Source organism: Stegostoma tigrinum, chromosome 13 (genome assembly GCF_030684315.1).
Source record: "Stegostoma tigrinum isolate sSteTig4 chromosome 13, sSteTig4.hap1, whole genome shotgun sequence".
NCBI classification, from domain to species: Eukaryota; Metazoa; Chordata; class Chondrichthyes; order Orectolobiformes; family Stegostomatidae; genus Stegostoma; species Stegostoma tigrinum.
The window spans coordinates 31253056-31397234 of NC_081366.1; the positions used below are offsets into that span (position 1 = coordinate 31253056).

A 144179-nucleotide genomic window follows, 5' to 3' on the forward strand; every position below is an offset into this window, starting at 1 on the left:
CTCCAACCAGCTTAAAACTATGACCCTTCGTGTTAGCCATTTCTGCCCTGGGAAATAGTCTCTGGCTATCAACTCTGTCTATGCCTCTCATTATCTTGTATACCTCAATTAGGTCCCCTCTCCTCCTCCTTTTCTCCAATGAAAAAAGTCCAAGCTCAGTCAACCTCTCTTCATAAGATAAGCCCTCCAGTCCAGGCAGCATCCTGGTAAACCTCCTCTGAACCCTCTCCAAAGCATCCACATCTTTCCTATAATACGGCGACCAGAACTGGACGCAGTATTCTAAGTGCGGTCTAACCAAAGTTTTATAGAGCTGCAACAAGATCTCACGACTCTTAAACTCAATCCCCCTGTTAATGAAAGCCAAAACACCATATGCTTTCTTAACAACCCTGTCCACTTGGGTGGCCATTTTAAGGGATCTATGTATCTGCACACCAAGATCCCTCTGTTCCTCCACACTGCCAAGAATCCTATCCTTAATCCTGTACTCAGCTTTCAAATTCGACCTTCCAAAATGCATCACCTCGCATTTATCCAGGTTGAACTCCATCTGCCACTTCTCAGCCCATCTCTGCATCCTGTCAATGTCCCGCTGCAGCCTACAACAGCCCTCAATACTGTCAACAACACCTCCAACCTTTGTGTCGTCTGCAAACTTGCTGACCCATCCTTCAATCCACTCATCCAAGTCATTAATAAAAATTACAAACAGTAGCGGCCCAAGGACAGAGCCCTGTGGAACTCCACTCACCACTGACTTCCAGGCAGAATATTTTCCTTCTACTACCACTCGCTGTCTTCTGTTGGCCAGCCAATGTTGCGCAAATGTCCAGATGAGTGGACATTTCATGAAACTGGTCAACTTTTAGGGCATAATTCACAAAATTACTAAGTGTATACATTTAAATCAGAGTATTGTTCACATATCTCTATGGCCACTTTCATCATTGTTTTGTGCAAGTGGAACATTTCAATGTCAGTTGCAAAATGTTGTATTTTCCAAATTCACAATCATTTGTTGTGGTGATTACAGCCTGATCAAATGCATGCCAGTTCAGTAATTTCTCTTCTGGAAGTTTACAATCCAGGTGGTTGCATAGTTGTCAAATAAATGAAGGATTGCAGCAGTAATGGCAGCACTGCTTAAGCAGAACCCTTTCATCCAGAACATGCAATAACAATTTTCAACTAGATGCTGAGTCTGCAGTTTATTAAACTTGGCCTTTGCAAATTGCATTGCTTCAATTGTTCTTAAACAGCTTCTCTGAAAGAATTTGCATTGCACCGAGCAGTAGTCGATCAAAACATTAAAGCTTTGTGTTATTGCTCTTACTGAAAATGTCTTGTCAGCCATCTCATTTCATTCAGAAGTAAAAATGCCATTGCATCACACACTGGGAATTTGGCAAGTTCTTCAAATTCCCTTTCTTCAAGAATGGCCCATTGAATATTGTATGCAGTATTCTGAGATGCATTTCAATACTTGTGAAATTGTGACAGTTTCCATCCAACATCCATTCCAAAATCTTCTGTGTGAACAATGGATTGTTTTTCTGACAAATGTTTGATTTCACATCGCAATACTGCTGCTACTCCATTTTTCTTTACAAACGTAACAGAATCTCTTATGTAAATATCACCACCTTCTGTAAATTAAGGTCATTGTTAACATAGAATTGCTTTGATGCTGTTACAATGGAGACACTGTTGCAAGTTGTCAGTTTCAAACTTCTGGCAAAGACAGTATTGTAAACAACTTCAGATTCTGGTTGAAACTTGACATACAAATTCCAATATTTTTGCACTGAAATATCTGTACTTTAATCTATTATCAACTTATGGAAACATGATTTGTGCAATTCATCCAAAAGCTTACTGTATGGTGTAATGCATTTCACAAATACAAAGGTGTAATTCTTGCTGCGCCAGCTCTCAGGAATTGCTATATATCTTAGCACTTGATCATGACTGTCTTGCACAGATAGCATGGACTCATTCATCATTACTGCAAGGATTAATCAGAACTTTCACCATACTGGGTAGATCTTTTGCACTGTACACTCCACCCCCACCTCACAATCACCTGGTCTTCCAGTAAGCATTTTAAAAAATCTGCTTTTGTTGTGGTTTTGTAAACTAGAAACAAAATGCATGTACACTTGTTAGGTTGAAATGCCATTTTAGGTAGTCTAATTTTCAATGCTACCACTTTTTCCCAAAGCTGAACTCACCTTTGTCTTTGTTTTAGAGCAAACATTGCATGGGAAATCATCTGTTTCATAAGTGTAAATCTCATCAATTTGTCCTTGCTGTTCATTTATTGAAGATGGCATTTCAGGTTTGATGATCTCAGAAAGCCCTATATTTTTGAAATGCACACAGTATTTCTTTTTTACAGAGCCCAAAGATTTCTTTTGGATGTTGTTCTCTTGTTAAGTTTAAAATATTTTTTAAAGAACGTAAATAAAAAGTAACTTTCTATTTTACACTATGCCCTACTGGAATGCCTACTTGATTCCTAGACCTCATGCCACCTGATCCACCTGGGAACTGCTGTCTGTAAGCTGTAAACTCTCCACTCCTAGAACTTTTGGATTGTGGCCAGGCCTCTTCCCCCTCCCCAAAACTGCTTCCTTGTGCTAGACTTGCATTCAATTAAATGTTGGAGCTCTGATGCCATGGAACCTACTGCAAGAATACCAAGGACCAATCCTGATGGTTCAGAATTATTGGCACAGGCTTTATGGCCTTGGATTTCATGGTGGATCATGGATGTCAGCAGGGTTTTTCTTCCTGATGCATAGCCATGTACAGCTTGCTCATCAACACCTTCTCCAGGGCAATTAGGGATGGAAATGAATGCTTAGCCAACGTTGCCTACATCCCATGAATGAATAATAAAAATAAACTTTGAACTAGTGTATCACTCTTACAAATGTGGCCAAACAGCTTTTTGTTTACAATTTTAGCATGATTTTGCTACCCTATGCCTCTACTTATAAAGCTCAGGATCCCATATGTTGAAGGATACCCTCACACCACCCCAAGATTCTATTATTGCATCCTCTTTAAAATAAAAGCTAGTTGTACTGGAAGCATTCAACCTCAGTAATACACCACCACACTTTTCAAGTATACTATCCCAGGTCTTAATCTGACATGAAATCTCCCTGATGGTTCAGTGAGTAGCTGTGTCACATTGTACAGAACATTTCCCAGATGAATCCACAGTCTGTACTGAGCTCTTTATTCTCAGCTTGGGAAGTATTGACCACAGCACTGCTGGGGTAAGGAGGAGAAAATTGGCACAGATTTCCTTCTCTAATTGTGATGTTTCAATAATTCAATAATGTTTCAAGTGCACGCGTCTAGACTTTAGGCAAAGAGCAAGATTGGACTCAATGATAACACTCCAGTGATTTAATATCATTGCCCATCATTGTCAAGACTTGCATCTGAATGTAGGTAATAACCATCAGGAGGGGGGGAAGAGAAAATTGGCAAGAGAAAATACGTAGTTTTATTGAACTTGTGCCAGAGAAGGAGCAAATTTGTCAAATCTGCATCTATCATCTTCACATTAATTACAATGAACACATTGTACAGGAGGTTTTATTGCTACTATAAATGCATTAGAAACATAGACCTCATTAAAACATAGAGAAATACCTGTTTATGGAGTTTGATAGACATGAGTGTTCAGATGATTCTGTCTGTTCCTTTGGTATGTGCTATTGGGTGGCTTATCAGCTACTGAAATTCTGTTTAAAACCAATTATCATTTTTCCACTGGTCTGAAAAACAAGTCACAAAGCTTTCAAGCACTGCAAATGTAAGTTTGTGCTTTCTGTACTCTCCATGGAGCATGATCGCCTGCACATCAATATACTAAAGATGCTAAAAAGTCAAAATCTAGAGAATCATAATACAGTGAAAGAGACAAATAATAGCATGCAATATGGATGTGGAACCAGCCTCCGAGGACTCAGGGATGTTGCATTCTATGTACATAGTCGACAAACATTCAGTTGTTACAGAACCAAGTCCAGAAGAGAAAGAGTAAGGCTAAAACAAAAGAAGAAATTGAAAAATAAGGCAAAAGGAAAGCCAAAGACAAAGAAAATTTGGATGGAGAAGAGCAGAGATTGAAAGAAACACCCACACACATGAGTTATAATGGTATATTTAAATTATTGAATAAGTATGTGACTAATTTGTGCTCATCATAAATTTACTCTGGAGAATATCAGAAATTGTGAAATAATTAAATACCATTATTATTAAACAACTAATTTACTATCTTGATCTGCATATGTATCATTTTAAAATTACTACAGGTACATGGGATACTTTGAAGTTTTAATTCAGGTTATGCTTTGGTTTCAGTTATAATGATGTTTTCTCTCAAATATTTAACAAAAGCCAGAGTTTGGTTGCAGATAGAAAGCAAAGTTTGCATTTTTATGAAGTTGATATTTTCTCCTGCAAAACACAGTAAACAACTCTGCAGAAACTTGTTGACAATAATCGTTGCACCCCTTGTTATCTAATGATCTCTTTGTTCTGAGAAGTTAACATCTTGCGTATTTTCCATTATGATGCAAGGGACTTTATTTCTCTTTAGATTGTGAGACTTCTTAAAAAACTCAAGTTCAATACTGAATTACAAAGCAGAAGTCAAACGTGCTGAATCAATACAGGTGTGCATTGGAATAGCTCACCTAAAAGGATGCAGTATTCCATTGCCAGATGTGATTGTTGGTCTGATTTGAAATATGTTTGGTCTATGTCTGGACGCCATACAGATAATATATTTAGGAGTTTTTGTGGTGCAGTGCTAGTGACCCTGCCTCTGCCAAATGATTTGGGTCAAATACCATGTGCTCCAGAGGTGTATAATAATTTTCTGGACAGGATGATCAAAATGTTTAAAGGCACTAAGTGCCCCAAATGGAAAGTCATAAGCTTGCTCAAAATTGAGGTTGAGCTTCATTGACATTTTGTGCACCTGCAGTTGTCACTTGTTACACTTCTACAAGCTGTTCATACATTGCAAATGCCAAAGTCAGGCAATTTGCAATGCTGACATTGATGATGTCCATCAAGAAAGAAGTTGGAATAGACAGTATGGTAGACTCCTTGTTATCTCAGACTCCAGCATCGGCAGTTCCTACTATCTCACGGTAGAGGAGTAGGAGTTTTGAAGTAGGATCACTGGACCTGATAGGTTAGCTCTGATTTCTCTCCACTGATGCTGCCAGATCTGATGACATTTTCCAGCAATTTCTGTTTTTGCTTCAGACTTCCAGCATCCATAGTTCTTTTTTTTATCTAGAGAAATAGGAATTGGGATGGTATGGGTACTGTACTGCTTGTGGATATAGGGGAGCACTCCTGCTGTTATAGTTCTTCATCAACTGTTTGGCATTTTGGGTGCTTATTGTCAATATCAAGATTGGGCATGCAATGATAGCACCTTCTACTTTTTACATAAAAAGTGCTTTACGATCCATGCCATAACATCTAATTGTAAAATTTCATTGTCAACAGTTTTAAAACCTTTTGAACAAGGTTACTAATTTGGCTTCAAGCTAAAGGCATGTTTATTCTTTGAAGATATACCAAATCAGCAACTATCAGAAATTGTCTAAATTAATTTCAGTTTGAATTGCCCTAGTCTATTGATTTATCACTGTGTTTAAATTCAACAATGTATATACTATTGACATCAGCAAATTTCTGACATTGTTGTGACCTTGCAAACAATGAGTAAATGCTGATTCTACAGATATGGTCAGTGAAGTGAATAGGTGACAAGCACATAGTTCTTTTAAATTGAGTGTAGTGTGTAGACTTTCTGCCTTTTTTCAAAGAATGCTATGGGATCAGCTGTGTCCATTGCATTGGCTATAGAAAATGGAAGGGGAATGGATTTACAATATTTAGTCAAAAAGAGAACTGAAGTGAAAGTGAAAAATTGCCACAGTGCTGTCAGCCTGGATTATGTGATCACATCGCCGAAGTGAGGCTTGAACCCATAACCTTCTGGCATAACAGCAAGAGTTCAACTATTAATCTGTGACTGACAGCAAAGTAGTACAACTTCCAATCGACATTAGTCTCAGACTACTCAAAATTTGTATTCAGAATCATTATATCTCACTAGGAGAAGAAAAAAATTGAACAGTCTGTTCTGGTTGTTTCAATAGGTCAATGGATACCGGAGTAAACTGCTGTATTATTAAAATGCCCAGAGAAGTTTTCTGAATTAATATATTGAAGGTGTGTTCTCAATTACTATTGACCTAGTTTAGCTGCACATCTTGGGTGTGCAACTGATCAGTCATAATACCAGTCAAAAAGCAGTTGGCATTTTATTGCATTTCATACTTAGCAGGTGATATTTCATTGCAATGGTGAAGGAAAGGGAAAATGGATATAAAAGGTATATGAATTAAAACATTTATAAACAAAATAAAGTTAGATTTCAGAGTTACTAATCTTATATTTTAAAAGAGGTTAAGTACAGATGATCTAAGAATAAAATGCTACTTGAACAAGTTTATTTAGGTATTGTTTCTGCCTGATTGGAAACATACTTATTATTTAAATCTGGCTGTGCTACAGATTTGAAAGCATATGGCCTATGTGGCAAGACTCCTGAACCAGCAACCTTGATTAAGTGTCTAAGGAAACTAATTCAAGTTTCACCACCATAGCTGGGGAATTCACATATTACATTTAAATAAATCTGGAATGAAAAATGAGTATCAGTACTATGAATTTACTGGGTTTTCTTAAGAACCTACCTGATTCACTTATTTATGTCATGCATGGAAGAAAATCTGCCATCCTTAACTGGTATACAGATGATTCCAACACATAATAATGTATGGACTCTTAACCAACTTCTTTGAAATGGCTTAGCAAGTCACTTAGTGTCATAGAATCATAGAGATGTACAGCACAGAAACATACCCTTCAGTCCAACTCATCCATGCTGACCAGATATCCTAGATAAATGTAGATCTATTTGCCAGCATTTGGCCCATATTCCTCTAAATCTTCCCTATTCATCCAGATGCCTTTTAAATGTTGTAATTGTACCAGCTTCCACAACTACCTCTGGAAGCTTGTGGCGTACACGTATCACCCCTTGCATGAAAAGGTTGCCACTTAGGTCATTTTTAAACCTTTCCATTTTCCGTTCTCACCCTAAACCTATGCTCTCTAGTTTTGGACTCCACCACCACCATGAAAAGACTTTGACTATTTACCTTATCCCTGCCCCTCAATTCCTAAACCACTGTAAGGTCACCTCTTGGCTGCCCATCGTCCAGGGAAAATAGCCCCAGCCTATTCAGCCTCTCCCTATATCTCAAACCGTCCAAACCTGACAAAATCCTTGTAAATCTTTTCTGAACTCTTTCAAGTTTCACAACTTCCTTCCTGCAGCAGAGTGACTGGAATTGAACCCAGTATCCCAAAAGTGGTGTAACCAATGTCCTGTACAATCACAGTATGACCTCCCATTTCCTATACTGGTTCTATTTCTATTTGCCACCTTCTCAAGGATAACTTAGGATAGAAAATAAATGTTAACCTTGCTAGTATGCCCACATCTGATAACTTCCTTTAAGAAATTGCTGACTAGACAATAAGTAAATTAATTGGTCATTAAAGTTGCCTAGGGCTCCTAGTCATGCATCGTGTCCATCAAGGGCTGCTAAAGCTGGATTGATTTGTATGCTGGCTTGGGAAATCTCTGGATCTGGCTGGAAAGACGACCCACCTGAATTGTAGAATTGGGTGACCTTCCCTGTTCCGAATCACATCTATTAATGGTGAATTGGGATGGTATGGTAAAAGTGCTGGCATTGTAATCTGCATGAGTTATGAGAGAGAGAGAGATTGAAAATTAACAGTCAATGGAGTTGTAGGAAAAGATAATATATTAATAATAAGATACTATAGCTGCATTCACTCAACTTGCTCGCAGCAGACTGTGGTTAAGCCGCTTGTAATATTAATAAACTGTAAGGTTGGGCTGAGATCTGTGGGTGATTCATCTGACTTCATCACGAGAAAAAAAAGCAATAAATTATGTGTTAACACCAAATGAGAGGATCTACTTTTGATGTAAATACCGCTCTTGGAATTTTCTGTGTTCATTGTCTAATAGTTATGATCGATAAATGCAATGAACATCTCGAAGTTAATTCCCAACCTCCACTCCCGTCCCTCCACCCACCTATCCTGGGAAATTTATTCACTTAGAACATTTGCGTGCAATGTATTTTTTTTGTATCTTCTATTTTACTTTGCTGACATCCTTGAGTAAGCCTTGCTTTAAGGCATAGACATAAGGCTGTCGTGAAGTAGACCACACAGAACACTGCGTGAGGTGGAGGTGGTGTCAGTCGGTGTAGGTACCAGGTAAATTTTCATTTCCACAGCAACAAAACCTGCTCGTTATGTGCCAATTCCCTCGGCTCGCGGTTTTGTTGAATTTCTTGACTGTTAACAAATGATCATCTTTTGCCTTGTACAAATTCGCTTATGAAGTCGCTTGACATCCAATGGTGAGGAAATAATTGGTAACAAAGATGGACGAAAATGAATACAAGAATGCTAACACATAACATCACTGTGAGCATGGATATGCTGGTCGTAATTATTAAAGCAAAAGGCGCAAAAGTAAAAATGGGAAATCAATGCGAATTTAAAAAACAATCGGAAAGACATGTTCAAATAGTGCTAGCAACTATTCAGATTAAAACAAAAACTATTTTGCAGTGCAGTTCTCGTGCCGATGCTGGTTTTGCAGAATTAAAGCCAAATATGGCCTATACTTCACAAATCAAAATGATAGCAGATACAACAGGTTTGAAGCAGAACACCTCCGTTCCTCCGCAAAAAAAAAGACCGTGATCTTCCAGCTGCCGATCACTTCAACACATCACCCTATTCCCTGGCCAACATTTCTGCTTCAGGCTTGCTGCAGAGCTCCAGCGAAGCTCAGTGCAGGGTGAAAAAGCAGCACCTCCTTTTCCGCTTGGGATCTCTACAGCCTTGTGGAGTCAATATCAAGTTCAACAACTTTAGGGCTTGTTGCGCCTTCTCCCGTGTCCTAATCCCAACCCCCACACACCAGGCCTTGTTGTCACATGGTCTGCTATTACACACTACCTGTTGGTAGCCACAAATAGCCACCCATGAGCAGCTACTCATTCTCTTAGGCTGACTGTTATCCACTCCTTTGGCCGACTGTTTTTCTCCCTCTTTGGGCTCTATCTCCATCCGTCGTTTACTCCTTAACCCCGTCTCTCTCACTACCTTCTACATAAAGCCCCCCAAACTTTTTCCCAGCTGCCACCAGTTCTGAGGAAGGGTCACTGAACCCAAAACGTTAACTTTGATTTCTCTCCACAGATGCTGCCAGACGTACTGAGATTTTACAGCAATTTCTGTTTTTGTTCTCTTGATGGAGATGTGATGATGTTCAAGTCTTTTGGAGAGATATTTACATCGTGGATCATAATAAATAACCAGAGCGCCTTGTGCATTTATTGGCAGGAGCCCATTGATTGTACCGCACTGTTTCATTCTCTCTGGAACACATTACTTCACACGTTAGTGCATAGCACGAGTTCACTCTTCAATCCTTCCCACAGATATTCCTATTACTCACCAACAGCGGCAGAACAACCTTCAATCCTTTCCTGCAGATATTTCTAATACCCTACAATAAGCAGCAGAATAATCTCGTGATCGTATCTGCTTTCACCGCCTTCCTTCCCATCCCAGCAGCTGTCAGCTCAACATATCTGAAATCCCAGGAAGTCAAGAAAACGAATTTATTCGTTACAAAATACGATACTCTTGGCATCCTTCAGCATTTGCACATGGCCTACACTCGTCTTTCTCTTCTGTCGCTGACAAACAAAATTCTGAAAAGTACCAATAAGCGGTTTAAACAAAGAAACTTTGACACCCTGACATTTACGCTGTTTTTCTTGGGGTTAGGGACGAAATAATCGTGGTAACACTTTTGGAGTGCTGTAGGCAGAGTTGTGTCTCCAACTTTTACTGGTAGGGCAGAGCAAAACTTTTGAAAATAGGTACATAGTTATATATTGTAAATACTCAGTTAAATAAAATGATCGTTTATTTTAGTTAGGGCAGCGTTGACTACAGCTTTGTAACTGCAAGTTTTATTTACAAGATTTAACATAAATTAAGGCATTTTAGAAAACCCTGACAGCGATATTTCTCTTGTGATGTGTAGTCATCAACCGATATAATGCTGGGATTGAGGTGATGTGTTCCATACGTAAACCTACGGGCCGTCGTTTATTAACACAAGAACGCCAAAAGCACATTGTTTTCTATGTACAAGTAACACGAAGCGTAATTTTAAAGTACACTGACCGGAATGAGAGTGCCCAATCGGTTTGCCTCCCTGATAAAAAGAGTCTTACACTGGTTACGTCATGGTGTCAAAACAGTTGCAGTCTGAAGAGAGAGAGAGAGAGAGAGAAACCATACTAAATATAAAAAGCTCCCAGAAGATCCAACAGAACGTAAGGGCATCCTTAAAACAAACAGCGTGGCTGAAGTTCCGCCAAGTTCTGAACAAAGCCCGGGCGCGTGAGACTATCCACCAAATATGATCTCACACCAGCTGGCTACAGCGCATTTTGGGAATCAGACTGGGAACCAACTCCCAGGTTATCCATTCAGTTTGCCGGTCATGCGCCCGCAATGTAAGAGAATAACAGCAGACAGTGAATCAGATTTATTTGTCATTTCCAGATTTGAAAGTTGCTTTTACTACACCGCAGAAAGTCTACGTGTAAAGCATGAAATAAGGGACTCTTAGATGGATCGGAATTACATTAGACCAAACAGAATGGAACTCGGATGCTTTGGGAAGGGTAGGGTGTATGCAAAATTGCTATCGAAAAATCTGGGAAGTATCTTTTGTCAGGTTGCACTTAGTTTGATTTTTCTCTAAAATTCAAAACTCGAGTCAATTGCTATCAATGTTCAAAGTGTGTATCAAATACTGTATGTGCAAGTAGAATTGAGCACTGTTGTGTTCTGATGTGTTTACAGCGTGTGTTCCAGATACACCGGTAATTGATTTACTTTCAATCAACTGCAATGTCTTTGGCTTTCATGTTTATTGCGGCGTTAGCCTTCTTCCTGCGTCTCAGTTAATTGTGTATCTTTATCAGCCATAATTATTTCAATTTTATGCCCCAATAGTTATAAGTCCAGTTTTTTAAATGTTATTGCAGTGTTGCTAATGCAGTATTTTAAAAAAAAAGTCTTAGGAAATAAAAATAGTAACATTCGTGTTTAAATTATGCAGTTACCAGTGGAACGTTGTCACATGGTGCTTACCTGCTAATTCTTGCAGACGATCGTAAATATTTTAAAGCAATAAGTAACATGAATATTAACCAGTGACCAAACCTGGGTTCCAGTTACATTTCTGGGGGAATTACAGTAATAAACGCTTTTCAAATCGTTACAATGAAATCACAATTATAAATGCTACCACCAAGGTAGGAAGGGACACTGGGAATTGCAATCGGCGTCGCCAACGGAAGAGAGTTCACGATCTGATTTCAACGGAGGCATCTGCTGATTATTTGCCTGATTATGGTGTTCCAGTGAAGTACGCGAGTCGCGTTGCTGAATTAAATGCACAATTTCAATTTTGTTGTGCTAGGGTCCTTTGAAGGAAGCGAGATCATTCGACACTGTAATCACGGCCGTACCTAACAGAGTGTATGTACGAAATCCTTTACTTGTCGCTGTAATTAATATCATTAGCAGAATTCCTACTGGAATTTGTAAATTGGTGGCTTGCGATCGAAACTAAACGACATTTGAAATATTGACCATTTCGAATTGAAGACATATCGAAGACAGATGACGATATCCGATTTATTAGTATACGTGAGATAATGATACAGAACAAGCCATGTGGATTAAATCCGTAATAGATTTGTTAGCTCAGAGACGATTTACTTTTGATGGAAATTATTCAACGTGACTTCGTTTAATAAAACAAAAGCAAACAAAAAATATTTAATTAAATGTGTTTGGAAAAGAAGACAATTGCTGGATTCAATTGTTGTAGCAGGTTGATGTGGATTAATTTCGGGGACCAGAACATATCAAATGTTCTTGAAGGTCTGGCAGCGATTTAGAAATAAATACCAACAGCTCCTGCAGGTGTAAACATCACAGCGGCTGTAATATGCCGACCGAGCGTGCTGTGTACACGCGCAACATTAAGGAATCCAAGGCGTGGTTCTCCCCACCCCATTTAGAATCCTATTTTGGGCATTTTGCGGTGTAGTAATCGGATTAAATTTTTTTTTAGTTAACAAGCGAGTGCACTTTGGCAGCCAAATCGGTGACATTAACCAAAGCTGCTCCTGCTGGCTGGGTCAAGACGCACTTTTTAACAAGCATTTCACAACACAGCAAATCGAAGAAACTATAAATAAAACAAAATACGCGAGCACACACAAAAACAAATTAAAACTTTTATGTGTAGAAAGGCATACGATATTTAAACATGCACGTATACCGATGCCAATCTTGATAAAATTACCGAGGTACAACAGGAATCAAGTGCACCAAATAACAAATCAGAATATTCTTTTCAGACAAGTCAACGGTGGCAATGTTTATGTGAATTGACTGTAAAACTCCCTTCTCTTCAGACTTCTCTAGCTTGCACGTCTGAGTTTCCATCGTTAACATTCCAACATAGTATAGCCGGAGATCTTGTCCGCTCTCCCTTGCCTTTATTATTAATCCGATTCAATATTCAATCACCAAAGATTGTTCGATCCGATTCAAATCTCTAAGCAAGGGCCAATTAAAAATTCGTTTCGGCGAGTTATCGAATTTGAGGACAAATGGTAGAAATGATTAAAATCTGGAAATGTCTAAGACTTGTTCTAGAGCCGGCCTCGCTTGTACACATTATTTGTTTCACTTTAACTGATTATACAGACTACTTCCAACATTTTATTTAGAATATTAAGCAACGCTGAGCCAGAAATTGACCCTATTTAAAGAATTACAAAAGAGAAGGAAATAAATATCCTTAATTTGAAAACAAGCAGATATTCCCCAGAGGCCACTTTGATTTGGATCGTTTTAAACGCACTCATAGTCTGTAACTTACCCTCCCCCTCGAACTTACACAGGATTTTTTTTGTGCTTCTGGTCACAGTTCTGGCAGCTCCCAGGGCACTGCAGAAAGTGCGCCCTCTTACTAATAAACCATCGCCATTTGACGGGTCCATCCTGCCCCAGGCCGATAATTCAAACTGGAACCCAAAGGAAGACACATCTCTCCACTGTAACCGTCTGTAATTATTACCAGTGACTTTCCCACTCTCAGTTTGGCAGTAATTGGTTCACTAAAGTCTTCACATCTAACACAGCCCAATGCAGAGGCGAAGTGTTATCTTTGTTTATAAACAAAAAAGAAAGAGAAATATACATTGGCCAAACTTCTGTTCGTATTTTCTAACATGCAACTGTGTTTTTTTAAAATAATCTCCCTTATCTTCTGAGATTAATATCAAGGAGGGACATAGTGCTAACCTTTCAATTTTCGTGGAAATACATTCTAAAACAGCAAGAACAACTAGTTGCACAGATCACGACATGAAATAATACAATGTATTTCTGCTTTTTTTAACCAGCACCCAGCCTTTCATTTCACCAGAAATCTGAAAATAAAACAGTGCAAAAATTTCGCAGATATTGTATAATGGAAGGAATTTACTCATAATTACGAACTCAATGAGAACAATTCATTGGCATTCCAGGCAGTTGCTTCAACAGAAACATTTCACCGGCGTGTTCGGTTCACAGAGGTTACTGACAAAGGGCGTAAAACTAATTCTGTAGTTCCAAACGAATGGAGTAAAGAAAATAACTCAGGAGATATCATCGCCGACCTTCTTATGATCGCGCCCGTAACTGGAAGAAATCAAACTGGGATGTTATTGTGAATTCATAATTTATAGACACTTGGAGAAACCACTCGATCTTGTCAACACAAAGATGATCCCAGCGCATATTGAAAGATTAGCTGCACTGTCCTTGGGTCAACCTGTCGTTGTGGACGGCTGGAAGAATTACACTGAAGTGCCAGAAAAACGGGCTGCGTGTTGAATTTTCAAAACCCCCATTTTCATTGAAAAATTTTCAACCCCGACTGATCGAAGATAACGGGAAGGGCTCAATAAATAGGCGCGCTGCAACCTATTTAACACTTCCAAACATTTCCCACCGTACCTCCTCTGTAAGGGAGATTTAATGCGTCTCTGCGCCAGTCTGACTTTACAATGAAGTTAAATTCGGCTAAGAAATCCAGGATAGCAACTGGAAAGAGTAAACGCAGACCCCGCCACTTTGCAAAACGTGGCGGTGTGCAAACAACTGTAACGGCTGGAGAATTTACCTTCTGTAAAACGTCCATACAAAGGAGTAGAACACGAAACAAGATGGAAAAGTTACCAATTAAAAACAAGTGACGTTTACCCCCACATTCTCAACGTTATAAAGTGCCATGTTATTTCGGGTGGGGTCTGGGGAAAGGGAACCGATACAACATAAGGTTATGTTACATATAAGCACTCACCCTGACTTGCAGGCTGAGGTGAATCTCCTCCGGTTTGCCTCCTCCAAAGGCCAGCGTTGCTCCAACACAAATTTTAACAGAACAATTCGATCTGGCGCCGACTGTCAGTAATCCTTCACAGCTGCTTTGGAGTCTCCCACCACCAATACATCCCCCACCCCTTCGTCCCATCACCCCATCCCCGCCTATAGACTTCATTTCTTAAACGTTTTCCTTTTAATCCTAAAACTGAAATTCAATCTCTTAAAAAATCAGGTGCCTGGCCGCGGGGCGCTCGGGATTTATGCCACTCCTCTCCTCTCCCCCTCCACCACCCTTTTTTCTTTTAGCTTTGGTCAGTTTAAGGCTTGAACCTACTGGTAATAATCCCGATGTTGCTTTACCTGTAAGCCATTGTTAATGGGTTCACAGAAGCTCAGAAAGTGCCGCAGCAAATAACGGGGCGAGCCTTCCAATTGCATTTGGGATGTGATTAGGAAGCTTAACAGAGGCTATTTGCAGACCTCCCTGGGTAACCCCCCAGACAACACACCACAAACAGTCTAACACATGTTTTTCTCAGCGTCAAACCCCACATTTACATTGTATTGCTTTACTCCAAACTCTCTGTCTATATTTATCATATATTTACTTTTATAATTTGGTGCTTAATTTGTGCTGTGTAATTTCGTATCTAATAATTCCAATCGGTTTTGCAAAATCAGAACTTTAAACAGGCCTAGGAGGAATACTCAGGTTAATATTTCTCGATTGAATTAGAGTGATATATTCTGCAAAACAAAACACCTCCAGCCGACCAGTTAATTAAACGGTCAGGTTCATGTAAAAATGATTTTCAGGAAAAAAATTCTAATGCATTATTTTCTTGGCCTTAAGAATAATGAAGAAAACCCAACAGAACGGATATAGGTTTGGGTGTGGGGCATTTTCTAATAAATTAGTTCAATTGAACCGTTAAGACGTTAAATTGTGCGCGAGTTAAAATTTGACATCGATGAATGGGGCAGAACAAATCATTTCTCTGCATCAACACGACAGTCGAACCATATCCTTTGAAAGAAAAACCTGTTGAGACTAAATTGCATGCAGCGTCCCATTATTATTTACAATGTCCATACGAATAACCTGCATTTCTGATACTAGAACATGGGGTTTAGATAATACTTCAATGTCATCTTCAACATGCCGAATCTTCATTGCATCCGAGTACATCATCTTCCTATCTTAGACTCACCAGGATTCCAATTTCTGCTGGGCCTAGCAAGTTAACTCATCTCCTGAACCGAAAAATAACTCCCTGCTGGAATTTTTCCTTTTCATCTGTTTTCATTTTTTAAGCTTTCCTGGGACATTTGATGATGGCGAGAGGTATGGCCACTAGATTTCTAAAAGTATTACATTTGTTTGTGATTGGACTCGCTGTTAGTCGGTCACGGCTTTATATTCACACATTTGCAAATTCGTATCGTTTTCCAAAGGCTTGTGGGCGCCGAAATATTTGAAAGCTCCCTTCTTACAAAATGTAATACAAGATTACAACTAGGGCCGTGAAATTTATAAATAGAACACATACAAAATGCAGTCTGTGCCCATCGATCACCACGGTTAGAATAGAAATAGCTTAATAGCTTAATGATATGCCCGCCCAAAAAAACCCGATTCAAGAAGATGTGAATGACTATGACTATAGACTGCAGGTAACTCTTTGAGCTAGAACTTGCTAATATAGTATTTTACCTGTTCTGAGCGATGAGCGTGGTGGGTATGGAGAAAAATCAATTAGCCCAAGTAATTTTCTTTTAAATGTTTTCAAATTTTATTACAGCAATCTACACTGTACAACCCTGCTTCCGAGATGCCACCAGGAAAAGAAATCAACCGTCATTTTGGACAGTGACCGGAAGTGAAAAAAACAGTAAAGATAAATCAGCCTGAAAACACATATTAGGTACTATTTATACTCTCCGTTGCCTTTTTAAAAAAATGTCAATCCATTCAAAAGCCATTCTAGGTTAAAAACAATCGATTTGTAACATGCCTTTGTTAAAAAAATCGAGTTATTTTCATTTTGGGGCGAAATAATCGCAGTGTAGAGGTAGCTTTTTTTTCTTGCTGCTGAGTTAGAAATGGAAGTAATTTCGAACATTCCTTCATCTGGGGTACAGCAATAGACATGCATCCTTTTTGTTTGTTTAAATCGTTTTAAAACTTTATATTTTCAATGTATTGCAACGTTTAACAATAATATAATTGATTTCTATATATACACAAATCCACTTTCGATTGTTCAGTAATGAGTAAACTTAAGCTGAGAAAATCTGTCAAGGATACCGAACTACAGCACCCAATGATTTTTTTTAAAATCGCACTCAAGTTCTTGCAATTAAATATGTTTTTTTTTGAAATTGGACAGAATCGTGGTTGACATCCAGGAGAGCGGCAACTCGCATACGCCATTAGCATGTTGCAATGAAATCCTGTTTAGTGGAGTTTTCCTTCCTCTCTGTGAGATTGAATGAAACGTCCAGTTATTTTGCATATTACACGGGTCTGTCCACTGCATATTGACATGCATTAAGACTGGACCCTGGATTCTGCAAACTGCTGTATCCAAAACTGCTATGCTGTTTAGGTTTCAGTCTGAGACCAGCAAGTCCAGGGTTACAACTGTCCCGGTAAACGTAAGGAGGAGCCGGCGATGCATACGGACAGGCAGCCGAGGACATGGCTGAATTGAGAGTGGAGCTGTTGAGATTATTAATGTTACTGAGGCTCGAGCCTGGCATTCCTGGTACAGCCGAATGCACCATAGTGGACTGCATTGTCATGGAGGAGATGGTGCTCGGAGCAGAGAACATGGATTGAGAAGACAGTGGGTTCATGGAGCTGAGAAATGGAAAGCTTTTGGATGACAGTGGGCCTGGGGCCAGGCTCTTGGCCGCCCAGTTGTTGTAGCTGTAGCCGGCGTACATGTCATCGTAAGGCTGCATCAGGCCGTTAAACTGCGGCATAAATCCATTCTTACACAGGTCCACCTGCTGGTTGCGTTCCCTCTTTCTCCATTTTGCTCGGCGATTCTTAAACCAAACCTATGGAGGAAGGTAACGGCCGGAGAGAATTAAAACCAAAACCACTATGCGGCATCCATTTATACTGTGCGAGGATATCTCCCGTACAAAGCAGCGAGCAACTGCAAACTAGCTCTGTTAGCTAGAATTGCCGAAATTGCAGAAAGCAATCACAAAGATTTTGGAAATTCAGTTTCAAATTGTCTGAGCAGAGATTTTAAACGCATTCACAGCATCTCTTTATATGATCATGTTATGGTCGCGTAGTATTAGTGTGGACGCTCCAGATTAAGAAATTGTACAGACTGTGACAGTCAAATTGTAGAAATCATCAGGTTAAACCTGTCAATTTGAAACCTTTCGTGATAGTAATAGCTGCGAACTGATGTTCGTTTATTTCTGTGCAATTCGACATTCCATTCAATGTACTTTTAACATTTTAAAATAAAAGTCTATCTACCATACGTTTGTTTTTCATTCTCATTTTCTTGTTTAGAAAGGTATGTACATTGCTACCTGTGATCTGATCTATTATAGATCGAGTTTATTCTGATAAGTAACGAAATGATTGATTCTGGATGTCACTAAAAAGATTTAATAAGCATCCTGAAAAAAAACAGTCCGCTATCTCATCTGAAATCTTCTGCGTGGTCGATTGATTTTGTTTCACTCCTCTGAAAGGAGGGCACTGTAGGTTCATAGGTATTATCCTTCCATCAGCTAGTATTGCTAAAAACGATGCACGACTGAGAAAGTTACGTTTGTTTCGTGAACAAAAATTTTCTCCAAAATAAAATTATTTGTGAAACACAATGATTTCTTTTTATTGACAATCGCCTCACGGGACAAAATAACCTAAGAGTCCCCACTGGTGGAACAGTCTATTTACTTCAGTTACAATCACATTTCCTTATCTAAATGAGATAAGAGCAAAACTACACAACCAACAGGGGCTCTTGTGCCATTGAATGATAGTGTTTTCCATGAATGCCGTTGTAAAGTGCATTAATGTAGAAATTACACGAATGGTTACAGAACTCTTTTCAATCTACTTTGGTGTTCTGTTATTATTACTAAAATAAATGACATTCAATTTAACGGGATAATTAGCAGTTGAGGGCATGTTATAAGATTTCGTAATAGCAGGGTTACCTCGAATTAGAACAAAAAAATTGTCTAACTTTACTGCTTGGAAAAGATTAGACAATGGGACTATTGTCAGTATTTCGCGGGAAAACACACTGAGAAATATATAGGTGCTCATTACCTGCTTTCTAACACAGTTTGTTTCTTTGGTAATGACTGGAACTGCCGTGAGCAATATGTTTGGTTTTTAGGTATATATATATATATATATATATCTAAAGCAGTACTTTCTTTTATCTATCTGTAGAGCTGACACGGCAAATGTCTCGAATACATTAAAACTTGTCTGGTTACCAGTCAACAGTGTTCTCAGGGGCAAACATGCCAGTTTATTTAAAGAAAAAATCCATTATCTAATCATTTCATGCATTTTCTGATGAAGTATCAGTGCCTATTGAACTTCACCGCCCGAATTTTCGAAAACACGCGCTTTGAGATCTCAGAGAGCTTACTCTGATTAAATGTTCTTCGTCAATCGTCGGGACCTTACTGGAATTCGAATCCAGGTCCAGAGATAGGAAACACTTTAAACCCTTCCTTCATTATACATGAACCAATTTGCTCAGATTTCTCTTATTTTATCCGGGACCATGGCAAGGTGATTGTCCGTACTTCTAAAATAACCACTGGCCTAGCACTTTTAATCTTATTAACGTTATTTCACCGAATATAATGATACGCCATTCTCAAGAGACAATGGCGGTATTTGGTCGACATATCAAACTGTATATCAATCACTTAACATTTTAATTATAGCCTGGACAACGCAGGGTTATGGTGAAGTCTAATTCTTTAGTTGCGCATGCTCACCATAATAGCATTCTGTCAATGTTTTCTTTAAGCAAAGGAAAGCGAAAAAATTAAGGATACTCACTCTAACCCTGGCCTCAGTAAGGTTCGTCCAAACAGCGATCTCTTCTCTCATCGACATGTCTGGGTACCGGTTCCTTTGGAAGGTGGCTTCCAGCTCCTGAAGTTGCTGGCTGGTAAAATGAGTCCTCTGTCGCCGTTGCCTTTTCTTTTTGGATGGATCATCTGTACTGCAATCCTCTGATTTGTCCTGCATCGATTTTTCTTTATCTGCTAAACACAAACACAGATATGCAACATACGCACATCACCACAACTCGATCAGAACCTGATTTGTTTCAAATGTGATAGAATGTGTTAAAGCGAGGTGGTGGAGACAAAGTGATCGAATGGCATCAAAATACAAGCAGTAAAAGGTCATTCTTTGCAGACCTGTGGAAGTGCCAGTGTTATTATCAAGATGGGATTGTTTAATGGTCAATATTTCACTTGCAATTGTTTAATTGCACGCGGATTGCTTCCCGGAAGAGAACATTCCGTTAAGGCTGTCCGCCTGGTGCTTGTTTACAAACGGCTAACGTTTGACAGTTCAGAGCAGAAAACGTGGCCGCCTTTCACTGTAGCACTCAACTTTTTCTGGCAAACCAACAGGGCAGCGCGGAAACCTGTTTCATTCTGTCACTCTTGTCAAAAAACTGCGCCAGATATTAACGTCTAATATTAACAGAGTACAATATGTTTCTACGATACAGCTTTTAGCGCGTAATTGTGAGCTTATCTCGCATTTGAGTGCAATGAGCAGAACCAGGATCAGTTGAATAGTTTCACGGAAGTCTAGCTTTCACTTCTAAGTTTAAATTTGCTAGTTGTTATTCATTTCACTTCGACATAAAGACAAAAAAAATCGCAGCGGCTGGCTGTATTCCAGAGATTTAGTATCACAGAAGGTCACAAGTTCACTTTCTCCCTCCTGGAGCACTGTACCAAACCTCAGGAACTCGGTGCAACCATTACCTGCTGCTTCCGTCTCCGAGGAGTCGCTAGCCGTGTTTTCTAGCCGCTCCCTGCTTTCAGCCGACCTCAGCAAAGGGAAACTCGAAGCAGCCATGTCGCAAGGAACCTGGGGTCTTCCGCTTTCAGCCAGTTGCTCCACATTCATTGCACCTTTAAAAACAGTTCACCGTTCTTTTACTATTTCATTGATCATTCCGTTTTTATTTAAATCCATACGATAGCAACCGTATGTTCAAGTCAAATACAGTGAAACACGATGCCTTTTTTAAAAAAGGCAGACTATGTGCTTCAGCCGCACATATGCAGGCTGTGTAGATTGCGTTCAGGAGGCAGAAGTTGGATTTGTTCACAGTGCAGAGAGCAGGAATGAGCCGCCTGGATAAGGTGGTGGAGCTGATATAGAACTCCTCCCCCCAGCCAGCAGATTCCTCCTAGTTTTCGCTCATGAGTCACCACCCACAAAACATCAAAATCGACTGAGCTAATGTGGGGAAAGCTCCCAGAGTCGGCTAAATTACCAAATTCACCTGAACCATGCCCGTTAAATAAGCTCAATTGTGAAGGGGCGGAAACGAGATTTCTTTCTAAAGTCAATAAAGCAACAGCTCGGCACTCATTGCAACTCGAAATCAAAGACTGTGCTGTAAAAGTGACCCCAAAATATTTCATAATTCTCGAAGCATTTTATTTTTTCATTTGTTGTGTGCCCGATTAATGCATAATGTGTACACAGTCAATGCATTATAAAAGATAACGAAATACAAACATTCCTAGAATTAAAATAATAAAATAATCTGGCAGTCAACGACCTTTCCTTATTCTGACTGTAAATTACTTCCGCAGTAAGAGAAAAGTTAAAAGAAATAATTCACGACGTGGCTGCTCCATTTTGTCATTCTAAAGTGGGGACCATTTCAGATCAGATAAAATGTACACAGGCAACATTTTGAATTTGTTTATTCTGCATTTTAAGATGTCTACTTTCTCTGTAAACCAATATCACACATGTGGCTCCATGGAAAAGTTAAAAAAGTAAAAGAAATAATTCACATTTAGGTTGAATGAGGATTTGTGCACATGACACATCGAATTGCGGCTCAATAAAAGAAATTATACAAAAGGCATGCAAAAAAAGTTACTTTTCTAATGAGAAAATTTGTTTGGCTTCCTCTACAAGGATAGTGATACATCGAAACCCAATTTCCTAGTGGTATACTTCGGGCTTGGATCGTGTTCTAGTTTTGCAGAGGGTCAGAGTAGTTAGATGGAAAGTAGCTCTAGCTGTGAAGCTGAATATTTTCGTAACATTCACACGTATAAGAAATTTATGCTCCTACAGTTTGGAGCCACATGTGTGATTTTGGTTTACAGAGAAAGCAGACAGCTTAAAAGGCAGAATAAAGAAACAAATTCAAAATGTTGCCTGTGTACATTTTAACTTATCTGAAGTGGTCCCCACTTTAGAATGACAAAATGGGGCAGCCACGTCGTGTGCAATGATTGACGTAGGTAGCTGTAATTAAAGCGAACAGTGACACTGGTAAAGATCTTTCAACGAGGAGCGAGTAGTTTGTCAAAGTTTTGAATGCATTACATTCGACATGTCCAGCACTGCTGCCATTAGTTCGAACATTACTCAGTATGGAATTAAGAAAAACTGACGAGGAGTTGGCATTGTATTGGATATTTAAAAGCCTAACTTGGATTCTCTGTGTTTTTCCTTGGCTTCGTAGGATTTCTTTTAAGAAAAGCTCTACAATCGAGCCGTGTCATAACCATGACCACGGACATTAATACTAGTGTTATGAATCACACTACTGAAAAATATTTAACTTTGACTTTAACTACTACTAAACGCAACTATTTCAAATTCTGTTTCCATTACGTAAAATTTAGTGATACAATTCCATAAAATTAACTCTTAGAAACATAGCTAATATTTATTACATCGGATTACAGTGTGGTCTGGCACGTTACTGATTGTTCTGGGATCAGTTAAATGTAAAGTTCTACTTGAGAGAAATCACCGTTCGCGAAATATTAAACTAAAACTAATTCTCTCTACATGAGAAATATCTGTTGAATATGTTATAATTGGTTAATAAATGTTTAATTTATTCGTGGTGACATCATAAAGGAGTGACTTCACGTGCGTTAAACACGTTTTATGTAATTGTATTGGTTTTGCACAAATAAAAAAATGTAAAATGCACGTTTTCATTATGATGTTGAGAACCTACAACTGAATATACGAATTAAGCCTAAAATATTCAGACTCTATAATTAGGGACACTGCTGTTCAAATAAAATGCAGTTTTCAGACTTTCTAAACGGTAAATTTGTGAAAATGTTTTAATGCTGGCTACAAAATTAAGATGACAGAAAATATCAAATTTGGAAATTAATTTAGATATTAGCATGGTGCCACCTTTTACATTGGATGTTAACCTGGCATGCCATCTCAGGTGGATTTAAAAATCTAGGTTCCAATTTGATGAAACTGGTGATTTTCCATGATGTCTTCTGAATATTATTAAAAATGTTAGACTGTAACTTAATGTATTGCTGTTTGTGGATCTTTTCTAAATAAGTAAGTCAGCTGCTGTATATCTACACAGTCCTATAGTGCCTTTGTCAGTTGTGAAACAATGAGGTAACATGAGGTTATGACAGGTGCCAGATAAACACAGCCCCATCATTCCTTATTATTTGATTTTACTAACATTTCAGTGTATTATGGGGGATGGAGGAGATTGGCATTTGTAAGCAAATAAAATTCAAGTTCAGAGACATTTTCACTGCACAAAAAATATTTATAGCTAAACCAAAAGTCAAATGGAAAAGTATGTAAGTCAAAAGACCCAGAACCAATAGAAAATATGTCTGGCAAAACAAAACTTGTAGCAGAGGGAGCTAAAGTAGACTAACAATCTTACAGAAGTAAAAACCAGGGATTGAAACTAACTAGAAAAATTACTTAAAATTTCATTTGTCACCATACAGAAAGAGAATAATTGATGGACTGTGAAGGTAGATTCATAAACAGAAATCAAAATGGCAAATTATTTCAGAATAAATAATATATACTTTTTAAAAATAGTAAATATAAATTGGTTGCTGTACCACCTAAAATGTTGATTGTATAATCTTGTACAAGTTATAATCACTGCACATAATATTTATTGCATGAATGTTTAATTGTTGAACATAGATATCTGCTTTATATTTGAATGAACTGAAAATATGTATTAAATCTTAATGTGGTCAATTTGATAAGTAATAGTGTGATATCTACACATGACATCAATATATATTAATGTCACAAATAGCACAAAATAAACTTCTGCGTACATACAACAGCTAAATCACCAGAATTAATAGAGCAGGTCAGCCATTATCATATATTTTATCAAATCATATATTTTATGACTGTTATACTTCATGATCCATATGGATTTCATAAAAGTATACTAAAAATTAAATTGCACTATTTAAAAAAATGCTTAATAATAAAGCGTTAAGTATTGACATGAATATGCCATAAAGCAGATTAATTCATCTTGTTTCAGGGATAGTAGGAACTGCAGATGCTGGAGAATCTGAGATAACAAGGAATAGAGCTGGATGAACACAGCAGGTGAAGCAACATCAGAGGAGCAGGAAAGCTGATGCTTTGGGCCTAGAAGGGTCTAGGCCCAAAACGTTAGCTTTCTTGCTCCTCTGATGCTGCTTGGCCTGCTGTGTTCATCCAGCTCTACATCTTGTTATCTCTTAATTAATCTTGTGATAGGGTAATGTTTATAAAAGACTGAAGAACATCATAAACCACTTGTATATCTTCCAAATATTACAATTAGTAATTTATTCATTTCTCCCCATTTATCAATGCAGCTATTTTCAAAAGAGATGCACATGGCACTTGTGACTCAATTTATCTCAAGAACAGAAAAAGTTAAGAAATAAAAAAGTTTTTAATGATTATCAAATATCAGTAACACAATTCCATCTTTCATTTAAAATTTACTTCAGAACATGATCCCTAAAATCTATAATGGACAAAATAGAAGTATTATGACATATAATGTCAGGAAAATGTATTCTTCTCACATTGTCAACATTCCATGGAAAAAAATTATTATAGAAATGAAAGACAAGGTTTAGTTCTCAACACCAAGAATATAGCAAATAATACAGTAAAAGGAATAACAGCTCGCAGACTCTTTATTTTATTTTATTCATCAAAGTACAAGGAAATATTACAATGGAAGTGCCTAAAGCATTTTCATATTGATAACTCATGTGGCATGCGTATCTAAAAAAACCCCTTAAAACATATATATCTATTATTAAGGCTAAGTGTTTTCAAAGTTTGACTCTGTTGATTGTGGGAAGATTATTAAGAAATATTGCATTAAGTTGTGTGATATTGCCAATAAGCAATTTGAATAATGTATATTACCCTTTGTAGCATTTCCCCACTCAGTTCAATCACTGCCAATCGATATATTTTTATTTTTATAGAATTATTCTTCCGAAACAGTTCCTGACAGGTTGTCTAATTATTATCAAATTATAAATAACATGTGCCTTTGTTGTGGAGTTGGAATGACATATTTCTTATTCAATTTTTGATTCTAGGTAGCTTTAAGGAAGAAATGATAAATGTGTGAGTTGATATATACATGAAGAAGAAAGCAATTGTATCATAACTGAGTAGGTTTCAGATCAATAGACAATAATCAAATTCCCAATGCGGTCAAATTCTAATAATTCTCCATAACATATCTTTCACTCTTCCCCTCAAAAACTTAACCAATTAAAGTGACAATGAGAAAGAATGGAAAATTACTGTATTTTAAACAATTATTTTGTTAACACAACAGCTGTAGTCATGTTTCTGTAAGTGACTGTGTTTAATGTAATTCTACAGGAAACAGGATGTATACAGTATGCATACTATCTCCCTAAATGGTGCACCTTCAATCATAAAGAGAATGAAAATCCATAAAAAAGGCTTAATATTTCTCCTCTAATGTTTTATCTTTTATCTTGATATTGACAGCACATGCTACAACATAGATTCAAAGAGAACAGTACTGCCCCAGAATCTCAACAAACTGATTTTTCTTCATATGTGCTGAGGCAGAGATGATGTTTTAATTAACATTTCCAGTCATACATCAGTAAAACACAACTAATGTTTAAGCAACAGAGGAGGCTATTAGTCTATGTGGGTTATTCACTACAAACCAATGCCATAGCATTACACTGTCCTCATAATTCTGTATCTTCCTGGCTTCAAACATGATCTAATTTTCCCTTTAAAAAAATGCAAGAGTCTCTGATTCAGCCATTTCTATGACAAAGCATTCCACATTTTAACTATCCTCTCTACAAAGCCATGTATCTTGACAGGCTTGTTCACTCTTGTTAAAAAAATACAAATCGACATTTGATAGTTGCATTATTGAAAATAGCAACTTGTAACTTTTAAAGGCAGATGCCTACTGTGTTTGTGTACTAAATTGTAAAAAGATATTGCAGAATTATAGGAAATGTACTCCCTAGTTAATTAAGAAGGAGTTCTTAAATGTACCATACTTCTTGAAATAAAAATAAGCAATATGAAGGAAAATTTTAGATAATAAACATTCCACAAACCTACATTAGTTATTATCCATTATACAATATCCATTGATGGCAAAGGAATGAGCTATCTAATGGAAGTAGGTCCGCCATTATCTGCCCAGGCTGTTGCATATGAGTAATAAATGTATTCTTGCCAATGCTACTGCAGCCCAGGACACATAAATTAATACTGTATTGATTGCGATTACTCCTAACTCCTTAATCAGAAGGTAATCATTTTTCGTCGTGCTGTCAAAACCATGATATTTTTTAAAAAAAACCCTCTATCAGGATCTAGTGTACTGATCAAGTCTTCACCTTCTTCATTCAAACAGACTGAGGCCAAGATCCCTTCTCATTCCAGCAAAGATCAGTTAGTTTTGCACTGACTAGCAGCTGGCTTTGGGGCTTTCCTGGCGTTTTTGGCTCAGTCCCATTTCAGATAGTACTTTTACTGACTGAACACGGTTTCAGTGATTTTGTCCCCTGAATATAAAACGCTGATGGCGTTTTACAAAGTATAATTCAATCAACGCTCGTGAGCTTCCACAAACTAAATTAAGAAAAACATTCTGAAGCATGGCTACAGCACATGAAAGACAAGCTGCAACATAACTGTTACAACCTTGCCGTTAAACTGTATCTAATTTCGTTCGTTGTTCTTACTTTTAGATATATTTTAGTATTTCCCATAAAACAGTTTCAAAGCCAGATGGGTTTTAATCTGTAATCTGTTTATCCCAGGTGCATGCCTGTAGCCCCGTGACTCTTCCCAACGTCTTATAATGCTCCAAGGAAACAGCAATACTTTTTTTAAAAATCAAGCTCGTTAAACAAAAAAGGTGCAAATCAACGTTTGACAACTGCATTATTGAAAATAGGTGGATTGTAATTTTGAAATGCAGTTGCACACTGTATTTGCAGACTAAATCGCAAAAATTATTGCAAAGTTATGGGACAGGCCTTCTTTAGTTAACTGAGAGAGGGTTCTTGAAGATGAGAAATAATTGCATCTAGATATACAAAGAACAATATTAAGGCGGTAGCTTTAATTTTCGGTGACCTTCAAGGGATGCATTATCCCAAATAAATTGTACATCTGTGCATCAGATTTCCATGCGGACCAAGCCTAGCAGTAAACTACACCGAATCAGACAGTCCTTGCAAAGAATTAGCAAATGGACAGTGCCTTCATTGTGTTATACTTCAGAATGCCCCGAATTACTTAGCTAAAAAGTTGATGCTGCATCAATCAGAATTATGCTGGGATCAACATTGTTCCAGACTGAAGCTGGACATATTATCAGATCATAAGCAGTTTAATTCGCCACTCATTTTAGGTAGGAAAGCCTTAACTAAAGGTACATTTTATCCTGTCAGTTACTGTCTCTACTTACATCAGCAAACACGTTGTCTACCATGAGAATGGATGTTAAATAACGTAACTAGAATATTGTCTAGTTTAAAAGGAGCAGGATGGAGACCTTCCGTGACTGAGAATTAATTGCACTACGACTGCTTTAATATTTTTTATTTAATGATATGGTATATCTGCCGAACTATATTCGGGAAACCTCATTCCCTGCTGCTACTATCCTTAACATCTTTTCACTGCACCCCCCCCACCCCCGCACCCCATCTTTGCCAATTACTTCTCGCACTTTCTTCCTTCCAAATTGTCATTAAAAAATTCGCCAATTGCATTTTCAACAGACCTTTAAACTGGCTACTGAAGCCTTTACGCATTTTCTTTAAATAATGTATCTTTGAATTTCTAAGGTGGGAGTTCAGCTTCCGAACAAGCGACCATCTGTATATCTCAGAAATGGAGCGTTCGAGGCTGCGTTTGTTGGGACGCCAAGGAGTGAAGAGAAGACTTCACAGACAATTGGGAAAGCCCAGAGATCGAAAGGGAATGAACTGGGAAGGTTATCTACATTAAAGGAGATATTCCCGTTCTCCATCACAATCCCTCCTCTTCCTAAAACAAATATCTCAGTGACCATACGATGTGTTCTGCACCCTGCGAACAGCAACAAGGAGCGCGATCCTGTAGTTTACGACGATATTTGACCCCTCGGCCTGGAAAACCAGGGAGTCAAATTAATCTAAATCCTTAAATGAGGGTTGAAACAGCGAAAAAACGTAAATGGGTAAATGATGCAGTAATTTTCTTGTTAGGTTCGCGGCGACATTGTTTTGCTGTTATTTCCTTCGACGTTGGAGTGATCCAGATAAATAGGAAAATGTGGTCCCCGCTCTCAATTACAAAAGCATGTCGTTCGTTGGCCTTGAAGGGATTTAGCGAGGCATTGACACTCGAGCATCAGAGCGGAAACAGAAGAATATGGTGGCACAATACAAGAGATGATCTGCCCAGAATTTCTTTAACAACATTCTGAATTTTTGTTTAAATCGTGTGCCGAAACGGTGGGTGGTGAAGAAGCGGCTATTTTCATATGTACGTTGCGACGTTTTGAGAAGTTAGAAGAAATCAAATAAAAGCATCAGCTGGTAGCCGTCCACCCACCCTACCCCTCCCGAGGCCAGCATATGCTTGCGTTGGACAAACACGTGAACCTTTGTTTAAGGCATTTCAGTTGTTTCAGTGCATCGTTTAATTAATATTTATTGTCGAGGCATTTTCGGCAATGATAGCCGTTACATAAATAAGCTACTTAGCAAGTAAAACAAAATCTTTTGAGACCGTTTCCATCCATCAGTTGGCACCAGCTTCAAAGTAGTAAGGACTGTATAAAAGATAAACATGAATACATTGAGATTGTCCAACCGACATATAAATTCGACAAATGGAATAATTCAGTTAGATGAAGATTAACGGCCTGGCATCCAATAAGAAGCCAGATTTCAACGAGAAATTTTACTTGCAGCAAAATTAATGGGACCGCTAATTAATATGAAGAAACACGATTGGCATTATTGATTGGTGCGTTTAACATGGAAATTTTATTTTGGAAATAACTCCTTTGAGATCTGCTTTCATCTAAAGAGGTCGCGCCTCGCTGAGGGCTTCTGCCTGTTTGTGTTTGTCCCTCCCTTGTCTCTGCTCGTGTAAAGCCTTCCTTAAATCCTAACTCGACCATGCTTTTGACCATCTGCTGTAACATTGCTGCATCTAATATAGATCAAATGATAATGTGGCTTAGTGTCAAACGTTGTTTGATAACGCTCCCGCCGAAACGAAAAGCTTCGGGGCGTTTGCATGTTAAGGGCACTGCACAAATACATGTTGTTGTTAGTATGGATTTAATTTCTGTGCATAAGTTACACAATGAGTTGCAGATACGTTTTAACCTTTAACTCGAGTATCTTACACTGGTAGATACCGATCTGTTTTCTTGGGCTCAGGTTTGTCAAATCAGGGCCATTTTCTGGTTTGTGGGGGAGGAGATGGAGACACAGATACACAGTTCATCATCTCCTCACAGTCTGGGGCCACCTGATCTGTCCCTTATGGGGAGCGCAAAAATTACAGTTATTTTAGCACTTAATGTAGGGAAAATGGAAATATCAAAGGTACGGTTTTACTTCATAGCCATCTCAAAATGCATAAATTTCGTCTGTTGTATTAAACAATCCAAAATCTTTCAGACGCTCTGGGTGAACGAGCGGTTTTCCGGTTTATGGAGACAAGTAATATTTATCCCTGCCTGACAGGAGAAGAAAAAGTCTCCAGAATTGAAGAAATGGCTGCAATTCGAAACATTTCTTGTTTGCGAAATTCTGTTTTGCTTTCTTTTCAAATGTCCCAATTTCAAATAAGTCCTAGTCGTTAGAAATTAATTTTATTTTTTTCCTAGCGAATAGCTACGTCTGGTTCATCTCAAGTCTTGATGAAATGTTAAAATCGTACTTTTTTTTCTTAAGGCATCAAGAGGTAAGCACATAAGGCTTCGGTGATTACCTTCAACAGGAATGGCACGGATTTTTTTCAAACGTCCTTGTACGCTTAGTTTTCAACATAACAGCCATGCTTCATATACTCAGTCAAAGTGGGAAACATTTTAGCAGAAGTGCTGCCGGTAGGAGTGCTGGCAGAAATGTATTATCATAATATCATGTCACAATTATTTTAAGGAAGAGAATGTGTAGCAAAACGGATGTTTGTTCAGCGATCTTGGCATTTTCATACGGGGTTTCTGGCTTCATTCAAGCAACGTTCAAACGGTCGAGCTCGTTATAACTGTACGGTTTGTTCGTGAGTTTCGAATTTCTGGAGTTTTGTACCGAGATATCAGGGAAAAGTTGTGTTCGGGTCTTCTTATACATTGTGTACGCCTTTCAAAGATGTAAGAAGTTGTCTTTTTAAAATGCACCTTGCATTCTTCTGTGAGTTTTAATTTCAGTAGGAAACAACCAGTTTACATGGAGGTCAATTGGTTTATTCCCTTAAAAATAACAAGCAGTTTCCTGTTCCAGGCATGGGGTCAATCTTAAAAAATCTTTCTCAGTATGCTATTTTCTTTAAATGCGGAAGACAGAGAAGGCTGGGTGGGGGATCTGATTGAGGATTACAGAGTTCTGGGGGGAATGGACAGGATGGATAGATCCTCCTTGCTGGAGGTGTCAATAGCCAAAGGACACAGTTTTAAGGAAAGTGACAGGAGGCTGAAAGGAGACGTGAGTGAAAAAAATCACCCAGAAAATCTTGGATATGTGGAACTGACTTCCTAGCGGAATAGTAGAAGTGAGAACCCTTGAGATAGTTAATAACCATTTAGGTGAACACCTGAAATGCCAGAGCATACAAGATTATGGGTCTAGTGCTGGACAATGAGATTCGATGATTGATGACACGGACAAGATGGGCCGAAGATGCTCCCAAACTGCTAATGGTAACTATTACTCTTTCTCTTGGTTCAAGCAGTGCTCTTAGATCCCAACAATCAGACCCACATCGACTGATCATCAAGTTTTGGAATGGTGCCTCTAATATTTGACAATTTCAGAAGAGATTTCATGTAGGAATTTATTAAGCTGTAGTTTACATTTGACTTTTGGTATCAAATCATTGAGCCAGTGCTACTTCTATTTTGATAAATGTCTAGTTGTTCTTTTATGCCTGTTTTTCTTTATGGAAGTTCATTGCTCAAAATTATTTTGAGAAGTTGACATGTGTGTGGTTTGCTTTGCCTAGGTACCTTGCTTGGAAATTGTGCTGATAAGATTTCAGAAAACCAACACTGCAAAATTTGAACTGGGGCACTGTTTGAGTGTTGTTTGGGGGCCAACATGGCACCTACACATTGTGTACACACTGCTCGGGTGTTTGCACTGGATCCATTCTCAATAAGGACAACCTCTGGTGCATCTCAAATGGCAGTCAGAAGTACTGAATGCAGAGCAAGCAGACAATATGCAATGTTGCTTTGATGCTCAGGATTCAATTTTGATGCTGTAAAGCTAATGCCCTCTAACTCTCACTCAGTTGAATGCTTATTCAACAGTAGGAAGTTCTCCAAATCTTCCCATGCTGTGTCCAACCACAACCATCACTACAGCAAAGGGTTGTCAGTGGTTTATTTTCTAGCTGCCTGTTAATGCCATTTGATTGATGCTTTCCATTCTTTCTTAAATCCACAGGGTGTTGTATGGCGGGTTCTCAGGGAAATATCATTGCGTTCAAGTTTTTATCATTAACCAGCTGCTCACAGACATAGGTGTCATAAATGTAGACATTTCCCTAATAGCACAGCACAATTTGGAGGTGAACAGAGGCCGCACAGAGCTGGAGGAGTAGAATGTCTCTTAACAAGAGCCAATAATCAAGTTCAGGGAGAACTTTTCTGATATGAACTTCAGTGAGAAATGATCTTCACAAATGGCCCCTCTAATTTCCCTTTATCGTACACAGTCTATTCATTTGAATGCCGGGGGCCCTTTAATTTTTTTAGCACCACGTGTGCTAGTATAAGCAGAACAACAATGGGCATTGTACATGATAACTTATGGGATGCTGCATGGCCATGCATTCATGTAGCTGGCAGGAAACATTGGTCCTCACTGACATTTAGCATATTCTGCAACCAGAACTGCAACCACAGAGCAGGACAAGGATTGCACTACCAATGACTGTGAAGGTAATTGCAGTGACTAAATCTATTGCTTACGGCTCTGTTCAGGCTGGAATTGAAGACATTTGCAATATGACATCCATGCTTGCATCAGGGAGATCATTGACATGCTCTATTCATTGAAGTCCAATGAGATCTTGTTTTCATTTGCCAGAGTAAAGCCAGTGGTATAAACACACAACTTCACAATGATTGCAGGCATCTCTGTGGTTCAGGGTGCAGTACCTGTGAGCATATCACTTTGAAAACACTGCATGTCAATCTGCTATGTTCCAGAACAGTTTGCCAACTCCCATCATCCAGTTGGTGCACAAAGATTAGTAGACAATCATGGATCAATGCCTTGCATCCAGTCAGTAGCCATGATGACTCTATTCCACAGCAATCCACTGTGCCACCTTATTTGAGCTATTATGCAAACCATGCCTTTTGTGTGACAATATCCTCCAATTGCATAGCTCATAACTCTGGTACACAAACATATCCACAGCATGCAAACAACCAACTCTATGCTAGCATATAAAATGTTATCAACCAGACCACTAATGTAAGAACGGTATGATTTTACTTTAGTGTTTTTAAAAACTGAAATAAGAAAGGTTTAAAAAATCAGTGTTTGAAATGGTGGCTCTTTGAAAGCACTTACTCTGCCAAATATGCCAAACATCATGTAAACAACTGAACAAATAGTAATTAAAATTTAAGTTGCAGCTGATTTGGAGCTGAAAGGGTGCACAGATGTAGATTTTTGGTGGAAACAAGAAGTTGATTGGTCTATGGACAAGTGACCAGTTATCAATGACAGAGACGGAAGTTGCTGGAAAAGCTCATTAGGTCTGGCAGCATCTGTGAAGAAAAAATCAGAGTTAATGTTTCAGGTCCGGTGACCCTTCCTCAGAACTGATGGCAGCAAGGAAAATATTGGTTTATTTGTAGAAGATAGGGAGGGGGAAGGGATTTTCCCAGCTACTTTCAATTCAAGGATAGGGGTTTTCTTAGCTACTATCAGGTCTGAAGAAAGGTCACCTGACCTAATATGTTAACTCTGACTTTATCTTCACAGATGCTGCTAGACCAGCTGAGATTTTCCAGTGACTTCTGTTTTTGTTCGTGATTTACAGCATCCACAGTTCTTTCGGTTTTATCAATGACAGAGACTTTTTTTGCCAAACAATAACTGTTGAGTGGTTCTCAAATAATTGAACAGTTCAGAACTAGGGAAAAAGATGAAACAGAGAGAGAGGGAGGGAGAAGTGTTCAGTTCTTCCCCAGTCTGTGAGTGATCTTTCTGTTGTCTGCTGTCAAGCTAACTTTAAAACAAGAAAAAAAATCACTTCTACAGCAGATGTTGTACACTGTGACTTTTAACTGATAAGCCAGGGATATTTGCTAAGTGAGCCAACCACTTTGTATCTCTTACCAACCAGTAGAAACATCCAGAGAAAGATGAGTGAAGGAATGGGCAAGCCAGAAGAAGCACAATAAGGGTCAATCTAGCAACCAAACTTGGGAACAAAAGCTATTGTCTTCTTGACTGCTTTACCCTCTGCCAAATAGCATATTTTCCCTGTCTGTCTGTCTGTGTGTGTGCATGTATATGTGGCTGTGTTAGGGAGAGATTGTATGGGGATTAGAGGTTTAATAAGTAGTGTCATATGCCAACAGTTTATAACTTCTTATTTGTCGCTAGAGTCTAATTACTTGTAATAAGTAGTCATTCTTGTTTAGTACAGAAACACAGTCTGCATTTTCTATCAACCTGGGTCTGAAAGTCAGATAAATTGTGAAACTTTGTGTACATTATAAAATCTTTAACTTTCTGAGGACTCTGGGGATAATGGGTCTCAAGTTCCAGCACACTATCCCAGTGAGCCATGATGCTAGCATGCAGAACATAGCTCCTGCCACCTGAACTATTTTGGAGGAGCCCTGCAGTAATTTGTAGAGCAGGGTTAAAGAATCGTTTTGATTTGCTGCATGGTATATTTGTACTAGCCCATTTGGGTCCTTCTGAAAGCTGCTACATAAAATTTATCCAAATTCACGAGTAGCAGTTCATAAATGTGATCTTGCTCCATATCTTGCCACAGGCAACTCTTGCCATATGTGTCACGATGTGCAGATCCTGCTTCCATGCTATTCTTTAAATAATGCACAATGTCAGTCTGATCTGGTGGTTTTGAGTGTTAAATTTAATGAGAGTATTTATTGACATTACTATTGTCATCTTGACGTATTTCCAGTGTATGACTAGTTTTAACTTTGTGGGATCTGAGAAGACAAAGTTACAAGAAAAAGGCAGAGTTCTGAGGGGCTTAGGCAGGACAGATAGAGTAGATAGATATCCCTTTACCAAAATGTTAAAGGCAGAAAGGCACCTGCCATTTAAATGCAGTGGCCTCAAGAGCAGGTGAACAGCTGGGGATTCTGTACAGTAAGTCAGTTCATGGCTCTCCACTGCCAGTCCAATGTCTACAAGATGCAAGTCGGGAGTGCAATCTACTTGCTTGGATGAATGCAACTCCTACAACACAGAAGATGCTGTGTGCGGTCTAGGACAAAGCAGTCTGTTTGTTTGCCACCCCATCTGCTATCTTAAACATTTACTTCCTCCACCGCCATGGGACCAGTGTGTACCATATAGAAGACGCACTACTACGGTTTTCCAAGTCTAGTTTGACAGCTCCCTCCAAATCCATGATCTCTGGAAGGACAAGGGCAGAAGGCTGATGTTAGCACCGCTAGTTGCAAGATTCTCTCCAAGCCACACATTATCCTGACTTGGGAGTAGTATGCCATTCCTTCAGTGTCATTGGGTCAAAATCCTGGAGCTCCCTCCCTGACAGCACGGTGGCTATACCCACCCCATGTGGGCTGCAGTAGTTTCAGGTGGCGGTTCACCACCACCTTCTCCAGGGCAATTATAAATGGACATAGATTGCTGCCTAACCGACAAGACTTATCCTGTCAGAAAATACAAAGCAAGTTAATCTTGGAGGGGACAGGATGGCGTGTAAGGTGGGACCTGCACTCCTATGCCATCTGCAACATGAAAAGAGTGGGGCAGAGTTGAGGTGAAAATAAAGATCAGGTGCAAGGATAGCATGATCATCCATAGTTTCAGGCCCACCACTGGCCACTGGAATCAACATCTGAATAATAGCCAGCACCATCACCTTCGTGGGGAAAAGGGTATTCAGTTGTGCCTGTCCCTTACCTTTCATTAAACTTCTTGGCTTCTGTTGTGCACCATTGTGTCCTGCAACACAAGGACATGTGGCAATGAGTGTTATACAAACTATCTGGTTGATGTGGCTGTCATAGATGGGTTGCTGACAGTGTGTGCAAGTTGTGAAGTGTAGGTATTTGTCTTTCATCAGTGATAACAAGGTGTGGAGCTGGATGAACACAGCAGTCCAAGCAGCATCAGAGGAGCTGGAAAGCCGACCTTTCACATCTAGACCCTTCTTCAGACCCTTCTTTTTCTGAAGAAGGGTTTAGACCTGAAACATTAGCTTTCCTGCTCCTCTGATGCTGCTTGACCTGCTGTGTTCATCCAGCTTCACACCTTATTGTCTCAGATTCTCCAGTATCTGCAGTTCCTGCTATCTCTGCCTTTCATCAGTTCTGTCTGTCTGAGAGCGTAGAGAATCAGATGAATATCTAAAATGAGTCCTGATTGATAGAAATTATTGGTAACAAGTGACGTAGATATGGTGAATTGAGCATTGTCCATGATTGTTGGTCGGATATGGCATTTGAAGGTTCACTGACCTTAGCCACTCTTATGAGGCAATTAAACTTCTTGCAACACTGTCTTTGATATTTGAGCAATGGCAATGACTTTAATGGCTAACTGGTCTTTCTGAGACATGTCTGCAGGCTTTCTGTGCTCATAGGACAAGTTCTTTCATTTGTACTTCCTTCAGTACAGGATCTGAAAGCCTTGGAGCCTGCTTTTCCCCACGTTGTGTCTATTCAATGATACTTGGTTAAATTCACTTCCTGCACGACTGTCAGCATCTGCTATATGCACAATACACCTTGCCTTTAAGAAACGGAGGCTGTTTTTAACTGGTCAGACTCATTCATGATTGTGGCCCACTGATCAATTGTCCAGCCAATCAATAAAATAGTTAACACTGAAAGCATTTTTAGACAACAGACAACATGGAATTGCATGTATTACAGTCATTTGGTGGGGTTAATTACACATCACAATCTTCACGTGTTTTCAGAATTATTAAACTGAACAGACTATCCCCGTGACATGATATTGACTGCAATGGGTTTCAAGGGAAACAAGGCATCACTGTTTGGTTAAATCCGTTATCTATGTGGTCAGGATTCAACTGCTGCCCTGTAACAAAGAGATCATTGCTCAGTAAAACTCTGCAGTTTGAAGTTCTAATTGGAGGTGCTATAAGGACATTGGCTTGAAAAAACTGTGCCATTAGGCCATAAATTTATCACATAAATTTGATGTCAAATGCATGTGATGACTGATGCAAATTTGACATTAAATTAGTAGAATATCAGGGACAGAAAGCGAGAGACAGAGTGATGAGACGTGAAAAAATAAACCTAATTGTAACCTAGCACTAATCCAGTTTGTTAATTTTTAACATTTAAGTAGCAGTCAACACAAATACAAAGTGATTTCTTAATTGGACACGATATGTTCTTTTGCAACATAGAACATTAACAACCTGAGGAAATGAGTCACCAAATGTGCTCCATTAACTTCAGTGTCGACCTTAACAGCTTTACCGAAAATGTGTCCTATAAATTACAGAAAAAAAATACATTGTTTTCACTACAGTTTCATCACTGGGCAAAATAAATAATAATTCTGACACTTGAAAAGGCACAGATTGCATTGCGTGTCTCATTGAGTTAATACTGTATCTCCCCATCTGTTTCTCTATACTAGTGCAAGATTGACATTCAGAAAGAATGTGGACAGAATCTTATAGTGGGTTGTGGTGAGATTTGTTGCAGAATTAGATGAGATGTCTAGCAAGGCCCATCTCAATGTCAAAAGAATATTACTCCAATTTTAGTTATTTTAGTCAGTTGATTCAAATGTATTATTACACATCTCTGAGACAGATATGATGCAACTCTTGCCATTGTATTTCAGAAGTGGGAACACTGCAACTACAACGCATGATCCTCTTTGTTCCATCTTTTATGATTTTCATAAATGGTGCGTAGCGAGTTTCTTGCTAGGCAGTGACAGGTTGCCAATTAAGGGGGATTACAACTTGTTAAACACCTCATTGATGGCCTAACGCACCTCATTAACAATCAGCTTTCTAACATTGCAAACTTAGCAAACAAGCTAGACAACTCAACATGGCAGCCAGAGTAACTGATCGATGCAGCTTGCTCAGAATGACCGCCATGTTGTGTATGAACAAAGTGCAGCTCAGGGAATGACCCATGGGCACTCTTCAGGCACTCTTCATCCATGGACATTGACATCTGGCATGGGCCAACCCCTAACAGCTACCATGGCATTTGTCCTGTACACATCCAGGCCATCTAGTAAGCACAGAATCTGAATGCAGGACACATCGGCAGCTGTACATTCATTCAACTAAATTGCCAATGTCAGAAACTGGTGGGGGCTAATCCTCAATCCAGTTGAGGGGGCGGGGGAGCAGGTATAGCCTGTCTTTCAGGGGTTCATGCACCATCAGTCATGGGTAGAGTCTGCACACAGTCCAGGGTCTTGGCCACAGTCAGTCATCTGCTTGTCGTGTTCACAGTCAGGGTATTCATTCCAGTACAGTCTGGGGAGTGGGCAGCTGTCAGTCTTGTATGGCCATGTCAGTTGGAGGAATGTGAGGCTAGGTGGGGAACTGTAAACTCAGCTGTTAGGAGTCTGGTTAGTTTCTGTCTAGAGGCTGTTTGGAGAAATCAATCAAAGAGAGGCATGGGACGTAGAGAGGCATGGGAGCGGGAGTTGAAATACAACGCATCATCCTCCGACACTTCCGCCATCTACAATCCAACCGAACCACCAAAGACATTTTTCCCTGGCCACCCTTGTCTGCCTTCCCGAGGGACCACTTTCTCTGCCACTCCCTTGTCCGCTCCATGCTCCCCTCCCACCCCACCACACTCGGCACTTTCCCCTGAAACTGCAGGAAGTGCTACACTTGCTCCCACACCTTCTCCCTCACCCCCATCCCTGGCCCCAAGATGACTTTCCACATCAAGCAGGTGTTCACCTGCACATCTGCCAATGTGGTATGCTGCATCCACTATACCTTGTGTGGCTTTCTCTACACTGGGGAAACCAAGCTTGGGGACCGCTTTGCAGAACACCTATGCTTGGTCCGCAGTAAACAATTGCACCTCCCAGTCGCAAACCATGTCAACTCCCCCTCCCATTCCTTAGACGATATGTCCATCCTGTGCCTCCTGCAGTGCCACGACGATGCCATCCGAAGGTTGCAGGAACAGAAACTCATATTCTGCTTGGGAACACTGCAGCCCAATGGTATCAATGTGGATTTCACAAGCTTCAAAATCTCCCCTCCCCCACTGCATCCCAAAACCAGCCCAGCTTGTCCCCGCCTCCCTAGCCTGTTCTTCCTCTTACCTATCCCCTCCTCCCATCTCAAGCCGCACCTTCATTTCCTACCTACTAACCTCATCCCGCCCCCTTGACCTGTCCGTCCTCTCCAGAGTGACCTATCTCCTCCCTACCTCCCCACCCATACTCTCCTCTTCACCTATCTTCTCCTCTATCCATCTTCAGTCCGCCTCCCCCTCCCTCCCTCTTTATTTCAGAATCCTCTCCCCATCCCCCTTTTCTGATGAAGGGTCTAGGCCCGAAGCGCCAGCTTTTGTGCTCTAAGATGCTGCTTGGCCGGTTGTGTTCATCCAGCCCCACACTTTGTTATGTAGGTCGGCTAAGAAGTGAAAGAAAAAGTTCGGCTAATGACTGATGTGTTAACATTTTTGATAATTGGAATAGTTGAACTTAAACAGTCCCAAAAAGCAAAAAGAAGTCGAAGCATTTTAGCTGTACTCATCAGATGCAAGAAATAGATTTGAAGAAAAAGGATTGCAATTTATATGACAGGGGAAGAGTGTGATTATTGGTTGGGCCATCATTGACTTGGAACTGCAACAAGCGAAGCTCATTGTGAATCTTAGATCTCAGAACAGCTACACAGACTGGGTTAGGTCATTTTTGGTTATCCTTGCTGACTGTTCAAAAAGCAAACCTACAAGATGCTCAGGGTAGATTATATATAGATTTTTACTGGGTTTATTATTGCATTATAGCAGTTACTAACAAAGTCTATGACATTAACATTTTTCAGTAGTTCCCAGTCAGTATTGCTTTTGGTATTCTTGGACAAGGGACAATAAAAATAAGGAATGGTTTCTGATCACTAACTCGATCAGAACTGCCAGATTAGGATATCATCAGACCCAGTTAATTTACGGCCAACATCAAATTGTTTGCTCATTGTTCTGAGCTCAGATGTAGACATAAGAATTGCCACTTCAGTGAGGTACTGATGCTAACACCCATGTGACTAACCAAAATATAAGCTATGCTTCTTGTAGCAATGTATAGAACAAGAATGTCTCCCCTCATCAACAGGCCAAAAATATTAGTTCTACAGCTATTGTTTTATTGCTAAAACAAGCTAGATTCTTTTGTTTTTGTGGTGAACTTTAAACTTTGTGAAAAGAAAGAATGTCAGGAGTGGGTCATGAAACACCCTTTATTTCTGACACAGCACTAGGTACTGTCGGGTTATTTGTAATGTAGTATAGCAAGGTTTCCTAAAATATGTCACATTGTTGCTAATCAATGATATGACTTTGCCTCCAACATGGTATTTTTACCTGATGCAGCAATATTGATGTTATGATGTCCAGTGAATTTGGATTCAGTGCCACAAGTGTGACAGGACCTAAGATCTTAAAACTTGGAACATGCTTACATGAAAGGTTTGATGAAGGATTCATTTGTGCATGTTTTTTTTCATCATTGTCTTTTGTACTCCTCAAATGTGATGTGATGTGATACTCAAACCACACTTCAATTGGCATTAACACTTATGAAAAGGTGTTGGGGGTTTTGGGCAGGGTTGAGGACACAGGACTTGGGCTACATCAGGGTTCAGTAATGGAGGCCTGGGACTCCATGGAGTATGCTGTACTTGGATTGGGGGCTGGGACACAGACTAGGAGCAGTACTAAAGCCTGTGACTTTTATCCCTGGAGGAGGGGATAGTGGAGCTGGCAGTGAATGAGTAGAATTGGTTCATTTGTCAAGGCAAGACAAGAGGAAAGCGCTGGGATGGCGTGATTGCAAGGGATATTCTTTACAGCTGAACAAACTAATGTAAAGAGGCCTGTGCGGGAGATGTGAGATGATGTCTGGTATATTAAGAAGGAGACATTGATGGTTTGTAATTTTGTGGGCACTATTGCATTGGAATTTAAAGAGAAACGAAATATTGAAATCTGTAAAGCAAATTGCAAACAAAGAATAACATGTCCTAAGATTGCACTGTGATCAGAGATTGTGTTTCCGTGTACACACCTCAAAGGTGGAGGATGGACTTCACCTTGATTATTTTTGTATCCTGTACATTTGTGCAACATTTAATGCTGCCACCAAAAGCCTAAGGGTTCAAAGCTAGCCCCTGAGGAGGAACAGAATGCACCAGAGGATGCAGAGTTAGGTCAATGTTCTGCTCCCAGCACCAGCACAGATACACACAGCTCAAGTGGGAATCACACCTCGGAAGGAAAGGAACCATAAACCAGTAAAAGCATATCACAATTGCGTGTGTGGCTGCTAGAAACTGAGATAGTGCAGGAAGGGCGCCAGATACAGTTGGAAACTGGACTCTGGAGTTGTCTGTACATTCAAAGTGAAGTGCATAGAGATGTGATGTCAATACGTGAGAGAGTGTGGGTCCTGGCATGAACTATGGAGGAGCCCAAGAGGACATAACAGCACAACTGCATTACACTTCAGCACCTGGAAAAGGGTCAAGGAAACCTACTGGTAGTCATGCTTGAATGCACATGAAGGAATTTATCACATATATTATTTTCACAAGTTAGAGAGCCTTTGTGTTTCTAAGACTCTTTGTGTTAAGTCTTTGTGTTTTCTTGCAAAAGATCATTGGTTTAAACACCATATATGAAAATGTGTGGGCATAGTCTTCTTATAATATGCAATCATCTTCATTTAGCTGAGTTACATTGATGTTTCCAAGGTGACAAACTGGTTTTCTTCTGATGAAAGAGGGCAATGAGGTGAACACTGGTGACACAATGATATATTTGGAAGCACTCAACTGCTGTAATTTCTCAAGATTGCAGCCTGTCCTATCTTACATTAATCTGATGCTTCCACATATGGCCTTCCATATCTGACTGCAGTGTCTCACTCTGTCCTTCCTCCAACTCTTCATCAGTTTGTCTCCCACAACTCATCCTCTGATAGGGATTCCCTTTTTGCTGCTCTAGGGAAGGCTAGGCACAACATACAACCAACTTCAGGAGTACTCTCAAAGTCTCATACTGGAGAGAATCATCTCATCAGTCAAGGCGTCTAAATCTCTTTTCCAGCAGGCCAATGGATCTGCTTAATAATGGATCCAGTTGTGCCATGGCTGTCACTATAACAGTGCTTAGGTTCAGAATTAGGACCTGGAACAGGTGTTGTGACCTACCTCTTCAGGAGGTATCCTTTGTGAGCCAGCAGTTATCCTTCCAATGTGTCAGATCCATTAGACAGTTTGTGTCACCCAGAAGTATCTGAGAATGTAAGAGTAATGGATGCTGTCCAGGTACCTTGTACATTCCTTTATGATTTGCTGTCTGTGGTAACAGTCTATCTGGACATTAAGTGAGCACTACTCCTTTCTGTTTATAAATGATGCCCTGCTGGTGCCTTGACAGTGACATGGGTATGATCAATGATGCCTTGCTCCTATGGAAAGCTAGTATTTCTGCAGAGCTCCTGGCATTTTCTAAAAAAATCTAACTATTATGGCCAGTAGTGAAAGCAATAAATTGTTCAGCATAATGAAACATGACAACTGTAAAAGCATGAATGCAGCGGTGTGCTGTTTTGGCCATTTGGCTCACTGCTGGACAGCTTGAAATGGCCCTGATGCAAAAGGTTAGAACCAGTATGGATTGAAGTGCCACTGACATCAGATAGTTTCCCGCACAGTTGCATGTGATCTCTGGGGTGAGCGTGTCATATAGAGATGCCACAGTGGTTTGTGAAAGGTACTGTCCTATTTCATTTGTGGATACGTCATATACACTCTGTACATATGATTGTCAGGGCACAGCCTCTGCCTGCATCATTGTGCCTGCACTGGCACACCCCCAGCAGTCTCTTGATGCCCAGCAGGTCGATCTCCTTCTTGCACTTCTGTCTCTGTTCAGCTGGCTTCCTCCCTCTCTTTTTCCATTTCATATTCTCATCTTCACCCCCAGAAATTTCTCCAAGAGAACACATTATACCTGTACTGACTCAAGACCAACGTGATAGTGATGTTAGCTTACAACGTGCGACCATTTTGTAGGTGCTGTAATGAGAAATGCCTATGATAATTTTCAGATCTCCATCCATGTCAAAGATTTTCCAGTGAATAAGCTATCAGCAGCCTCCCTTGCTTTAGGTCAGACATAGACCCAGCCCTAGTCTTTACCTCCACCTTTTCAACTAACAATGAAAATAAAATGCCCACCAGGTATATGTTTCATGACCAGATGATTTATTATGGTTTTGGAATCATACTATTGCTGTTAATTGGACTGCCAACATGGTTAAACAATTGTCAATTAGACTATTCTAAATTCTAGGCACATTTGTGATTTTGAAGTTTGCCTCCTCATTGTACATTTGCCATCTAGTGCAATGACATTGTATTTGCAATCTGACATAATCACATTAATAATATACTTCTGTGGAACTATAAATGTCAGAATGTAAAGTTCGGTGCCATATAACATTACAAATCAACCATTTGATGAGACATTTTCCTGATCTGATTAGATTATAAAAAAACAGTAAAGATTAAGTTCCAGCAAAAGAAATGCACTTTTTTTGCATTAGACAATAAGATTAAAGAATCTCACCACAGGAAAGCAAAATACAAAATATAATGAACATTAAAAGTTTTATTTTTAAATGCAGGAACAGTTGGTTTTGGAACTATTTATTTGGTAATGATGATGTTTTTGAGTGGACGAGTTACTGAACTCCTCAATATTACTCTGCAGGCACATACTGAGATGAATCATCAACACATTAAATGATTGCTGGGTCACTGAAGGCACGACTACTTACTTACTTAATTTATGCACACTTTTGAATTGAAAATGTTATTACCTTAATTATATCATCAGCATTTATATTTAAACACATTCTAAAAATAAAACAATGAACAGAACAAACTAAAATCTACAGCTTAGTTATTTTTGGCTACTGAGCTTTTAAAAGCTGGGGTAGTAAGTATAAGATATTGAAGCAGTAATATATTGTGAAACTGAATATGTCATGTTATGTTCAATTTTCATCCTTTTTTTGCATTTGTTTCACTGTGTCATCTGCATTTTCTTAGGAAAACACAAACCACGATCAGCTAGGAGTTGGACATTGACAATTATTATAGGCCTTTTGGTAGCGAAGCTGAGAAATTGCTCTTGCAATTTTTTTTTAGTGGCGTTAATTCATTTCTTACTTAAAGCGCAAATTTTGTTTAAGAATTATCATGCTTGCTAACTCAGCATTACCCACTTGACTCTATTTTTAAGGGCCAGGCATTTTCTTTGATTCTGAAATCATGGAACATTGTTTTCCATTCTGAAGTTCACATACATGTCATACCAGACAGTATGAAAGAACCCTGACCCATTTCAGCATGCTCATACACACCCTATAACAAATGTGTTCTAAGTGACATGTTGAACTTCTGCCAGCCACAGCATAAAACTGCACTAAGGGATAAGGAGCCTGTTTCCACACATAATGAGCCGAGCCTGCAAGTAAACTGAAGAGATATCTCTCGAAATCCCACACAACACTGAAACAGCCTATTATTTCACTTTTGCCTTGAAAAATCCCAGACCTATTACTGAATACTGTTCACCTGAGTGCGTAGCTCTCTATGACTATTATTATTTGGTACAAGTTTGCCCTATGACCTTCCTTCTATTCATGCGATGTGGCCACAATTGGTAAAGTCTTCATTACACCACCACAGCGCCGTTAACGTATACTTTTTTTGCAAGTAGACCTTCAGTGTAAATTTCTTGTACAGAATAATACAACACAGCAGCAGGCAAATTCATTTGTCATTTTGATCTTGGAAGGACTTGATTAAACCCTGCATAGGAAGCACTTGGCAAGGATGGGATAGAGGTATAATTCTGTCAGAACTGGTCCCTTAATGATGAGGCTGAGTGTTTGAAATCCAATGACTGCAACAACAATTTTTAAAAACATTACATGCAAAGCCCCCACAAATTTAAATGTTGTGTCTGCAGTAGTCAAAATGTACAAAATCACTTTTAGGTACATGTTTAATAACTTTGTTCTTTTATAAGTTCCATAAAGTCACATTAAATGAAAGCATAGACATAGTAATCCCATTGTGTTAAAATAATCTTTCCTAGTCAGCAGGACTGTCAGACCACACAAGTGTTAAAATGACACAAGATGACTCCTTAGAGTGAGAATGCACAGCGAAGCTAAATGCATTAACTGATCTGAGAAAAAAGCCTTTTGACTGGATATCTATATTTTAATGGGGTTGGAATTGCTTTAAAAAGTTTATTCATAAGTTTGCCATATATTGTCATTTTTAAAGCAACCATCTCCTTGTTACAATTCTTTATTTTGTAATAAAGATAATAATGAATAAGAGCATAGGCTTGCTGCTATATTAAAAGAGGAAGCAGCGTTGATGTGAAGTGAAAAGTTGGCATCATACTGTTAATATATCATCTATAACATGAAATGCAATGGAGCAAGGAAGGTCATTTCACCTATCCTTCGAACAGTTTTGAAGAAAGTATGGAACTAGCAGAGCCAATTAATGTATAGATCTTGAATTACACTGCCATGTTTGCTATGCAATCACTTGAAGTGGCAAACTAATCATGAGTAAAATTTAGGAGGATAAAGTGTTTGTGAAAACCTTTATCTGATACTGAATAAAAATATAGCAAAATATTACATGACTAATGCAGATTATTTTGAAAATGTATTGAACTCAGAACTGCACTATTAAAACTATAACCTGAACAATAAGTTACACAACAATCAAGTGCATCTCAGTATGTGATTAAATTGGTTATTAACAGTCCTAATTTGCTAAATATATTTAACAAATGGTCATATTTTTCTATTTCCCCTTTATTCTGCCTTTAAATATGAACTACCTTGAACTGTGGACATAATGTGTTGCGATTCCTGCATCAGCCTCCATATCCATCACCAACCCACAAAAGGCAAGCCTCAACTACACCCTCTTGTATATTGCAAACAATAGCAATGATAATGGCGTGATCAGAGATAATGGGAACTGCAGATGCTGGAGAATCCAAGACAACAGAGTGTACAGCTGGATGAGCACAGCAGGCCAAGCAGCATCTTAGGAGCACAAAATTGTTTAAATTGGGCTGCAGGGTTCCCAAGTGGAATATGAGTTGCTGTTTCTGCAACCTTCCAGTGGCATCATTATAGCACTGCAGAGGCCCAGGATGGACATGTCGTCTAAGGAATGGGCGGGGGAGTTAAAATGGTTCACGACTGGGAGGTGCAGTTGTTTATTGCGAACCTTTCAATATTTCCCCTCCCCCCACTGCATCACAAAACCAGCCCAGCTCATCCCCCCCTCCCTAACCTGTTCTTCCTTTCCTCCTCGCACCTCAAGCCACACCTCCATTTCTTACGTACTAACCTCATCCTGCCCCCTTGACCTGTCCATCCTGCCCAGGCTGACTTATTCCCTCCCTACTTCCCCACCTATACTCTCCTCTCCACCTATCTTCTCCTCTATCCATCTTCGATCTGCCTCCCTCTCTCTCCCTATTTATTTCAGAACCCTCTCCCCATCCCCCTTTTCTGATGAAAGGTCCAGGCCCGAAACATCAGCTTCTGTGCTCCTAAGATGCTGCTTGGCCTGCTGTGTTCATCCAGCTCCACACTTTATTATCTAACAATGATAATGATCCTTCCTAAGTAAAAAGGTTCTCTTGTTTGGTTCTCTGCTTGAAAGCAGGCCCCAGGTGATTTTTCATGGAACCATGCAAAGTATTGCAGTATGTATTTAACATTTTGCATAGGGCAGGAATGAGGTCCTCAAGTTCATCCCAACTGGGATGGGTACCAAGCATTTTGTTCTTGGTGTTACAGGTCCACGTGCTAAATGTCCAAGAACCCCAGGCAAGACCACGAGACAATTCACTGCCAATGAAATGCTGATGGCACGACCAACTTGTTTAACATATTCCTGATAGGAAGATCCCCTGTGACACACCTCCCCAATCCACCCATGCTTTACCATACCCTGCTTAAGATGATACGGGTAGGGGTGGACACATCTGAACAGCATCATTTTGTGAAGGCAGTTTATTTTCTAGAAAGACACAGTTTCTTTCAAGATGGAATGCTGGTCTGGAGTTTGTACTACTTTGCACTTTTTGGGGGTTAAACTAAACAAAACCAGCAAAAAGAGACAGAAAAATTAGTTGAATGTCATAAATGGAAATAAGTTTCCATAATCTCTTGTACTTCTGCTAAAAGAAATACATCGGGCTAGCAGCAAGATCTGAGCGCAAAACTGATCATTTTTCCAAAGTGAATTATGTAATCATTGTGAGTTTTCACTAACTGTACTAACTTAGTGGCCTTTGAGGAAGCCATAAAATTCAGCTGGTTCTTTTGGGTGTGAGGACACTAGTGCGTTTGTTTCAAAAGCTTTTGAATAAATATAAGTATCTCACACTCTCACACACACACACACACACACACACACACACACACACACACACACACACAGACACAGATGCACACACACACACACACACACACACACACACACACACACACAGATTAGCGACGCAGAATGATGCCAGCAGCATAGCTTCAATTCCTGAACCAGCTGCCGTTACCATGACAGATTCACCTTCTCAGCCTGTTCCTTGCCTGAGGAGTAGTGACCCTCAGTTTAAACCACCAGTTGTCTCTAATGAGAAAGCAGCCCTATGGTCTGTAGGACTATAGTGACTTTACCTTTGCATTTACGTTATCAATGTAAAAAAATTACAACTGTCCCCCAATATAACCATCGAATGATTCTTCATTGTTCCTTAAAGTCACTAAAATTACAGTTATACAAAACTGGGTTATGTACAGGCGATTGAATTTTTTTTGTGATAGGCTGTTTTTGAGCTATATTCATCAAACTGCAGCAAGTTATCAAACTTGAATATATCAACCAATTACTTTTTAAAAGCAACATGTTAAAAAATTGCCAAATTGCATTGTTTTGTGAAATAATTTGCAGTTGGAGATATTTGAACAAATTTGAACAAAACCCTGAGGAAAAAAGTCTTAAAACTTATGCAATTTTGAGTGAATGTATGTCCAGATCAATAGTTACAGCCAAAATGCTGAACTACAAGAACTGAATGAATCTCCTTCTGCATATGGACAGATTAACAACTACTAAACCAATGGATTCAGCCAAATGGGTATTCAGCCAACGAAATAAATATTTGCTAGCCAACTGGCTAGATCATAGGCATTAATTTTATGCAGCAGGCACCTGCCTGAAATTGGTACAAGTTGTTACACTGCATGCTGACTAAGTTAAGATAGCTGGCTCTGAAAAGAAATCTGATCTAAAAATGAACTCCACCAGCTGGAGTGGAGGAATACCACATATATGTATGTCTATCTGTGTGAATGCAACATCTATTACATGAAAGTCAATGGTGCAAGAAAGGCCATTTAGCTTATCCTTCAAACAAATTTGAAGTATGGAACTAGCAGAGATAATTAAGGTGTGGATATTGAATTACACTGTCACGATTGCTGTACAGTCACCTGAAGTGGCAAACTAATCAGAAGTAAAATGTAGGATGATAAAATGTTTGTGAAAACCTTTACCTGACGATCAATGAAAATATAGCGAAGTATTACATTACTAATGCAGCTTGATGATTTGCACCATTACTGCCTGCTGAAATTTACATAATGAAAATATTCTTTCAGGCTTATGAAGATATTAAGATTAGAAAGAAAAAAATCTAGGCTTTAACTCTTACATTATATTCTGAATTATTCAATTGTGGCCATTTACATTCCACAAGTGATATTCTCACAGTCCAAATAGGACCAAAACCATACTGTCCCAAAGAATAATTGAAAATACTCCCCATATTTATATAGTTTTATAACAGTAGTAATGAGATATTCCTTTCTTATTCCTTCCTCTTGTTCAGTTCTCTGCTTGAAAGCAGGTCCTAGGTGATTATTTATGGAAACATGCAAAGTACTGTAGCATGTTATTTAAAATTTTGCATAAGACAAGAATGGAGTCCTCAAGTTCTTCCCAGTGGGTACCAAGCAGTGTGTTCTTAGTGTTTATTAATTAAACATTTATATAGTTTAAAAATGTAATTTAACAATAAACTGTTTAAATCATGGAGAATTGGAATTTGAATCTTAGTAAATCAAGCACAGATTTATGTCTTTCCTTAAATGAGATGGTGTTGCTCAATAGAATCCCTTTTTCTGATAGACCAATCTTTTCATGATGATACTTAGCAGATTTTCTGAAATCTATGTGCTTTTTGATTATTTCTTCTTCAAAAGAACAAACAATAACAGGTACTTGAAAGGCTGCTGTAGAAAAACTAATGCATTGATTTCACTTTTACACATATTTTGAATTCTATAAATAGTCAACAGCAACATACTTGGAGTCATTGGGATCACAATCAGAAAATAGAAAATTAATTATTCATCTTATTTTGTGATTTATAAACTAATATCTTCGGACAACTCACTGTCAATTTTTAGACCACTGTAGTAAACGTAACAGACTTGAACAATGGCTGATTTTTTAAAGTGTTCTGCATATATTGAAAATCAGTGCAGATTAAAATAACCAGCAGCAACAGCAGCAGTTGTGGGCTGCAGACTCCTTCTGCAATATTATACTCTAAGAAAGTAGAAAGCTCACATTCATGTTAGTGGCTGCTACACTCTTGAGATACCAACTGTCACTATGGTCAGTGTCAGTGATCACCTAATTTGTGTGATAAGCTGTTTGGTGAAGTGAATATACCCCAAATGCCTCAGATGCTTGATAGCTGCAAATGTGGAACAGATTGAATATAGACAAAATGTACTAAAAAGGTTGTAGATCTCATTATTTAACTTTTATTGGGACGCTGATTCTACTGTGGCATTAGAAAAATAAAATAATTAATTGAACATGAGGCCTCACATAATCTTTAATGGGAAACTATCAGAGCCAAATAATGTTGAAAACGTTTAACGTATGTTGAATTTTAAAATACATTTTTCCGTTCTATTTTAGAATGGCATAGAATTACATAAAGTATGCATTATTAAAGCTGACCATTTTATACCAATTGGCCCAAATATTCTGTGCTGGTGCTTATACTCTATGAAATCCTCCCAGTCCATTATCCTCGTGCCAGTGTCAGCATATCTTTCTATTCCCTTCCCTCTTGTGTTATTTTTAATTTGTTTGTGGGGTGTGACTGACACCAGCAAGGTCAGCCTTTATTGCCCATTTCTCATTTCCCTGGAGAAGATGGTGATGAGTTGCTTTCTTTAACTGCTGCAGTTCCAGGGGCAAAGAAACCCCAACATGCTGTTAGGAGGTGAGGCCCAGGATTTTGACCCAGTGACAGTGAATTACAGGCAATATTGTTCAGCAGCAGGATGATGGTGTTCCCATGCATCTGCTGCCTACGTCTTTCTAGATGATAGACGTCGCAGAGAGAAACTTGGTGAGTTACCTCAGTGCATCTTGTTGAAGGTAAGCATTGCAGCCACTGAGCATTGGTGATGAAGGGAATGAATGTCGAAGGTGGGGGATTTTTTTTTCTGTATGGTTTCAAGTTTCAGTTGTTTTGCTGGAGCTGCAATCATGCAAGCAAGTGGGGAGTACTCAATCACAATTCTACCTTGTATCTCTCAAATGATGGACAGTTATTTGGGAGACAGGAGGTGAATTAGTCACCTAAGAATTCTTCACTGATCTGCTCTTATAGCCACAATGTTAATTTAGTTGCTATTGTTCAGTTCCTGGTCAATGGTAACCCCTCGGATGTTGGCATTGGGGGCATTAGTGATGGCAATGCCATTGAATGTCAAGGGGTGATGATCCTGACACTTGTATTATGTGAATGTTAGTTATCACTAATCCATGGATAAGTGGCTGAATGTTTGAACCCAATAATTTCACATGACATTCTACTATTTTCTGAATAAGTACATTTTTACTTCTTTCCCTGTTATATTAATGCGTAATTATGTTGTATTTCTGGTCCCCAGTTTTGGATCATCCTACAATATTTTACTGGAATTTTGAAGAATGAGGGGTGTTCGTAGAGAAAGCTGCAAAATTCTAACAGGACTAGCCAGGGCAATTGCACAAAGGATGTTCCTGATGACTGGAGAGTCTAGAACCAGGGTCACAGCCTAAGAGTATGGGATAGGCCATTTAGAATTGAGATTTGGAGAACTGACTTCATCCATAAAGTGAGGAACTTGGCATTCCTTTCCACAGAAGGTAGTTGAGTCCAAGATGTTGAATATTTTCAAGAAGGAGCTGGATATAGTCCTTAGAGCTAAAGGGAGTAAATAGAATATAGCAAAAGTGGAAAAGGGATATTGAGTTGGACAATCAGCAAGTGATCATATTGTAGGCAGAATAGGCTTGTGGGGCTAAAAGTCCTACCCCTGCTTGCATTTTCTAGTTTCTACATTTCTATTCTGACAGGATAGGCTGGTACGCAAACTACTTTCAGGTTTCTACCAGTGGTACGTATATCATGTGCAAAAGGATGCAGTGAGAAACCAATTTGAGAGGCTTATATTCCATTTCTTTGTCTTCTGTATCACATCTCCCTGACAGTACAGTTGCAATCAAATGCTCACCATAGGCAATTGTAGCCATGATATTTTCTGTACTATGCCAAAGCAGACGGGGACAGTTATCTTTTACATTTCTTTCGTAATACAACTTCATTTTATCTATATATACACAGTGGAATGATTATGAATTATGTTCACTGCAAACATTGTTACATTTTTATGTTTGAAAAGGCACAGAAAATGCAACGAATAATCTCCATAAGTGAGTGTAATTGAATGATATGTGAGTAATGAAGATTGAAATATGTTAAGATTAATCCTGGGCTAAAATACCTGCCACATCCAGCAATACGTGTATTCCAGAAATTTAATTTTAAGAAATCAAACTTAGTGGTAGCATTAAAATAAGTTTGCAGTTCACTGACCATCTATGCAAATAGTAATGATAAAATATTTGCTATGATTTTATTAAACACGCTAATATTTCACAAACAACTATATTCTCAAGTATTATTTCTTAACAGAAATAATGTAGATTTCTGTGTGAAGCATCAATATCATAATGCAACTAACTTTTATTGATAACAGCACATTTTATGAAGTTTTAAAACTACTCAATAGGAAGTTATTAAAATTATTTTATTAATAGGTTCAAACTATTGTATGATGAAAAAGTGTTAAGCCTTGGAACGTTAACATACCGTGCTACAGAGTTCATGAATATGATTTTTGACAAGGACAGCTTCTGAAGCTCATCCCTGCATTTGTTACCCTTACATCTGAATAATTCTAGTGCCCTCCTGGCCAAACTTCCAATTCTAGCCTCTGTAGAGTTCAGGTGGCATAAATTTTTGCTGCTTATATCTTCTCATGCACCAAATAGTGTTCACTGATGACCCCTTTACTCATTAACTTAGAGTGAATCTCATTTTGACAATCCCTTTGTTATGAAATTCCTATCATGGTTTTCAGATCCATTGACGGCGACATGTCTCGTTGACTATATATCCTCTTGTTGCCCTAAAACTACCTGAGGTCTCTGTGTTTCACCAACTCTACCTTTGAATGTATCCCAGTTTTCAACAGCAAACTATTAGCAGCTGTGCCTTCAGCTGCCTATTCCCTAATCTCTGTAATTTCCTCCCTAACCAGCTCAACCTCTAAAATTCCTTTAGGAGATTCCTTAAAACAAAGCTTTTTGCCATCTGTCTTAATATCTCCTGTTTTACAGAGTTACACCGTGTTTGATAATGCTTCTGTAAAGCATTCTACTATATCTTTGCTATGTAAAATATACCATATAAATACAAGTTATTGTTGTACCAGGTAAATATTGAGTAAACACAAGGCCTTTCCTCAAATATTTGTCCAACTCAAGGGGTAATGAACTATTTTTGTCACCGACAGAAAGTGGCTTGATAATAGCATTGTGGGAGGCATGCCTTTATGTTTCGCCAGAAGATGGCAGAAAAAGTGAAATAATTAAAATATTTTATAAGATAGCAGCAGATAAAAATAATTCTAACAGACATCAATTAGAATAACAAGGTTTATATAAAATAGAATATAAATATGAAACTGCATACTTGGTTCCAGTCTTTTGCACAATAAAATTACACCTTAGGACGAGAACCAGCTTTTTCTTATTTAATTTGAAATTACCTTAGCTTTCTAAACTCACTGGTTGATGGTTTAAGGGAATAAGAAACTTTTCAAGTAAATGTCACCATCCAGCAGACCCAAGTCAACTATAGTAGTCCATTTCTATGTATATACGTCACAACAAAGTTCATAGAAATAGTTACTAATGTAACAGCATTACAAGTGTAATGAAAATAAATGTCTTTTCAAGGTTGGTACATAGAAACCAGAGCTATTGTTCCCTCAGAGTGCCTCAAACACAAGCTCAGAAGGTTGCCTTCAACTGAACCAGTGCAGCATTTTTATTTCCTAGATTATGTGACCCTGTGATTGAATTTGTCAATTTAATAGCTATTTAGATTGAAGTATGAGTGATTGTGTTGTGAAGTCATTCTCACTGGAAACTGGATTAAATCATATCCAAACACATCTTGTTTAGCCGCTCACGGTAAGCAGGGTATGATAGAGAAAAAAGAAAACTGTTGGTTAAACTAAATAGCATAAGGACAATAGGTGAAAGGACTGCGTGCTAAATCTAGACTTTCAACTCTCAGCTTCTCTCTTGTGTCTTGCTATATCTTGCACTGGTTTGTGGGTGGCACTACAAGTATATGAATCCATTTGCCTGCAGATTTTCTAATCCGCTGCACCTAAAGACTACACCAATCTGTATATTAACTCAAGCATACAACGATCATTTATTAGAGGGTGACAAAAATCTGGTGTTGTTATTCTCTAATACACGTCCACAACGGGGACTACAACAGCATCATTTTAGAACTATAAGTCTTTTCTAAACTATGTTTAATCTCACTCCAAAACCATATACTCAACCTCAGCAAACAAACGATTTCAGCAGAGTGGAAACAATGGTATAAAGCAAAATATATTTTTTAAATGAAAAGAATGAGAAACCAATTAAATCAAATGAAATGCCTTTTCACACTGAACTTTAAAGCTTTGAAAAAGCATTCATAAAAATGCACTTTTACTGTTTTCTACACTTCAAGAAACTGTGCAGTCCACTGCCATATCAAATATTGCAAAAATCCATAAAGTACATCTATTTGTACTTTGCAGACGAAATGTCCACTGTCCTGCTTGCAAATTTAAAGTAGATGTGAGACGGCATTTATGGGATTTCACACTTCAGGGATTAAATGAATTACCAGTTAAAGTGAAAACTGAAGCTGCTTTTAAACTGCCACTTTTGCATTTATGCCCACTTAAAACCGTTTTGCATCAAAATATCCAGTCAAATTCAATCTCATTTGTCCCTTTGCTGTGATTCAAGCTTGAAAATTATGGCATGAGGGCAAATATTTTGTATCGAGGTCCCTTAAATATATCACTCTATATTTTCAACCTGTAACTTTTTGAATAGAGAAGTACTGTCCAGTGTTCTCACCCATCATGTTATCAGGGAAAAACATCCTGGTGTCACATCAAGGGAGTCCTACGCCAAATGTCAGCTTCTTGACTGCCTAAAACCAATAGTTTCAAAGCATTAAGCCATGGCAACGAAGGTGACTGAAGATATCAATAAGTATACTGACATTTCTGTTTTTGACAGAATAAAGCAAAATATGCTATTTGCGTTAGTTGGCTTTGAGGAGATGCTGTGCCCGAAGATGTGAAGTTGATGAATTCATGTAACAGAAGAACCCCAGTTTGACAACAGAATTTCCTAGTGATAATTCAATCATCTCACACTATTAAGCTTAGTAACTCCTCCTGTTTAGTTTCCCCTTCCATCTTAAACAAAACTAGTAAAAACAGAAGTAGGCAAACTGAACCAAAACAAAATGGATGTTGAAGTTAAACATTATTCTCAATTTTTTAAAGGTGGTGAGATTCCCTCCTCAGGATGACTGTCATGATCTGCAAAACTGAATTTCCTTTCCCATTTCATCAAGTGCATTAATGACATACTAACTTCACATAAATTCTGCAGCATGTGATTGGATAAGTTATTGCATGTTAAACCTGAAAAGAACATTGCACTTCAAAAAAATCACTAAACAGTTGAGAAAAAGTCACGACAGAAACATAAAGCATACAGCCAGGTTGCTGAACAATTAATTGTATCTTTTTTTTTGTTGTCAATGAGCAAGGCAGGAGATTATTATTTTGAGTACAAGCAAAACCTTGTTTATGCAAAATCCTATCACACAGCAACCACACCTTTTGCACCATATTTCTTAATCTGCTGTTCTCCAGTGAAATTGAAATGATAGAATGTCAAGGAAAGAAATATAAGAATACGGAATGAACCATTCATAAAAACGGCAGACTGATTTCCAACACTTGTTCCTTTAAGTTATATTACGAGTGAAATATTTTAGCTTTTGAAATAAAATATAATTCATGCAAAGACAAAACTGAAAATTGATGCATACCAGGAAACATGTCCATGAGCTGAGGATATGTGTCAATAACTTACAGACATGTCCATGCTTTTTTAAATATTTTACAGTGTTGGGAAAGTTTTTGAAATTTCTCTTTTAATTAGGAAGTTGTATGTCGACAGAGGCATGGTGGTGATATCATTGGATTAATAAGCCAGAGTGCCACGTAAATATTCTGGGCACATGGGCTGAAATCCCATCATGGGTGGAATTTAAATTCAATTAATCAAAATCTCAAATTGGAAGCTAATCTCAGTAATAGTGAGTTTGAGGCAATCATCAATTGTTACATGAATTCAGCTTTGCTTCACTAAGGAAGGAAATCTGCCATCCTTCAAGGTAGGAAATTTTCCCTCCTTCCATAGACTGGCCTGTACATTGCTCCAAGCAGACAGCAGTGTGGTTGACTGCATCTGCAAGGGCCTGTCAAGTCACTCAGTTCGAGGGCAATGAGATTCAGGGAGCAAGTGATTCCCAGCTGCCATGTCAGAACATTGAAAAGAAGAACACTCGTTGGTCTTAAGAGTCAGGCTACATGATTTTGGTTCTTTGTAAATGGCAGGCACTTAGTCAAAACATGAAGTCTTTAGAAATGACTAATAGGTAATTTATTTTTACTTGTTGAAACTTTATTGGAATTTCTTGTTGGTGAATTGAGAGAGTATATTTTTGCAGATATTTAGTTGATTTTCTTTGATCCTCAAGAACATTTACAGCTACAAGCCTGGCAATGTGTATGGTGAAGGTGATTTAGCATTTAAGGTAGAAATATGTTTCATTATTTGCTAAATTTGGCACTTAACAACCAAAGCCCACAATAATTTTGTTCACAACTGTGAGGAATAAAAAGGATCTTTATTTAAAGTAATCTCCTGCATTAATGTTTCTTCTGTCTCAATTTCAAATCTGATTCATTTGGATTTCTAGATTCTGCAATGGCATGGATGACGAATACTATTTATTCTGAAAATTACAATAACCTAGGAAAGCACCCTTTTGCATCATTTAGAAGCAGAATGAACATATTCACCATTTTAAGGAAAATGTTAATCAATCTTACAACGTCCGTTCAGCTCTATAACATTAGTGTCTGCCTTTAATCTTGGCATTAATTCTAAATACAGGTAACTTTATTGTTAAAGATCAGCTCGACTAATACATTGGTTTTCAAAAAGATAATTGAACAAAATTAATGTGAGCTGTTGTTACATGAGGTTGACAAGCGAAGACTTAAATGACCATGGCTTTTTTTCATCTGAGATTGTGTATGAATCTTTGAAAGCAGTTAAAAATGTTGAAATGAATTACGTTTATTCTTCAACATCACGCTCAACAAACTGATAGGAATCCAATGGTTGATTTTTGTTTAGAATTTCAAGTACGCCATGTCCATTCACCAATGAAGCTTCAGATAATTGGTCTGCTGGTGTATGTTTAAAACAGGCTTTAAAATACACGTTACGCAAACAGTGAAGATAGTTCACAGACGGACCATGTCGTGAACACAGTGGGACCAAACAATCCCAATAAATCGAATTCATTTAACACGCAGTTGATTAATTATGTCCCTGAATCAGGAGGCTGATCTGTACATAACTCCCTTTTTCTGGCCTCTGGTTAAGAGGGCTCAATTGACTGGACCAAATTCCACAAAATCTTGTATTTTCTTTTTAAAGCAGGGCGCAATATGGATCCGATTTTTACTCTGCTCCGAAGCAGCTCAGTTAAGAAGGTCCACACACGCGACACGAAAACCAGCAGCGACCAAAAGAAACGCCTTTCCCCCCTTACCTGAATAGGCGCAGAACAGCGAGCTCGTCCAGTGATGTTTCCGTTTCGTCCACAGCTTAGATCTCTGTTAAAGCAATCACACGAAAAACAATGATACTAGGACGGGGAGAATTTGTTGAAAATAGTGTCAGTATTTAAAGTCTCCCAGAAGCATATAGAATTATGAAACTGCTGGGTAATTACAATCTCCAATGTAGGATCAGCACTTTCCCCAGTCAGCTCAGCTCACTCCTTCCAAGCGGTAAATTAACGTCGCAGAAGTACAACGATAATTTGCCGTAATTATAACGCGTTTGCTTTTGGCGTAAAATCCTCTAAATATCGCAGTGTGTTACTGCTGTAATTAATTTATTTTAATTAGTACATCTCACTTTTAAGTTGGAAAGAGGTGGATGGCTATTAAAATTAAAAGCAAAACACTCCAAGTAAATGATTTTTAGGTCGAACTGAACAGCTTCTCGTTCTGAGACATAAAATGATTGCAAATTATTATCATATTTTCCTGGGGATATCTGTGGCAGGTAAAGGAATCTGTGAATAGAATTCTCAGTCACATTCCGCGTGCAAAGCCAATGAATATTGAGTACAGATTCATCTTGCCGCCCCATTTTGGAAATATATTCATTTTCCCCAGCTTTCCTATTTTACTCTATCCCAATAGTTTTAAAGTTGTGCCTCACCCTGAGTAATGCAAATTTCAGAAAAAAATCTAAATTCTTTATTCCCTAAAATTAACGCTCGTAGCTAATTAACAAATCAGTTCAGTAGTCAAGCCATTGACCCTTATATGTTTGAGTTGCCATTGACAAGCGAGATGCGGAATCTTGGCGCAAGGGACACACTGATTCTGTCAGCAATTTGCTTGTCAAATCCTTTTTCTTCATCGGATAGCATTGCTTGTTGATTATATTAACGAATACACATGTTCGCCCAAGTACAGTTTGCTTCCCCTTTGCCGACGAAAAGATAGCACTAGCGTATTTGAAACATTTATCTATTCCCAAAGGAGAAAATTTTCAAATTGGCCGTGTTGTGACTCCACATACAAATCGTTCCAATTATGGTCTTAAATACTACGATCAGCAGAACTCTCTGCAAAGGGCGGCGATCAGATTTCAGGATTTTCCTGACATATCCCCACCCCGCTTCCCATTCGTTTCCGTCCTGAGTTGGTAGAGGGAGAATCAATCCTCTGGCAGAGGCCATGTAAGGAGAAACTTGATTGCTTCTCACAATACAGTGTATAAACTTTTTTTTAAATAAAGAGGTTCCATCCGGGCTCATAGTGCCCACTTTGTGCCCGACACTTCAATTCTGGATACACATTTCATCCATTAGAAAAACTGCGTGAAATAATTCACCAACATCACACAAACGATGTAGCCAGATCTGTAGAAAATAGCAAAGGTCTCGGGATGACATCTATTAATTTGTAATGATTAGCCTCCAAAGAATACTGAAGTTCTTTATATGAGCAACGTTAACACGCCGAAGAATTTCACTCAAATATTTCAATCTATAACTGTTATTGATCAGGTTTCGGCAATGATAAATGATTTGGACAGAGTAACATTTCGTATTGGAAATTATCTTAGGTTTGCTCTGTGCAAATCTGCACTCTTAAATACCGCCGCCTCCGAACACGTACCCGTACGGCCTTCTCTCGTAAGATTTTCATCTCTGCCAGCGATCAGGTGTCTAGGAACTGGCCCAGGAACATTGTACAAAGATCAAATCGCATTGCTCCCCATTGCTACTTTTAAAGGTTGTTCGACATCATACCTACGGGCGACTATTGCACCACACAGTTCAAGGTAAGCCAGTTTTCAAGGTTGTCTCTTGTAAGGTGTTGGTAGATTACGTTCACGGAGAGCATTTGGACGGGGCTCAGTAACAAAAAAAACTAAATCTGTATAAGTGGATGTCTTGAAAAATCTGAAGGACATTTTACCTTTTTCGCTATGTGAAGTGAGTCAGGTGTTGGACGAAAATGACCTTTGCTAGTTTAACTGCAATGTTTGAATCTGAATGATTGCAGTTAACAAATCATTATATTGTAGAAGTAGAAAGGTACTACTGGGGCAAGTAATTGCAATCAAAGCCAATCCAGCAGGTAAGGCCTCTAAACAAACTAAACGATTATTCACTAGGTCTGTCTTTCACAGGATCACATTTGTCAAAGAAAATACTGTTCCACTGTCACCAACTTATCTTTTTAACTGGACTTTCGATTTCATTTGGCATTCACAGGGGCACTGAGTTAGGACACAGCCGTTATGCTGATACATACTAAATTCTTTAGCTTAACAGGAAATCACAGACTGACTGAAAATAAAATCGTGTTCACGTTCCAGTCCGGGGCATTCGGTTGCCGAAGATAAAAAACACACAAAAAAAGCAAAGAAATGCGGGTGCGAAGGGTCAGTGGATCCGAAATATTAACTCTGATTACTCTCCATAGTTGCTGCAGAAAAGCTGCTGAGCTTTTCCGGCAATTTCTGTTTCCAATTTATAAAAACCACTAATTTTGATCTTGCAAATCTTGTAAATAAATTTTGTAAACAAAGTTATCGGTCGCAAACTATCCACCCAAAAGCTGTTCCGCACACGTATGCATTTACATTACAGCCTACATTATTGCTAAAATCTATAGCCAAATACAGTTTTATTTACCTCAACACGTAGTAAGTGTTTGTTTACATTAAAGAACCAGCGTGAACACTCTCTTGTTCTTTGATGGAAACACAAATCTCTCTACCAGTAGCTTCTAGGGACCGGGTTGCCTTCGATTCCAGTCACTTAACGTTTTCTCGAGTTGGATCTGTCCCCAGGTATAATTATCATCGTGCGTTTATGGTTTGTTTTGTTTCCAAGTGCGAATCTATGACTGCCTGTAATCTACCCGAACCCAATAGCGACATATTTCATTTAAAAACTATGCGTGTTATTTATTTTTGCTCGCTTTCTATACTTTATCGCTGCAGTAACATGTTGAACCACGCTAACAACCGCTCTGCAGGTTGGGTCGAGATCCATTCTGAGAGCGTCTGTAATGCTGCTGCTGAGGAAAGGGCCTTCTCTCTCTATAACCCGACAGCAAAACTTCGATTGTTTAAAATCTCAAATCAAGAAGTTATATTCGGTCAGAAACAAATACCGTAAAGTAAGAAAAAGCCGATTATAAAGTTTTTCAAATAGATAGAAGGCGAGGACTAATTTATACTCCTCGCTTGTCTACCAGGACTCGGTTTCACTCCATCATGTACAAACATCGTGCTGAAATGAAACAAAAACAGAAATTGCTGGGAAAGCTCAGTAGGTCTGGCAGCGCTTGTGCAGAGAAATTCGAGTTAACTTCCTCGGAACTCATCTGCAGTTTTTTTCTGGTTTCCGCGCTGAAATGACATTTTCAAACTTTTTGGTGTGCTGCATTCGAGAGGAACTGTCGGGTTCCCTCACACGGCTTCTATGCGGTGTGAAATAACAGAAAATACCCCAAACCCCGCCGCAACGTCAGAGTTCTAAGTGAAAAAAAAAGCCCCCTCAAAATCTCTATTCCCACAGTCAGCGAACAAAATGCCCTGGGAAAGCGCAAGGTTCGAAATAACATAGCGGGCGGGAGAGAATGAAAACCAAACAGTAAAGAATAAATACGCCTGACTGGCTGCTTTTACCTGACCTTTAATCATATTGCCTTGGTCTGCTCGTCTTTGTGAGAATCCTGTTTGAAATGCTGGTGAGCAGCTGAATTTATCGACATTGCAACGTTTTTACAAAAGCACGTGTTTTCATTTCCCCCATTCTATTCTTCACGCGGGCGAGCTAGGAGCGAGGGGACTCACCATTTATGTGCATGACTTGCAGCTTTCGCTGTCTTCGGTACATGCTGTTTCCGCATGAATTGAAAGCATAGTTCCAGCGCAGTGCAGGAGGCCGGCTGGCTTTGCACTCGATCCGGAGTTTGGTTCCGTTCCTGAACCTCGGCAGCTGTCTCCCTGGCTGACAGGTGACGTCAGGCCTCCCACCCTCGGGCCAGGGCTGTGTGTGTGCGCTCAAGCACAGCACAGGTTATGTAAGAAGCTGGATGTCATGTTTGTTTCGTTCAGGGCAAATGAATGAGTCGGCGCTCTGTGCTCGGCAGTGGTTATAACTGGGAGAGAATGGGTGCAATTCTAACGGTTGGTAAAGGCAGAGGAAGCTGCTTCTTTAAGGTCGACCACCCTCTCTCGTTGGCTTCCATTGGGGCATTGGCACAAGACCCTCCCTCACAATAAGAATTACTACAGTCATGTCCTAAGCCCCTTTGATCCTCGGCAAATTATGAGCACCTTTCATCTGTTTATGTTGGAATATAAACTAAAGTGTTGCTTTCATAATCTTTTAGAAGAGATTACATTGTAAACAAGCGGATTAGGTACATTAACTTTCCTAGAAAGAGGACATCGGTTTTTATTTGGTATTTAATTGCCCAGAGGACGCACTTCGGTGCAAATTCAGTCGTGACAGCTGGCGAATTGTTTATTATTAATTAATTCATTTCACAATTTCCAAGAGAGAGAAGCGCATCACATACATATTTCACCCTTCAGCCCTTCACTAAGCATTTCACCGCGTCACATATCCCCTGTGATAAAACAGGGCCGTTCGCTCTGAGTTTACTATTGCGGAGGGGAACTGACTGTCCGGACGTACAACGTAGCGAGCGGGCCTTTCTTGGAACGGAGGCACTAATCGGATGGGAATAAGGAACTCAACAAACCAGCCACACCTGGGTGTAAAATTCACCCCAAACGCTCTCACATTGTTTAGTGGGGGTCCAGTGTTTATGTGATTGTGCCGTGGGCCTTTGTGAGGTACACTGTTACATCATGAAAAACAGTAAACATTTCGTTATTTATAAACACCCAACTGGAACAATTTTATTGTTTTACACAGCTCTACAATAAATTAGTGAATTTAATTTTAACGCTGAAACCATTACGTGTCTTCAACCCATTAAGCAAGTTTAGCGTGTCGCTGTCATCCAACTGGCAGACAGCACTTGTAGTCAAATCCCAATTTGTCTGCAGAAAATGTGCAAACCGGTGCTGTGAGACATTCAGCCGCAAGTTTTGGATTGGACACAGAGCGAAATGTAATCCCAAAGGCATGTAAGTAGGTTTTAAAAATGCTCCAAGTATTCCATTGCGTCGCCAGTACATTTTCTACACTCGTTTTTATGAAGTGAATACTTCTGTTTGAGTTTGTTAAAAAATGTACTGGCAGAGAGAATGGAGTTCTGCGCACGTGTGCAAGTATACACAGCTTCATTCCCTAAGTAGTCAGAATGCAAGTTTTCAGTTTGTTTGCACACGTTACATTGTTGGCTGATCTTCCTACTAAGCAGATTTCTTAGTTACAGTATAACCATAGTCTGTGTGGTATATAAACATTAAAATCAATTATAGCACTCTGTTGTTTTGAGTAGAAATGCAATTATCAAAATGTATGTGTAAATACTTTGTGTGATGGAGAAACACAAATTAGGTGTTACCCTGGCTCACTGATTGTGCTTTTGTGTCTTAGTCAGCATGTCATCAGTTCCTTCCAAAGATTGGAACATACTTTATCCAAGTTGATGCTTTCAGTGGAGGGTTCAGGGAGTGCTACATTGGCAGAGGTGCAATGTTTCAAATGAGATGTTGAAGCTGAGGTCTCGACTATGCTATTTTTCAAAATAGAATGGAGGCCGACTGTAAAATAAAACAAAGAACGCGGATGCTGGAGATCTGGAACACACAAAAACAGAAGATGCTGGAGGAATGTACTAGGTCGGCCAGCATCCGTGGAGGAAAAACAAAGCTGCACTTCGAGTCCAGTGACCCAATACTTTGCCTTCTCTCCACAGACGCTGTCAGACCTGTTGCGTTTCTCCAGCAGTTGCCGTTTTTGTGTGCTAGGGGACAACGCTTGCAGACCTGAAGAACATGTACGCGATAGTTCTCCAAGAACACCATACTTGGATTCTTGTGTGACCTCACGCTAAAGAAAATCGCCATAGAAAATCGCGTTATTGGGGAATTACTGTACTGTACTGCAGAAAGTTCTCATTATGGAAACAGCGTCCACAGTTCATCAATCGTGTTACAGCCAATTCGCATTAACAAAACATGCGTTATAGCAGAACTACCTGTAATTGTGAACCAACATCACCACTTCAAGAGGCCAGGCGCCAGCTCTCTGACACCTCTTGCTCCCGCCTCCTTGATCATGACCCTACCCCAACCACCAAATCATCATCTCCCAAACCATCCACAGCCTCATCACCTCAGGTGACCTCCCATCCACAGCCTCCAACCTCGTGGTTCCCCAACCCCACTATCTCTTTCCCAAAATCCACAAACCTGGCTGCCCTGGTCGACCCATTGTTTCCACCTGCTCCTGCCCCACCAAACTTATCTCCAACTATTTTGACTCCATTTTCTCCCGCTCAGTCCAGGAACTTCCTACCAATGTCCGTGACACCACCCATGCCCTCTACCTCCTCCAAAACATCCACTTCCCTGGTCCCCAACACCTCATCTTTACCATGGACACCCAGTCCCTATACACCTGAATTCCCCATATAGATGGCCTAAAGACCTTCTGCTTCTTCCTGTCCCACAGACCCAACCAGTCCCCTTCCACTGACACAATCATCTGTTTAACTGAACTTGTCCTCACCCTCAACAACTTCTCTTTCAATTCCTCCCACTTCCTACAGACAAAGGGGGTTGCCATGGGTGCCCACATGGGCCCAAGCTATGCCTGCCTCTTTGTAGGTTATGTGGAACTATCCCTCTTCCGTACCTACACTGGCCCTACACCCCACCTCTTCCTCAGTTACATTGATGACTGTATTGGTGCGGCCTCATGTTACCATGAGGAGCTCAAACAGTTCACCCACTTCACCAACACCTTCCATCCCAATCTTAAGTTCACCTGGACCTTCTCTGATACCTCCCTCTCCTTCCTGGACCCCTCTGTCTCCATCTCTGGCAGCCACCTGGAAATTGATATCCATTTCAAGCCTACTGACTCCCATAGCTACCTAGAATACACCTCCTCCCGCCCACCTTCCTGCAAAAATGCCATCCCCTATTCCTAATTCCTTCATTTCGGCCACATCTGCTCCCAGGATGAGGCATTCCACTCCCGTACATTTCAGATGTCCTCATTTTTCAAGGACTACAACTCTCCCACCTTAGTGGTCGACAATGCTCTAGACCGTGTCTCCCACATTTCTCACAACTCATCCCTCACGCCCCCTCCTGACAAGAACAACTAAAACAGAATCCCCCTCATCCTCATGTACCACCTCACCAACCTCCGGATCCCACCAGTCATCCTCTGACACTTCCGCCATCTGCAATCTGACCCCACCACCAAAGACATTTTCCCCTCCCTACCCTTATCTGCTTTCTGGAGGGACCACTCCCTCCGTGACTCCCTTGTTTGCTCCACACTCCCCTCCACCACACCCGATACTTTCCCCTGCAACTGCAGGAAGTGCTATGCCTGCCCCTACACCTCTTCCCTCACCCCCATCCTAGGCCCCAAGAAGACTTTCCACATCAAGCAGATGTTCACCTGCACATCTGTTACTGTGATACACTGCGTCTGCTATTCCCATTGTGGCCTCCTCTACATCGGGGAAACCAAGCGGAGGCTTGGGGACTACTTTGCAGAATACATTTGCTCGGTTCGCACTAAACAACTGCACCTCCCAGTCATGAACCATTTCAATGCCTCCTCCCATTCCTCAGATGACATGTCCATCCTAGGCCTCCTGCAGTGCCACAACAATGCCACCCGAAGGTTGCAGGAACAGCACCTCATATTCTACTTGGGAACCCTGGAGCCCAATGGTATCAATGTGGGCTTCACAAGCTTCAAAATCTCCCCTCCCCATGCCACATCCCAAAAACCAGCCCAGCTTGTCCCAGCCTCCCTAACCTGTCCTTCCTCCCACCTATTGTCTCCTCCCACCTCAAGCCCCAACCCGATCTTCTACCTACTAACCTCTTCCCGCCCCCTTGACCTGTCCGTCCTCCTTAGACTGACCTATTTCCTCCCTAACTCTCCACCTACACTCACCTTTACTGGCTCCACACCCGCCTCTTTGACCGGTCTGTCTCCTCTCCATATATCTACTCCTCTATCCATCTCCTATCTGCCTCACCCTCTCTTCCTTTTTATTTCAGAACCCCCTTACCCTCCTCCATTTCTGAAGAAGGGTCTACACCTGAAACGTCAGCCTTCTGCTCCTCTGATGCTGCTTGGCCTGCTGTGTTCATCCAGCTCTACACCTTGTTATCTCACATCACCCATCCAAGAAACTTTTCTTCTCATGCAGGTTGCTTGAAATTATAATGGAAATTGGCTGCCTACATTTCCCAAAATCAAATCAATGACTATATTGTTAAACATCAGGACAGGTTTACAAGAAAACTTACTCAAATTTGACATTTAATTAAATGAGCACCTTAAAAGGGGAATGGATTAGGAAGGCAGTTTGGAGGGTTTATGAGGCTGAAGGTACATTTGGAAAGACAGAGCAATTCAAATCAGGGATGTATATGACAGCAGAATTGGAGGATAGCAGAGGGCTGCAGGGGCAGAGAAAAGTACATAAACAGGAATAACAAATCAATGGATGGACTCAAAAGAAGGACTAAAATGTAAAAATCAAGGCATTGACAGACTGGAAGACAAAGTAGATCAGTGTGCGCAGGACTGACTGGGTGAATAAAACCTAATGTATGTTTAGATATAGGCGAGTGAATCAAGTTTAATTTAATATAAAGTGGAAGCTATGTGACTGGCTAGGAGAATATTGGAATAGTCAAATCTAGAGAAACAATAGCATGGTTGAGGGTTTCAGTAGCTGATGGCTGAGTTGGGTGATGTTATAGAAGTCACAGTAGGCAAGTGTATGATGGACCAAATTTGTGACTGGAAGTTCACCTCTGGTCAAAAACGACACTGTGGTTTTGAATGGTCTAGTTTATGCCAGATAGGTGCCAGTTAGTGGGATGGCTTTTAACTAGAGAATGAAATTTGTTGGTAGAATGCAAGACAATGGCTTTGGTATACTGAATGTTAACTGAATCTTATTTCTGCTCATTAGCATTGGATATCAGACTATTAATGCGACACGCTGAAGTTATGGACAGGGGGTAGAGCCAGATGGGATCAGACCATATGAAACATATAAAATAATCAGAGGGTTAGACAGGGTGGATAAGGAGAGCCTTTTTCCTAGGATGGTGACGGCGAGCACAAGGGGGCATAGCTTTAAATTGATGGGTGAAAGATATAGGACAGATGTCAGAGGTAGTTTCTCTACTCAGAGAGTAGTAAGGGAATGGAACGCTTTGCCTGCAACGGTTGTAGATTCGCCAACTTTAGGTACATTTAAGTCGTCATTGGATGAGCATGTGGACGTACATGGAATAGTGTAGGTTAGATGGGTTCGGATTGGTATGACAGGTCGGCACAACATCGAGGGCTGAAGGGCCTGTACTGTGCTGTAATGTTCTATGTTCTATGTTCTATATCTAAATCTCGACATGTTGGCCGATAATGTTGCTGAGGGACAGCATGTGTCTCTGAAAGAAGGCCAATGACGAATCTTTGGATAATCTAGAAGTAATGCTGCGTGTGACAAAAATAAAAGGCATTTGCCAGTGATTCTTTGGCTACAACTGGATAGAGGAGAATGGAAGTGATTGCACCCAGACAGACAATTTGGGAAATGTGTTGGAGGAGGATGGTGTGGTCAACCATTTCAAAGTGCGCAGAAAGGTCAAATAAATTGAAAAAGAATATTGTACTATGGCATATGACACAAGATGTCATAGAACATAGAACATAGAACAGTACAGCACAGAACAGGCCCTTCAGCCCACAATGTTGTGCCGACCATTGATCCTCATGGATGCACCCTCAAATTTCTGTGACCATATGCATGTCCAGCAGTCTCTTAAATGACCCCAATGACCTTGCTTCCACAACTGCTGCTGGCAACGCATTCCATGCTCTCACAACTCTCTGCGTAAAGAACCTGCCTCTGACATCCCCTCTATACTTTCCACCAACCAGCTTAAAACTATGACCCCTCGTGCTAGCCATTTCTGCCCTGGGAAATAGTCTCTGGCTATCAACTCTATCTATGCCTCTCATTATCTTGTATACCTCAATTAGGTCCCCTCTCCTCCTCCTTTTCTCCAATGAAAAGAGACCGAGCTCAGTCAACCTCTCTTCATAAGATAAGCCCTCCAGTCCAGGCAGCATCCTGGTAAACCTCCTCTGAACCCTCTCCAAAGCATCCACATCTTTCCTATAATAGGGCGCCCAGAACTGGACGCAGTATTCCAAGTGCGGTCTAACCAAAGTTTTATAGAGCTGCAACAAGATCTCACGACTCTTAAACTCAATCCCCCTGTTAATGAAAGCCAAAACACCATATGCTTTCTTAACAACCCTGTCCACTTGGGTGGCCATTTTAAGGGATCTATGTATCTGCACACCAAGATCCCTCTGTTCCTCCACGCTGCCAAGAATCCTATCCTTAATCCTGTACTCAGCTTTCAAATTCGACCTTCCAAAATGCATCACCTCGCATTTATCCAGGTTGAACTCCATCTGCCACCTCTCAGCCCATCTCTGCATCCTGTCAATGTCCCGCTGCAGCCTACAACAGCCCTCTACACTGTCAACGACACCTCCGACCTTTGTGTCGTCTGCAAACTTGCTGACCCATCCTTCAATTCCCTCGTCCAAGTCATTAATAAAAATTACAAACAGTAGAGGCCCAAGGACAGAGCCCTGTGGAACCCCTGTAAAGACTAGTCCTGTAAAGAAAGATAAGGGACAGGCTGATAATGAATTGTTTGCATTAACTTTTAAAGAACTGAATTAAAATGAAAAGTTTCACAACATTTAAAATAACTGCACAATAGATTTACAACATGCGCAAACAATTCTTCAAAAAATAAATATCCTCCATTAAAAATATAGCGCTGTATAGAGCTAACATATCATTCTTTCACCCGTTGACGTAGCTTTAAATCATGGTTAAGAGAAAGTAAAGGCTTTTCTCTGCTGGCTGTTGGGTTTCTACACTACATATAACAAGTCTGAGATAATATCAACTTGATAGATATAATCTTATTACCTTTGTTCTGCTGGAATGTTCAGGCCATTTTCACACCAGGAAACTGAATCTCCAACTTGTGTGATTTGCTGTTGTTTCTTCTCTGAACAAACCAACAAGCAGCCCGCGTCATTGCTTATAACATAATAAGAAGGGCAGCTGGGATGAAGTCTTTAAACCAAAGGAAAGGCTTTCTGTTAAAGATATCCTGGGGAGCACATAGTGGTAACAGTGTTTGCATATAAAAATCCACAGTGAGAGTGGAGAGAGGTAGATAGCCAACATGGAAAGACTGACCCCTGGGACATGAAATCATTTCAGGAGGTCAAGATTTAAGCAGTATTGGCAGAGGGAGGCCACCAGCCTTACCAAGCATGCATAATTTAAAGATAACAAGGTATAGAGCTGGATGAACACAGAAGGCCAAGCATCTTGCTCCTATGATGCTGCTTGGTCTGTTGTGTTCATCCAGCTCTTCACCTTGTTATCTCGGATTCTCCAGAATCTGCAGTTCCTATTATCTCTGATGCACAGTTTAAAATTGTTTAAGTGTGAATTGTGGGAATGAGGATCTAAACCTGCTGTTAGAACTAAGTTCAATGATGTCTTAAATTCCAGGGAAATGAGTTGTCTCTTAGGTGGTAGCTATCATTCTCTCACACCTCCCAGCAATGCTGCACTCATTTGAATAACATCATTCTGCACTCTCCAGCCTTCTTCACCATCACAACATGCATTCACATTCATCTTCAAACTGCTGTCCTCTTGTTCTCATCACTCCCTAGCACCCTCGCCAAATGTCTAACATCCACTCTTAACAATCAATGAGTTTGTCACATTCTTACCAAACTTGCAGAAAAGTAGTAATGACTTCTGGGAATGGCAAAGATCCAGGGGTAGATCCGAAGCCGTGGTTATCCTGACATTGATGGAGAAGGAAACCCTGTCAATTGTCAAGCTAACACCTTTTTAAGTAGCTGTCAATGGAGATCCAAGGGTGGAAAAGCGACCTGGTGGCCACAAATGATAACAGACTGTGACTTGGCACATAATAGGTCACTCTTATTTAATAAATTTCATCATGGTATAATTTGTACACTACTAATTAGCAACTGTACATCACAAATATTCAAGTTTTTCATCTTTCATGTGCTTTGCCAGAGTTGGTAAAGGAGATAGAGGAAGAGTGCATGGAGATCCCAGAGAAGGACTTGCAATCTTAGCATGCATCAGTACATTACACTTGCACATGCCCCACCAGCACATATGAATTTTAATGGGTTCAGCCTTGTGCTTTTCCTATAATCCTTGATTCCCTTACAGGTTAAAAATCTATCTCAGTTTTGAACATAATACATGATTCAGCCTCAACAGCATTTTGCAGCAAAGAATTCCAGGGATTCACAGCCATGTGAGAGAAGAAATTACTTTTCATCTCTGTTTTAAATGTGTGAGCTCTTAATATGAGATTATACCCTCTGGTCCTAGACACTTCCATAATGGAAAACAACCTTTCCCCATCAAATCCTCAAAAAACCTTGTATATTTCAATAGGGTCACCTCTCATTCTTCGATGTTCCAATGAGTGCAGGGCCAGTCTACTCAATTTCCCCTCATGAGATAGTCCCTGAAGGAACTTTCTCTGGACTGCCTGCAACGCCACAGCATCTTTCCTTAGTTAAGGGCCCAAAGCTGTACACAATGTTTCAACTATGGTCTGACAATTGCCTTGTATAATTATAGCAAAATCTCCCTTCTTTTCACTCCACTCCCTTTGAGACAAAGATCAATATTCCATTTGTCTACATTATTTCCTAAAGTATTTGAATGCTAGCTTTTTTGTGATTCAAGGAGTGTATCCCTGATGTGAGTGCCTGTTGTCTCAGGCATTTACAACTGATGACCACTTCACCTTAAAAATGGTAAATGTCATGCAATCAGAGTGATATGTCACCAGGTGCACACTGGTCAACATCAATGCTGTGCAAACTATGGCTGGCAGATTACACAATATAGATCAAAGAATCACTTTGTCACTTGTAGCCAAAGGCTCTCATTTTCTTGGTTAGGAGGAAAAATACAGGTTGACACCAAGAGGGAAGGGCTGATAGCAGTAGGGGGATCTCCTCAGTGCCTCGACTTTATGGCCCTTACCCTCATGCCTTCAGACAGAGTCATGTGTGCTGTCTTCTGTCTCAATTTCAGAGTCAGATCTTCATAGGTACAAATGGACTAGTCTTTGTCAGGACCATCAATTGTTTTGAAACTTAGGGACATTATGATGGACATCTTACGTGTAGCAGCAGGGGAGCCAGCAACCTGCTTCTAGCTCTGCTGCAGCCACAGAAACTGAACAAAATAGAAGTGATAGAACATATTGAGAAAAAGGTCTTTTGTTTAAACCATTGCTTCCTTATCATACTGTCATTTTTCATTTATGGTTTTAGTGAATAAAACCAAAATGCTCTTTTTGCCATTTATTGTCATGATATTTACAATGTTGGAACCATTATTGATCCTGGTCAATTAAACACAGACTTGGATAAGGAGGTAAGACTATGAGGAAGTAGATGTTGACTGTAAGAACAAAATTTGTTGGTGGGGTCGTGATGATGGAGGTTTGTATAGTGACCATGATGAGATGATTTCAATGCCACAAACAGGCTTCTTAAACGGCTGGCATGTCACATACCACTTGAACAGAAAAGTCTGCAACCACTTATAGTACTGCAGAAGTTTTTTTCTCCTTTTCGTCATTCTCTTCTATCTTCTTTGTGCATGCTAGGCACTCTGTCTCTTTCTTCCTCTGGCAACAACTCTAGCCCTCTCTGCAGTGCCATGTTGCATTGGGTATCTCATACCTCTGCTATTTGAGAGGTCCTTGCTAAAACACATTAAAGGACACTTCCAATTCAGTCAAGACAATGCAACTTTATTTTGTTAAGATTATGGTACAGCCTATTGTCATCCTGGTAAAAAAAAGGGCCCTGGTTGTACCTTTGTGGTTGGGTTTCTCACTGGGGTCATCAGCCGTATTTTTGTTATTCATTGTCCTGTAGGACTAATCATTAAGATAATTTAATGGAAAGCAGAGCTGTGAATCTGTGATTGCTGAATGAGTCTTGGTATCTCCAAGATATTAGAGCACAAGTGCATTATCCTTCTATGGTGGTCATATACCAATTGTACATTAAAGAAACCCTGAGAGGGAAACAAAACTGACAACTCTACGGGGGTAACTGGCCTAATTAATGACAAAGTTGACACAGTTGGAGACCCTCGGAAACAAGACATCGTTGAACTGGCTGATGGGCCTACTTTAAACTTAATGCTGTTGTCATGTTGATTATTAAGGGCAAAGGCAGCCATTTTCTTCAATTGAGTGGAAGTTTTCTTCTGTGAAATAAGACTGCAGAGGTTTGTGACTGTCTGCTATCATACCCTGTGACTTTTGAGGGTTTACTGTTTGGAAAGATCAAGAAAGTTGATATTTTGCCAATAGTTCTGTGCTTTCTTTGCGGTGCACCCTGTGTCCATCTCCTCTGTTCCATCGAGTTACATGTGGCTATGGCTACTGCTGCTACTCGCAGTGCTACCCCTGCAGCTATAGCTGTGGAACTGGAGTTCAGAGCAAGTAAATTCCATGTCACAGGGAAGACCCACTGCCAGCAAGGAGAGATTACCGTCAGAGGCATAGAAGATAGTTGCATCTGTTGCACAGAGTAGCTGGTTTCAATAGAATCAGTGGGTTTAGATTGAAGAAGATGTTTCTCTCAGTTCAAGCCTCTTTGATCACATCATACTGTTCACCTTAGAGATAGTAAGAACTGCCGATGCTGGAGCTAGAGATAACACAGAGTGGAGCTGGAGGAGCACAGCAGGCCAGGCAGCATCAGAGGAGCAGGAAAGCTGACGTTTTCGGCTTGGGAACTTCGTCAGAAAAAATCTTTCTAAAGAAGGTTCCTGACCCGAAACATTAACTTTCCTTTTCCTCTGATGTTGTCTGGCCTGATGTGCTCCTCCAGCTCCACACGAGACTGTCCATCTTATTTAAGTTTGACAGGACAGTGAGCTCCAACTGTGCAGTTCCCTTCTTTAATTTGCTGACTTACAGGCACATTTTGCAGCTCATGTGCTGTCAGCAAAAAATGAATTCTGTGTTTATAAAAGGCACATATAACTTCCTTGCTGGGCTTGGAAATTGCCCTGGGGAAAGCTACCAGAATGTATATTGGAAGCCCAACCCAACATCCTTCTCTCGGTAATTTCCATCCAGTTCACTGCTGAATCTGCAGCCAACAGCCTCAGAAAATCCCATGGATGCAGGCCCACAGCAAAAACTTGCTTTTTTGTCACAAATTTTCATTAACTAGGCAAACTCACACAGAGAGATCAAAATATGGTTGATGTCGGAAGTTGAAAACTAGCAGTTGAAAACTGGAAGAGTAAGTGCTTTTCTAAAGTCGGGTTTGAAGCAAAATTGGTGGGATGGAATAGTGAGATATTCTCACATTACACACTATCTTGTGCAACATGTGCCCTGCAAACAAAATACTGGAACAGTGTAGAGAAAGCTTCATTGTAAATGTAACCAATCTTATGCTCAAACAAGGAATCTAGTAGATTGCCATGGAACTGGTTATTGATATTAGACAAAAGATGAAAGCAGTTTACGGCTCTGATGAAAGGTCTAGGCCCGAAACGTCAGCTTTTGTGCTCCTGAGATGCTGCTTGGCCTGCTGTGTTCATCCAGCCTCACATTTTATTATCTACGTTTTATAGAACTGACTTCCTTTTCAAACAGAGTACAATTTAAAAGTAAATAAAACAATGTTAAGTACATGCCTATTTTACACATTTTATTATTAGCTCGATATGCTCTTACACAGCTTACTTTTAACACAATATTATGAAAAATCTAAACATATTGTAAAACCCTCAAATCAAAATAAGAACATAAAACCAATCAGTTAGGAATCTATTAATTATCATCTTAAAACAATATTGGCAAAATTATACAATAACATTTTCTTGACAACATATAAAATTAATGTAGCAATATCATGAATACTAAGGTAATATTCCGTATCTATAGAAAATCATATAACTTTTTATATTGTGTGAAATATGATTGCATTCTTTATTCTAGCTATATAATTAAAAGTTTTGTGCCTGGCACATAACCAATATAATCGTAAAGTGTGATAAGCTATCTAAGGTCTGTATACTACACAAAGTATGTTGGCAGACTTGATGTTCATAATCACAAAAAAAGCATCAATCAATAAAACATAAAATATTTACAAAGTCTGATTCTTTCTTATAAAGACAAGTTTAGCATTATCTATAAAGTTGATATTTAATTAGCCTTGATTTTGCAAGTACAGTTTACAGCAGAAGCTCACCTGCAGTAACCACTCATTGGATTAGCTAAACTATGTTTTATTGGAGCAACTCCCCTTATTTGAGGAGGAAACAAGTCTTGAGATCTGTGGATTAGAAAATCTATTGAGAGAAGAAAAGCTAAAGGTAGAAACTTACCATCAGAGGGGAAATTGTGATGGTTCGAAGAAAGCAGACTGGTTAGTCATAATGAAAAAGTGGACACAGGTGCATAGTACTATCATTTATGTTATTACTGAACTGTTGTTAATTTTTTTGTAAGAATTTCAGCAAAGAAGGTGGCTAATTTGCACTCTATAGTAAAAACACAACTTTCAGTTACATGGAAGGAATTGGTGATTGAATCTTTTCAGTGACATCATGGATGCAATAAAATCTACATTTAAAACACATTCAAAATACTTAACTTGATTTCTAAAATCATAATTAATTTAGACAAATTTACGACACATCAGGCCTGAACTGAGAACTTGAGCTGACTTTTGAATGATTGTCAATATTCATAACAACTGCGCATCATTTTCAATATTTCAATTATAAAAGCATGTAGGACTGATCTTTTATTTCTTTTGAGTATTTAGATATGATTCATGATGGAACTTTAATTTTTTCCTGAAAACTAAATGACTGAAATTATTGTAACTGTATACATTCATACATCTCAGGATATTCATACAACTGTACTTTCAAACATGAGACTCAAACAATTTGAAAGTAATTAAATAGATTTATTTCATCTCTAATTTTTAAATTTCCAGCAGGGGAACCTTCTATTACTGAAATTGGCTGTTTTTGTAAAGATTGAACTTTGCTGATAAGTCAGGATTTTCTTCATTTCCCTGGAAAAATTTTGCTGAGGAATAGTCCACAGCTGGATCATTGAACTTTTCAATAGTTATGTGGCAATATTAATCAAATAGCAATCACTTGTTTGTAAAATAACATTTTCCTATATTAACTGCAGGAAAATTGCATTGAGGCCTTAATTCAAATGAGAAAAATTAGAATTTAGCAGAGTTAGGATTGCTAACATTTTTGTTGGAAAGTGCACCTTAATTTTCTTCATTTTGGCATTATCTTCATTGTACCATACTTAATATAAAATAAGTCTTTGTGCTCTCTCCTCAACATCAGAAAACCTTATTTTCAGATTATAACCATTCCATTCATGTACAACCATTTATTTTGTAATAAACTCTACTATTTTAAATTCTAAAGAGATTGTGGATATTTACATAAAGAAGTACTATATTTGTAATCTGTTGATTTGGCTAATTGTCTGCAAAGCTGGGAAAAGTATTGTATGGCATTTCCTTTATACATGAGTAATATACTGACATATTTTCGTAAGATTTACACCATTACATTGTACATACGTAAACAAATGAAGGTTTGCCAGACACTCCTCAATGAAGTTAACACTGCTTTAAAAGAGGTTTACTCTCTTTTAAAGCAGTCTTTAAATGATAATATTTACAAAGATTTCTAATTAGTTTAATGTCTTGTTCATTTTCTTTGTATCAGCTTCTCTTAACATTTTAAATAAATCCATTTATACATGGAATACTGAAGACTTAACTGGTCTATCTCACTTGGAGGAGGTACCAGCATTTATGTTGTAGAAATAACATCGGCAGAGAAGCAATCGTTAACCCTGGGTACTTGGTGAACCTACCACTTATATTGTGTGTTCATTCGTTTTCCTTACACAGCAGGGTTGAGTAATTGCTTTTTGTTGTTCCCTCAACACTCTCATCTGGGCCCATTATTTAAACAGAAAAAAATCTAGAAATAAACAGAAATGGACAGAAATAAATTAAAAGATGTGAAAATGAATCACAGTTCTTTGTAACCATTGTTTTTTTTAAAGGGGTCCTAATGGTTGGTCTCCCTCTTTAAATGCCAGTTGCCATTCATTAGTACAACTGCTGAAGCTCTCCAGATCCTGCTGAACTAGTATCTGCCTTTGCTACACAATTCCCCCTCCCACGCATACTTATGTCAATGGCAAACATTGTAATACTGCTTCTGATTTCATCAAGGTCACTTGAGCAGTTTATGAACAGTATCAATTTGAGCAATAATCTCTGGAGAACCCTATGGCATTGTTACATCTCCGTTGATATCCATTTATAGTTATACTGCATTCTTATTGTCAAGTCAGCCTCCTATTCACATGTCATCAATTCTGAACCCTCACCTCTCTGCAGTCTGAACTACTTTGTCAGGTATCTTTATATAACATTTACTGGATTGCTCCTGTCTACTGACATTTTAGTGTTCTCAGAAGAATCTAGTAAATTGGCAAGGTAAAATCATCTGCTCATAAATCCATATTGTCTTTCATGAATCATATTTGCTTTGGCTCAAATATATAGGCTATATGTCTTAAAATAATCTTGAATTTTTTATTACTGCTGATGGCTGTCTAACCAACTCATAATTTCCAGGGTCATGCCTGTGTCATTTCTGAACAAAGTATTCAATATTTCCATTTATTGGCTATTACTCCATTTGTCTCTGAGCTGTTAACTATTTCAATGGGATCTTTGTTACCCTATTCCTCACTTTCAGAATGGAGAAACTATGATAACTCTAATAAATATATTGGTCAACATTAAACTGGCTTACATGAACCCCCAAATGAAAAAGAAATAACAATGTTTAGGCTATAAATTTTTTATTTTCTAAGTCCTTGGCATTTTGAACATTGTGATGAAATACTTTTACTATTTTAGGCATGTATGTAGAATGAAGGAAAGAGAATTTGGATTGAATTGATGAAGTAATTCAGTAATAGCTTATAGTTAATTATTAAGTGGGTCCTTCCAACACTGAGTTCAGGATTCTTAAAAAAAAATGTTACGTGGGTATTGCTGGTTAGGCCAACTTTTATTGCCCATTCCTGATTACCCAGGGGACAGTAAACTACATTGCTATAGTCTGGAGTCACATGGATTACTAATGGGATTGGAATAAAGGATGTCTATTTGAAAAATTCATTTTTGTTCTATACTTAGGATGACAAATAATTATTGCCTTGCCTCATGACAAGCTTAGCTTTATAAGACAAAATAAATCTATTATAGTCTTTTCTAAACAAAAACATTGGTACTTTAATTTTAAGACTGAGTATTCTGAGTTTCTTAGCCGGATATCAGTAACAATAAAAAGAAAAAATTGAAGACCGTTGCTAAGAGTCATTATCTAGATATGATCAAAGATAGTCATATTTTATGAAACACAATATTGATTTACAAGCAGGGAATTGAACCTAGCCAGGTTACTGGTTTTTTTTTGAGGATGTGCTATAGCTAATACATGAGTAATCCAATTAATGTGTTAGCTTATGTCAATACTTGATGAAGTTTAACCTATTTAATGAGTGCTGTACATACCCTCAGGCTCAAGGAGGGTGGCGTAGTGGCTCAGAGATTAACACTACTATCTCACAGTGCTAGGGACCTGGGTGCAATTCCACCCTTGGGCAACTGTCAGTGAAAGTTTGCATGTTCTCCCTGTGTCTGCGTGGGTTTCCACTGGGGGCTCTGAGTTCCGCCCACAATCCAAAGATGTGTAAGTTAGGTGGATTGGCCATGCTAAATTGCTCATTGTGTTTAAGGCTGTATAGGTTAGATGTGTTAGCCATGGGAAATGCAGGGAAATGTTATGAGGAAAGGGGAGGGCGATGGGAGATGGGATGTTCTTTAGAGGCTCGGTGTGGACTTGTTGGGCTGAATAGCCTATTTCCACATTGTATGGATACTATCATCTCCAGATCAGGTTTAACAAGATAGTCTATATGATACAACCTAATTTCCAATGCCCAGTGAGCTGTCTGTAATTTTATTATGGAATAACTTCTTTATGAAGTTTCCCTTTAGGAATCCCAAGGGCTGTCTTTTGTGCATTGTGGTGACCTGCCCATGAATGGAGCCAATATGATCATGTTGAGACAGCTCAATTTCATCATCTTGCCTTAACTTTCCTTTGTTTTCTTGCCAGCAAAGGAAAATGCTTCCCACATATTGGCTCTGAAAACTTTATAGCCCAGCGTATGAAGAAATGAAATGTTTCTTTATGTTTTGATATTAATTATTGAAATGAACTATTATGGTAAATGCCATTAATGGGATGTGGGCGGTGCTGGCTACCGAGTATTTATTACTCATCTCTAACTGCCCTCGGAAAGATAGTGATGAATCACTAGCTTGAACTGTTCCACACTTTGTGGTGAAGTTTGAGGCAGGGAGTCTAGGCAGTTTAGAATCGTTAGTAGTGACATTGAAGGAACAACGATATATTTCCAAGTCAGGATGCTGTGTGCCTATGAGAGAAATTTACAGGTGATGGTGTTCCATGTCTGTTGCTCTTGCCTTCCCAGCTGATAGAGCTTGAGGGTTTGAAAGGTACTATTGAAGATGTCTTAGTGAGTACATCTTGTAGATGGTACATCCTGCAAACCATGCTTAATACTTAATAATTACTTAATAATGTTGATGGAGAGCAAATCATATGGGCTGCCTTGGCCTGGGAGGTTTGAACTTCTTAAGTGTTGTTGGAGCCATATTCACCCCACAAGTGGAGAAATCTCTATATCTAAATTGCTCTTGTAGAATTCGTGTGGCTAGTCCAGCTAAACCTTTGATCATGGATAACCCCCCAAGGATATAGAAAATGGTGGTTTCATTGTGGGTAATGCCATTGAGCATGAAATGATTAGATTGCCTTTCATTGAAATAAGCATCACACTTAGGTGGCACAAAAGTCACTTATCTCTCAGTAGCCCAAGGTTGAATATTGTTCAGCTCTTTTAGCAAGAGTATATTGTTGATTGCTTCCTCTGATCAGGGAATCTAACATTTGAGAATCTCAGTACTTATCATGCATGACTGAGATGAAGAGAAATTTCTCCATTCAGAGGGTTGTGAATTATTGGGATGGTAGGCAGTGTCGCTATCATTGAATATATCTAAGCATTTGCGAGACATAGTTTTGGTCAGGGTATCAACCAATATGGAAATGGGTAAAAAAAAATGCAGCGTTCACATTGAATAGTAGAACAAGGCTCAAAGGTCAGATAATTAACTGCTGCTTCATTTCTAGTGATCTTCTACACACGAACAGCTTCACTACTTAAAATTTGCATGCGGAACTGAACTCTGTGTAATCATCACAAAATATTCCAACTCCTGATATTATGATGGAAGGAAGGTCATTGACAAAGAAGCTGAAGATAATTGACCTTGACATGAGAACTCCTGCAGTGACATCGATAGCTGAGATATTTTATTTCAAACAATCACAACCACTTTCCCTTGTGTTACATATAATTCTAACCAGTGTAGAAATCATCCTTGATTCCCAGTGACTGGTACTCCTCAATGTCACTCAAGGTAAAACTCTTCCCTTATGCAGTGTCTGATTTCAGTCCCATCTTGGCAGTGCTATCCCTGCAACTACTCATCACTCAATGGATATCGTATAATTTGTATTGACTTACCTTGCACTGACGTCATCTTTAAAAGGCCATTGGACATCATATGAACACTGTCAATCCGGATGTTCCCTGTCTAGCTTATGACATTTGTCCCAGACATGGCAATCATGGGGCAATGATCGCCCAGCTTTGGAGGCAGTGACTCGGAGTTCCTGCTGGACAGGGTGCTGTAGAGGTGGGGCTTCCTTTTCCCTCAGGACCAGTTTTGTTGACCACATAAATTAACAATGTCCGCTTGATTCATGGTTGCCACCAGGTCAGTTCAGCCTCAGCCATCTGGAGAAATACCCAGCACTGTAGGATGAAGGTCAATGACCTGAAAACAGCCCCAACATGGCTTAAAGAGTGTAAAAGGGTATCAGGCTGCCCAACAATCAGATCCTCAACTTTTCTGTGGCATTTTCTAAGAACTGCAAATAGTAAAAATTTCAAAATCATTCCCAGGTGCCTCTGCTTTTTACATTTATCTAATTAAAGCTAATACCACTGGTCTTTATCTTATATTTCATGTTATTTAGCCAATTTAATAGCCTCACCATTTATCCCCATCACATTGGATTTCCTTTCACCCATAAGACTTCCATGAAGTCTGTTCTCAAATGTCTTCTTAAATTATGGAGACCTAACATCCACTCTGCTGTTGTCTTTACGCATTTCTGTTGCTTGCTCAAAGAATCCCAATAATTTTTACTCACATCCAGATATGGTTTTGCATATTTAAAATTCCTGATTCCTCTACTAATTCCTGGCTCTTAACTGATAACCAAGAATGCATTATTTTACCCATAAACCATTGGAACGTGCTTATTCATGATGAATCTCTTTTAACATACATTAAGACAGCCTTGTATTTATCATATACCTTTCTCATCCTTAGGATGTCCCTGTTGTTTGGTTACGGTAGCCAATTTTCACAAAATAATGTTCCAAAAAATTAGCAATGAAATAAATGGCCAACTATTCTGTTTGTTTCTTTGAGAAATGAATCTTAAACAGGAAAATGGAGGAACTCTTTTTCTTTTCATTGAATATTTCAACAAGCCTATCCACCTAAGAGCGTAAACAGGGCCTTATTTCATCATATGAGCCAATAAAAAAAATCCTCTGAAAATGCAGTATTCTTTCAGCCTCGAGCTGTCAGCCTAGAATTTCTGCTCAGGTTCAGAATGGTATTCTATCTTGGATCAGTGGCTGTATCAATATTCCGCAGAGAAAACAAAAGCTTCTTAATTTATTTGCTTTATTTATTTATTTTTTTCTCTCCCTCTTTCTGACTTTCCAGTTTTATGAACCTTACTTGCAGGACATAATGTATGATGCACAGCTGGCAAGCGTTATGCTAGCCTTGATGTTATGTTACTCTTTCTGAAAAAGAATTGTCAATCTTTGAGGCAAACGTTGAACAGGATAGGTGAGAGCTCATTAGGAGATTAAAATATGTACATACTTCTTCCATGGGACTTCATATTTTCTGCCCCTGCTGATAAACTTGTCTAGATAAAATGGATACATCATAAAAACTAGCTGCTGCTCATAATTTTCTTCGTGGTGCAGAAGTTAAGTATTACTGAAAAAAAAGACATCCTGTTCAAGCTTTCCATCTTTCATTGAACAGGACAGAATCACAAAAATACAAGTCTGAAAGGAAACAACATATGTTGCTTGACAATAGGATGCTCCTTGGTTGTGAAGAGGATACTAATTAGTAGAAGCTTAGCCATGGAGAAAGTACCAATCAAACCAACTCCGACTGGGGATGGCTTCTCCATGGGTAATGTTTTCCAAGGTTTTGTTTCGTTGAAAAAGATGCAATAAGGAGACAAAGCCTTTTCTTTTACAAAGAACAGGGGCTAATGCAACAGTGCCTTTAAGATCGGTGGCTGCATATGCACACAGCTGCTCTAAAGCTCCGAACATGGCAATTGGCATTGGAATGCCAATCACAGCATTGACTACTGGTTTGGAGATCAATGCAATGCATAGGTCTTAGAGGATCATGCAGCCAGGAAGAAAAATACAGGGAATGTTGGCCAAAGGTGTAAATATACGTGGCTTGTAGCTTGCATAAGTGAGCTGTACAGTGAATCTGCTGGTAATCTTAAATCAGCTGGCAGTTTGACTCTTGGCACAGTTGGAATTACTTAGGAAGTGCTGACAATCATGGAGTCACACCTTAGGTTGGGCACTGTATTCTGAGCTTTGCAAGCATAGGTTCGTTGAGTATAGCCAGTATCCTGCCCTTTGGAAACAGCTGAAGAGAAATGATTTGACATGATCTTCCAGTCATTGCTAACATGCATACCTGGCATCATGATGGCGCTGAATTTCATATTCCACGTGCTGGAAATTATATGTCCCCCCCTCCCTAATGGGTGAGTTTTTAGTTCAGTGTACTAAAGTCTGGCAGATGCCCAGTCCATCACCTTCCCACTCAAACTTGAGTTCATCCCCATTGTACGGGGAGCAGGCAGGCTCTGAAATTAGCAGTTTGTCACCATATGTAAGTAAATAATTAAGGGTCAACTTGAACGTGTTAAAAGGTCAATTGACCTCAATATGCCCCTGCCAATGCTTTAATCCATTGGCATTGCCAGGTGGGTGACAGTGTGCAGCATTTTCTTATGCAAAGTTTTAAATATATAGAAAGGAAAAGAGTACTGTCTTCAGGAGGGTGGCATATGCTTATCAGGGAATGACCTAGAAAATAGATTCCTTCCTTACTTTTTCTCCGTGTAGGACTTAAAGCCAAACTCTCTATCCCCTTAATCCTCACCCTAGGTCATTAGGCTCTCCCTTCCCAATATTTCTACTTACCTGGGTCTGCTGTTCCTTGGAGCTGTCATCCTAGGATTTCTTGCAGTCCCTGGGCACCAGCTAATGAATTCTGTGCCACATTACTCATTTGTGTGGTAGGCTTCAGACTTTGCTCCAATTTGTGAGACAACATATGTTTCTAGGGCAGGCTGAGGTAGACATGAGTGATGATTGGCTTCACAGACAAGCCCTCTGGGTTAGTTAGCTCAGTTAGCTGGATGTCTAGTCTGCAATGCAGAATGCTGCTGACAGCTTGGGTTCAATTCCAAGACTGGGTGAGGTTACCGTAAAGGGCTCTCCTTTGCAATGCCATCTTGGTTCAGTGGTTAGAACTGCTGCCTCACAGTACCAGGGACATGGGTTTGATTCCAGCCCAGGTGACTGTCTGTGTGGAGCTTGCACACTCTCCCCCTTGTCTGCGTGGGTTTCCCCCAGGTTCTTGGGTTTCTTCCCACAGTCCAAGGGTGTGCAAGTTGGGTAGATTAGCCATTGGAAATGCAGGAATAGGGGAGGATGCTCTTTGGAGGGTCACTGTGGACTTGACAGGATGAATGGCCTGCTTTCACACTATAGGGAGTCTATGATTCTCCTGTTACCTGCAACATGGTGGCCCTCAGGTTAAGCTGCCAGAACCAATCATTTCTCTCCAATGAGGGAACAGCCCCCAGTATCCATCCTTTAACTGGACTGGTGATTGTTAAATCATTTTTTAAAAGTTTTTTTTCAGATTTTGCTTCTTTTTTTGTAGACTTTGTTGTAGACAGTTTTTTTTTGCAGTTTTGTGCACGACATTTGCATTTTGGAGAATGTTCTTGTCAGTTCTGTACTTTCTATTTATTTGGTATTATTGGGTTAAATTTTTTGCTGCTCACTTAATGGACCAAAAATCTATTCTGACAAGCCTCTCTAACTGCTGCTGGCCTGGTAGCTACACATGTGTGTGGAAGTCTCTTGCAAAATCTTTGTAATTTAGACTTTAACTTCCTATTTTTAAACGTTTAACAGCAGTGATATTTAAAGATAAACTTCATGATCAGAAGATTAACTGCTGCATGCTTATGCTAATTGCAAGTACACTCCACAGAATAGATACAAAAAATGTACAGATGTATGGTAATATGTGTGTTGTCTTTTCAGATGCTGGTGGACTTGCTTTGTATTTCTAACATTTTTGCCTTCATATCTAAACCTGCAATCTGCCTAAATGTTTCCAGTGAAGGAGTAATCTGCTATGAACTGAAGTTGCAGTGGATTCAGAACAAATGACTGCATCTGTGTTTCTTTATCTAAGCAGCTGCTTGGATATGCAAATACAGCAAAGAAATCAAAGAACATAGGACAGCTAAAGGATCACAGAAAACTCTCTACATTTACAGTTTTAATCCTTAGTTCCTCATTTCAGTCACATTCAAATAGTAAAACATTAATTCAACTATCATTTTCCTCACCAGTTTATCAGAGTTTGGAACATCAGACCCTTCAAAACTACAAATTTCACGTGGTGTATTGGAGATCTTTCGCAAATGTTCTTTTAAGCTGTATCTATGCTGTAGTTATCAGCAGACTGCAATTTACTGCCAGAAAATTCCCTGTTTACATTGCCTGACTAGAACTTCAATGTGTAGTCACATGCATATGCAGAGCTTTTGACCCAGCAGTTAAAATTTAAGTAGAGAATGTGGGTGGCAATGTCTACATGATTGAGTTAATTGCAGGTAAGTTTAAAAAATGACTGCAGTCTGTTATTGCTGTTAGTATGAAACACAGGCTTTACCCTACCACTGATCAGCAGGAAATTAGACCTAATAGTATCAATCAAATAAGTGAAACCTTGAGAGATGATTTTCTATGAACTGGAGAAGGAGACGGTCCCCTTTCCTTTGGCCCGCACAAAGCTTTTTTAAGTCAAACTTGGCCATCATTAGCAGATGCTGGACTCTCTCTAACATTTTGCCATGGAGGTCTCTGCTAAAATCCAGACTTGTAGCTGCCACAGATTCTTGTGTAGTAATGTTGCAAACTCATAAATCGTGATACTATACATACTAGTAGGTGGACTCCTTCAGTTAATTTGCCACCTACAGCACATTGTAAGAGATCAGCCCCATTATTTGTGAATGGAGATTTCTAGCTACAGTGACAAGAAGGAATCTATTCGCTGCTAGCAGCTATCAATACCACTTCTGTGTTAGAAGAGCAAAAATCAACTTCAGACATTTTCTGTGAAACAAAGAAATTTGACTATGCAAGATGAGTGACAACACTTAAAGGGATTTGGAAAAAATTAGTAAATAGTCTAAGCATGGAAAAAGGATACTATTATGGATAGAAATGCAAAGTATGGAATCTTAAGTAATTTCCCATTAAAACAGGAAAAAGATGAACAAAATTTGGTTGTGATAATCAACTACCCACAGAAGCAATTCTCGTCAAAACTACATAAATCTAGTGATACATCCTGAGCTAATTAAATTAAACCAAGTTATTTTAACCTTTTGTAGCTCAATGTTAATGGCATTTAGAATATTGTAGTCAATGTTATATCTCCATTATTTCATTGACAGTATTAGATAAAATGTAGAGAAGAGCAACAGAAATGATTCTGGGACTTTTAACACTAAATTACAAACTTATAAAGGTAGATAAACAGGATTGGGCTTGTTCGTAATTAGAAAAGGAAACTAATGAAAGACAGACATTCATTTAAAAAAAATCCTTGCCAAGTTATTCAACTTATACTGTGATCATAATACAGGTGGACAAGAGTACAAAATTGGCCAGAATCCAGTGAGACTGCAGGTTAGAAAAGATAAAGCCATAGTTTTATGCAATCTAAATTAGTTAAATTTATGTACAATTACTCCATATGGAGTTAAAGAAGTATTGAATGATTACTATTCAATCCACGTTAGGAACTTAAATTTGAATCACATCCAAGTGCCTTCTGTGTATTAAACTATAAAGGTCCTATATAAGTGCATTTTGTCACACCCAGTCCTTTGTCAGAAAAAATGCTTTGAAATTTGTACAAATTGTCTTGAAGTGGTCAATGTAACCAGAAGAATGTTAATTCGGCAAACAACTGGGGCTAAGCAATATTTTAGGGCACATTGGGAAAGCTTCATTTTGTAACATATAATTAACTTGTGAGTGTCTCACACTGGCACAGGGCCAGCAAAATAAAACAAAATTCTGACACGTGACCCCGATGAACACAAATTCACCAAAAATGTTTTAATACTAAAGATTATCAACAAATCAAATGAGAATTCACCATCAAATGTTTGAAAAACCTGGTACGGATCAATAAGGACACAGCTGACCCTAAAACTGAACATACAGCTTGGGTTTAGGAAAATTAGATGAATCCTCTTGAAGGTCTTAGTCCAATGTCCTCAAATTTCAATTTTTATTAAATTATACCTTATTATTTTTGAACATTCATCCTATTTGTTGTGGATTGGATTGGACTGTATAAAAATAGATCATTTTTGAGATTGCACCCAAGTGTCCTGCTATTTTAATAACCTATTCCCACTATGATTTCAGTCATCACTTCTTTCTCGTGTACAGCAAGTCAACCCTTAAAAGTACCATTTTTTTCAGCTTCAACTATGGCAGGCAGCAGAAAGTTCCAAATTTTCATCACAATATAAACTCATCCTAAATTTAATCAATTCACAGTTGTATTTCTGTCATCTTGTTTGCCCTGAAGTTCATAGAATTTCACTGTCGCTCAAACTGCTCCATAATTTCAACGATTGTTCTCAGGACACAACATGGTGGGCTGAATGTTTGCCCCCTATTCCCACCGTCCACCCTGAAGGCAGAAATGGAAATGATGGAGGAGGGCCATAAAATTACTGGTACAGGACAGTGAATCATTTTCATATCTCTGGTCCCTTGGCAATTACGGCCAAATCAGGGGACGATGGGACAGGAATCCTGGTCTCCACTTAATTAATGTTAATTGACATTTGCAAAGCAGATTGGAAGCATTTAAGGCTTTCAAGTTTAGGTTTAAGCTTGGAGCCAGTTATGGCTGCTCCATGGCATCATCCCATCCACGTAAGGTGGTTAAAAGGGCTAAAGGAACTTTGGAAGGATATATCTTTGCTGCTACAATGGTGATTGGGAGAGTGAGTATGGTGTGAGAGCCTTGAACAGAGTTGGTGTCCCCTGGGCACCACAGGCCAGAAAGGACAATAAGGTGATCATGTGCTCAGAAGTAAGGAATCATAATGAAAATCAAATCCTCAACAGAGGATTTATCATTGAACATGGAGCTACTTGGAGATCATTGAGATGCAAGCAGGTAGTTATGTACACCTGTGCTTTGTGAGTGAAAGCCTTCAATCTCATAACCAATGATTAGTATGTTCTGTTAGTGAGCTCTCAAACTCAAACCTTGAGCTGCTTCGTTTCCAGCTCCCTCCAGAAATCAACTGCCCTCTTTACCAAAGCTGGGCACTCTCATGGCCTCACAGGATCAGAGAGGATTTCGCTGCCATTTCTGGATTCTGCTTGTGCAGAGCATTAACATTTCAGACATGTCGCCATCAAAGGATTGAATGGCCCATCAGCAGGATAAATGAGAAAGAAAGGCTGTGATTCCAACTGGACCATGACCACAACTACACCCTCCTGCATTTGTGTGCTTGCATGGCTGGTGAATGCCTTGACTCCTTCATTCTCTGTCAGTCTAAGCCACCCTAAATATACAGTCCAATTCCAAAGGTGAAAGACCTAATCCTAGCAGGGAGGAGATATCCCTTGATGAGATAGAGACAAACTATTGTAAAACAGGAAGGCATCCAAGATAGAAGTGATAGAGTTGGCAGCATTCGGCTTATGATCCCAGGCTTCAGCCACTGGTGGTCACATTGCAGTAGACCAGGCTACATCCACACCATCTCACACATCTTCATTGTTCGGTGCCATGGCAGTTTTGTTGTGGTTTTGCAGTTTTTTTCCATGGGGTAGTTGGTTGGGACTGAACACTGCGCAACTCCAGATGCTGGCTCCGACTCTGGCGCTCAGGTTGCAGAATCTTCAGTGTCATTGTTGAAGGGACCTGGAGCTAGAACCCTGGCGACTAATAACTGGTGGCAGTGTCTGGAGGAGCATTGAGGAGGGGAGCAGGGGGCATGAGACCAAGTTCCTCGCTCCAGCTTGGATCCCTAACTAAGACCCCAGAGCCTGCTACAGAGGACCAAGCCAATGTCATACAGCGAACTGAAGAGTAGCAGAGATAACAAAATGGACAGGGAAAGATGAACGCTATTGCAGTAAAATCTTACATTACATTCAGTATTTAAAAATGGTTCCAGGGCATGGTGACTCCGTATTTGCTTGTGAAAAATCACTTTTCACTATATTTTTGTACATATGTGACAATAAATATAAATTTAAATCTAATCTTACACTAAGATGATAAAACCAATGTCACCTGCTCAGCAGAAGTTGCATTTCTGGTTCCTGGCCTAACCTGGTAGGACCCTCAAAACCCGTTCTAACATTTCATAAGTATTGTGGTAATCTGCTCCACTCACAGGAAAATGGGCCTCCAGAGGATCATATGGATGATGAAGGCCTGGAAGGATACAGTTTATTGAAGGAAGACCATGAGCAGGGAGTTAGAGATGAGGCAGAGGAAAATGATACTGGATGTAGATGTGCCCATGTTTCCGGACAATATAGCCTCTTTCTGCTGCCCTTCAGGAAGACAACTCATCCCCTCATTTGTAATGACCAGCATTAGCTGCATATTGGCAATGGTGAAACAAACATCTGCCCTTCCCTAGACCCAAGCTTCCAGCTGTTGTGACCTCTCACTTTTTTCTGATGCCATGAGGCTTTGGCATCATGTGTAAATCTCTTCTTCAGAGCAAGTAGCAGATTGAGTGATGACTATTGTGGGAATCCAAATGTGACCCACATTTCCATCTGACCCATCATCGTTTCATCACTGCCCACACTGGCTGGAAATCTCTAAATCAATTAAACCATCGAACCCTGCAACAATAAGTTTTCCGTTGGATTTAGGTTTTTGACCCCAACAGAGATCTAACGCTTGATTCCTGCCTTTGTGACAGAAGTATCCTAGCCTACTATTGTTTGTCAATTGTATCTTCTGGATCATTTTAATGTCCTTGTAAACCACATCTGTTCATTATCCCGTGGTTAATATCCTTTTTGTAGAATGGAGGCCACTACCGCATCAAATACACCAAGTGCTTCCTAATCAAAATACAATGCAAAATTAATGTTGCTTTTGTACCTTGTTTTGTGTTCCTTTAGAAGTGTCACAATGGATTTGAACATTAACAGGGGCCTAAGGTTAACCAATGATGGGGAAGCCATCCAAGTGTTAGGGGTAGAGCTCGGTTATGTGAAGGACATGGTAGCCTGGTGGAAACAGCAGATTTAGTGTTATGAGAACCAAAATCAGCACTTTTCCCACCCATTTCCCCTACTGGACTTCATTTGGCTGATCTTGCCTCTCCCACCCACCAGGTCGCTGATAAGTTTTTACTTCAGCTGGTAAGTTGCTGTTGTAGCTATTGGAGCTTTCTTTGCTAGGAGCCTCATTAAGTACATCTCGTTATTAAGGCATGATCTAATTTTGGTATGTTGAGTTCTCAAAACACCTGTGTATAATTTATTCAAACCACCATAATCCTTTAATAAAAGTTCTTATTTATTTTCTAGTGAATGTTCAAATATCTTTTAAAAGATATTTAAAGCCCAGAATCATGAAGGAAGTGCAACGTAAAGACTTTAACAATAATCGTTGAAAATCATTAAAATAAAGTGGTGCAGTTTTGAATATGTAAATATTTACCTCGCACATTAATTGTTAATTCTGTGTTAGGATTATTAAAGCTGGATCATATACTTTCATGCTGCATTTATCATTTATTTGAACTTTCTGGAATTTAAAAACTTTGAGCTATCATAACTTTTGAAGCAAAATAATTTCTAGAAATGTATGAGTGAATTTGCAGCTGAGGCAGATTAGCATTTTTCATTGTGTTCATTGAAGAGAAGGGTTCAGAGATCAGCTGCTTCTGTTTTATAATATAATCTGTGTGAATTAATAACGTAATTAGAATTGTTAGTTATTATATAGCAAATAATTTGTAAAATTTTATGATGGCGGTTTTGTGAGTCGGAATATGTTGATTAGCCTTTCTGGCTTCCAGACATTAACAGCTTGAAAAATATAATTTAAAGAAGGCATTATGCTAACAGTAACAGCTTCTTGAAAATTTGAAAGGAAAATGGGAATTGTGTGCAATTTCATACATGTTGATAAAGCAGTAATTTGAAGTGAATGTAATTGACTAAAATTTGAAATATACGATTTACAGCTTAGATACACTATTAACTGTTAGCTTAATAAAGTTGTGCATTGTACATTAAAGTAAATTAATTTGGGAGTAAAATTAATGCAATTGTTACTGCTGGTGCAAGAAAAATTATGCAGATATTATTTGGGTACAATTGAATTGGAATTTCTTGTATTTCTGTGAGAGACATGCATGACCAAAACATAAAGCAAATACCCATTTTAAAAGATCATATCTGGAGCACATTGCTAGAGGAGAGAGAATGTCAAAAATGTTAACACTGGGAAGAAAGCATATAACATCTATTTCCCTTTTTAATATTGATTGTGACTTTCGTGTTTGATAATATGATATTTCAATAGAAAGTAGACATTGTATCAACCACAGGCCCGTGGAATGTGGCAGAACCTGGGAGCCTGTAGACATAAGAGGGACAAATTCCAGGATTGGAAAAAAACAATGTGTGAGACAGGTGTGTCTATTGGCACCAGTTGAATTTCAAACAGTATATTGTTTCATTACTAAAGAATGAAAGACATTGAAGAACACGTGGGCAGAGATTTGGAAAAGAAAGATGAATGGACACCATGTCTATGTGGAATCTATTCATTTAGGGATGATTGCAAAAGCGATCTTGTAGCATATAAGCAAGTTCACAAGGCTAGTATACTTGTGGATACGAACTGCGCTATATGTTAAGCATTACAAACACAAGAAAAATAGGTGGCTGAACATATTGTTTGCAAAAAATGAAAAAAAGATGATAATTCCATATTTTTGTGGCCTTGAAGTTAGTTAGCTCCCCTAGTTAAGGGAATGTAATTAGTAGATAGCTGCATAACATAATAATTAACTGCTGAAGGTCTGCTTTGCAAATCTTCAATTTATCCTTACTTCAGATTCAACTCGGACAGTTCATCTCCAAATCTCATTACAGTCATGTCTGAATAAAATGGCTGAATGCCAGAATTATAGTGATAGAGATTGCCCTTGCCACTGAAGTAGCATTTAAGCAGACGGGAGATCAATGAGTCAGAACAGAATTGGGGCAAACATTGCTGATGCTGGGAAGTTGAAATTGAGTTTAATTTTTCTTTCTGACAGGGTGTTTCCCCATGTGCTCACTGGTCAGGGATGTAAGACTGAGCTGGATCCTTCAGAATTTAATGTTTCTTCTCCTTCAAATAATGTGAAATGTTTCATATTTGTAATTTTGATTTTGGATGATAATGTAAAATGCATCTCAGCCCTTGTTAAAGACAACTGATTTATGTCTCCATTGAACTCAAATATTACAAATGTTTAGTGCCACACAAATGATTTCTGTGATTACAGTAATTCAATTATCTGACGTACAACAAACTGTCTGAAAGTATATGTAATACCTGTGAGCCTTGCAAATTTTGAATGCAATGGAATGATTTCCTTCAGTCTCTGCAAACTCAAAACCTTATACACTTTTCATCCCAAATAAATTAATGATAGCTTCTTCATTTGTAGTGACTTGTTATCTTGTAATTCTTTTGGCCATCGGGTTCCTTTCCCTCTACGTGTTGTCTCCTGGCAGGGAGGCAGCTCTGGTGTGTCTGTCTCCCTCTAATATGGAAGTGCATAAGATCATAAAATGTAGATCATTTGGCCTATCAATTCTGGTCAGCCATTCAGTGAGATCATGTTGATCAGTTAATTCTCAACTCCACTTTCTCGCTTTTCCACATGGTCTTACCGATTAAAGATATGTCTATCTCGCTCTTGAATAGACTGAATGACCCAGCCTGCGCAGCCCTCTGTGATAAAGACTTCTACAGATTCACTATCCTCTGAGAAGAAATTCTGCCTCATATCTGCCTTAATTGGGAGACATCTCACACAGAGATTGTGCTCTTTGGCCCTTGACTTTTGAACAAGGGAACCAACCTTTCTGTATCTAACCAGAATCAAGCCTGTAAGAATCTTGGAATGTAACGATAAGATTGCCTCCCATTCTTCTAAACTCCAGTGAGCAGAGGGTCAACTTACTGAATCTATCATCGAAAATACCTTCATATCAGGCGTCAAGCTAGTGAATCTCTTCTGGACTGCTTTCAATACTAAGATATCTTTCCTCAGAAAAGGGGACCAAAACTATTGTAGTGTTCTTGGTATGGTCTAACCAGTGCCTTATATAATTTTACGAGGACTTCTCTATTTATGCTCCATTTGAAATAAAAGTCAACATTCCATTTGCCTGCCCTGTTACCTGCTGAATCTACAGGTCCCACAAAACCTCTAAAAAAGGAAACATATCATTTAGAGCGATGTTCGGTGTTCTTTCAAGACACTCATCTATGTCTGAAAATGTGGGGTTAGCATATTCTTCACATGCTCTGCAATTGCATTTTTAATCAGGGTATGTCCTGTTCTGGGTGGCACTGTGGTGTGCCCAAAGCCATAACTAAACGTGACCAAACCAAACATGAAATGAGGGAATGTATGTCAGTGAATAATTTAACTTGACCTTATCCTACAAACTCAGCTCCTATGGAACCCGTACATACCTGATGTATTGGCAAGGGTGACTTCACAAAGTCTCATCTTCACAGTAAGTGTGTTCCTTCCTGTATTGTGTGACATATACTACAGAAAGGGATGAAACAACTCCAAGGACCACGTTGTTTATACTAAAACCCTTAAATAATACATACAAGTTAATGAATACTGCCAACTAAGATATTAAAACATTGCATTCTCATGTTCCATGTCCTACTTAGTTTCCACAAGAGTCCAATTAAGTGTTATTGAACTAACTTGATTTGGCTTGAGGCTGAGGGGTTTGTAAAATCATGAGCAATGTCATGGGTGAATAGCCAAGGTCTTTTTCTTGGGGTAGCGAAATTCAAAACTAGAGACCATAGGTCTAAGGTGAGAGGGAAAAGGTTTAAAAGGGACCTCAGGGGTAGCCTTTTCATGCAGAGGGTGGTGCATTTATGAAACAAGCTGCCAGAGGAAGTGCTGGAGGTGGATACAATTACAACATTTGAAAGGCATCTGGATGTGTACATGAATAGGAAAGGTTTAGAAGGATATACTGGCTATTGAGACTAGGTCAGATTGGAATGTTTGATTGGCGTGGATGAGTTGGACCGAAGGATCTGTTTCTATGCTGTATAACTCTATGATTCTACAAAGAGAGATGAATCAGACTAAACTGAGTCTGCATGAGTTACTGCTACTGCAATTTGTAACCTTCTGCCCTGGCATATCCCTGTTAATCAACAGCAAAGCAAAAAAAAATCAATTTAATAATTTGTTTAAGATGAATTGAAGAGGGCATACCAGAGATTCAAGCATAACGATGGTAAGGAATCAACTCTGTAAAGTGACAACTCAGGTTCGCCTGCATATTATGCAACAAAACTACCAGCTAAAGACAGTCAAAGCTCTTAAGTCCTATCAAAATGAGAGGAGATGGACCATCAAGTAATAATGACCATGAGTGTCAATATTAATCAATGTGAAGTCCTGAGCGTGAGTGTAACACATACAGTAAAGTGTTTATAGCATTATGAACCCAAAATCAATATGAGGCTGCTGTTTATGCAATGTTCAGCTCAATTTATAAACATGTTGGTAATGTATTAGGTGATAGTAAACTTTGTGAGTACCTCGGCAACATCCAGACATTGGTTGACAAGTCACAGTTTACATTCATATAGCATGCTTGTTGGACAGTCATCATCTGCCATAAGAAAAGACCAGTCACCTTTCAAAGCTATTCAAAAATGTGCCATTGTGTGAGTTCCAATCATTAATGTACTTTACCTGAGCTTACATATCTACAATGTAGTTATGAAATGGTAGTGATTTGGTAATCTGTGATGAGTGCCCTATCTCCAGAATCTTTGAAGCCTTTGTAGCACAGGCAAGAGTGTGCTGGAATATTCATCAAATACATGGATAAATGCAGCAAAGCAAGAGTTGAGAAGCTCATCACTCCATGATAAATCATTCTGTTTTTTATTGTCTCAGCCACTGAACAGAATATTCACTCCATCTATCAGTAGCACAACATGTCAGCTGTATATACATGCTAAAAGATGCACTTCAGAAACTCATCAACTTCATTTGACATCAGCTCACAGCCCAGAGACCTTCACTATCAAGGACAAGACCAGTATTATTATCTGAACAACATCATCTCCAAGTTCTCTTCAGTGTATCACACCACCTTGACTTGAACGTATATCAATGTAGCTTTATCTTTGCTGGGTCAAAGCCCTGGAATTCCATTACCACGTCAGTGAACCAGCAATGTATTATGGAAACAAAGGTAGTTATTCTTGTGACAAAAAGAGAATTTATCAATAAAGTTCGACATTAATGTTGTGCTACATTTTGAACCACACTCCAGATTAGGTATTCACGGAATTTTTGCTGTAAATAAACACGATTGCATTCAATACAGTAGTTACCTACTAAGTCTATTGACTACAAAGTATGAAATTTTTAAAAAAATGAATCAATAAATAATAAAAATGGTTGCAGTTGACTGCTGATCATCTCACAACTCAGCCTTCATTCATTCAGAAATTGTCTTTGGCTCAATATATCATTGCATGCACGTAGAGCCGAATTTTCTAAATTTTTGGCAATAGTTTTTCCAGTGAGATTCACAGTCTGTCATGATCTATAGTGATTCTTTTCACACAATCTTCAGCTTTTATTAAAAATGCATCAGGGGTCAATAGCCTCTGACTCATGGAATTGTGCTGTAAGAGAAGCAGAGGTGCCCACTATTTTTGGGACTTTGTCACTTTCATGAAGTTGGTGCCATATTCAAATCCCCCAGCTCGAAAGGACTTGAGATGCTGCAGGCTAGGAAAAATTCTTTCACAATGTGATCCCGGCATTTATCCCCAGGGTAATCTTTGAGAAAGGTACGTTAGCACCCTGGCATGCTGACAGAGATCTGGAGGTGTTAATGGACAGGATGGTAGAAAGGAAGACAGTGCTTTTTATCTGCTGACGAGCAAAGGATGTCACACCACCAGACTCAGGCAAATGATACTGAGATAACTGTCCAGGTCAGTGCAATACCCTACGTGAAATAGAATGTGCACCATTGCAGGAATTAGTATAATGATCTGCTGCACTCTGCAAAGGTAAATGCCATCTTCTTCTATCTACCCCCTCACACATATATAGCCACCAGTTACTCTAAATCTCCACCACATGTGTAACCATGGCTTATGAACTATAGCTTGTAATATTTCGTGCATCATTTTCATTCAACACCTCTCAGTCACTTCATCCTCCCAAATTACTGACCCATCCTGCCATATGCTGTTCTGACTTACTCATTGCATACACCTCACCACCTCTCCTGCTCATGCATAACTGCTAGTGGCTCTTTCATCCACTTCCATCATACTCAATACCCCCTTTTGAATCATTATAGGAATGAATGTCTCACAATGAGGTCAAGAGGGTGAAGGCCATTGTGGGTAGGATGGGTGGTGTTTGGGGTTGCAGGTTGACGTACGGGTCCTCATGCATGTGAGGAAAAAATATTGGATTTAGCTGGAGAAGGGCACAATCACTCATGGGGACACTGAGGTCTCCATGGGCAGCCAACCCATTAAGCTTCAATGTGTTGTGCTGTGCTGGTCTCTCATTACCACCAATGCTAACTCATTCTTAACCCACACAAAATGTTAATTGTCTCACGCAGTTAATGTCTTCTATTCTCTGATAGAGACACGAGTAGCACCCAGCAATACTCTGCCCCAGAGAGGCCAGTACCAGAGACTCTCAGCTTCAAGTGCACCTCTGAGGAAGAAGACTTTCACTGCATGCTTCACCACCTCAGAGCCTTTAGATACTCTCTGCAGGTTAGACTCATGAGTATAATCTGGTGAGTGCATCAGTGACTCATCTCTGCAGCTGGTCATGGAGGAAGTGTCCTAGGTCTTGGATGCTGAGAGAACTGTTAGAAACCAGGTGCCTGCTCAATGATATGCAGGGAGTGATCCCATGGTTTTAGCTATTAATCATGTTATCAAAATGCACAGACAGACATAGGAATAGCAGGAAGGTTTGTCAGAGGCAGACAATAAACTGGATCAAAGGATAGAGGAGTCCACCAACATTATCAGCTGGTGCTGGCTTTGGGGTATGTGCATCTGGCTGTCTCCATGGACAAGTTGGTGACTGTCATGAGGACCCAGGTCCGGAACACTGAGTGTCCATTGAATATGCACACAGAGCTGCACCCCATCATTGTAACCATGAGTGCTCAACAGCAACTGAAAGGTGAGAGGGGGACAAAGGACGTTGACCTGACTCTGGGTGCCCCTTCCTCACTGGTACCCTGCATGGTATGGTTAGGCACCGTAAGTAGGAGGAACCTGAAGCACACATCCATTTGCTTCTGGTTAGGAAATTCCAGAAGTTTGTGACTCTGCCATCTCCTTACCCCTGTGATGCTATATCCTGCAGAAATTCAAGTTGAGGAATGTGAGCCTACATTTGGGCATGACACTCTCAGGAGCTGTCAAGTCACAAGTTCTCCAAGGGACAACCATCCACGTCCTCAAAGTCAACAGGGCCACCCACAGAATAGGTTCATTCCTTCCCTGCTTCAGGTGTTGGGGGTGCGCTTAGATATATTGGGAGGAAAAAGAAGAGAAAAAACTTTTTCTGAGACGGCATGGAAAACATGTTGCATTTTTATAAATATATGCTTGCTTGCATGCGTAAAGTGTCTTTGTCATAGCTCGTCTTAGTGAAGATGGTTGCATGTGAGAGATGAACAGCCTTTACAGACATCCAAAGAATGAAAGAAATTAGAATGACTGGGCATTGCTCACCTCTAACAAGCAACTGACTCCTGGAGCGTCAATTGCATCACATGTCACAGATCCTTGAACCATGACGATGATGGCTACAACAAAGGCATTGCATGTTAACATGGACAACGGTGAGTTAGATACAAAAATCAGAGAGCATGTCCATGCCTGCTCAGCACACATCATCCACACTGAACTGCTTGACTCTGCTTGTCATGGGGGAAGGACATAAACAGATGTGATCGGGTGAAAATAACATCAGTAACATGGGAATACATTTTTGGGACAGGAATTACAAGACACTGCGGAGGTCCCCAGGTGCTCCTTGAAATAAACTATGGGAATAAAAACCAAACATAGCTGTAACTTTCATGGTGACTGGGATGAGATTGTCACCTCGTCCTTCGAAGCATAAATCAAACTCCAGCAGATGACACCATTCAATGAATATCATTCATCAATGGCTGCCCAGGGTTTCAGAGAGCTGTGGAAAATTACAGCGAGGACTGTGTTATTCTGATATCTCAGCATTCTCATTCACCTCTTTGGGGTCCCTTACCAGCTACTTCACCCTCTGGAGGCTGTGTGAGAGGCACTGGATCTAACAGATCTTGCTTGCTTTGCTGATAAATTTGTAATTGTTGTTTTCTTCTACCCCTACTTTGTTGGTGAACCAAGGCCACAAAGACTTGCAACTCCACGTCCATGCTGAATGAGTGAGCTGGTGATCTGTGACGAATGTCAGAAAGAGAACGCCATTTCAGTAATGGAACTCAGCAGCCCACAATCATAATTAAGTGTTGTGTTAGTATACACCATGGAAGATTCACAAAGACGTTGGTGTCATGCCTTCATAAGCATGTCTGAAGTAAATTACCTTATCTGGATGAATGTTGCAGAACCGGGGGTTCATGCACAAATGGGAAAGTGTTACAATAATGCTAACACTGTAATCCGTAATTTGTCATGTTCATTTTTGGAAAATGAATGACCTGCCAATTCAGTATAATGTGATGGATGGAATTGCTGAATCAGTGAATACAAGATTCAAGCAATTGTCCATAGGAGAGCTTCAAATTCAAACAGTTTTACTCTGTCTTCAAAGAGAAAAAACAGATAACTCAGCATGCAGTTTCAGCCATTTTGCCGAATTTTTGCACAGTAGCTTCTGATCAAAGATGGCAGGGGCTCAACTTCATATCCTCATGAGTTACTTATAGGATCCATCTGAGCCACAGGATGATTTCTCGCATCTGTCACATTCCCTTTGTGTTGCAGTCCCTGTGACCTTGCGACTCATATAGCAACACGTGCATCCCTTTGGCCAATTAGAGCATTGAACAGTGACAAGCTGCTTTTCTTTCCTTCTATGCTAAAAAAGCAAGGCACACCATAAGGCTGACAGGCTGTAACCTAGCACTGAAGAGCCTATGAGTTAGACTACAGTGCGAAGCAAAAAGGCTGGCAGTTTCCAAGAAAGCACAAAGCGAGCTAAGAAAGGAAGCTAAGAACCATCAGATGCATTTTGTGTAAATGCATGAGTTATGCGAATGAGCACCAAATGTACCTGAGAACTGCAATCAACATCCTATGACTGACACAGACCACCAGTTGTCATATTTAAACCGTGTTCCTCAAGAAGTGCTGCTTTTATATTTATAGGACAGACTGAAAATTGCATCCAACAGATCTTTGTTGCCAAAGGCCAACTGAGACGTGCAATGCCTACTGATGAGCTGCCAGGTGCCTGTGTTTTAGGGTCAGAATAGGTAGCTGTCAATTGAAGGTTGTTCCAACAATACTTTGAATCAACGTTTTAATCAATTTCATGAACACAGAAAACTTGAATTGAGCTATTTTACATAATGGACTTAGATTCAGTCCTGTTTCATCAAACTATTAATTGGCTCCTCACTATCACCTGGCACTTTCCAAAGCGGGCACATCTTTACAGAAAGTAAAGTCATATTTATATTATTTAATGCCTTTCCTGACCTCAGCACATCCTAAATCACTTTAAAGACATTGACATATATTTGAGGTTTAGTCATGGTTCTAACATAGAAAACATGTAAAAACCAAAAGAACTGCAGATGCTGTAAATCAGGAAGAAAAACAAAGTTGCTGGAAAAGCTCAGCAGGTCTGACAGCATCTGTGGAGGAGAAAACAGAGTTAACGTTTCAAGTCTGGTGATCCTTCCTCAGAACTGAGAAAACATGTAACCAGTTTATGTGTAGTGAACTCTCACAAACAGCTATGTGATAATTGTTAGATAATTGGTTTTGGTGTGTTAGTTGAGAAATAAATATTGACTAAGAAACCTTGGAAAATTCTGTTTACTCTTCCACAAATTGGTACTTTGAGAACTTTATATTTACCTCAGTGAGCAGACAGGCCCTTAGTTTAATACCATATTCTAAAGAAAGTTCCTTTAGAACTACAACAACGAGATTATACGCTTAAATCTATGGAGTGGGAGCTGAAGTTCTAATCATTTGTCTTTGAGGTGAGTTGCCATGATTGACACCATAAAATTAGACTCCAATTGTGCAGAAGCTATTAAAAAAGATACTTAGGAGCACAAAAGCTGACGTTTCGGGCCTAGACCCTAAGATGCTGCTTGGCCTGCTGTGTTCATCCAGCTCCACACTTTGTTATCTCAGATTCTCTAGCATCTGCAGTTCCCATTATCTCTGATAAAAAAAGATACTACTAGGTCTCTGATTTACTATTTGGATTGGTAACATGTAATATCTGGTGTCAAACAATTTTACATTAAAATTACGCAGTACTTTGATAATGAAGTTATTCTTAAACTGCACCTGATAACTTTAGCACATGTTGAAAGTGGTCCTCCAGCAGTGATTGAAGGTCAGTGGTTGAAGGTTAAGCTCTCATCTGAGGTGTGAACATGCACCCGGGGATGATGATCTGGTTATGTGAGCATGTTAATGCAGCACTTGTGTTTAGACTCAAACCGAATTTTAGCAGCCCATTTTATTTAATATGATATCCAAGTTTGACTACAATAATTTACCAATAACTTGTCCAGAAAGCCTTCAAGTTTTTTTTAAAGGGCTCTGACTTTAACAGATAAATATTTTTAAGCTATTTGATGACACTTTAGTTCATCATCTGCTTTTTCTTCTCACTGGCATTGAAACTTAAGTGAGTCATTTATTGATTCAGTTGTCACTTGTATTTATTTTGTTCTTAGTTCCCTTTTTTGATACCAATAAATTTGACAATTAGAGTCCTCCAGGCTGATATGTTTGGAAGAGAAAGGGAACCTAAGAAGAGGTGCCAGGTTTTCATAGTTACTCCACGCCCTCCTAAAGCCCCACACATTGGAATCTGTGGAGAAAATTGATATGAATTCACTGTGACAGATGATATGCTGGTGCAGGCTCTGTTGTAAACATGTTCTTTGGGACCCTTACTGGGCCTCTTCGGCCTGATGTCCTCCCTTCACCATTCAAATCCACCTGCTTGCCAACAAGCCCTCTGCTCCCCCAGTCCTCCATGATCACTATCCTTCTTTCCAGTCCCTGGAGAGAGCGTTCAGCTGCTCAAAATCCTCCTGCCAAGCACTCACTGCTGCCAGGTTCAGATGAGAGGCAGCATTCCAAAACTTAAATGAGGCCACGGGGAAAAATGACTCAATTTTTTGGTGGCATAAATGTGTGACTCTAATGTTGTCTTGAGCTGCTGCGCAGCACAGTCACATGTCCAGATTAATTCAGGATTGAGAAATTAAATAAACAGGACAAACCTATTTTAGCACACGCAATAGTCTGCGCAAGACTACTTCAGACTTTCTCTTGCTTAATTTATTTATTTAAAATATTGGCTACTGCATCTTCAAAGAAAAATTTGAAATATTGGAAGTTCCAGGACCATGGGGAGAAAGTGGGCAGTGGGACTAGTTTTTCTTTAGCAATGGGCCAGCACAAATGTGTTATAAACTGCTATTGAATCTTGGTTTGTAATCAATGTATTTGATAGCTCAGGAAAAAATCAAATTAATAAAGCCTTAGCTAATTTTATAAGGAAGAGAAAAAAAACAGACAGGATATAACTACAATATTAGCCAGCCTGGTGTTTGAAGAAGACCTATTCATCTACTGGTTTGAATTGATGTCCTTACTTGTTCCTTGTTTATACTGTTAGCCTTTAATTTGGGTCAGGATTCCTGAAAGTTTATACTGAGCAGTGCTCTCAAGTCGGCTCAAGCATTAAAATGTTATAAAATATTTGCCTGAATACACGTGCTGACAGCTTTTCTGGGCTAAATCTGGTTAGGGATTCAAAAGAAGTTGTTTACACTGGGCTTATATGAAGCTCTAGTTAAATGGTCATTGAGGCCAGAAGCTGGGACTTTTAAATGTCACATGGGAGTGATTGAGAATTGGTTGCTTTTATCATTGCTCTGCTGTAGTAAAACAGCATTTTACTGGATTTCATAATTCAGAAGGGAGGGCTTTCTATTCCAGTAAAACAGTTCAGCGATGCTGTGCAGAATTTTACTATTAGCCACACGACCCTGACATGAGGGCCAAATTCCCCTTCACGCCTCACTGCCCTGACTTGGGATGAGACTGCCATTCCTTCTCTGTCATTGTATCAAAAGCCTGCAACTCCTTCCCTAGTGGTACTTTGGTATCCCTGCACCTCAAGGACAGCAGCACTCAAAGAAGGCAGCTGACGACTATTTTCTCCAGAGTAGTGAAAGATGGGTCATAAATTCTGACCTGACCAGTGACACCCATATCCCACAATGAATTTCAAAAAGGGCAACCACAGTGTATGTTTGGTGGGAGCTAGGCCAGAACAATGATATGCCCAGAGGTAGTTTCCTAATGAGTATTTCTGAGCTCATCATCCTCAGTGAGTGGCAGATAGATAGCCCAATCAGAGATCTGGCAGTTCATAAGTTTCAGCAGCTCTATTAGGAAAGGTGAACACTACCGACCCAGCTTAGTGATTGAAGGAACACCTCACCAGGGAGGCACCTAAGAGTGTTTAGTGTAACTGAAAAATGTTGGGTTGTTCTGGGTGGAAAGACCCTCAGAGCAGAGGGGAAAGCTCTCTGAGGGAATGTTTGGCCTTGAGTGGTGGGCTATGCATGAATGAACCATGGAGTTTTTAGCTTTGATGGCCATTAGGACTGCTGTTGGGAGTCTGTCTCCATGGAGTTGGCAGTCTCTGCAAGTGCTGGGTGAAAACTCTTTGCTATTGATAAAATACTTAAAAGCCTTCCAATAGAGGTGTTAATTATTCAAATTAGCTTCCCAATTCTGTTTGACTGGAAGCAAACCTTTGTGCAGTTCATCTCTGGGAAACGTTGACAATAACCAGAATGCATTAGAAAGTGCCCTTAAGTAGTTTGTGATAAAATCCATAATTTCAGAGTTTTCTTTGAGACAGATTCTATTTCAAAAGAGAAATTGGGAAAGGAAATTAAGCCTTCCAGTTTCTGAGGAACAAAGAGTGAAATTGAGGTTAAAATTCAAAATTTCAGGAGAGACTAAAGTGGTTCAAACTATATAAAAGGATAGAGAGCCATTAGGTCTCAGGTGATGATCCCGCTGGTGCAGTACAGGCAGGGTGGATGAGACTGAAGCTAGTCAGCAGCTGAAAATGGGTAAATATACAATGGTTGCAGTTGTTTCTGTTACTTGAAGATAATATTGGTGCATCAATGCCATTCAGAGTACCGTAAATAGAACTGAGAAGGCTCCACAGACATAGGACATTTTTGATGATGACCCTGCAAGTGAAGTCTAGGTTGGTTATGCACTGTTGTGGCCTGGGGATCAGGCTTAATCCCAGAAGAAGAGAAACTGAAATTCTTTGTGAAGAAAACAATAATTAGAAGGACTTTATGACTGAGTTTGATGATTACCGGATTACTGAGCCAAGCCAAAGTTATATTTGCCATTTGTAGTTTATAAACAACCACAATTAGCCAAGTGACAATAAAATCTAAATCAAAAACCTGATCCTGGGTTCGGGGGCATGACTGCTTACCCAAGAAAATACTTAATGTTTGTTTTGTTTCATTTTTGCATTGTTTTTTTTTACACCAGGGAATCATGTGGCTTGTACTTTCAGTAAATAACTGCAACTTCAGATCTCCTTTTTCTAAAAATGGTTGCATATCCTGATTTAGATTATAACAGGCTGCCAATTACCTCTAAAGCTCACCTGCTGCCCAGCCTACCACCCTGGGTCTGGGCAAATCCTAAACTCTAGTTCATACAATTTTATTTGGAGAGAATAATGCTTTGATTTTAACACAGGGTAAGAATTGCGTGGCTGGCTAGAAATAGACAGCAATGGCTTGAAAAAGAAACACCTAAGCTGCTGTTTGGCTGAACTCTATCTTCTGCATCTTATTTTGGTACAATCAATGAGCTGCCCAATGAATTACTTCAGGAAATACGTAGCCCACCCAAATTTGCTGCAAAGTCTCTGGACAATTTAAAGTGGGAATGTGCCTCTTAAATGAATGTTCTATTCCCTGGTGCTTTTCCACAGCTTGCAGTAGGTCTGAGGATTACCTCTAGCATCCTGATGCTTCATGGAAAGACCCATTGGAGATGGCCACTGGTAGGAAGGAGGTACTGTTCTCAACTCTTAAAGGAGTAGGACAAGTGCTAATCACATCATCCCAGGTTTGTTCCAATGTAGGAAGAGGTTCAATAGGTCACAAAAGAGCAGCAAAGGTAAATGAAGCTCCTAAACTTTCCACCTTTCTCATCAGTACCTGACAACACATCTTTCATTGCGCTCATTATCATCAATATGAACAATGTCCTACTCTTCATTATGTCCTTCAATTTGATCACAAAGCATATTGCAGAACCCCTCTTTATCTTTGCTAACTCCTTCTTTCTGCCTCACATACACAGCATTCCAATCTCAAAACATAAATCTTTTTAACAGGACTACTTTCTCACTTACATTTTGTGCACTTAGATTTGCATTCATCCTTTCCCATCTTCAATGTTATGACCAGCCTCTGAGCAAGATTCCAAGTTATTATGGCTCCTGATGGATACCTGAAACATTGAATTGCTGGATGAGGAGTGATGGGCCGGATGAACTCCTCTCTTAATGCATTGCTTGGTCACATCAAGATTAATTTTAAAAAGACCCCTCCTTATTGAATGCCTTTCCTCAGACCAACTGAATTTGCATTTTAAAATGAAACAGTTTAACTGGACATTCTTGAATTAGGGCAAGTATGAGTTCATGCATTGCGTAACATTAGGAAAATGAAATGAGTGTAGAAACAAGTTTAAAAATATACTGATTAGTCCCTTTGGATCATTCATGAAGAGCAGATAGTGGAATGTTGATATGTGAACAGTTGATTTCTGAGTTCCTGTATTTTATCATTTTTTTCCTTTTGGCAGATGTCGAGGTGGCAGTACTCAGAGCAAGAGAATCCTTCTGTCATCCTATTTCCATTTTGACTGGCTTGCTAGCTAGCTGGCTCCTGGCACTCAGAACAAGGAATTAATTTTACTTGTAATGCAGGAGTGACTTGTAAGTGAGAGATAATGGGAACTGCAGATGCTGGAGATTCCAAGATAATAAAATGTGAAGCTGGATGAACACAGCAGGCCAAGCAGCATCTCAGGAGCACAAAAGCTGACGTTTCGGGCCTAGACCCTTCATCAGAGAGGTTTTGATGAAGGGTCTAGGCCCGAAACGTCAGCTTTTGTGCTCCTGAGATGCTGCTTGGCCTGCTGTGTTCATCCAGCTTCACACTTTATTATCAGTGACTTGTAAGTGGTTGTTTGTGACTGTTACCATCACAGCACATGAGCACTTGAACCCAAGCTAATAAGCACAAACCTGAGTTTACTAGCACACCTTCTCCCATTAAACCACGCAGTTTCTGCTCCTCAGATTGAGCTGTCCTCGCATAAACCTCTCCTACCGTTTTCACTGAAATTGTTTCTGTTCCCTGCTTGTTCTTTTCTTCCTTTCCCATTATTCTATTTGTCTCTCCTTTTTCTGTCTGCTGTCTTTGTCTTTCCTCGCCTTTTTCTTGAAATTCTATTTTCTGCTGCTCTTTGCCATTACAGTATTTATTTAATTGCCTTTAATTTCCATTTGTTAGTCATTAGCCATCGTTTTTAAAGTTTTGGTTTCCTACCTTTTGGGTGAAATTCTAATCCCAAGTGCCTTGCTACATCCTTATATCTTGTTTGTGGGACAGAACTTTTACATCATCAAAATTTAATTCCCTTAATTTTGCGGATGGTATTTGGTTGTAGTTAGCATCCAACAATCTTAATGAGAAAAGGTCTAAAATGCATGATACATTATTGCATTATAGTATCAAGTGGAAGTGTAATTAGTAAGATAAAGCCTGCTCCTAACACTATCTCGAGATTTGTTGATATAGGTCATCACTCCATGAGATCCTAAAATATTTTGCCTCATCTTCCACCAAAACCTGTAAGACATCATCACATTGGGTGAAGCTTAATACTGTCTCCAACATTAACCCTTTCAGGATCAATACTTTATACAACAATCCCTTCATAATCTGGATTAAATTACTCATCACCATAAAATGTCAAAGGAATATGGGACAAGTGGTCATGGTACTTGCGTAGAAAATTCAACTTGTTGCCATTCTGATTAATTTGTTCTGTGCTTCATCTATGACAATTATCTGTTTGGTGGGCAATAGATTATTGCAGCTTGTACTTCAATAAGAATGTATCTGACCCATCTGCTAACCATACCAAAATGGTGATAACACCCATGCAAATACTACAATTCATTACAGTATCTTGAGTGGAACATTAACATCCATGTAGACCATTCAGGTCCTGTGGTCTTGTTTCTGTGTTGTAAGCCGTATGTAATCCTATATGTTACATCTCTTAGTTTTCCATTCACTGCTGGATCATAACGATGACGGATGCTTTTTAAGCCAGGCAGGTGAATTCATTACATTCTCGACAAAAAACAGATGGAGCATGCATGTGGCTATGTCAGAATTATAGGTTTCTCTGGTGTATACCACCATTGACTGCACACACGTGGTTTTGCAGAAGCAGTGTCTCAATGCTCAGATGTACTGCAACTGCAAAGATTATCATTAGTTGAGTGTACTGTTGGCGTGCTTTCATTATGCAGCAATCCACTATTCTTTCCATTTTTCAGTCACTGCATTGAACCTAACAGTCGCTGCATTGTGAAAAAAAATTTACACTGATTCATTACCCACTTTGCAACACAACTTCACATGTCCTGGGTGAACACAGTGAGAGCTATTTTGCCATGTGAAATGTCAAAATACTGAAGCAATGGTTATGCTGCTGGGATCCTTCTGAATCCCTGTGGTACTCACTGGGTATGTGTTAGATTTATGCTGTAAGATTGAGTGCATGTGTTTGCTACTGAAAATCACCCTCATCATTTCACATTCTGGAGCATAAACTTATTTTGATATTTTGCCATTCTGATTTTGTGCATTTATGGGTATAGGAACCAAATTTCCTGTTCCTTTGGTGGCCCTCAGTGATTCAGAACAGATGAAAAGTAGATGATTGGCATTGGGTCAAATGTTAAGTTTACGCTGCATTTATTATAAAATGTATTATAACACCCTGCAACACAATCTTACAAACTAGGCTCCTCATGCCAGAGACAATAAAGCCCACAATGTGGTTTTTGTTTCAAGAAGTGAAGACTTGGCTGCTATATTTCAAAAACATTAATTTTCAATTTTCATCTAATGTTACTCCCAACAAGTCGTTGAGTACATGATGAAAATTTTGTGATCTTCCCTCAATTTGCGGAATTGTGTGGATGGCAACTAACAACAGCCTATTCCTTCACAACTCTGCAGCTCTGTGCACATTAAATTTAATGATTTCAGACTTTTGCTTCTTTGCCTTTTTAAAATCCCACTTTGTCCAATTGTATTCTATTATACTTCATTCAACTCGAGAGTTACCGTACTTTATTTATCTCTTTTCTGATTTAGCCCACCAATGGGTTAGGCTTAGGCTATCAGGTACCACTAGTGTCTGAGTCGCTGTTGGGTTTGCTGGATGTAGTAGAGGTTGCGCCACATACACATTCAAGACATGATGCAAATCTTTAAATATTTTTAGGGCAGAGATGGATCCTTGATTGCCAAGGGGATAAAATATGTTAGAACACAATTTATTTTCATGCTTGTTAAGTTTGCATAACAAAAGTGTCAAAAATTTATGTCTTTTGTATTTGTTGCATTGTGACTGATACTATGTATGCACAATATAATGGCTTTGATACATCAGCTTTTTGTTCCATGAAAGTGGGCAGAACAATGAGTTTAATGTTTAATATTTTCTTTGTATTCTCCAGTATTAGTCCAATAAAATATACGTGAGTTATTTAGTTTGTTAACTTTGCACTGGCTGCATAGGAAACAAAATACAAATGCAGATACAATATTTGAAAAACAATTTGGTGTTATTTTGCCACCATTAAACATTATTATGGAAAGTAATGCCGGTAACAAAATTTAGATTTTGATGTCTGAATAGTTTTGGATCACTGCACAGGACACCTAATATAACTGAAAACCAGCCTGTGAAAATCACAGTGCATTGCACTGTTGATTGTGAAATTTACCTGGAGTTCCCATTGTAACCATCTCACATTGACTATTTCTTGCAACTGAGAAAAGTGACTATGCTGGACCTATACTGTATAAAGTTTTGTGTTCTTCAGCTGTGACATCTTTTGAATTTATATAGGGTAGTTTGTCAAAGCAATTTGTGCTTTTCACATGAATTGGCGACATTTCTCCAAATCTTGTCTATTTTCAAAATTTATTCGGAATTTTTTGGTACAGAATTAATGTTTTGCTTAAATAAAAGTTGTCTGAACTGAGGTTTGAATCCAGTGAAATTTGTAGCATGAGAACTCAGCATAAAGCAAAATGATGATGTTTTAAATTGGTCTTTCTCAGGTTGGCAGGATGTCATGATTGTTGTGCCACGGGGTGGGTGCTGGAGCTTCAACTTTTTACAATTTATATAAATAATTTAGTTGAAGGCATGATAGCTAAATTTGCTGATGATATAGAATCCCTACAGTGTGGAAACAGGCCCTCCGGCCCAACAAGTCCACACCAACCCATTGCCCTGTTATCCACTTAATGTCAAAATCTTTGAACACTATGGTCAATTTAGCACGGCCAATCCACCTAACCCTGCACATCTTTGGAGTGTGGGAGGAAACCCATGCAGACAAGGAGAATGTGCAAACTCCACTCAGGCAATCGCTCAAGAGTGGATTTGAACCTGGATTGCTGGCGCTGTGAGACAGCAGTGCTAACCATTCAGCCACCATAAAGATAGTGAATTGTGAAGAGAATGTAAAGAGCCTACAAAAGGTTACAGAATAGGATGCGTGACTGAGAAACATGGAGTATAAAGTTGGAAGGTGTGAAATTGTTAATATTGGCAGAATGAGTAGAGAGGAAGCATATTTTCTAAATGATGAGAGATTGCAGAACTCTGAGATCCCTCGAGATCTAGATGTTCTGGTGCATGAATTAGAAAAGATTAGTATGCAGGTACAACAGGTACTTCTAACATTCATGCCGTGGATGACACATTTAAACTGCACAACACTTCAAACTGTTCAGACCAGGAACTGACATTCAGAGTCTCTTGCTTGACTGTTATTGCACAGAAGATGGCCAAGTAAGGGAAGTCGGAATACTGATTTTTGGACCTTGGTGGTTGAGAGGGCACTGATCCTCTTTCCTCTGGACTAGCACAGAAGGTCATGGCACTCAATGCTGTTAGTATGGAACGAGATAGTCATGAAGTCAGTTTAGAGTTTATAATGAGTAGAAACTGTGAACAATGCCTTCTGTGCTCCAAATGGATAAGTGGCGTCATCTTTCCTACACTACCTCACATTTGTGCTAATCCTGTCATTGCATCCACCTCCTAACAAGGCCAATGGTCTACTGCTCTCACTCTTGCAAGCAGAATTTTCATGTATTGGCGATCATCCAAAGCATCTTCCCAGACTACTAAGACTTCTTGATCTCTGTACTTGCTAGTTACTCATGGGAAACACATCATTGCCTTTCTTACACCACCACAGACAGCTTTTCCAGCTATTTTCATTTCATTCAGTTTCTCTCTTTGTCTCAGTGCAGGAGAACAATTTCCATAATAAGTCTGAAAGGTCAACAATGTACAGCAGAGTGGTCAAAGTTACTGTTTTCACTCTCTACAAGGGGAAAACCTTTGAACTTGTGGGAGCAGAATAAGACCACTCATGTGTTGATATTAAGACCTCCATTTCAATGCAATAAAGCAAGGTGCATTGTGATTTGTTGCTCTGTCCTCCCATTGCTATCACTTTCATCGTATTCTTCACATGCACAAAATTTTATGCTTATTGTGCGACTAATTCCCTCTGTTTCTCTTATGTAGGCACCAGCAGATCCATACAGCCTCCACCCTAAAGAGTCCAGCCCTTCATCCCATCAGCTCCTTTTCCCTGAAGAAGCTCCATATTCCTCAGAGGATGAACCTAGAATGTTTATCCTGCACCCTCTGCCAGATCAGAGACTTTCACCTCAAACGGTTCTCTTTCTAGACTAGGCTTAGGGCCACAAATGTGATAATTCACTGGCACATATTAGCAGCTGGTCAGGGAAAAAACATTCACGTCACTGGTACTTGGAGGGCTGGCTTAGCATGTTGGCCATTATATCTTTGTACAAATACAAAGACAGATATAAGAGCAATAGAAAGTTTTGTCAGAGACCGTTGCTGAATTGTGTCAATGATTGAAGGAGCCCACAAAGGACTGTTGAAGTGGCAAGCAACTGGGTTGACTACCTGATAATTACTTAGAGACAGGGTTGTGGTGGAGTCGTAGTAGGAATGAAATACTGAAGATTATGGACCAGGTTGGAATGTTCAAATACATGGGCAATCTTATCTTTTTACTTCCGGTTTTCTTGCCATCATTGTGTGTGCTAGGGTGTGCATGACTGCTGGATGAGTTGGGTAGATTTCCAACAGAAAGGACAAAATTAACATCGGAGTCAGAAGAGTGAAATGCTCTGCTTGGATTCAACAACGTTTCTCATATATTGTTGTGTGCAAGAGAAGGGTAACAATTATAAAAGTTTACTTCATAGAATTTTGCTGCTCTGGGGGAAATCAGAATTGTGGCTTCTCCATTGTACTGGGTGCATGCGTGCTTGAGAATCTAAGCAACAGGAGTTGAGTGCCCTGTTCCTGCATTCTAAGCATGAAATGTTATCGAATTAGGTGGTTCAGGAAAGTATGTACATTGCTGATTTACCTACATTTGGTATCATGTATAATCTCTCCAATCCCAATTCCGTTTTATCAAGAGTACTCATCGCATCACTGCTTACAGACTCTTAGCTTTCATGACCACCCATTCTTCACTGTCTTTTCACTTCTATAGATCTCCATTTATTGATTCACCACTGTCACTTATCCCTTTCCTTGTGCAATTTGATGCCTCTGTTAGCTCTTCCAATAATAAACACACATTGCCAACTGGAACAGGTACACATCTAACCTGATAGTCGCTCTAATGTGTCCAACAGATGAACACATTTCTTACAGACATTTAGAGGTATTTGTTGTTCCTTGCAGAAAAAGGCAGAGTACATTGCAAAGCGCTAGCAAATACAATTACTTCAGTGGATGCTATAAGGCAATAGATATTCTTTTCTGAGCCATATTTAACAAGTGGTGCAAGCAGAATTATGACAGAGAGAACAAAAACAAAATACTGCTGATGGCAAAAATCTGCAATAAGTAGAGAAAATGCTAGAAATGCTAGGTAGTTCTGGCCGCTGTATGAGAGAGAAACAAGGTCAATACTTCAGATTTCCTTTCTGTTAACTCTGTTTTTCATTTCATAAAGCCTACATAACTATAGAGGACTAACAGTAAATTTGTGGCAAGCACACAGTATTACCACACACTGTTTACAATGATAGTATGCCTGAAGGAGTCCAGCTCAAGAATTGATGTTATGTGTCATTCAGCGGCTGTCATCCATGAGTAGACTGTCATCCGCTGTAGAAATTTAATCATAGCAAGCCAATCCACCATGTGGGTTCTGACAAAGACTGTGCACACTATGGTTATCTTGCCTGCCACCTTAAACAATAGGACAAATGCTGTAACAACGGTGTTACAGCGCAACACTGATCTGCGTCAAGCTGCTCCTATGCAGAGAAGTAGAAACGATATATTTCTCACCCAGTAGAGGGATGAAGTCTCAAGTGGAATAGCAAGTGGAACTGCCACTCAACACACTTCCAGATCTCATTCATTTGCTCAGTCCTTGCCCATTGGTTGACTCTCAGTGCCCTCAGGGAGGGAATTCCAGGATTTTGACATAAAACAGTGAGGGAATGGTGATATATTTCCAACTTAGGATGGTGAGTGGCTTAGAGGTGATCGGGCAGCTGGTGGTGTTCCTGTGGATTTGCTGTCCTTGTCCTTCTCGATGGAAGTGTTTGTAGGTTTGGAAGGTGCTGTTGAAGAATCGTTGGCAAATTTTTGCAGTTCATCTTGCAGATAGTACACACTGCTGCTACTGAGTGTAACTAAGTCTATCCCTGCACATGTATAAATGGAGCAATCTTTGGAGTCGTCATGGTCTATAACACTTCGTTCTTCGGCCAAGAACATCACAAAAGTCAAAGTAAGGATCAAAGGACAGCAGAAGTATCATGCATAACCATTTGGCAAAGGAAAATAAGAGTTTTGCAGTTTACCAGGGCATTTATGAAGCTGTTATGTTATAAAGTTTCCATATTTTATCAACTCATTTAGTACGTTTTACTTTGCCCTTTTTCCTGTCTTGACTGTTGTTTTCTGCTTTGTACAAACTTGCCCTTTCAGTTGCTTGAATGCGAAAGTATGGTATGACGTGAACCAGTTGATGCATATAGAATGGGTGGTTGGTTAGTTACAGATTTGCTTTGTGCCAATGCTGGTCAGATGTGTTACATTGAGGTTGTGAATGTTTGGATCAGTGTGAGTGACTATTGGGGTGTCCTTATCATCCCAAACAATAATTTGAGAGGATTCCCTGACTTTATTTAATTCTTCTATCTTCTTCTCCTCCTCTCCTGTGCAACTCTGATCAGATGATGAATGATTTGTACTGCCCCCATCTGCAGTCCTTGTTGCTGTGATAAGGTTTGCACGAGGCAGTACACAATAATTATCCTAGAGACGACTTTCACTGACCTGTACTGAAATCTCCAGTCCTGGCAGATATCTGAACTATATTTTGAACTTGCCATTGGCTTGCTCAATGACACATCTGGCATCAATTTCACTGTCTTTGATCTTCATTTTCGGTGTTCTTTAAAAGGTGCCATTAGTAAGGTTTGAAGTGGAAATCCTTTAATGTCTGGCAGTTATCCCTAAGGGTCTTCCAGTTATAAGGTGTGACAAGGGAATTCCAGTATAAATTGCCTACTTGAACTTCATAATCCTTTGAGAAGGCATCTCCGTTGTGGTTTACTCTACAAGACAAAACCTTGTGATATTAATGATGAGCTTTCACAATGGCCGAGGTAGAAGGTTTTACCTAATGGCTGGTGGTATACTTGCAAGACAAGTTACTGATCACGTCCTGCAGGGATTAATCTTTGACCTGGCATTTTGCTATTTCCATAAATGACTGGGTGTAGTTGTTGAGAAAAGGCTACAAGTTTGCAGATTATACCAATATTTACATGTGTCTGTTTTGTGCAAGGATAAGTAATTTCTACAAGTTAGTTTTAATATGCTGAAAGAATCAGCCAAACTCTGTTAATTAACACAAACTTAAATTAGAGTGATGCTAGCATCAATATCAAGGGTGCCTGCAGACTATGTTAACAAATAAAAATCAACTGAAAGAGAGAAAAAAAATTGGAGTTAAGCTCATAACTTTCTAAAGCATTAAACCAGTATTGTGACACCACCCGAAGCATATGTGTCATTAAATAAAACTGTTTAATATAAAACAAAGCAAATTTAATTTTATTGAGACATATAAGATCCCGAATGGGCTTTACAGGATGATGCTGAGAGGAGTGGATGAGTCCGGAACTAAAGGACATGTTGAAAGTTAAGAGTCTCCCATTTAAGAGTGAGATTGGAAGAAAGGTGGCAGACAGTCAAATGGAATTAAGCCACAATAAGAACCACCTTGATCCTGTTATGTGGCGGTGTCAGCTTGAGTTGCCAAATAGCTTACTTCTCCTTTTGTCTATTTTGGTATTGATGATTGTACTTGTTAATTGCTGAATCCGAAGTGGCCGTGGTGTGTCATTTTCTAAGATTCTGAATGTGAAAACCTCCAAATTGCATGAAGACTGCTCTCACAAATTAATTTGTATTCTATTCTAAATTAACTTCTATTAATCAAGATTTAATTTGAATTATTATAGTCACATGTACCTAAATACAATGAGAAGTTTTGTTTGTGAGCAGTATGGGCAGATCAGAGTAATCAAGGATGTACAAACATTAGGGTGTTTAGACAGCGTGAGACATATATGGTAGACTACATGTGGGTGTGTGAGGAAGATCAACATTAACAAGGTCAACATTATTTGAAGTTAAAGAGTCCATTTATCAGTCTATTAATGGCAGGAAAGAAGTTGTTATTTAACCTGTTGATGCATGTGCTTAACCTTCTGCATCTTCTGCAGAACAGAAGAAGTTGTACGAGAGCATTACCAGGGTGGGAGGGGTCTGTGATGATGTTGGCAGCCTTTTGACAGCAAAAACTGTAAATGGAGTCAGTTGGTGGATGGTTGGCTTTGTGAATGATCTGGGCTGTTGCATACAACCTTCCATAATTTCTTCCTGTATTGGGCAGAGCAGTTGTCATACTTGGCCATTATACACCCAGATAATATGCCTTCTATTGTGCATCTGTAGAAGGTGGTGAGGGTCCTTATGGGCATGCCAAATTTCCTAAGCTGACTAAGAAGAAGAGGCACTGTTGTGTCTTCTTGACCGTCACATCTAGATGGGAAGTCCAGAACAGGTTATCAGTTGTTGGAACTTCTATTAATCAAGATGTGATTTGATTTATTATAGTCATGTGTACATAAGTACAGTGAAAAGGAACTTAATGCTCTCAACCCTCTCAAACGCTGCTCCACTGATGTAAATGGGGTCGTGTTCTCTTCCTTTCTTTCTGAAGTTAATGATTGGTTCTTTTGTTTTGCCGATCTTGAGAGAGAGATTGCTATGACACCAAGCCCTCCATCTCCCCTCTGTAGTCCTAACCATTGTTGTTTGATATCCATCCTACCATGGTGGTGGTGTAAGTAAACTTGCAGATAGTGCTTGTTTGGAATTTGGCTACACAGTGTGTGCAGGGAGTACAGTAGGAGGCTGAGGATGCATCGTTGGGGGGGTGGGGGGTGCCACTATTGAGTGTTATCATAGAGGAGGTGCAGTTACCTACCTTCATTGATTGCAGTTTATGGGTCAGGAAGGTGAAGGTCCGATTGCAGATATGGAGCTGAGACCTAGGTTTCAGAGTTTTGAGATCAGCCTGGAGGGGATTATGGTGTTGAAAACTGAGTTGTAGTCAATGAATAGAAGTCTGAAATAGGTGTCCTTGTTGTCCAGACATTCCAGGGCTGAGTGCAGGGCTAGTGAAATGGTGTCCACTGTGGACCTTGTGATGACAGTAGGCAAATTGCAGGGGATTGGGACAGGCTGGGAGGCTTAAGTTGGTGTGGGCCATGACCTGCATCTCGAAACCCTTCATGATTATGGAGGTCAGAGCCACTGGACGGTAATTATTAAGGCACATTGCATGTACTTTCTTAGGTGCGGGGATGGTGGTGGTATTTTTGATGCAGGTAGGAACTTCAGCTTGTAGGATGGAGAGGTTGAAGATGTTAGTGATTACCTCCTCCATCTGGTCTGTACAGGATATAAACACACTGCCAGGGACACGGTCTAGGCCCATTGCTTTCCTAGGATTGACTTCGAGGAAGACCGATCTGACTTCTGCAGCAGTAATGGAAGGAACAAGTGCATCCGAGCTGTCAGAGACAAAGTGCCACTGGCATTCTGCTTGAACTGAGCATAGAAAACATTGAGCATATCAGGGAGGAATGTGTCTTTATCCGCTATCTTGCTCTGTTTCATTTTGTATCCTGTTGTGTTTTGTTTAGGACTGGCCACAGGCAGTGGGTGCCTCTAACTTGGTCCTGTACTGTGTACTGGCATCTCTGTTGGCTTTGCGGAGATGATATCTGGATTTTCTGCATCGGTCTGATTGAATGCTGCACACCTGGTCTTCAGCAGGCAGTGGATTTTCTAATTCATCCAACGTTTCCAATTAGGGAACACGTGAAATGACTTCTTCAGGAGCCCTGACCTGTAACTAATTACGTGAAGTGTTGATAGGTTTCATATCTGACTTAATGCAAAGTTTTCTAACTCCTGGAAGAACCTTCTGGGAATCATTAAATTTAAACTGAAAGTGAGCACTACTTTTGGCCTTGCTCAAGACCCTAGTTGGACACGATTCAAAATGTCATAAAAACTGAAACAGCAGTGGATGCTGTAAATCTGGAGCAATAACCATGTTGCTGGAAAAGCTCAGCAGGTCTGGCAGCATCTGTGAAGTAAAAAACAGAGTTGATGCTTCGGGTCAGGTGACCCTTCCACAGAACTGAGGGCGCTGCCAGCCCTGCTGTACTTTTTCACTCAAAACATCATGTTTGGATTTGGCCTCCTGAAACGATGGGGATAAGGAAACCTCGGAAAGAAGGAACATGGCATTAGTTTATAAAGTCTTCCCATTTATTGAGTATGTTATTTCTAGAAATGAGAAGTCTTTAGTGTAGTTCCATAGATGTACACAAACTTGTTAAAAAGGATTATGTCCAGTTAAGAGACTAATTTAGTTGACTAATTTGGAAAAGGTATAGATCATGTTTTTTATGATTCTAAAAAGTAGAGGCAGGTTAAATATTAAATGGACATTTTACTGTAAGATAGTAGGCCAATAGGAAAAGTTATTGCCTGATGTGTTGAGTGCTGACCCTGTGTTTCAACAAATTGCTGAACTAGTTTCTGATTGGAAAAAATAGCATGCCTTTCAACAAATTGCTGAACTAGTTTCTGATTGGAAAAAATAGCATGCCTTATAAAGAGGAAGATAAAACATTAGATGTATGTCGTCTTCATGGTCCCCTAGGTGAGTTAAGATTATGTAAGGAATAAGACAGTGACATATCGGAGTTTCTTTACGATGATTAATTTTGTGTTTTTTATCTGCCTCTCTCAAGAGAATTTTATACCCAGTGGTGGACAGGTGATATGTATGCTGGTGAGTTTGGATGCCTAATCTTCATACTCCAGGCACTGAAATTATGTGGAGTCTCAATGGGTAGTATGTGTTGTCTTGTAATACCCTTCATTTTTGACAGAGACTGGAAATACATGGTTACCAAGTTGTCTCTAACTCTGGATTTGAAGCCCCAAAGCAAAATCGTAAGCCCCAATCTGTTGACAATATGGGATAAAGTATTGCAGGGAATACAGATCTTCAAACACAAAACTTCTGCTGGATGAATCAAGCCTACAACTTTCTTATTTGCTTATCAGAGAATGAAAATTGTAAGTGATCTTTGCAATAGTTGGCTCATTTCTATATATGGTCTGAAAAAGAAGTAGATGTTGGAAATGGCTCATTCTCCAGAACTGGAAATATTTCTGCAACAGCTTCATAATCACAGTTAAAATAGGTGCAATCCAAAATTCCAGTCCCTGGGAATTACACCCCTATCCAAGAGAAGAACATTTTGAGGATTAATTACCACTGAGCCTTGTGTACATTCATAGGTATGAAAGCAATTTGCTACCATACATGTAATTCTCCCATGACATGATAATGCAACCTCGTGCAATGGAAAACCTCGTTATAGAAAATTGCATTATAGAGAAATAGCAATGGCAAACTGCTATAATGTACAGTAGAAAGTTCATGTTATCCAAACAGCGTCCACTATTCATCGATCATGTTACAGCCAATTCGTGTTAAAGAAACACACATTATTGCAGAAATACCTGTAATCTTATTCACATCTGAAGCAACACAACCTCCATTGGTGATAATACATCACTTCAGTGCTAATATTACTATTGACCTGATACTGAGCCGTATAGCTTTTCATCCAGAAAGACAAAATTTTGGAAAAAGTGAACTCCATGACCAATGTCAAATTTTCTTTCCCAGGACAAGGGAGTCCATCCCCGACAAACTCAGCCTCAAAATAGTAGTATTGCCAGCACAGTCCTCTCTTTTGTCTGACCCTCAATATTAAGTACTTCAAAACAAGCAAAGAGATAAGTGAGAGCTACAGAATAACTACTTTCTGTGACTATTCACTTTGATTCACTTCAAACACAGGCCTCATTTAAATGTGACTCTTAAAGATGCCTGAGGGAAGGAAATGTTCATTCCCTCTATCAAGATATGGGACCAAGCTTGATTTTTTTTGGAGAAGAGATCTTTAGATGTTTTAATGTTCAACAAAATCCAGAACTAACTCAATTATTAAACTGATGTGATGGAGCCGTGTCAAGCAGCTGACAAGCTGCTTTTATCTTATGGCTGTTTGCCATCCGTACTTTCTCATTCATGGTGAAAGTTTGTGTTTCTACAGAGATTTGTGCCTGCTGCAGCTCAGACAGTATATGCCTGATCTTAAACAGACCACATTATCAGTTTCTCAACAGGGGCTAGATCGTTCTCTCCTCCTGGGGAAAGAATAATCAGTTCTCTTGGGTTGTTCCTGTGGATTGCTTATAGTAGATGGCTGCAGAATGGAATTAACATAGACTTGGCAGTTGGTTCACTGCTCTTCTTGCTAAGGAAAGGTGCAAAGGGAGCTGTAAAATGAACAATTAAAAACAGAGTATTATGGTCATTGTGACACAGGCATCATTCAGCACTGAGGCCATGGTGGGTCTCAGTAGATTAACCTGCCTATCCCAGTTCCGTGCCCTTAAATTTTCTTCCCCACTTTTCTTTTTGAAATCATTTATCATCCGTGTATTCATCTGGCACATCAATGGCAAGTCCTAATCTGTCACCATCTGTTACATGCAAACATTCCTACCTTGCATCTCTTGCCCCAAACTTTAAATTGGTATTCCCTAGTCCTTGCACCCTCGGCTAACAGAAATGGCTTTTCTTTGTCTATCTTATCTAAACCTGTCATAATCTTGTACACCACTATGAAATCTCCCCTCAACTTTTTTTACTCTAAGGAAAACATTCTCAGCTTCTCCCATTTAACCTCATAGAAAAAAATCACTCTTCCCTGGAATCATTGTGGATATTACCCTCTATATCGTCTGACTTCCATATTGTGTGGTCAGAAATGAACACAACCCTCGTTGTAACATAACCAAAAGACTTAGCATACCTCACCTGCTTTTCTACTCACTACCTTCAGATGTGGAGACTAAGATCCTATACGATTTACTAACTGCTTTCTTAATGTGTCTTGCAGCCTTCAATGATTTCTGTGCACAAATCCTATGCCCCATTTCTCTCATGTGTACTTTAAAACTGTGCCATTGAATCCATATTACCGCCCTTCAGCCAAAATATATTATCTCAAAATTCTCCATATTAAATTCCAATCTTCCCATATCTAGCTTTTCTGCTAGTCTACTTATATCCTGCAGCTTTTGATTGATACCGTCCTAATTGTCAAACCTCTGTGCTTCTTTTAGAAAATTTGTCTTCTTTAATCTGAGGAAGGGTCACCAGGCCTGAAATGTTAACTCTGATTTCTCTTTACAGATGCTGCCAGATCTGCTGAGACTTTCCAGCAACTTCTGTTTTTTGTTTCTGATTTACAGCATCTGCAGTTTTTTCAGTTTTTATCTTGTTTATTATTTGGTTTAGCTACTCTGTTATCTCTATACATTGTAAGCAATATTACTTTGTCTAATTTAAGTCAAATTCCGAACAGTTTGGGGCTACAGCACTCTTTGCATTAATTTACTCGGAATTACATAGAGCACAGAAACTGTTTTTTTTGACTAACTGCTTGGTATTGATGTTTATTCTTCACACAAGCAGTAATCCTAATTACAAGTTCCTGTGTCACTTCATTCCTCCTTTCTTGTAAATAACTATTGAATTTATTCTTACATTCTAATGATCTCTACTTCAGTAGTGACTCTGATAATGCATTCCACAGCTTTACTAACCCCTTCGTTGAAATTGGCAATAGGTGACGCAAAATTACAGTTTGTTGCAAGACCATTGACTTGAAATGTTAACTGTTTTATTTCTCCACAGAAGTTGCCTGGTCTGTTGAGTGTTTCCAAGATATTTTGATTGCTTACTTCACTCAGCGAAGCCAAAAAGAAGGGATCTATTTTGGATACCCTACTGAGGTGAAGCTGAAAGCATATTGTTTTGCAGAACAGAGGGAGTTTATTAAGTGTACTTGGCTAAGGTTTGTGTGAACTGGACGCTGAGGGGAAAAGTTTTCCAGCTTTAGTATCAGTTAAAAATAGTTTGTGAAAAGAAATAATGAAATTTATGATCATGGAATGCAGCCAAAGTGCACTTATGTCCGTACATTTTGGGAGCTACTACAAATAAACTCCCATTAAAATTCTAGATTTAAGAAAGCCATTGTGTAACCTAAAACTCTCAACTGCACCTCACTACTCCACAGTCAATTCAGGCATGATACAGGTCCTACATGCGTCACTTTGGGAAGCACTCTTACCTCTGAGTCAAAGGTTATGGCCAATGTCCCGTTAAATGAGAATGTTTATCACACAGGAGAAAAGGTATTCAGCCTGTCAGTTTGAGCCCAGGTGTAGGGTTTATAGATGGAGGCTTGGAGAAAGGGAATTGCCTCAAAGACTCGGATACCGAAAAATGTTGCAAGTATGGAAATGGAAATGATAATCATCGGGTAAGATCGTAAGATCGGATAAGAGGTGCTGTGAAGTGTTGCGTAACACAAACGTTGTGCGGAAACTGAAAGGCAGAATCAGCAAGACAGTTGTAAGACTGGCTTTATCAAATACTGCAACTTCAAGAAGTGAGGAAAAAAACTGGATACTTATGAACTGAGAACAATAATTTGAATTTGTGGAGTGATGAGAAAGGAAAACATCAACAACCAGCACATTAGATGGCCAGTAAAGATTATGGATTGGAAGAGCATCAAAGAATGTAGCTTAGAAGAGATTAAAGTGATATGGTAATCTGTTAGAGAGTGCGAGTGGAAATCTGGTGAGTCAAGAGCTGGAAAATGGGACTGCCAAGAAAAAGGACGAGATGGAGACCTAAGATAAGACAGAAAGATGTTGTGATGAGAGACTTAAATGCAGCAGGATTGAGAGAGGAATCTGTGATTGAAAGTAAGAGGTGGGGAAAGTGGAAAGAGCAAAATAGAAGGGAAGCAAAAATCCTTGCCAGCTCTTGACAAGAGTAATTTAGCTTGTCACACTCATTTTTCTTTATCCCATAATCCTGAAAAGCTTTTTCTTTTCAGATGCATGTCTAGTTTACTTCTGAAAGTCACAATTAAAACTGCTTCCAACATATTCTGAGGCAATATGTTATGGATCCTAAACACTGACAGCATGAAATGAATTTATATTTTCCTTTTGCCAATCACCTTAAATCTGTGTTTTCAGGTTCTCCATCCTTCTGCTAATGGGAACAGTTTCTGCCTATCTAAACACCACATGATTTTGCTGACTGTCACCAAATCTCCTCTCACGCTTCTCTTCCTGAAGCAGAACACTCCAGCTTCTCCAGTTTGATCTGTGTTATTGCCTTCTCATACATCCTTTGTGGTTTTAGGTCAAAAGCTATAGGTCATACTTTTAGGCCAAGGAGTGGCAGATTTAAAATGGAGATGAGGAGGAATTACTTTCATAAAGGCTCATGAAACTGTGCAATTCACTGCCCTAGACTGCGGCAGATGCTGAATACTTTTAAGGTGCAGATAGACAGGTTTCAAATTAGTAATGGGTTAAGAGTTATGGGAAGGCAGACAGGAAAATGGAGGTGAGGCTGAGATGAAATGAGCCATGACCACACTAAACTCAGAGGAAGCACAAGGGGCTGAATTGCCTACTCCAACTCCTAGTTCTTCTGTTTTTTTTTGTCCTTATTTTCACTCTCCCTATAGGCTTCGCATCCTTTCTTAATATGTTGGCCAGAATTGAACTCAACACTCCAGATGAGGTGGAGCCAGTGTTTGTAAAAGTGCATTACAACGTCTCTGCTTTTGTACTCCATGTTCTACTTAGAAAGTCCAAGATCCTGAATGTTTTCTGATTCACTTTCTCTATTTTCCAAGTCACCTTCAATGATTTTCCATGGAGATCAGCAATCATAAAACTAATTTTAACCCTGCCAATACAGGCAGAAACCTTACCTATATTCGCTGTTTAGGTACCAACACCCATCAGGTTGGGAGGGAGTACAATTTGAATTGTTTAAATGATTCTGAGGAACTAATTTCCAGATGTCTTACAGCGAGTGGCTACGTGGTTAGTGACCTGTCTCTGGCAATTTTTGAAAAAGAAGTTATTTTAAGAGACGTGGACATTGTTGGCTGGGCCAGGATTTATGGTTTATCCCGAGTGGACCTTCAGAATGTTGTAGTGAGGTGTCTTCTTGAATCACTGCCGTTCCACAATTCTGGCAGTGTGGCAGTGATGGAACACATTTAATTCCAAGTCATGATGGGACGTGTCTTGGAGGGGAACTTGCAGGTGGTAATGCATCTGTGCATCTAATCCCTTGTCCCTCTAGGTGTTTGAAGTCATGGGTTTTAAAAGTGCTATCAAAGGAGCCTTGATGAGTTGCTGCAGTGCAATTAGAGCTGGTACACACTACTGCTCATGTGCGTCAATGGTGAAGGGCGAGAAAATGGGGGATTGGGTGCCACGTAAGTTGGATGTTTTGTCCTGGATGCAGTAGAGCAGTGTCTGTGTTGCTGGAGCTTACTCATTCGGCTAAGAGGGATTGCTTTAATCACACTCCTGACTTGTGCTTTGTAGATAGTGGACATGATTTGGGGAATAAGGACGTGAGTTAGTTGCTTCAGAATTGCAAACATTTCACCTGCTCTTGTAGCCATTGTATTTATATAGCTGGACAAGTTCAACTTTTGGTCAACCCAGCCAGCTTCATAAAACAGAAAACTTTATTTCAAATTATGGTGTAAGTATGGTATCACCAATTGTGGTTGTACCAAGCGTAAAGGAAGGTGGTTGTTGGAATTCACTCAAGATATAGCAAGATATAGTGGCAATTGTTATTTGTCAAATATTAGCCCAAGGCTGGATGTTGTCCAAACCTTGCTCCATGTGGCCATGGACTATTTCAGTATCTGAGGAGTTCTGAATGGTACAGAACATTGTGAACTCATCAGAAAGCATCCCCACTTGTGACCTTATAATACAGGAAAGGTAATTGTTAGAACAACTAGTGACAGTTCTGTCTAGGGCACTACCTTGAAGAAATTCTGCAGTAATATCCTGAGACTGAGATGACTGACTTCTCAACAACTGCAACCATCTTCATTTGTACTTGGTATCACTCTACTAGTGAACTAGTAACTACCTGCACGCCAATTATATGTGGGGTCTTGTATATTGTTTTACTGGTCAAATAGCTGAATGATTAAATAGAAACATTGTCTGAAGAAAAGCCATGAATTGACTGAACTTAAGCTGTTGTAATCCTTTCTGACTTCTCCTCCTATCACGAATCTTCATGAATGGAGCAATCCATCTGAAAAAATTAGGTATAATATTTTTTCAGACCTTCTAATTTGCAGTGGTTCAAGTTGAAAATAATGAAGTCAATTTTTAATTTCACCAAATATGACACAATCGGAAATAGACCAATATTATCATGTTATTAGGGCTTCTGCTTCATGATATGCTTGAATCCTGTGTTGCTGCACTGTCTCCCAAGGTTTATACCTTTAAGCTTTGTCCGAGATTCTTAACATGAAAAAGATAGATGTTTTATGAATGGCTGCCCTATGAGAAAAGGCTGAGTAGCACGGATCTAAAGTTGAAAAAAACGAGAAGTTATCTTTTGAAACATAAAAGATCCTGAGAAACGTTGACAAGGTGGATGCTGAGAGGATATTTCCTCTTCATGGAAATCTACAACTCAGGGATACAGTTTTAAAAAATTAGGGATTTTCCATTTAAAATGAGATGAGAAGGAATTACTTCTCTCCAAATAGTTTTGGTCTTTAGAATTCTCTTCCCAAAGAAGAGTGCAAGATGACTCATTGAATAGATTCAAAGTCAAAAGGATTTTTGGTTATCAAGCAAGTCAAGGCTTATGGGGGACAGGTAGGGAAACAGAGTTAAAACAAAAGGCACAATCTTATTGAATAGCAGAAGAATAGCAGAATGGCCTATTCCTGCTCCTATTTCTTAGTGCTTGATTTAGTTTATCATTCCACTCATTCACTTCAACATCACGTGAACATGTTGCATGTTATTGTGAATTGTAGATTTCAGCTTAACCATGTCAAACTAGTCCGATACAGAGACAATGAATCAACTATGATTAAAGGGGGAGAGGTTGTGAGCCTTTCATTTACTCCTTAGCAATTGATTGCAAAATAGCATTGGTAATGACCTAGAATTTGACCTGTTCTTCAAGAAATAGTACACAACTTTGAGCTCACAAAAGATCAAAACACTTAAATTGATGCATTCGATACAGAAAAATAGGCTGCTTGACAAACTACTCTTTGGATTGGGAGAGGAAACGGAAGATTGATTCATCAGTTTTCCCTTGGTGCCATTATTGGTGTTATGATGCATTTTGAGATTTGTCTTTTAAATGAAAACAAGATTGCAAACTTTTTTTTCATAAGATGAATTGAAATAAAAAAAGAGTGCAGTGAAGGGAACAAAAAACACTCAAATAACTGCAAAACATTTGTAAAGAGTTCCTATAGACTTTTACACCAGATGCTATTATTGATCCTCTCCCAGTATAGTTTAATGTATAGTTTGTCTTGCCTGAGGCTTCTACACCAGTGTTGCCTTTACCAACTGTAACCTGATGACATATTTCAATTTTGTTGGAATCTGCTTGACTTCTTGAGATGTCTGTGGTGTGGTTTAGAATTTCGAGGTGTTGAAAATGATATTTATTGAAGTAGTTGCTCTAGCTATAAAACCTGATGACCTTGCCTGGACGAATGGCAGAGATTCTAGATCAAATTTAAAAATCAGGTCAACGTGAGAAATAAAGTATCAGTTTGTTCTGCACTTATTTATGAAAGGAATGCACTGCTTAGAAACTGGAGATACGGTGATGCATTAGCACAGCTGTAAAAGGGACATTTACGACAGCACATGCGATGCAGATTCCTTAATAACTATCCTGAGAACGAGGGCACCAGACAGCAGCTACCCATAGAGATGGCAGTCTTATCTGATATAGAGATAAAACGTAGTCTGTTCCCAGAAAGTTGTCCACTTCAGCTTTAGTGAGAAGCCAGCTACTCATACCTTTCTCATTTTGCTTATTCGAGGCCAGCTGATAAAGCTGGAGTGGCTGAACGCTGCAATAAAAAATAAAAGAAATGCCAGCACTGATGTCTTATCAGACACCATCTGGGTAAATCTACCAGTTCAGCCACTAGACGTTAGTTTTATTCTCTTGCACTCTGGTTAACCTCTGAAAATGTCATATAAATAGTAAAGATAGCTAAATAGAGGAAATTTTAAAACAGCTTTCATCTCAGCGTTTTCTTTATTGCAGAGTGACAGTGGAGAATCGCGATTAAAATTTGGGCGTGGCAAAAACAACTTTCGCAGCAGTTTAATTGTACTTTTAACTGCGTTTGAGTGTGTCACAGTCAATCCATTTTCATCAGGCAATTAGCCAAGATGATACCACATTTGTAAACAGTGTGACTGAATTCAGCACTGATCAAAAAAAACAAAACTTTGAAGGCTTTCAAGTCAGGCTCAGTGTATGTGGAGAGAAGTGCCAAGTTAGCTTTTCAGGCATATCCCTTCACGTAAGTGAATGAAAATTCATTGCCAGGATAAGGAACCATACTAACTCTAGGGATTATGCAGTAATGACTGGCAAAATCCTCCTTCCAACATGTTAAATAATGATGACATGACATTAAACACAGAGTACGCACTGTAAAACCTCAAGACTAATAACTGCAGCAAGTTCGGTATTTCGAACAAGCCTGGTTCAAAGGCTTAGACTTTTGCAAGAACTAATCTGTGAACTCCCATCCAGAACATTAGCGAAATAATGAAGATGTAGTCAACACATCTCCCCTATCTGCCCGGAAGTTTCAGAAACTCAGGGCAGAGTATTATTGTTGTGGAACGGGTGAATTGATCCCAATTCTGGAAGGAAAGTTGGTGGTTGTCCAATGGACCAGAAAGAAATCCTTATTACAGCTGTAGTGTGCTACAGGCAGGTCGAAGTTCTTGGAGGTTTGGGATTCCACTATCACTGGGGAGAAAGCACCATCCACCCAAACTGTGACCAAAATACCTTGAAATGCCAAAGTGCTGGAGTGGCTGCTGCAGGGACTGTAAACAGATCATAAGACCATAAAATATAGGAGCAGGCTTAGGTCATTTGTCCCAAAGAGTCTGTTCCTCCATTCAATCATGGCTGGTACGTCTGTCAACCCTATTCTCCTGCCATCTCCCGTAATTTGTGACTCCCTTATTAATCAAGAGCCATTCTAACTCTGTCTCAAATGAACTTAACAACTTGACTCCTACAGCCCTCTATAGCAATGAGTTGCACAGATTCACATCCTCTAATTGAAGAAATTCATCCTCATGTCATTTCTAAGGGGCTGACCCATCACTCTGTGGCTGTGCCATTGGGTCATGGTCTCTCCTGCTCGTGGAAACATCTTTTCCACATCCATTGTATCCAGGATTCTCAATATTCTGAAAGTTTCAATGAGATTGCTCCTCATCCTTCTAAACTTCATCAAGTATGGACCCAGAATCCTTAATGCTCCTCACATGACCATCCTTTCATTCCCCAGAACATTCTTGTAAACCTCCTTTGGACCCTCTCCATGGCCAACATATCCTTCATCAGATACAGGGCCAGAAACTACTTACAACGTTCCAAATGTGGTCTGACTAGATGCTTATATAGTTTCAACAGTACATCACTGCTCTTGTATTTGAAACCCCTCGAAATGAACACTAAAATTGCATTTACCTCCTACCTGCTGTCTGAGCCTGCATGTCAAACTTTATGAGAATCCTGAACCAGGGCTCTCAAGCCCTTCTGTGCTTTAGAAAATAGCTTATGCTTCCATTCTTCCTACCTTAGTGCATAACCTAACTTTGTTCATTTGGTGTGCTTGGCTTGTCTCTGCACTGGCATCATTGTTTTGCATTTAGGTGGGTGGTTAAGGAGTCTACGTTTCTTCCTCTTTCTATATTATTTTGGTAATTATTGAGGGGGCTCAACATTGGCCTTACCCACATTTCCTTTGTATTCATCCCCACTGCTTTCCTTGTTCTCCAGGTTGGTGGCAATAGGACAGAACATTTCCTGATTGCGCCTTGAAGGTATTGCTTTATCATGTTGACGTGACAGGCCCTTTGTTTTATGCCATTATCATAGGCCTCAATACAAGCCACTGAACTGGGCTTTTAAAGGTGCACCTGATACTGTAGGAGGGCTAATACGCTCTCTATAGTGTGAATGGTGTGTCATGGCATGTTTGTCTGCCTATTCTTACATCACTCTCCGGGAAAATTTCAAGTGTCTTTGGGCTATTTCACATGCTCATGTGAATTACTATTAGAACTGTGCAATGTGGTTTAACATGAATGTTTCCTCCCACTAAAAAGCACTCCTGATTATGTTCAGAGGTCCATTCTCTAGGTGCCTGTAAACTATTTCAAATGGAATAAAGCCAATGAACTCTTTGAGATTTTCATGGCAGAAGACCCTGATAATTATTTCTGGCATTTGGCAATACCATTGCAGTGCCCCTTCGACCGTAGGTGATATGCTGAAGATTTCAGCTAAGCCACACCCAAGTCATGCATGATTTCCTGGGATAATTTAGAATTAAAATTTGAGCTATGATCTGATTGGATCTTGGTGGGCAGAGCATACTGGGTGGAAAATAGATTTATTTCCTTTGTCACTTTTTTGGCAGATATATTGTTGGGCAAAAACCTCTGGGAAATGAGTAGCCGTGCCCATAGTGCTTTTGGTCAACCATGTTTTTTTTGTTCAGCAAATGTCCCAAACATTCCACCAACATTTTCCAACTAGCTGCCAAAATGCTGGCATTGGAAACATAGGTGTGGCTCTTACTGAGATTTGGAATTTTCCCACATGCTGGCAGGTGCCTCATATTGTGGAAATTCTTCCTACATCCTTGCAGAGCTGTGACCACTAAAGATGCAGGCTGACGTGGGCTTCGATTTGCATATACAAACATGTCCAGCCATTGGAATTTTGTGCGTTTTCCGTAATATTTTTCCACAGTACCTCAGTGATACTATTACCTGTTAGAGCATTGTTCACTCTCATTTGCAGGTCATAATGGGGCTTTCCCCTTAATATTAATGCAGGTGCACTCAGGGAATATTTCAGTCTCTTACTTCAGTGTGAGCAGTGTCGTTAATGTTTATTACAGTGGATTGGTTTGCTGAGCTGTGACCATGGAATTTCAACTTATTACCTTCTTGTGATCTTTCAGACACCTGAGAAACAAAAGACCAGATAACCAGACTGGAAGGCCGAACGTCTGCTGTGTCATGTCAGCCTCGACTGGCTGAGCTGGTCCGGCCATAGACTGTATGACCACACAGTCACTGACAATACTAGAGATAATGGGAACTGCAGATGCTGGAGAATCCAAGATAACAAAATGTGAGGCTGGATGAACACAGCAGGCCAAGCAGCATCTCAGGAGCACAAAAGCTGACGTTTCGGGCCTAGACCCTTCATCAGAGAGGGGGATGGGGTAAGGGTTCTGGAATAAATAGGGAGAGAGGGGGAGGTGGACCGAAGATGGAGAGAAAAGAAGATAGGTGGAGAAAGTATAGGGGGGAGGTAGGGAGGGGATAGGTCAGTCCAGAGAAGTCGAACAGGTCAAGGAGGTGGGATGAGGTTAGTAGGTAGGAGATGGGGGTGTGGCTTGGGGTGGGAGGAAGGGATGGGTGAGAGGAAGAACAGGTTAGGGAGGCAGAGACAGGTTGGACTGGTTTTGGGATGCAGTGGGTGGAGGGGAAGAGCTGGGCTGGTTGTGTGGTGCAGTGGGGGGAGGGGACAAACTGGGCTGGTTTAGGGATGCGGTGGGGGAAGGGGAGATTTTGAAACTGGTGAAGTCCACATTGATACCATTAGGCTGCAGGGTTCCCAAGCGGAATAAGAGTTGCTGTTCCTGCAACCTTCGGGTGGCATCATTGTGGCACTGCAGGAGGCCCATGATGGACATGTCATCTAAAGAATGGGAGGGGGAGTGGAAATGGTTTGCGACTGGGAGGTGCAGTTGTTTGTTGCGAACTGAGCGGAGGTGTTCTGCAAAGCGGTCCCCAAGCCTCCGCTTGGTTTACCCAATGTAGAGGAAGTCACACCGGGTACAGTGGATGCAGTATACCACATTGGCAGATGTGCAGGTGAACCTCTGCTTAATGTGGAATGTCATCTTGGGGCCTGGGATAGGGGTGAGGGAGGAGGTGTGGGGGCAAGTGTAGCATTTCCTGCGGTTGCAGGGGAAGGTGCCGGGTGTGGTTGGGTTGGAGGGCAGTGTGGAGCGAACAAGGGAGTCACGGAGAGAGTGGTCTCTCCGGAAAGCAGACAGGGGTGGGGATGGAAAAATGTCTTGGGTGGTGGGGTCGGATTGTAGATGGCGGAAGTGTCGGAGGATGATGCGTTGTATCCGGAGGTTGGTGGGGTGGTGTGTGAGAACGAGGGGGATCCTCTTTGGGCGGTTGTGGCGGGGGCGGGGTGTGAGGGATGTGTTGCGGGAAATACGGGAGATGCGGTCAAGGGCGTTCTCAATCACTGTGGGGGGAAAGTTGCGGTCCTTGAAGAACTTGGACATCTGGGATGTGCGGGAGTGGATTGTCTTATCGTGGGAGCAGATGCGGCGGAGGCGGAGGAATTGGGAATAGGGGATGGAATTTTTGCAGGAGGGTGGGTGGGAGGAGGTGTATTCTAGGTAGCTGTGGGAGTCGGTGGGCTTGAAATGGACATCAGTTACAAGCTGGTTGCCTGAGATGGAGACTGAGAGGTCCAGGAAGGTGAGGGATGTGCTGGAGATGGCCCAGGTGAACTGAAGGTTGGGGTGGAAGGTGTTGGTGAAGTGGATGAACTATTCGAGCTCCTCTGGGGAGCAAGAGGCGGTGCCGATACAGTCATCAATGTAACGGAGGAAGTGGTGGGGTTTATGGCCTGTGTAGGTGCGGAAGAGGGACTGTTCCACGTAACCTACAAAGAGGCAGGCATAGCTGGGGAACATGCGGGTGCCCATGGCCACCCCCTTAGTCCACGTAACCTACAAAGAGGCAGGCATAGCTGGGGCCCATGCAGGTGCCCATGGCCACCCCCTTAGTCCACGTAACCTACAAAAAGGCTGGCATAGCTGGGGCCCTCCGCTTCTTCCTGTCCCACAGGCCCGACCAGTCCTCCTCCACCGACACCCTCATCCGCCTAGCCGAACTCGTCCGCACCCTCAACAACTTCTCTTTTGACTCCTCCCACTTCCTACAGACTAAGGGGGTGGCCATTGGCACCCGCATGGGCCCCAGCTATGCCTGCCTCTTTGTAGGTTACGTGGAACAGTCCCTCTTCCGCACCTACACAGGCCCCAAACCCCACCTCTTCCTCCGGTACATTGATGACTGTATCGGCGCTGCCTCTTGCTCCCCAGAGGAGCTCGAACAGTTCATCCACTTCACCAACACCTTCCACCCCAACCTTCAGTTCACCTGGGCCATCTCCAGCACATCCCTCACTTTCCTGGACCTCTCAGTCTCCATCTCAGGCAACCAGCTTGTAACTGATGTCCATTTCAAGCCCACCGACTCCCACAGCTACCTAGAATACACCTCCTCCCACCCACCCTCCTGCAAAAATTCCATCCCCTATTCCAAATTCCTCTGCCTCCACCGCATCTGCTCCCACGATAAGACATTCCACTCCCGCACACCCCAGATGTCCAAGTTCTTCAAGGACCGCAACTTTCCCCCCACAGTGATCGAGAACGCCCTTGACCGCGTCTCCCGTATTTCCTGCAACACATCCCTCACACCCCGCCTCCGCCACAACCGCCCAAAGAGGATCCCCCACGTTCTCACACACCACCTCACCAACCTCCGGATACAACGTATCATCCTCCGACACTTCCGCCATCTACAATCCGACCCCACCACCCAAGACATTTTTCCATCCCCACCCCTGTCTGCTTTCCGGAGAGACCACTCTCTCCGTGACTCCCTTGTTCGCTCCACACTGCCCTCCAACCCAACCACACCCGGCTCCTTCCCCTGCAACCACAGGAAATGCTACACTTGCCCCCACACCTCCTCCCTCACCCCTATCCCAGGCCCCAAGATGACATTCCACATTAAGCAGAGGTTCACCTGCACATCTGCCAATGTGGTATACTGCATCCACTGTACCCGGTGTGGCTTCCTCTATATTGGGGAAACCAAGCGGAGGCTTGGGGACCGCTTTGCAGAACACCTCCGCTCTGTTCGCAACAAACAACTGCACCTCCCAGTCGCAAACCATTTCCACTCCCCCTCCCATTCTTTAGATGACATGTCCATCATGGGCCTCCTGCAGTGCCACAAAAATGCCACCTGAAGGTTGCAGGAACAGCAACTCATATTCCGCCTGGGAACGCTGCAGCCTAATGGTATCAATGTGAACTTCACCAGTTTCAAAATCTCCCCTTCCCCCACCGCATCCCTAAACCAGCCCAGTTTGTCCCCTCCCCCCACTGCACCAAACAACCAGCCCAGCTCTTCCCCTCCACCCGCTGCATCCCAAAACCAGTCCAACCTGTCTCTGCCTCCCTAACCTGTTCTTCCTCTCACCCATCCCTTCCTCCCACCCCAAGCCGCACCCCCATCTACCTACTAACCTCATCCCACCTCCTTGACCTGTCCGTCTTCCCTGGACTGACCTATCCCCTCCCTACCTCCCCACCTATACTCTCTCCACCTATCTTCTTTTCTCTCCATCTTCGGTCCGCCTCCCCCTCTCTCCCTATTTATTCCAGAACCCTTACCCCATCCCCCTCTCTGATGAAGGGTCTAGGCCCGAAATGTCAGCTTTTGTGCTCCTGAGATGCTGCTTGGCCTGCTGTGTTTATCCAGCCTCACGTTTTGTTATCAGTGACAATACTAGCTGTTCAGTCTCAATGGGCTTCTGAGAGACCACTGACGATGTGATTAGCTTTCAGGTCATCACGAGGAGGCATCCACTGGCAGAGTTGGGTGCCACTCCCAAGGCCACTCGGTCATGACAAAATGTTACACTCCAGATGCAATCCTAGTTCCCGGACTGGGCCTGTTCCTGACTTCAATCACTTTTACCAGCCACACCAGTCCCAGGTCCTCAACTATCTACTATCTAGAATAATAACTTGGAGGTCGGGGCACAGTGTTATGCATCCAAACTTACTGACACAAAACTAAATGGTAGACCTTGTTGTGTTGAGGACATGAGGTGTGTGCAAAGGCCTATAGATAGTTTGAAGGAGTGGGCAAAAATTTGGCAGGTGAGGTTTAATGCTGAAAGTATGAGGTCTTGCGCTTTGGTGGGAAGAATCAAAAGGCAGGCAATGTCAAGGGAGTGAACTAAGTAGTGCATGGGAAGGTCGTATACTAACCGCCTATGTGCCTCTAAGCCTGAAAACACACTAATTCGAGGCTTGTAATATCTGGTTCTTCTATACTGCAGCCTTGCTTACTCTCAGGCATTTTGCCCTTGCTCCTGTAGCAAATCCATTTTATGTGTGTGATAACATTTTTGTGTTGCAGTTCTCACTGAGGCTGCTTGTCCCATTGATCTGTGCATGTCCTAGTACATGAATTGAGTGTGTCAAGTTTCAAAGTCCCTTTTGACAGCTTTGCTAGGAGAGTTCAATAACTGGAACTGTTATAGTCCTTCATAACTAGTTGTTGCCAAATCTCTAGCAATTACTTATTGAAGATGAAAATTTGCAATATCCCTTTTATATATATTGATTCTTGTTAGGCAGTTGAAAGAGACAGTCAGTGTCCTTTGAAATCAATTAGAATTTTGGAAGTCTGAAGAATGCCCAATTCGACAATTTAACTTTGTTGCATCCCAAAAACCACAAATACACTACAAATACTGACATTAAACTGTGATAAAAACAGAACACAAATCCACCAAGTACTGCTCAATGACTGGTGCTGACAAGATTTCAATTCTAGACCTATAGCCGTACTATCATAGACCATCTTCAATAACGAGTCTCTACATCAGTTTCAATTGATGTGCCTGGAATTCTGTCCCTGATCAAACTAAAATAGATATTTTAATGCCATTTGAGCTGAAATTTATATTATTACAATAAATAGAGAATTATAGTATGATATGAGTTAATTGGCACCATTATGCCATCTAGTAATGATTTCTGTTCACTGCCACAATTACTGATCTGCATTGATGGTATTTAAAACACAAGCTTTTTCAAAAAAAATTGAAACCATAATGTCGCCTCAATTTCACTGTGGACATATATGGAAAAGTGGCAGTTGGGGATTATTTGCATGTTACATGTGCTGTCCATTTGCCTTACCACTGACTCCAATTAGCCCCAATAATTCTGTGCAATAGCCAATATGTGCTTGGTCTGTCAACCATTGGATTCTGTCAGTTGGATAACAACATGATGGGCTCTTAAATGCTCTCTGAAATGGGTAACAAACCATTTAACTGCATCTAAATATGACAAAGTTTAAAATAAAGAATGAAACCGAAAGGACATTGACTGAGACACCAGAAATGACAATATCAAAGCTCTATCATAGAACACAGTCCCTAGAACACAGAACAGTACAGCACAGGAACAGACCCTTCAGCCTACCATGATATCATTCTGTCCTAATCCCATCTGCCTTCACATGGCAGCCTCTATACCTCTATTCCCTGCTTGTGCATGTGTCTGTCTAAACGTCTCTTAAGCATATTATTGTATCTGCTTCTGACATCTCTCCAGTAAGGGTGTTCCAGGCAGCTATGTTTAAAAATCTCACCTTAAACATCAATTTTAAACTTTCCCTCTCTCATCATAAACCTATGTCCCTAAGGATTTGACATTTCCACACTGTGAAGAAGACTGCAAATATCCATTCTTCTCAAAGTTTATATATCTCTATCGGGTCCCCCTTTAGCTCTAGTGAAAACAATCCACATTTGTTCAAATTTTCCTTTTGCTAATGCACTCCAATCCAGGCAACCAGTAAATCTTGATTGCACCTTCTCCAAAGGCTCCACATCCTTCCTATAATGTGGCATCTTCAACTGCACGGAATACTCCATTTGTAGCTTAACTAAAATTTTATACAGCTGCCATATAACCTGTTAACCTTTGCACCTAATGTCCTGACCGATGAAGGCAAACATCAGTCGCAAACATGCAGTAAACCTTCTTCAGCAACTCATCCACTTTAGTTGCCACTTTCAGGAAACAATAGACTCCAAGATCCCTCTGTATAACAGTGTTCCTTAGGTCCTGCAATTTACTCTATCCTTTTCTCATTCATTTGACCTCCCAAAATACCTCGTCTTGATTAAACTCCATCTACCATTTCTCCGCCCACCTTTTCCACTGATTTATATCCGACCGTATCATTTGACAACCTTCCTCAGTATCCACACCACTACCATTTTTTGTGTCTTTTGTCAATTTAATAATAAAACCACCTACATTTTCTTCCAAGTCATTTATATACACACATTACCAACAACAGAGGTCACAGCTCAGATCCCTATAGAATATCATTTGTTACAGACATCCAGACTTAGCCCTGCACATCGAGAAGTGACTTTTGTGCTGAGAAAGCTATTCAGGAAGTCAAGTGTGGTAATGGAGAAGTCCAGTTGCCTTTTGTGTTCTGGTCTTGGTTGTCTCCAACACACTTTGCGGAATAGCTTGTTCTAAAAATAAAGTCTTCGTTAAACACAAATCATGGCAGCGACAAATGTCAAGTAGTATCTGGCCTATTTCATTTATCTTTTCCAGGCCATGTTATCTGTAAATCTTGACTGTACCTTCTCCAAAGGCTCCACATCCTTTCTGTAATGTGGCATCCTCAACTGCACAGAATACTCCATTTGTAGCCTAACTAGGTTGACTCGGCCTAAATGTCCACATGAAAACTTGCATTAAAATCCTGGTAAGTAAAAATAGTCAGACTTTTGAAGTTTTGCCACTGCATCATTGGCAGCAGAACTCAGGTGGAACTCACAAGAGGGGAAGTAATTGTGAATTTGCTGGAGAGTTGTGGGGAGGATGCTGACCTGAATAGAAGGAAGGTTACTCAACAGGATGCTGATAGAACAATTGGGATTTACTGTCCAATAGTTTAATATGATGTGCATAGAGTCTGGATGAAGAGGATTTACATGCATTTTGTGCGTTATCCTTCCATATTTACAGCCAACAGCATTGACAAGTAGCAAACAAAGAGCTGAAGGTGTAAGTCTCTCCCTGTCAGCACACAGAGTTTGCATCAGCAAGTCCTCTCATATGTTTATTGATTTGTTGGATGCGGCCATTGCTGGTTGACCAGCATTTATTGCCTGTCCCTAGCTGCCCTGGAGAAGATGGTGGTGAGCTAGCTTCTTGAACCACTGTGGTCCACCTGCTTTAGGTTGATACACAATGCCATGAGGGAGGGAATTCCATATATCTGTTGTCCTTATCCTTCTGGATGCAAGTGGCCATGGGTTTGGGAGGTGATGGCTAAGGATCTTAGGTGAATTTCTGCAGTGCATCTTGTCGATAGTACATACCATGGCTACTGAACATTGGCGATGAAGGGAGTGGATGCTTGTGGATGTAGTGCCAGTCAAGTGGCTGCTTTGTCCTGGATGATGTGAATCTTCTTGAGTGTTGTTGGAGCTGCACTCACCCAGGCAAGTGGGGAGTATTCCATCATACTCTTTTTTATGTACAGGGCATACCTGGGCAATTTTCCACATTGTTCGGTAGATGTCTATGTTGTAAGTGTCCTGGAACAGCTTGGTTAGGGAGCGACAAATTTCTGGAACACAAGTCTTCAGTACTAATGCTGGAATGCTATCAGGGCCCATAGCTTTTACAGTATCCAGTGCCTCCAACTGTTTGTTGATTTCATGAAGAGTGAATTGACCAAAGACTGGAATGTGTAATTTTGGAGACCACTGGTGGAGGCTGAGATGGATCATTGACTGGACACTTCTGGCTGAAGGCTTGCTGCAGAAGCTTCAGCCTTATCTTTTGCACTGATGTGCTGTACTGTTCCATCATTGAGGATGGGATATGCATGGAGCCTTCTCCTTCAGTGAGTTGTTTAATCTTTGGTTGAGGATTCGCTTAGCTCTGTCTATCCATTGCTGCTTATGCTGTTTTGCATGCTGATAGTCCAGGTTGACACCTCATCTTTAGATATACCAATGCTACTCCTGTCATGTTCTTCTGCACTATCCATTGAGCCAATGTTGATTCCCTGGTTTGATACTTATGGTTGAGTGGGGAATGTGCTGGGCCATGAGGTTACAGATTATGCTGGAGTACAATTCTGCTACTGTTGATGGCCCACATGGCTGTCCAGTCTTGGGTTGCTAGATCTGTTTGGTCTGTCCCATTTGGCACGGTGGTAGAGTTGCAACACAATGAACGGTATTCTCAATGAGAAGGCAGGATCAGGTCTCCACAAAGAGTGTGCAGTGGTTGCTTTTACAGATACTGTCACAAACAGTTGCATCTGCAGCTAGGAGATTGGTCAGGATTATTTCAACTATGTTTTTCGCTCTCGTTGATTCCCTCACAAGCTACTGCTGACCCAACCTAGCAGTTATGTCCCTTAGGACCTGGCCAGTTCAATTGGTAGTACTGCTGTTGAGCCACTCTTGGTGGTGGACATTGAAAACCCCTCCCAGAGTACATTTTGTGCCCTTACCAATCCGCAGTGCTTCCTTCGAGTGTGGTTCAACATGGAGGAGTACCGATTCATCAGCTGAGGAAGGATGGTATGTGATAATCTGGAGGGGGTTTCCTTGCCTAAGTTTAAACTGAAGCCATGAGACTTCATGGTTTCTGGAATCAATACTGAGGAGTCCCAGGACAACTCCCTCTTGACTGTATACCCCTGTGCCGCCATCTCTGCTGGATCTGCCCTGCTGCGGGACAGGTCATATCCAGGGATGGTGATGATGGTGTCTGGGACACTGCCTGTAAGATGTAATTCTGTGAGTATGACTATGTCAGATTGTTGCTTGACTGGCCTGTGAGACAGCTGTCCTCAATTTAGCACTAGCCCCCAGATATTAGCAAAGATGATCTCACAGGATCGACAGGGCTATTTCTGCTGTTGGCTTTTCCACTTCCTCAGTGGATGCCAGGTGATCTGTCTGGTTAGTTAGAGGATAAAATAAAAACCAAAAGAACTGTGGATGCTGTAAATCAGGAACAAAAACAAAGTTGTTGGAAAAGCTCAGCAGGTCTGGCGCATCTGAAGGGGTCCTGGGGAAGGGTCACAGGACCTGAAACGTTAACTCATTTTTCTCCTTCACAAATGCTGCCAGACCTGCTGAGCTTTTCCAACAACTTTGTTTCTGTTTCTTTCTCCCACTTTTTCCCTTTGCTCAACTTGATCCACACATTGCTTCGGTTCACTCACCCCTTTTCCTCATTAAAGTAACTTGTCATTTTGTCAAGGTGACTCTTCTTCAGATTGTGTAGGCGATGACCCATATTGAACTTGAGATATTAAGCCAGTTTTCCTCTCTCCAGCGCTTTCCATTTGTATCTCAGATCTCCAATATCTGGGTATCTTTCTTTTCCAGGTACTCACTTTCTGTTTTCCCAGTTTTGACTGCAGAGAATTGCAAAACAAAAAAGTACTGTGTTATGGATTATGCAAAATTGTACTCTTAATTTATGTGTTTTAGCTAACCAAAAGTGTATTACACAGATTGAATGTTACATTTGAGGCTAGTTAAAACTTGCTTGGCATATTTACTGTAATGTAAAGTCATAGAAGTAAATATTTCAGAGTGAAACTTTTTCTGTTCGAAAATACCACCTAAAACCTGAATCAAAAACAAAAATCAGATTACACAGCTTTTAAATATTAATTAAACATACCTTTCGTAGTAAACTTCTAAAATTCACTCTGGAAATATGGTCCAAATACTGTTGTCTTGAAAAGTTGCACAACCAATGAATCTCTGAGATGCCATTTATCTTGATTCTCTAATATTACAATGATCCTTGATCCTGTAAAGTAATTGCACTCTAGTAATATGAAACTTAGATCAGGATTACGATTTAAAATTAGATCCGCTACATGAAATGGAAAAGGAAATAGCCTTAAAACAAAGCAAGCAGTTTTGACAGCTGCAAAGGCAGAATGGCACATACATTATAACACAAATCAATCAATATGGTCGAGCTTGCTCTTGAGTGCACTCTTCGTTTGAGGACAGCTGTTCTCTGTGTGAATAGTGCAAGACTGATGATATCATATGAGACCTCAGGAAACTGAAAGTTTATGCCACTACAAGAAAGCACACCTCAAAGCATATATCACTTAGGGGGAAAGCTTTTGTATTACTTGTTCCAATCCAGTCCACCACATGTATTGGCGAATAGGCTAAATCGTTCTGGCTCATTAGCACATTTTTACAATATTTAGCAGCATTGTTGTTCGGTGCATTATGAGGGAACACTATATCATAATACCCTGTTGTGTGGAAACACTTCCATTGTTACTACCAATGCATAAATCATTTGCAGCATTCAAGGCCACTCAAATTTGGTAAATTCTTGTGAACATAGAAAAAAAACAGAGTTGTTCAGTCCCTCAAAATTGTTCTGCCATTCAGTTAGATCACAGTTTATCTTTAGCTTGGCTACATCTATGCACCTTGTTTCCATGACTGTTAATTGTCTAAAGAAAACCTATCAATCGCAGTTGTGAAATTTTCAATTGATCAAGGCCAAACAATGTTTTTATAGAGGTTCAGATTTCTGCTGTCATTTGTGTGAAGAATTACTTTCTGATATGACACAGAACAGTTTAGCTTTAACTTTTGTCTTCTAATCCTAGACTTTTGCACTAGACTGCAATCAAAATATTGAGGGTCCACCCAAAGGCTGTCATGTTTCCTGGGAATACACTAAGAAGAGAGAGATGGCTCAGGATATGAGAATCCTGCAAATATTGACAGAAATTAGACCACTGAGATTCCCTGTATTTTAACATAAGAGGGAAGTATTTCTTTCTGGTTCAAATCAAGGAATTAAACCAATAGAGATAGTAGACTGAATTTTACTTTTTTTGTTACACCAGATGCTTCTGAATTTCTCTGATATTTTCCATTTTAAGGTTAAACTTTGTAACCTTCTTTCTCTCCTTGTGTACCGCACATTTACCTTCTTTGTCGACTTACTGCACGTGTGTGTGTGTGTGTGTGTGTGTGTGTGTGTGTGTGTGTGCGCGCGCACGCATGTGTGCGCATGCATTTCATGTTACATTTTATTATTTTTCCTTGAAGTTATTAGGTATGAAATTCCTCTTGCTATTGTTCATGTAAATCTTGTAATTAGCTCCATCATTTTGATCTAGTTAACTACATCTTTAATTGAAATATGATAGTTGCTTGCTCAAAAGAAGTAATATTTGTTGCATCTGACAAAGAGTGTGGTGAGAAAGAGGAGAGCCAATTCCTCCTCCTCACCTCAATTCCCTCCAAACTTCTGTTTATACTCCCAGACAATGCTGTTGATGGACATGCAGTAACCTCACAACGTGCTGTTATTGCACAGGCTCTAGACAAAGTATACAAAAAGGAGGAGTAGTGACAACAAGCTACTTCAAACTTCCCTTACTCTGATCCATCCATGGTCAGAGGTGACAGATACCATGAGGTGTCAGTAGTGGAAAATAGGATGAAAATACAGCAAGGTCTAGGTTGCATTCTCAATCAAGGATCTCAAGAGGAGAAAAGAGGGCATGTTTTCACAAAAGATCCAAAAACCCCAAAGCATATCCTGAAAGGAATGGATGGTGATCATTTGAAAGGTGAATTACTTTAGATTGACCCTAAGAACCTGGTCCCAGTGCTGGAAAATATTCAATGATCACATGTGAGTGATTAAGTGCAGTTAATCTATCATCAAATTCAACAACCTCTCATCCTGGTCAATGTACCATTGCCTTCATCACTCACCCAACAGAAAGCTCGTTAGTATGTAACATTGAGATACTCCATCTCAAGTCAGCCTTACATCCACCACTTGCAATTTCCACATGCTTCCTACTATTCTATCTCTGATGGAGCATCACCCAAACATTTGCATTATATTGACTGGCATTGTTCTATCTCCTGCTGTAACAAGCCATATATGACCACAAAAAAAATGCAGAAAATTGATGACAGAATTTGGCCTGCATTTCCTGAACCCTTTGTTCAGGAGATAGCCCTCTGCACTAAACAACAGAATTCATACAGTCTATTACCTCCAGTGTCACTTGAAACATTCAGGCTTACAGTATATCCCTGCCTCATTCAACCTCTCAAATTCTATTTTGCTGCTATCTTGCTAACTGGAGTGAGGTACAAACGGCAGATGATACATTCATGCAACTCTACCTTTCCACTAAACACAACTTTTCTCAACCCAAGCTTCCCCTTCTTCTTTTTGCTTTCAGCAACTACATCCCTGGCCAGAAGTACAGCATCAAGTAAGGACAGTTCATGTGTACATGCCAGTGTCCCAGAGGGTGAGGAGTTACAGGTATGTAGAGTTGCAGGGGACTCAAATGAGAGCATTGATGGGGAAGTGCACATGAGAATCCTTATAGCACACACACAAAGATGATTTGTGCATTGGTAGATCTTCATGGAGTCTAATGAGACTGTTGAGGAACACGGAGTCCATGGCACTGGGCTTTGAGAAGAGCTTAAAGTTCTTTAGAAACCTTTCTCTGTGAGCGGTGGCCAACTCCATTATACTACTTTACAGCCAGCCATGATGCAGGGTCTGGTGACTGATGTATTTGCTTGCATAAGAGCACAGTTGAAGCCATGCCACACCTCAGTGCTGCAGTGGAAGCTCTCCTAAATCTATGAGATCTCTGCTGATCACCATGTGGTCTCAGCTTGGTGCCATTGCAGGATCAAACTGCTACTATAGCCAGGAATGCCCATCCTTAACAGGCATGCAGGATCTCACAGAAACTCTCCTCTTACAGTGATCCCTCAAACTATCCTCCATGCAGGTTGCTTGGATTGCTGAGAGGCTCAGAGACAAACCTGCTAACATTTATTAGGAAGGTAGAGTTTGTGCTCCTACCACAGTGTTTGTACTTGCCTTTCCCAAGCATTCTGAAGTGGTGCAGTACGGATTGCCTGTCACAGGCCAACGTACCTAGAATGAAAGAATCTGAAAGTTATTTTCCTTCATCCTCTTCTCCTCCTTCTTCTCTTTTATCTCCTTCTCTATATGCATCTTTCTGGTAAGGTGAATGTCGAGAGAAAAGGCTGTTCCCTCATTAGAACAAGGTTGTGAAGAATGCAGCAGACCACCTCAGATTTGGAGCCATGTTCTGCAGAGTGTGGAAGCATTTGCTAAGAGTGACTCTGGCAGCAAAAATGTTGTTTGAGAAAGGCCATTGTTACGGTAAGTTTGGGGAACTACACAGATTCATTTGAGCCCCACTCTTTCACTTGTTGTCACACAGACTGGGCAGTGAAGAAAGTGTTTGATATGTTTGCATTTGTCGGTCAGCACATTGAGTATAGGAGTCGGGATGTCATGTTGTAGCTATACAGGATATTGTTTAGGCCAGTTTTGGAATACTGCATTCAATTCTGGTCCCCCTGTTTTAGGAAAGATGTTGTTAAACTTGAAATGATTAAAAAGAAAAGTTACAATGCCGTGGCCAGGGTTGGAGGGTTTGAGCTATAGGGAGAGGCTGAATAGGCTGGGGCTTTTTTCCCCAGAGTGTTGGAGGCTGAGGCATGATCTTGCAGAAGTTTATAAAGTCATGACGACCGTGGGTAGGGTGATTAGCCAAGGTCCTTTTCCTAGGGTAGGGGAGTCCAAAACTGGAGCGCATAGATTTAAGGTGAGAGTGAAAATATATAAAGGGTTCCCAAGGGGAACTTTTACATGCAGAGGGTACTTTGCGCTGCAATGAGCTGCCAGTGGAAGCAATGGAGGCTGGTACAATCACAACATTCAAAAACATCTGGATAGTTTAGACGGATAGGGGCCAAATGCTGACAAATGGGACTAGATTAATTTAGAATATCTGGTCAGCATGGATGAGTTAGACCAAAGTTGTCGTACAACTCTATGACTCTAGGTTGTAGATCTGGTTGTTGGAGTGTACAGATCAGTCACCACGTCCTTGGTGAAACATTAGCACCTTAAGTACTTTTGGCTGATGTGGAGATAAGGGCAATTTGAAGACCCTTAGTGTGTGAGCTCTTCCATTCAAAGATCTCCTCCTTCTCACCGTGCACAGCTTCTCTTTTTTGCTGTCTGTGCTCAATGTCCCTGTTATGCTGTAGCCCAAGAGGGACTGCAATTATTATCCCAAATAGACAAAGTGGATTTTCTGTCTATACACTCCTCTGTGTCAGAGTCCAGCAGCAATCTCTCCAAATTATTATTTTTCTTTTAAATTCTTAAAACAACACTGAGCAGAATACTCACTGAACAGAAACAAAAGAAACTTTAAAAAGTTTCTGACCTGGAAGATGCAAGATGATTCTTTTAATTTGCACGAGTTTGTGTCCCTCATGCAGCTAAACACATGTTCAAGTTAGATGTCTTCCCCAGGGGCTGCACTGAAAATGAACAGAAGTGATAAGACTGCCATTTTATAAGATTCCAGTTTCTGTAGCACTGGCAAAGGCGGGGCTATGGAGCTGAAGTTTGCAGCCTGACATTTTGACAGGAATAGCCCCTCTTGCTGAATTTAAACTCTCATGTATTATATTCTTCAGTCCTTTCTGGAATAATACATCAGATTTATTTTTATATATCCTAGTATATTGCCCTGCAAATTTGCTTGGATTATTTTAACCTATCAAACAAAAACTAGTAATCTGCAAATCATAATCTGAGTTAGTGTACCTTTTTAATATCTTTGTAGTAAAGTCTTTGCACTAACTTACCAGGATCATATAACGAGAATAATCACACATTCATTTTGTGAGAATAAAGGTATAAAAGAGTACGCATTGTGGGAGAGAGGTTGTGGTATTTCAGAGAGCTTTACAATGAAGGGCTACAATGCTTTGAGCTTTGCTGAGGATACTGATAGGACTGTTCAGTTTAGACTTATTTATGTTCCAGACCAGTTGCTTTAATAGCTTGACACATTTTGCAATTCTATATCATGAAGAACATTTCAACTGATAAAATCAAACAGATGGCAACAAAAGATCTCTGTGTCAAAGGAATTTCTTATCAATTGACATCCGTAATCATTTATCTTGAAATATTATGGCATTATCTAAAGGGATTTGGAAGTCTGTTTGTCAAGCAACTTGATCAGCTCAAAGGCAGAACAAGAATACCATGTAAGGCTGTGACAGAGAAACTACGGTGTGATTTATGTTCGATATAACTCTTTTGGTGGTCCTTACTGGCATATATCTGTAGAGGTCTCATGAGCCATACTTAAAATTCTTATATTCAAATTAGCAGTTTATTTTATCAGCTTTAAGTTTCATAATAATACCTTTGCTTGACATTTCTGCTTCGTAATTGATCAAATTATAGGTAGAGAGGTTTAGTGAGAATAAGTTTCTTAAAATGTATGTCTTAAAATTTTAATTTTGATGTGACTGTGATATCCTTCTGGGCACCGAATGATGAGAGAAAGGTAGGACAAAACCAGTTGATGAGGTTGTAGACATGTTTGCTGATCCAGTCGGTTTGGTTGTAAGTGTTTCATCACCCTGCTAGGTAACATCATCAGAGTGCCTCCAGTGGCAGTGTTTTGTCCCACTTGTTATTTATATGCCTCGGTTTGCTGGGGTGGTTGATATTACTTCCAGTTCTGTTTCTCAGTGGTTTGTACACAGGGCCTAATCCAATGTGTTTGTTGATGGAGTTCCAGTTGGAATACCAGGCCTCCAAGAATTCCCTGGCATGTCTCTGTTTGGCTTGTGCAATTATGAAGTGTTGTCCCCGTCAAATTTGTGTCCCTTTTTGTCCGTGTGTAGTGAGACAAGTGAGAATTGGTCATGTGTCTTGGTGGCTTGTTAGTGTTTGTGTATCCTTATTGTCAGTTTCCTTCCAGTTTGACCTTTGTAGTGTTTCTTTCGGTCCTTACATGGTATTTTGTATATTACCCCAGTTTTGCTGGTTTTGGGTATGGCAGTAGCTATGGGAAGGTGGTTGACACCTATACGGAGTCTTTGAAAGGATGGATACCCAAAGAGCACAATCTGCTGTTACACCCAAGACAGACCACAAGGAGGACACAACACAACCAGATTCACTAATTACCCTACCATACATCAAAGAAATTTCAGAGATAACCACAAGACTACTCAGGACCCTAGGTATCAGGATGGCCCACAAAATAACTGCCACCCTATAGCAGTTACTGACAAACTTAAAGGATCCGATACCTAAAATTTGCAAAACTGGGATAATATACAAAATACCATGAAAGGACTGTGAGAAATACTACATAGGCCAAACCAGAAAAACACTGACAATAAGGATACACAAACACTAACAAGAGACATGACCAATTCTCACTTGTCTCACTACACATGAACAATGAGGGACACGAATTTGACTGGGACAACACATCCATAATCGCACAAGCCAAACAGAGACATGCCAGGGAATTCCTGGAGGCATGGTATTCCAACCGGAACTCCATCAACAAACACATTGGATTAGACCCTGTGTACAAACCACTGAGAAACAGAACCGAAAGTAATATCAACCACCCCAGCAAACTGAGGCATATAAATAACAAGTGGGACTGAGTACCAATGCTTCACCAGAGGTGCACTGATGCTATTAGCTAGCAGGGTGATGAAACATTTGTATCCAAACCCAGCAGCTTGGCAAGCACTTCTACAACCTCATCCACAACCTGAGCTGCAAACTTTCTCGAATTTTAAAACCAACTGGTGTTATTCATTGCTGAAATATGTAGCTATGGCAAGGCCACCAGGAAGGAACAGCCTTGCACTGTTAATAAATCTCATCAATTGCAGTCAATAAGCAGCCATAGAAAATCCGTACAAAAAAATGTTGCTGCAATTAATTTTACCACCCGTTGGTA

The 144179-nt window shown here is 40.0% G+C and overlaps 1 protein-coding gene and 1 long non-coding RNA gene across 8 annotated transcripts; both read right to left on the bottom strand.

The window, feature by feature from the left end:
• Positions 1–3578: 3578 nt before the first annotated feature.
• Positions 3579–14803, bottom strand: LOC125458295 (uncharacterized). Its single transcript, XR_007248801.2, has 4 exons — positions 14690–14803; positions 10435–10518; positions 7796–7887; positions 3579–3797 (listed from the first exon to the last, which is right to left on the bottom strand). It is a non-coding gene; the product is annotated as an uncharacterized LOC125458295 (long non-coding RNA).
• A 1697-nt stretch (positions 14804–16500) lies between these two features.
• On the bottom strand, positions 16501–61532 carry pitx1 (paired-like homeodomain 1). Of its 7 annotated transcripts, none has more exons than XM_048543467.2 (6): positions 61289–61532; positions 57447–57510; positions 54656–54731; positions 20728–20877; positions 19778–19986; positions 16501–17778 (listed from the first exon to the last, which is right to left on the bottom strand). In XM_048543467.2, exons 3-6 carry the CDS (start codon positions 54678–54680, stop codon positions 17230–17232), a joined length of 933 nt encoding a protein of 310 aa, XP_048399424.1. In that variant the 5' UTR covers positions 54681–54731; positions 57447–57510; positions 61289–61532; the 3' UTR covers positions 16501–17229. The 7 variants fall into 7 exon arrangements, with proteins under 7 accessions (XP_048399424.1, XP_048399425.1, XP_048399423.1 ...); XM_048543468.2 differs by lacking the exon at positions 61289–61532 and adding an exon at positions 61126–61223; XM_048543466.2 differs by lacking the exon at positions 54656–54731.
• Between the last annotated feature and the right edge of the window lie 82647 nt (positions 61533–144179).

What these genes read in the sequence shown, in the direction of transcription:
- pitx1 (XM_048543464.2), bottom strand. An exon ending in CTCGGAGACGGAAGCAGCAG is followed by an intron (nt 19,987 to 20,727) that starts GTAATGGTTGCA and finishes GTTTGTGTTTAG; the next exon opens with CAGATAAAGAAAAATCGATG. An exon ending in TTACTGAGGCCAGGGTTAGA is followed by an intron (nt 17,779 to 19,777) that starts GTGAGTATCCTT and finishes CTTCCTCCATAG; the next exon opens with GTTTGGTTTAAGAATCGCCG.